This window comes from Thunnus thynnus, chromosome 5 (assembly GCF_963924715.1).
Source record: "Thunnus thynnus chromosome 5, fThuThy2.1, whole genome shotgun sequence".
In the NCBI taxonomy this organism is placed as follows: Eukaryota; Metazoa; Chordata; class Actinopteri; order Scombriformes; family Scombridae; genus Thunnus; species Thunnus thynnus.
In genome coordinates this window covers 6,816,645-6,927,724 of record NC_089521.1, presented here as the reverse complement: position 1 = coordinate 6,927,724, position 111,080 = coordinate 6,816,645, and the positions used below count along the sequence as shown (strand labels likewise).

Genomic DNA, 111,080 nt, shown 5'->3' with positions numbered 1-111,080 from the left:
TGGTTTCTTCACTTATTTGTACTGAATGTGGACAATAAAATATGAGATACATAAAAAAATCTGAATTTTAGTGTTTTTTAAGTTTAAGCTTTCGAGGAAAAAAAGCAGTTATTGCATTTCTCCACTTTTAGTTGGATTTGTCCTTTGATTTGTCACCTGTCTGAATATAAAGCAGGTGAAGTTGAATATCCATTTTTAAAATAAATTTTTGGGATTCCATTGTTTTGTTAATAATAACAAAACATATCTCTCATCCTAATCAATGTTTCATCCAATGACTTATATTGGTGATAGGTGTCATATTTTAGGTATGAGTAATAATAATAATCGATTAAATAATACATTTAATTTGTACTGCACTTTTCATTCATAGTGAAACTCAAAGTGCAGTAAGTAAAGTATTAATAACATAGAACACACAACATAAAGAAAACAGTAGCAATAAGAGTTAAGATGAAAAAGCCCTCCTGAATAGAAAGGTTTTTAAGCCTTTTTAAAAGAGACTACGGTCTGTGCTGCCCTCAGATGGTTAGGAAGTAGTAGGAGTGGAAGAGACACTATGCAGCCATTTATTCTCGTGTTTACCCACTAGGGGGCCCCAGGGCAAAAGATTTGCTGCTGTCCTCTATTGACCCTTGTTTTGGTAAATTGTTTAAACTCTATTTCATTGTAAATTCTGACACAGCACACCTGTACAACATAAGTATAAAGGATTCAACTCATCATCATTTGAGTTGATATTGTGGTTTAGAGCTGTGATTCCTGACCAGGGGGTGGGAACCTCCCAAGGGGTTCACTAAATAGATTTGAGGGGTTGAAACATTATTATCAAAATGACTGGCACTGGCAAATGACTTATGAAAAACATTGACATTGACATAAAATATTTTTGATTTAAGACATTCTACTTTTTACATTTTAACTTGTTATTTATTCAATCTCTTTCTCCAAAACAAAGAGGGAACAAAAATTCCTCTTTGGTTTAGTCTCGTTGTAACCCATCATAGATAAAACCAGTGAAAAAGGATCACAAGTTGACATTGCTTTACTTTAAGGGGTCACAAGCCAAAAATATTGTGAGTCCAAACAAATGAGCAACTAATCAAATAACTGCAGACCAGCTGACATATAATAAATATGGGACCCTGGGGAGTTGCTGTCAAAGTTTGGTGATTTTTCAGCCCTTTGTCCAGAGAAAGCAGGGGGAAAAAATCAAATAATACTTTAGGAAAGGTGGGAGATGTAAGAAAACATTTTCCTAGTCTTATATGCATTCCTGTTAAGTTTAACTGGGTCAGGAATTTGCTTGCCTTGCATAGCTGCACTACACAGAACATTTACACTGATAAGGGTTAGAATAACCAACCTAACACATTCAGGTGCAGTACCATAACCTTTTATTATTCCAGTATGCAGGAGTAGTAATAATAATTCTAAACATTTGTTTTTTCTTACTTTTCATATACGGGACATGAAGATCAGATACCAAAAGATTTTTTGACAGCTCCCTAGAGCCCCATTGAAAACATTTCAAGGAAGGCTCTGACCTAATGTACAATTCTCAGTTTCTTTGTAAGACAATAATAAGCAGAAATTTACTGAACATTCATAGAAATACTTTCTATGCTTTTCTTTCCCAAACAATGGCTGTCCCATCTATCCTCCCAGTCCATATCATTTTCACTTTGTAGAACTGACATTAAACTGGAATGAAGCTGACTGTCAGGTTTAGTTTGCAGTCAGTTAAATTCAGAGTAAGATACCAGTGTGAAACATACACAGTTCATACACTATTTAATACAAGGCTGTATTCTACTAGATGTGTCTGCACTGACTGGCTGCCTGATACTGACTGTAAATAACCAACAAGTAAAATGATTTTACCAAAACTGTGCTCTCACCTGTTGCATTTACTGTAATTCTTGTGGACCAATGTACAACTGAAAAAACATAAATATAATGTAGAATAGTGGAGTTATATATGCATTTAATGTACTGTATGTAATATCATGTATATTGTATATTTTTACTCATAATCAGACATTTTAACAAACAACAAACAATTTTATTTTGGCTGGGTTTGTTTATTTATATTCAGTGCTTGTGTTTCCCCCTGTTTTCTTGTTGTCTTTGTGATTGTAAGTGAGTTTCAAAGATGAATTGGGATTTTTGGGTATTTTGTCTTCATTGAACTTTTCACAGTAGGGAGTGACAGAGAATCGTTTTGCCAGTAATTGTTCCATGCACCATTGGATTTCCAGATAATGAAACAATGTAGAAGTGTTGTACTGCTGTTTGCAGAAATTATGGAGTGCTATTTATAATATGTAACACTATTTTAAGGACCATTATCTCACTGATGCTTTTGTTTGTCTGTCAAATGTAGTTTGACAAAATTGTCCCTGTTCCCGTTTTGGACTGAATCCTAATCACCTAATCATTTTGATGTCATACCAGATTATTCCTTCTTGTTTCACCAGATTTTTAAAGTGCAAATAGGAAAATACATTTTATAACATGAAAATTAAAAGAGCAATAGAAACATTTAACAGGTTGTTGATGCTGATTTTTCAGAGCCCGCTTACATTACACTTACATCATAATCTGTGGTGATATTATTGTAATATTTTAATCCATTGTATTCCTTTGGGTCAGTGCATTTTTCCTTCTCATCACCACTCTTCTATAAAATCTTTTCATTATATCCAGCTTCTTAAAAACAATGGCAGACATAAAAATCCAATTTGTCATTTATGCAAAATTACAAAAAAAAAAAAGTTACAATCAAGACTTCAAGATCATGGGATCAAAGTGTTGTAATAATTCAGGCTGCAGCAACAAAAGTTTTCTATTATGTAAGCTTCCACAACACAGAAGATGATGTATTGAGCTATCAACAGGAGAAACCAGCTGATCTGTAAGTGTATGCGAGTCTGTTCTGACTCCATACTTTATGTCTTGTGCCCTAAAGCACATCTCATATCACAATTGTTATGCAAGAGCAGCTGACCCTCATTTGGCTAATGAAACATTTCTTTAAATCTCTTATTGAATGATCAATTGTTACAATCGTTTCAACCTGAAACAATTTGTCTGCTGCACAGAAGAAAACTGCCTATAAATCAAAACTCCTCTTTTGACTTATTTTTTCACTTAAAATACATTTATCATAAATACACAGGTTGAGTGTTTGGTAAAGGTCAAGATAAACTTATTAGAACCACAGTGCTTTGTTCACCACATGACAGTTAAAAAATAAGGGCGATGAATACAACACATAAAATACAAAAGTTAAACTGGTCACACTTACTAATTACACACACAGACAGTTGTATCTGTGTAGCAACTAATCCTAATTTTTCTCACACATACTTTTTTACATGAGTGGCCGGACATATTCATTGTTGTTGTTGTTATCGTTACATCAGAAACGAATGTTGAATATTGCAAACATATGTTCTGTCACTAGATGGCAGTGTTGAGTCTCATTAAAATAAGACAGTTTGATTTCCCATGTTGTTTGGTTATTATAGGTTGTTAAATCTGTATATATGCTGCATTCTTGCTTGTGCTGGTTTGTAAGTTTTTTAAAGCATCAAGTTATCCAACCAAAAACACATCTTTAGATTGGTTGTCTACTTTGAAACGATATCATCCTCCAATAGAGACTCATAGTGTCCGTGGCATTATTTATATGTATAAAATAACATATTAACATTCCTACAATATTTCTGAGAAGATATAGGCATACTGTAGCTATACATAACTGTATTCTGTGTCATTTGTTTTCCTGACGTTTTTCCTGCTGGCGCAGTAAAAATATGTGAGATTATAGCTTAAACAGGCAACCTGCAGAACTTTTTGGTAGACTATGAAGCTAGTCTCTAAAATCGCATTAACCAGCACATTACTCCAATTGCAATTAACTTCAATTTCAATTGTGATGCCTTCCTGCACAGTCGGATATAATTGACTTAAGGCTGTGGAACGTTAAAATTGCGACAAATGAGTGTAAATGTGTATGAGAAAATTGTCTATAAGGCCACTGTTGTCAACGTTTGATGGATATCTGGATTAAATGCCCCGAAATGTCCTGAAATGTCCAGAAACGGCCCTGTGTCTAAGGCCGACAGATAGTGCTGGCGCTCTGATGTGAGGGTAATATTATTGGCACGAAGTCTGCCAGTAGTATGGTTCATTTTGATCTCAAATGCAACATGCTGCAATTGATTCAGTACTTGATAAAAAAAACCCCTGATATTTCAAAGTAATATTACAAATCACATTAGACGACGGGCGCCAGTGGATAAACGAGCGGCGAAAAATAAGTTTAAAAGTTACGAGGAGCTCGTGAACGCCTCGTGCCTATCACATGGCAGGTGATAGTTGGGGGAGAGCTCGCGCTACAGTACAGCGCAGAGTGCGGGAGAGAGACGGCTCTGCGCTTTCAGAGCACCTTACGTGTGTGAGTGTGTTTTATGTGTGTGTGAGGGGCGTGTGTGTGTATGTTTGTGTACTCACTTTATATCCAAGTGTCTCCCGCAAACAAACTTAAAGGGATTTAGTTCGAGAAACCCTCAGAAGAGACGCATATCGTAAGTAAAATGAAGCTAATTACTGTAGTAGTCCGCTTCTGTAATACTCTTTGTAATACTCTCTTGCTTTAAGGAAATGTTCTTTAGTTCCCATTGGAATTTTATATACGTAATGTTTTTTTATCCTGTTTGAGCTACAACAGCAAAAAAATATAAGTTTACTATAAACTTAGTGTTAGTGCAACAGACAGTAAGTTACGCAAGTCCCCACAGCCTGATTTAAGTGACTGTCAGGAGTTGTTTGGCTGTCCAACTCGAATAATTGTTCGGGTTGAATATCAAGGACCTGTTTACGCTTCTTATTTTCTGTGTTTTTTAGTAACAATAACAGTGAGAATATGGTCCATGGGCTATTGTCCCTAAGGAAAAATAATTATACACTTTTAATATTTATATTTGGACTTAAAAATGTGGCTTTGGTGCCCAATAGTGAGTTTACAGTGACTTTAGCATACCTTTCATCCTCTTTATGTTATTTTTATATCATATTTATATTTATTCTACTAATATACTAGTGCTAATACTAGAAATATTCCTATGATAATGCTATGGGGATATACTGGAGCACTCTATAGTGAGTTTATTCATCTCCTTGGTCACCCTACTACTCAAAGTATTTTTATAGTGATCATTGTATAAATATAGCATTCCTATAACAGTCAACAGTCATGAAGCCATATCAACACACACACACACACACACACACACACACACACACACACACACACACACAACACCACATTTGGTTTGTGTACAGGCAACATGCTCCGGGAGAGAAAACATGGTAGGCCTACTTTTATTGTGACACTGGTGCTTCTCCGCTTGCTCTGTCATGCTCTGTCAGCTTGGAGCTATTAAATGATGTTTAGTTGCACTGACACATGCTGTGTAATTGCGGATCATCAATTTCTGACAGCGTGAGTAAGGGGAGGGGGGGGAGGGGGCTGAGTTACTAATGGAAGAATATCAAGGCTGATGTGTGGCTCCCCTCTGCTGAAGCATCTGCTGCATCTAACACTGGAGATTGCATGCACACACACCCACCTACCCACACACACACACACACACACACACACACACACGCACATGCACAGACATCACAGAGAGGCGACTTGAGAGAGCTGAAGGAGCCTCCTGCTACTGAATACAGCAGGCCGGTGCCTCCTTTCTATTGCAAATCTCATTTAAAAGGGAGAGTTGAAAGGCATCATTGCCGCTGACAACAGTGAATTGATTAAGGCTGCTTTGGTTGGCACTTGGGTGGCATTAGCACTAAGAACAACAGACAAAATAAAAACGGGAGTTGAGGTGAAGTGGCGATAGATAAAAGCCCTAAAGTTATAACAAATTTATCGGTGTGGCACTTATAAAACGGTTTGTTTTGACAGTGGTATCAAGCTACTCGTGAAGTGTGTTTCAGAGCTCTTCCTGCGCACACTAATGCACATATGAATGCATGCATACACACTGGATCAGTGGACGCTGGCACTCATCCCTGTGATCAAAGCCGCTCGTGTAATACCAAGAGCGGTGGTTTTCTCTGCAGCCATATAGGTTCAGATGATTGCTCTGTCATCTTAACTACTGCTGCTAATCACACCACTGCTGTAGTTCACTGGAGGTAATCCACTGTTCCCTGATGGCAAGGAGGGGCGCAGGAGAAGAAGAGAGAGATGAATAAGAGAAGGAGGAGAGATATAGGCAAGATTAAGGCACAGGAACGAATGAGGGATGAGAGAAGAAGAGCAAAAAGACGAGAGGGGTGGCAACCAGGGAGACAAAGTCAGGCTGTTAATCTACAAGGAATAATCCTCTGCTTGCTGTGGGAGTGGAAGGAAAGATAGTAGGCAGAGAGAAAGAGGGGAAAAGAAGCAGAAAATTAAATGGCTGTAGTTTGTTAGAGGTTATCTTTGCTTTGCTGTCAAGGGAGGGAAAAGAGAGGGAAGGAAATGAGAATAGGAGAAGAGCTGATGAAGATCAGAGAGAGTACAAGGCAAGAGGAAAAGGGGTAGATGCCACCCAGTATGGTGTATTCCTGCCAAAGAGAAAATAAGGAAGAAAGACAGCAAGAAAGACAAATTAAAGCAGTAAATTCTTGGCTGTCCTTTGGCAGAATAGAGTAAAGGTGAAGGAATGGATTAGGTTTCTGTTATAGATCTTTGTTTCTTTATTTGAGTCAACACGACTCAAAACATTCTGGGAAAGTAGTGTGTTGGTGGAAATGCTCGATAATGCATTATGAAAAATAGAAAATATGTAAATATAATGTATTGGAATGTGAGGGAAATACACAACAACTTTAATCCCCTTCTTGGAGTGCAGACACTGTGCAGCGGGCGCTGACTGCATACGGATGTCGGTGCACTCTTAGAAAATAAAATCCTCTTGTTCTCCGATGGAAGAAGGTTCAAGATAACTCAGTGAAGGTGTTTGTTGTAGTGTTTAGGAATCAAAACTTTGTCTGAATGTCTTTGACATGTGTTGCCATGGAGTTTTAAGTCTGCTCCTCTTCAGGCACTTTTTGAAACTATTATCAGGTGACTAGTATTTTTTTTCCACTCGTGGTTTGTTTGTAATTTACAGTCCAACACTTTCATGTGTCTGTTTTTCATACACCTCCTGTGTTGGCAGTGTGTGTTTTAAGCCTACGTTACTGCAGCATAAGGCCTGAATGTGTTTGATATGCCCACATGTGGTTCTCCAGTTCAGAGAGACCCTGAGCAGCATAAAGTAAGTTTGCGCTGCTGTAGTTTAACTGTGCAACTCACAGTGTGTTGAAGAGTGCACATTGAATGAAGGCAAACAACACGGCAACGGGTGAAAAATGAATGGAAAGGAAAGGAGCGCAGCTGTTAATAATGTAAATCTCAGTTTGCTAATATTTTCAGCGGGCCATATAGATTTTCACTTTCACCACACCATTGTCTCTGGCATATCTTCTTCTTTGTTTGTTATACATGTAAACCATTTTCCAGAATGGACTCTACTGGACCTCCAGTAAGACACCAGAGTTGGTTGATAGGATAACTTTAACACTAAAACCTTTGCAACAAACAAAAAAATCACACTCTTTATGGCAATATTTTTCATCATTCTGTCCATCTTTTGCACGGATTACATGAATTAATTACTCTTCTTGGCTTTTTACTCACGAAGCTTTTATTGCACTTACAGTAACATAATGAGTGTACTTCACCTGGTTCACTGTCTCTTCTCTGCTGCGCTGTGTGCAGCACACACAAGGAGGGCTCAGCCCCGCCTGTACTCAAGTTGACAACAACTACACTCGTTACGTTACTGTAAGTGCAATAAAAGCTTCATGAATAAAAAGCCATGAGGAGTCATTTATTAATGTAATCAGCGCAAAAGATGGACAGACTCCAAATGGTGACAAATACTGCCGTAAAGAGTGTGATTTGTGACACAAATCATAGAGCAAAATATAAAAAGGATAGACGTTTTTTTTCGATCATCAATGATATATATTGTCATATCGCACAGCCCTAGTTGAAAGGGTTGAATGGTGGTGTAAGGGACAGAAGGGTTGAATGGGGTGAGGACAGGAAGCGTTAAATGGCAAATTAAGGATGGAAAGAATGGAAATTAGCTGTGTTTTTAACAAACGAGTAGAGGATAAAAGCTTGTATTATTTAATTTTGTTTCCATCAGCACTTTCCCTGCTTGTGAGACTGTTGGATGATGTAGCACTTTGGGAGCAGAGCCAATGTGTTAGTGATGTTCCCTTTTCAGCATTAATGGAGAGTTAAGTATGTATTAAGTATAAAGGTCATGACAAATACTAGGATACCAATATTTATGCTTTTTTTTTTCCTCTAACAGTTCTAACAATTCTTGCTTTGGACACATAGACATGACATGTGCATTAACACACCCACACACTGCCCCAAAAAACTGGCATGTGAGCATTGCTGGAGACAAATCTATCTCCATTTGACTTGTCAGAAACAATATCCAACAGTCCAGCTGAGGAGAGAGGAGGTGAGGTTGGAGTAAATGAATCAGGGCAGTAAAAGGGGGGGGGGGTGGAGGGAAGAAGAGAGGGAGACAGGGCAGGACGGTGGAAAACATGGATGAAGTTACTTTTTCAAATTATGATGTTTTGAAGGAAAACAGCTACAGCTAAAATATGGGTAAGTACGGCTGTGTGATAACGTTTGCTGAATAGATAGTTGAGTAGGTGGAAAATGGCCTCGAATATTCTGAAATCTATCTGTGGGTTTGTTTTAACCAGCAAGTTGAGTGTGAGTTTGTGTAAAATTAGCTTAATTGATGTAAAACATACTTTGCTGTGAGCTATGCTGTATTTGAATATTTTAGTTACTGTCCGTAAACATGGTTTGTGTTTTTAACGTCTGCTCCTGTTCTGCAAGGATACAACCCTCGTCGTAGGTTAACATAAACCAGTAACAATAATCACTCCAGGAGAGGTCAATATTTGATCTGGATCTGATTTCTGGATATTATTTGTCTAAACTTTACACTCTTTTTCAAGAATTTTTAACATATTTACTGCACTGACTACACTCTGTTTGTGTTTCTTTGTAGGACAGCTTAGTGTTTCATTCCAGGAATCCAGAGAACTGCGTTGTGGTTTCACCTCTTTGTTTTACTGCAGAAGGAGGGATAGTTTCAAGAACTGCAAACACACACATGCACACATACAAAGTGAGGGAAGAGAAATTCAGGAAGCTAAAACGAGTATATTACCAATCATCATTTTATGAAAGGAGATCTCATTTTGAACACAAAATGTGTGATTCACGAGGAAGAGATGAGATGGGAAATGTCTCAGTCACTTGCTTTTCTGGTTTAACTTGAGCCTGTGGATGTGAACACATTTGTATTCACATTCTCCTTCTCCAAATCAGATGGAAATGGAAATCAAACTGTAATATGTTTGTGTTCCTAAAACAGACAGTGTTTGTTTTTTGGCCCTGATGCAGAGAGTTGTCTGCATCCTGCATGACTGCAGCAACACTTCCTCTTGACTGTGGAGCAGCAGGACAGCACTGGTGAAGTATTTTCCCAAAAGCTGGAGATTTAGATTGGTTAAACTAGCATGAGGTGTGTTTGTGAGTGTGTGTGAGTGTGCACCTGCTTCTTGATGACATTTACCTGAGACCCTTTAAAATACAAACACACACACAGCCTCTGCTAATGTGACTGTAACATTATCCTGTAACGTGATCTGTCTCTGTTCTTGTCCAGATAGCTTGTTAGCAGGTTGTGACTCTGTGTAACCTTAGTCTCCTGTAGCCAAGGTGCCGGCCTCTCAAGTGCAGCACTTGACTGTTTTGTCCTGCGCTATGTGATTGGCTGTCATTGTGCAGATAGAAGTTTTCACTAATCTGCTACTCTGTGTTTAGCATTTTCCTCAGTTGGTAGAAATCGTTCTCTTTAGACAGAATTTGCAGCGGCCAGTCGACTGCACTCACAACCCCGGTGGCCAGAATCGTTTAGCTCCATTAGCTGTTTGAATCAGCTGGCAGAGCACAAGCGGTTCATGCTCCAGCAGGAGTGAAAGGAGGTGGCACTGACGTTCACCATTGTTGTTACTTTTGCATGCAGGTCATGGTCTGATTTCTTTTGTCTTTAAGATGATCACCTGACCAAGACATTTGGCTCCGCACTTGGCACCATCACATAAAATGAGAGAAGAAGCCATGGGGAGATTGATCTAATAATAAGAACAGTAATATGAAAATGACAAGTAAATGTGGATGTGTTGTCTGAAAAGAAACTTAAAGAGACAGACAGGCATATAAAAATACTCTGCTTGGAACAGTAATGTGTGTCTGATATGGTTTTTCCACAAAAACCACCTTAAAGTCCTTAAAACGGTATCTCCTCCTTCGCCTTTGTTTAAAATACCAGAATTTATAAATATGTAAATATATTTCGTTTCAGAAGTTTAACTGCTGGACACAAGATGTGTCCTACTTCACTGTAAAGTCTATTCTCAGTGTTTGTGCACTGAAGGCTTCAAGTTTCCACATCACACTTGTGTAAGTTGCGTACTAGACCACGACTGGCTACAGAACTAGTTGTGATGTCTGTAAGCTCTGTTTTTTTTTCCATACACAATATATCAGGGTGTATGTGGGAGTACAAACACTTCTCAACTACCTCTATAGCACGTGTGCCTTTTCCTCCCGTGATGCTTTGCGGTGTCATCTCATCAGCTTCAACACATGGCAGAATGAGTCCACTATCTAACTGTCCATTTCATTACTCACAGTGGCTCCCATTGGTTTTTTTCCCCCCCTATTCCCAGCTAAGTGCTGATTGGTTAGTCCCAGCTGTCACATGAGGTTGTGGCTGACTTTAATGTGTATGTATTAAGTTGTGTTGACATGTTGTTTTTACAGCACTGGCTCGCTGACACTGGTCTTTGAGCTCACTGCTGGTTTCGACGCCTGAGGCCATGTCAGGGCTTCAAAACGAGCAGGAAAATAAAATCTGCACCTGCTTTGGAAATACATAACTCTGTGTCCTCTGTACAGCTGTTCTGCCAGGTGTTGCTCTGAATGAACCCATGGTTTCCTTTCTTTTTTTACTGGCTAAAAGTTGAAAGGGAGAAAGAAAGAAACAATACACACACAATATGGCATTTGAGAAGCCAATTTCAGTTTTTGTTCTATTGTTATCAGGCTAATGAAGTACTGTTATGTTTTTTTCTTCAGGCAAGGAATTTATGTGACCTGGCCACCCTCCTGTCATTTCTTTCTTGGAGTTGTAAAACAAAAAACAGCTTGAACGCCACACTGAATAGTGAGAGAAATGTTAAATTGTCTTTGAGAATTTAAAATATTCTGCATATCCTGCTCTCTTTAGGGGAACATGAGATGAATAGTTACTAATAGTTGAGTAGGCATCTGCTCCGTGTCCTCTTTAAAATGTCTTATGCATGTATGATAATGATTTGTTTGATTGCTGCTTGGTTTTTTAGCTGCTTGAATGATGTGTTTTTTGATAGTGTGTTTTGGAGGCCCTTTGTGGAACACAATGAAACAAATACACCACAGTGTTTGTAACACTCAAAAGCCCCGTTATTGTGGTTAGACAAATGCCAGAAATGAGGAGTGCTGACCTGATGTTAAGACTGTTTTTTTTTTCTTGTAACTCATGCAATGCTTCCAGAAACTTCTTCCCTGTGTTCTCGACCGTATGGTCAGCTTTTCTACAGTCTTATAAAAGGAAACACTCATACGGGACTGCTGACTTTCCGCTGCAGCTGCACCAGACTAAATTTCGAAATTTAAAAACTTTTAAGAGGACCCAAGAGAGCTGTCCATATAACAAATGCAAACATTTAACAGATAATATGAAGCTCCCTGTTGAACTGGACTCGACACCTGGAACAGAGTTGGAGACTAGCCATGACAAAGACAGTTGTTTATGGACAATATACAAAAACACTGGAGTAACTGATCCAGGTAAATACTGTCATTCTACTTGAAGGATTTGCCGTGAAAACAGAAACGAAAAGCTTCCAAGGAACTGAAGTTGTTCACATGAAGTTGAGAGCATTGGGTGTGGATATGTATTACTGTCACACTGTCTCACTGGGACTCTTGAATGGAGCAGAGCCATTGTTAATGTTATTAGTAACATCTGTGCTTTTCCCACTACGACAGAAGTCAAAATGTCTGTTGTGAAAAAGGCCTACAAGCCAAAATACACTCTGGTGTTGAAAATGGACACTTAACCTAGAATGTGACTGCAACTAGCAATTATTTTCATTATCAGTTAATCTGGCAATAATCACTTCATCATTTAGGCCATGAAGAGTCACAAAATCCTGAAAAATCCCCATCACAAGTTCTGAGAACCCATGATGATGTCTTCAGATGTCTTGTTGTGTCTGACTAACAGTCCAAACCACAAGGACGCTCAATTTACAGTGATATAACACTAAGAGCAGCAAATAATCACATTTAAGAAGCCGGAACCAGAGAATATTTGGCATTTTTGATTGAGGAAATAGTTGAAATGATTGGCTGACTCTCAAAAATGTGGCAGATTAATTTTCTCTCAATCGACTAATCAACTTCTTGTTTCACCCGTATTGAAATCTAACGGTCACATAAATAACGTTAGACTTTCCAGTTCAACTTTTTAGTTTTGTGTGAAGCATCACACACCAGCCACGTCAGTTATCTCCCTCTGTGCACTCAACCGGTATCGTTTTTAATCACTTCCTGCTGACACTAAAGGCAGCCAAAGCACACATTTCTTAAAAGATCATAGAAAGAAACCAAGACAAAACTTTGAATTTGTGAGAGCCAGCATGTACACGAGGCTGTTATTGTGTTCTGCCTGACAAACTCGCTGGCTCTCTCTGCCACCGCACACTGCTCTGCATCTGTGTGTGAATGTGTGTGACAAGGCCATGCAACATCTCTTGTCAAAGTAATTTCAATCTGGTTATCACACACAGACACATACACACACACACACACGCTGCCCTGTGTACGAGACCTTACTCGATCATTTGCTAGCGAACTAGTGTGATGAGCTGGAAGAGCTAAATATAGTCCTGGAGATTTGTTTTGAGTTTGTGTACAGATCAACCGTGGCTTGGGTTCATCAAACCATTTACCATTGTCTTGTAGGAGCCATGTACTCCAAAAATATCCACATTGTGAGAATCTAAACATTCCACATGTTTTAACTGTTTAAAGAAGTGGCTTGATTGACAGGTCAGGCACTATAAAAACAGTTGAAATTACAAGTTAGAGGTTTCTGTAGAATATACAACACACACACCATTTATCCAGCTGCTTTTTCTTTGCCAAAAAGTAGCAGTATTACAGTTGCTGTCTTCTAATTTTTGACCTTGGCTGTTTGATTTTGAGTTGACTGATATACACTTCTGAGGAAGAACAACAGAGAGCTGCACTGAAGCTGTAATAGCTGATGTGTAATGCTGATGAAGTTGATTATAGCTAATAGTTCATACCATGTGGAATTATGGGCTGGATATCAAATCTCAGTACGTTTTGATACCAGTGTTGCACTGTGTGGCTAATTGGCTAATGTATTAATTCCTTGATTGGCCAATTTGAGGCATGTCTTTAGGCATTTGAGAACTCTTTGTAGAAATACATTTTTATATTTCTCAAAATAAGGTATTGAAAAAAAGTATTGTTTTTGTATTTGTACCAAACCCCAGATGTTGTATTGGCACTTTTTTTTTTTTTTTTAGAGGACTTTTTAACGATTTTCCAACCCTCATGGATCCAGCTCTTGTGTGTGTTGTTCAATCAAAATTTCTCATATGTTGCAATTCAAGTAAAGGGCTCCCAATAGACCACTGATTTACTGTATATACTCATGTTTAATATCCACATAAAAAGTGTAATAAATTCAACTTCAGATGTGGACGACTGTGACCAAACCACTTCTGCTCTATAATAAAAAGCCCAAATCATCCAAATACTGTGTATCTGCGGTAAAGCAATATGTTTGGAATAGAAAGTGCTGAAATCATGTTAGAATACATATTTTCAAAAAACACAATTGAGAGTGTGTGTGTGTGTGTGAGTGTGTGTGTGTGTGTGTGTGTGCGTGTGAGAGAGAGAGAGATTTTCAGGCTGAGCTCAAGGACAGAACAGGGAACATCCCCATCTTAAATGTCAGTGGTCCCGTCGCATTGATGTTAATTGGTGAAGAATCTGGTGTTTCTTGTTGGCTTGGCTCCACTCACAAACACGCACACACTCACACACACACGCACACACACACACACACACACACACAGTTGTATTTACCCTGTGTGACAGGAGGGCCTGGGGGACTTAGGTCTGGCCTCTAGCTGGTGACACTAATCCAAACAGGCTAAGCCAAATGAGGAGGAACGGTAAACTCACACACACACACCCCTTTGTGTGTGTTATGTGTGTGTCTCTCTTGTGTTTCTCTGTGTTAATGTTTAACCCTTCTTCTCAACCGTACAGGTTCACATGCATTCTGGCATTTCCTGTTCTCACAAATTGCCACTTGTGAAGGCTTTGGTGATGCTGGAATTTTGAATGTCGAGGTTTCCCTCTTTACAAAACAATGACAGCTTCCTGTAGATGTTTGACAGGTAGGCTCACTTAATATTTAACATGTAGAAAGCCCCCGACTCTCTGCTTGTGTGCTACTGGATGGTCGTGAGGAAATGTTTGTGTTGTGACCTTTCGTCAGTGGGTGAAAATCTCATTGAAGGTAGGGTTCTGGTTTAATACTGGTTAAATACTGTTGTTTTCTGAGGAGATGTAATCATTTGCATATATAATGTATGCACATCTGAATGTCTCGGCCAGATTCTCTACATATGTGAACACGCAGGAATAATTCTCTCAACCCTCTGTTCTTGTGAAGCAAGTTAAAAAACAAAGTGCAGATGGAACATTTTCTTCTCATGAATCTCAACTGTTATCGGTTCACTGCCTCACTTTCCTAAAATTTCCCTTTGTGTTATAATCAGAAATGCAACGATGGGTGAACCCACCTTTTATATTTGCAAGACGAAAAGCTTCCCCATATTTTAATTAGGGATGCAACGATTATAGATTTTGACAATTATAGTCTGGGGAAAAAATCAGGGTTTCACTGTTATTATGCATTAATTTATTTGACAATACTACGGCTGAATAAAATCACACGAGCATGTTTTGTTTTGAAGAGGAAGCATAAGACACACTTCAATAAGGACTCTGCAACAGACGGTTGGACTGCAGCAGTATCAGAGGTAGTCTTAGGCTAAAAGTGAATTTAAAAAATGAAAATAAATCATTCATGCCAAGATGAATTTTGATTGGACATTGCAGTAGTGACTTTAGCTGATTTCTAATATTTAAAATATTGTATTTTTAATTATTAACATTAATATAAGATTAAGATTTATTGATCCCCTAGGGGAAAATGTTACTAATATAGGAAATAACCTAAAGTGTTTCTAGTATCAACTGTCATCCATGCCCATTTTTAAATTCATTTTTAATAATCTATTTTAATAATGAATCTAATTTTACTGTCATACTATCAAATTGAATTATGTTGACAGAGTTCAATAAATAGCATCTCAGACTTGAGATTTCATTCATTAAGAGAAAAGGATCATAAGATGATAAAGCTCAATAATACCATTTTAAACAAACAGGATTTTATGCATAAAATGTTCATAAAATAAGTGTAGTGTTTGATTATTACACAAGGAGAGTCTATATTAACTCCTCTTTAGTTCATAATGCTGCTTACTAATTTTATATGCAAAACAAGATGAAGATTTGAGTTTCATATGAAGGAATAAAAAGAGTTTCTGCTGAAAATGCTTAAGAATATTTCACTTTTTCACATGTTATAGTACTGAAGATGATTAATTCATTAGATGATCAACAGAAAATGTATTGACAATGATAATCAATTTATCATTTAAGTCATTTATCAAGCAAAAATGTCGATGTTTCTGCTATCAAATGAGAGGATTTGCTGCTTTTCTTCTGTTGCCATTTTTTTAAACGCACAGCTGTTTTTAGTGTGAACACCCGCTAATGAAGCAACATTTACAAAGTCAGTTCACCCTTTGAACACGTGTAAGAGAAGGCCTCTAACTGTGATAGAAATCAGTGTTTGATTTCATGTTTAAAACATAGAGCATAGTAGAACTATTCAAATTGGTTTACAGAACTGCATCATGTAAACAGTATGCCACTGTTTGTCTGTTACGGTATTACCTCATTTATAGGCTACTATGAAGACTATTAGGGTTAAATCGTACATTTAATATGCTTAGCTGTTGATATGTAATTTTTGGCATTACTTCATTTTCAGTGATAATTGTAGGTCTACTGGTGATTTTTAAAACTGTGCAAACAGTCAAACACACAACATGTGTTCTCACTGTGATTTTGGTTCTAAACACTGAAATAAACAATTCTGTTGAAACAGGAAATACAGCTGTGTTTGTGTGAAACCAATAATGAACCAGTAACTTCAGACTGAATCTCAGTAAAAACTTAACTTTGTTGTGTCTGTGGATGAAAATGTGATGTTCCCATGTTAGTTAACTACATTAAGTTAGCCTAGCTTACCCGCTTAATTTCAAACTAGCGAGCCAGGCTAGTTATTTACATAGCTATGTACATGTCATTGATGTATGAAGAAGAAGTCAATGATACTTGCAGTATATTTTCAGTGTGGTGAGTTCTAGATTGCCTTTGACTAAACAACTCACCATCACTAATAACTGGATAATTCATGCCATATTATTTTCACTGATGCATTGTTTTATCTCTGCCTGCAGAGCTGCTCTTCATCTGAGACGCATGTAGAACAAAAACTGCAATCTGTACTGAATTAGTGTTCACAACATTATCTTTAAAAGAGATTCTCTGGAGCTTCTCCACTGACTGAATGAATGGTGGACTGACACTGGGGAAATTAATGTGAAAGTGAGTGTGTTTCACTGACATACAGCCCAGTCGTGTGTGCCTGTGTGTCTCCATCCTCCTCTGATTGCAGTAAGTCAGCTTGATGATTAGTAATAAGCTATGCTTATGATAATGGTCCAGAGGCTAAGTGTCGTACATCAATCCGCTCACTGTCAGCTCCTATCAGCTCTGCTGTTTGCCTTTGTTGGAGGAGCTATGCCTTGTGGGTAAAATGTCTTTACTACTGTCTCTTCATAGTTCATCCCGTCTTCACTTCAGCTCTGCTGCTTTATCTTTGGGTTTCTATCAGTGTGTATCTGTTTCTTTCCCTTCTTGTACTTTTTATTTTCATCATTTTGTCTGTGTGGACTTGGTATTTTAATGTTATCACAACCCGGACCAAAAGTTTTCTAAGAATTAAAGTGAGCAAAATGCCATTTAATACACTAATGGGTTAAATTGGAAGCCTTTCATTACACTGGCTGTTGTCCACTCCAACTGTCAGAACAAAAATTCACACTGTTTTTTTTCATGGGTTTAATCTATTGATCTTGGTTGTTGTTGGTGCTGTTTGTGCCTTTGGGCATGTTGTTCAACTGATGATTACTATAGTCAAGCTGCTCCACAACTGACATAAAAAGAATGTGGTAGTACTGGGTACCTGCCAGGTGTCAGTGTGTGTATACTGTAACAAGAGTAGCCCTCTAAACTCTCCTTTAGGCTGCTGCTCCAAGTTAAAATGTGTGCAGTCAATGTGTGTTTCTTCATTAAGGGGATAATTAGTTTAATGAACCTGGGATCCTTTATGGTAATTAATAACCATGTGAAATGAATAGTTGGTCCTCTGATGAGTTCCCTTTCAATTAGAAATAAAATCCCAAGGAATCATTATAGGTTATAATGTCACACAAACATTATTATTATCTCCTCACGTACAGCATTGATTGCAAAACAACGCCAGATTTATAAAGTGTCCTGGGACAAAATCATATGAAAAACTGGTTCTTGGCTACAATACAGTATTTTTTAAGCACATTACTATTATTCTGGGGATGACAATGTCTGTCTGTCATTCTAGATTGAAATATCTCAACGACTATTGAATAAATTGCCATAAATTTGTACATCTTAACCCAACTTTTGGGTTTTTTCAAATTTGTCTTTTTCTTTGTACACATTATAGTGAATGACATATAGCATGATGAGAATTGTTGGGTCTTTAAATAGAGAAATATTTGTTGTTTTAATGTTTGAACGTTCACATTGCAGTTTGTTTTACTCATGATGATCACTGACTTGAAGTCATGTGTTGTTTTGTGTTATGGGGTTAGGGTTATGGTTCATTACCCTCACTCTGAGGGCAAAATAGATTACAGCAGAAATGAGAGCAGAAGTCAGCTGGACTGACCAGAGTATAACACAGCGAATCAGATAATATAGAGAGAGAGCGGAAAACAGAGCCATATTTCCTTGAGAGAATTGAGCAGAGCTGAACAGAGTTGAATCAAATGCACCTCAGCAGGACTAAATAGGACAATAAAGAGCAGAGCAGTTCAGCACAGAGCAGTACAGATCAGTGTAATGCTGGGAGTCACTTTAAACTGTATATTCCTGCACCCCCCCCCCCCCCCCCCAGCAGCCATGCATCAGCCACGGTTCACAGATCACACACTACCCACGGTCACACACACACTAGAAAAGATAACCAGTGTTCAAGCCCACAGACTTAGCTCTAAGATGATACTTTTTATAGCTTTTCTCTCTCCTCTGTGTGTGAGTCTGGTAGTGAGCCTGAAGACAAAGTGGCCCACTTATAGAGAAATAATCTTACAACTTACTTTTTACTGTCTTCACAAAGCAAATATGCTGTGTGTGTGTGTGTGTGTGTGGTCATCATAGTAGAAGCAGAGGTGTCCATGAGCAGTTTAAGCAGTGTCTTCTAACAGTGAAGAAAGATGTGACACAGTATTAATATAATGGTTCAATACATGGTTTCTCAGCCAGACTAGCCTCTCTAAGGATGTCCAGGCAGTAGAGTTTAAGTCCATCTCGGTTATAGAGTCCAAAGTACCAAAGCACTTGGCATTAAAATGAGTGTGTACATCTTTAGCATGGTTAGAAATTGAAACATAAACTCTGGTAATGTTAGTGCCTCGCTGTACTCACTATATGCTGTAAAGCTGTGTGCAGAATCATGTGGGCAGTTTAATCTCAATTTTCATGCTACCACAATTGGCCGACTCAGCTGCTAACACAGCATAGCCTTCTACTGTCACACTGATGCTTAACTATAAACAGGCCGTAAAACTTTATGCAGCTCAACTCCGTCAAAACTCGGTTTGTGTTTGTGATCGTCCGCATATCAAGAATATCTTAAGCAGCGTCTCAGCCTTTAATCTATAATATCCGTTTGAAAGTTAAAGCCGCACATCAATATTTTTATAGCTGCAGTTGATCGGATGACTGATAATATGGGTCATTCACAGTGACAAACCTACAAAAAAAGAATCAGCCAAACCTCGGTGATAGTCCTCTCAGCTCTATGGAACATTCGCGTGTCTCTCGGCTAATTGTTTTGATTCACTCTCACGACTCTCATCAAACATGTTTCCAGGCGCAGCAGGCAGCTGTTGTCAGAGAAAAAGCTCTGATAAAGAACCCGCTGAGCTCCCAGTCAGTGACTAGCTTGTGAACATAGTGGAGCATTTAGCTGCTAACTTTAGCCGCTATTTTTTGCAGGAGTTTAGGAGACTGTGGTGGATATTTATTAAGGATTTGCAGCCCCTTTTTAGACACTAAACAGACAAATTTCTCTTTATTTATTGAAGGGCCCCGCCAAGGTGCGCCGGTAACATGGAAGAAAAGTGGAACGGCTGAAAATTGCGTGTTTATGTCGTGTAGTATGTATTTTTCTTAACTCATTTTTTTATTCTCTACCCACCACCACATACAGCTCACATCACCTACTTTGATTTCATGGTTGCGTAAGTCAAAGTAAGATTTACAATCGTGGCAACAAAATAATAAAAATAGGAACGATATGTAGTATGTATTCAATGCGTTCCTGTTTAGATGAGTAATATATGGGAGGAAGGAATGGAAATTCATACAAATATCCGCTGCACCTGATTTATCACCGCAGACTGACCGCTGCAGCCGTGGAAACTGCGTCTGGAATTTAACATGTGGGAAAAGCTGGTGTAAAATCTGCTGCACTGTTTTAGTGGACACACACAGAGGGAGAGAGAAACATGGCAAGAGAGAGAGAGACACACAGTTTAAAAGATGCCTTACAAAGTGACATTAGCAGAGCTCTCTGCTCAGCAACACAACACAAGACAAAAGAGCAATAATGCAATGCTTGGTTATTTTTCACTCAACTTTACCTTTCAGTTTCTCTCAGGTTCCTCCTGCAGTTATTACGTCGACTGTTATCTGTTTACAAAAACAATCTTGTCAAAAAGTTTAGGAGAAATCTCCCAGGGATTTTTCATAACTTATTTAATCACTTATCTTTTTCTTGAGCTGACAAAATCAGTATATTTAACTCATATTTTTTAAAATCCTGGCTAGAGACAAGAACTGATCAGGCCAAGGCTTATTTGTACAGAAAGATCATAGCATAACTGTCTTGTCAGCATTATGCTGAAATGTATTACAATATATTAATTCATTTTACCTCATTATTGCTCCTATGTGTCTTCTTATGTCCTTAGTCACTTTTATTTTGACGGTGCAGGTCCTGGCAGCCCTCAGCAGAGATAGAAACTGGCAAATCAATGAGGACAACAGCAGGTTGTGCAGTAAAAATGTGTCATGAAAAGAAATGTTGTTTACTAAATTGCTCATGTATATTGCTTTATACCCCCAGACATTTCTAAAAGTTTCTCAGCTTGTTAGTGTGCTGAGCAGTAGGAGCATTGTGGAGCAGAAATGAAGAGCAGTGCTGGAGGACAGGCATGTACTGAGGCCTTGTGATGGTCCTGATGGTGCTAATCATGAAGCTGATAGCCACACAGCCACTTGGCTACCTGACAGTGAGATAGCCACAGCTTCTGGATGGAAACTTACTATCCGCTGTGGGCAGTTAAGCACATAAACACACACACACACACACACACACACTCGCTACACTCTTCCTCCTCTTTCCTCCCCGTCTCTCCCACGCTGTCTCCCTCTCAGAAAGACCTCTCTGTTCAGCTGAGTTGAACTGAGGCTGGAGGTGATAGGAGGAGCGATATTGAAGCAAAGCAGCTGACACGGTGCTTTGTTTTGTATTCTCACACACAGGTGCAGTACATGGAAAATATCTCTTGATATGATTGTTTGCATACAGGCAACAGTGGCAGATGTTTGGTTTTTATCACAGGAAGAATAAGGCTGGATAAGTGTGTTGAAATATTGGTTGGCTGAGTGAACCGTTCCAACATCTTTACATGATATTTTTGACTCTCATCATAAAATGAACAGGCAGGAAGGCAACTGATTTTAAATCCAGCATCTAAAACTACAGTTTATTGTCTTTTGGTGTCTAAAAGTTGAAGCACTAGCAGTGTTTATTTTTTTTGTGTGTCTGAGTGGAAGACATTGTCCTGAAACCTGCTGTTTCCTGCATTCTTACATGCAGCCTCCCAGCAATGGCAGCCGTGATGCTTTCTGAAACGAAATGTGCTTGGACTGCAGGGTGCTGGATTTGAGGTTCTTTAGTTAATAGCTTATCCCTCTCACAGCAGGGGGCAGGAGGGCAGCAGGTGTTTGTATAGGGTGTCTGTGTGTGTGTGTGTGTGTGTGTCACTGTGTAAAAAGGTGCTGACCTATCGTTGTTTGTCAGTAAACTCCCTGTCAAACAGGAAATATGGTTGACCTGTCATCAAGTAGGGTGGAGTGAGTTGCAAATCCTTTTGGTTTCAAATTGAAGCTTCAGTTTTTTAAAATTGTCGCTTCTTGTGTAAAAGTAGTTAATTGTCAATGTTGACTAGCAAAGCTGATAGTCAGATTTGTAGTTGCCTGCCAGTACTTTTAAAGAAACGTTTTTCACGTCTGCTGAAAAAACAGAAACAGTAATCCAAACAATTCTTATAAATATCCAAAGTAGCTGTTGATATCACAATATCTGATTGGCCATATCAGCACCTGTTAACACTTTTTTACTGTCAGTGAAGCTGTCCATTGTTAAGACAACAGACAGATTGGGCCAGCTTTTCTTTTGACTGAGGAGTGAGAGCTGTCAGCACTGAGGCGGGTGTAGCTGTAAGAAACAGGCCACAGTTTCTCATGTTTGACTAACTCGTTTTTCTAGAGTGCATCTCCCTTCCTGGGAAAAAGGTGTGTCTGTTTCTACATCAACCAAGACATGAATGAGAAATCAAGAAGTATAGACGGTGTGAGATAATCCTGCCTTCCACTGTACCAGGGATTCTTGATAAACGCTGTCTGAATACAATGAAAACAAGGTAATGGTTTATTTTGTGTGTAATTACTTGTATTTGGAGTGTAATGCACAACAGGAGGCACTGGTGTACTGCTGTAGCTTTCACATCTTAATGCTCTTTAATCCTTAAACTATAGCAACATATATGTAATAGTTGTTGACATCATCCTAAATAAACTCTCAAGTATATATTTTGCATTTCACTCAGTTATGCAAACTGCAAAATTAATGTAAGCATTTGTCTTAAAGGTACCCTACGGAGTTTTTTTGTAAAAAAAAAAAACAAAGTTATCTTTGTGTTCATTGTCCCTCAACAAAACTAAAATTTGTGAGGCCTACTAAATGTGCTTTATCATTACCTTTCTCTTAAAACATCTGCAGAGCGGATTTTTGCAATTTTTGAACCTCCATTTTTGCTATCTGTGTTTACTTGATAGTACTTCTTCCTTAGCTTTGTTGCTGCAGTGTCACAGCACACCACAATCTGTCAGTCAGTGGAATAGTGTGATATAGCATTGCCAGAAATATGTTTCATATCATCCAAGTGTGTCTTTTAGTCTGTTGAGATACTAACAAAACAGGGATTAAAAAAAACACACTGCTCCACAGCACAACTAGTGGCCAGAACTCCACAGGGCATCATTGAGGGAAAGACAGAACAAGCTCAGCTTTTCATGTCTGTGTTGCAAAACGTTATTCTCAGATAAAATATGACATAGCTAAAAAAAAAAAGCATAAAAACAATTAAGAGAATATTATCAACATTTTGCCTCATGATTGAGTTATGAAACAGTTCCATTCATTAGGCTTTTCAGTAGAAATGAGTAATGCAAAATCACGAGGAGATACAGAGAAGCTCCCACGCACAGACACACCCTCACAATTCGCCCTCTTCTCGCTCTCACAGTCTTTCCTTCTAACATACACACAACTGTTTTCCACACGCACGATAGTTGCACAGATTGTGCAACATGGGAGACAGTAGGCAGGATTGTTGCTATTAGTAGTTTGTCTTGTCAGCTCTGCTGGAACATGACGGTAATCTCTACATCAGCACCTTCTCGTACATGCTGTCTCACAAAGGAACGCACAGAATCATGTAAAACACACAATTTTCTTGCTTACACACACTGTCTCAAACACACACACACACACACACACACACACAAAGGCGTTAGTGTCCTGTTGAGGTCAACAGTCACAATGCTGTTGAACAGAGTCACTGTCGTAGTGTCTGAATGGTGCCATCACCCTTTGTCTCAGTTAGACTAATATGTTCCCGTTAATGTTATTATAATTTACTCGGTACTTTTCAAACACACATCTACATCTGTACACACACGTGCATCATGGGAGCAGACGCATGCTTTGACTGAAAAATGGTGCTACAGTGGTAATGACAGCATGTTACTGTAGTTTCATCAACTGTTTTATGCAGATTGTTACTGTCAGCCGTCACGGTGGGTTGTAGCTGTGAAAGTTGGTGCTAATGTAGAGGAGCATTAGGCTGCTCAGTAGGGGTTGTTTTTATTTTTTTTTTTTGCTCCCAAGGCGTCAGCAGATTACATCACCGTCCTTCCCCATGATTTTCACATGTTGATGCCTGTTTATCTGTAAGTCGGCATGACAGCATGACAGAGGGATGAGAGCCTTGAAGGAGAGATGACAGAAAAAGGATGAGTGCCAGGCAAAGAAGGGATGACAGGAGAGAGGATGGGCGGGGTGGAAAGCAGGAAACAAGGATGGCAGGAGTCGGAGGGGCAGCTAGAGGCAACAATGACGGACGGAAAGTCAATCCTGCTTTGAGGAATAAAAAAAATGTGTGCGCTGTTGTTTGGTGAGGCTGCGTGTGTAATTGCCCCTGGTTATATGTACACTTTATGCTCGCCTGCAGTGGTGGTCTTCAAAGACAAGTGTGCATATATGGGTTATATGCATATTTATAAAAAACATAAACACTGTGATATACAGTATCAGTGAGAAAATCCTGAAAACTTTGCAAAAAAAAAACAACGTATTTGTTGCGTAAAGGAAAGTTTGGAAATCTCTGAAGCTTTAGGATCTTTGTGGGTGACCAGTAGAAACATCAGTAGAATATAACTCTTGTTTGTTCTCTTAAATGATCACTGAGTCATGGGCACTGATTTTAAATATTGTATGGTCATTTTACTACCTTAAATAGTAAAAAAACTTTAAATCAGATGCGGAGAATGTTACATATATACTGTATGTGTGTTAATGGGATGGACAAACAAAGCTACTATCTCTTGCACTACAAGAATAAAAGGAAAGACTTCATTCTAGAGACTTATTCATGTCTTTGTGTCTTTTGTTTCTGAGTATTAGATTCTGAAAGCCTGATGAAAGTTTGGCAAATAAATAAGATGCATTATCCTCCGTGTGTTACAGTTGGCCAGAGTATCCACCTCTCCATGCAGGACAGGAGTGTGCACAGAGTCCAGCTTAGTCTTGTGGGCTCTCTGTGGTGTAAATGTTTCTGTTTTAAGTGTCAGGATTTCTTTGCTCACTATATTGTATGTAAAATTACAATATAGTAAATTTGTAATGAACCTTGCTCTCTTTTTCTCTTTTGTGCAGAACATCAGAAAACCTGAGATCTGATGCTTCCCGCCGTCACCATGGAAACGGAGGCCAGTCACATGCTGGAGGCAGCTCTGGAGCAGATGGATGACATCATCGCAGGTAAGCCGTAGTCATCTTTGTGACAAGAAGTAACAGGGTTTTGTGGGAAATTTGGTCTTAATTATGAGACGTTCCCTACGCTGGAGGCAGAGCTCTGAGTGAGATGCTGTGTGTGTGAGTGGAACCAGTGTGACCTTTTCTGACAACAGCAGGTTAATAAGTGGTAAACTGGGGTCTTGTTTGCTGCAACCAGCGCAGCCTTGGCCAACAAGATTTAACTAACAGTAGGGTAAATGTTTAATGTGGTGCAGCAGTATTATGTTGGCAAACAAAAAGCAAAGGTAACTCTCCAATTACAGAGGACCAGAGAGACAGACAGAGAAAGTGGACTTCAGGTTATTGTGAATTCCTCAGATTTAAAAAGTTTTGTGTAAATGATACATTGTATAATTCAAAGTAGTAATTAAATATACCAGAGTTAATAGATTTAGTATAACAATGAATCCTGTTTAGCTCTATGGAGGTAAAAAGTTAATAAAATGTACAACTTTTATCTATTTGTGTTGTTTTCAGTCCTTTTAAAAAAGAGCTTTCAGCCACAAGGGGGCAGGCAGTCTCCCATTTCTGTCTATTCTGACAATCTAATATTAATATCATGTTCAAAAAAGGACTAATAAGATCTAACTCTTGTGCCATTTCTACCACAGGAACATTTTTAGCCGGAGTCCCTGCTCTCCTCTATCAAAGCATTGTGTCATCTCACCCTCAGCATCAACATACCACATTCTCACATATAGCAGAATTGGACAAGTGACAGTTTATAGGTACCGTTGTCACTTCCAAGGCTCAGCTAGTTGCTGCTCTTTGCCAAAACCCACTGACCTCATCGAGTGCTCTGAGTTTGCCATTTCGACTCTGAGTGACCACAAATAGAAATGCATTAAAAACCCCATTAGCGATAATATCAGCCAATCAGGAAATTAGGGCCACTTATCAACAGAATTTAGATATGTTGCTCATATTGTATTCCATGATCAAGAGTTGTTGTTTTTTTCTTTCTGGTTAAGTATCTTGTGGGAATACAAGTGAAAGCACTCCACTGGTTAATGTTGTTGTGATTGAAATAGTGCTGCCATTTACTGCTTGCAGGCAGAGCAGTGACAGCAAAGGTCTCTCCCAACATTTAACTCACTTTTTAATCACCCTTGAAACGGAGCGGACATCAAAAAATAAAGCTTTTTAAAAAACTTCAATATAGAATAGGACATCATTATTTGTTGAAAAGTATCACAAGCAAACAGAGGAAAACAAAACATGGCTGGCCCTCTTCCCAGAAAATGACTGCGGATGCCTCTGAAGTTGAGGTGCAGCGCAGGCAGCATGGCAGCAAGCAAAGGCAGTAAAGCTTGTTGCTGATACAGTGTGATCACCACAATATGTTAAATATGATATTACACAGTAAGGAAACTATAAGCAGGTGGCACCACTACAGCAAAATGATATGATGAAATGAAATGATTGATATTCGGCAATATGTGTGTGGTGTGTTCACAGTGGAAAAGAGCACCGCAGTGGAGAAAAGAAATAGGACCTGCAAAAAAATTGAAATATATCGAGGAAGTCAGTAGGCCAAAATTATAAGGCTCTTTATATCTATTGCAGACATCACAGTGGTGAACAGCAGTTATTATCTTATATCAAATGACATGGGAACCAAGAAAGAAATAAAAACAAAAAGCAAAGTAGCCAACTTTATTGTGGGAATCAAAATATTAGCCTAAAGTAAGGGATAGTTGGATTGTGAAGAGATATTAGTGAAAATTACATTATTAATTCAAGGTTTTGCTGGCAGAGCTGGCTCCCTGAAAAGAGCCAAAGTGCCCATTACAAGCCACAGATATCTCGTGTTCATTTCAGCTGACATTAGGCTGTGCCAAATAAAAGAAAATGCAACAAAGCTGAAAATGCATAGGCCTATTGAAATGTTTCAAAAGGAAGATTAGTGTAAGTGTACCCAAGCATTTTCATTGACAGTAACTAACTATTAAGCCTAGTGTGACGCTGTCCTCGTTATTATCAATCGTCCTATCAGGAGAATGCAAGTACAAGCAGTGGCTGTAGGTAGACTTGCATTATAGCACCTTGATAGTTCACATTCAAGTCACCTCTGTGGTTATCAACATTGTTGCTTTCACTACATTCAGGAGGACAGCACAGCAGAGCAGGGAGAGTCAAGTGGGACGGGGCCAAGTGAGATGCAGGTTATGGAAATATGACAGAAAGCCTGTAAGTGCAGGACAGCTGAAATAGTTTAGGCTTGAAGTATGATCCCAGTAAATAGGAGAAGTCCTTTGTTGTCAAAACTGAGTCGATATTCCATCTGTCTGTCGGTGGCCTATTATAGATATCTGCAGACATAAATTTCGGCTTTACATATTCTATCGATCGCAGCCACGAACGTCTTTTGAACAACTTCTGTGGTCGTCTTTTCAAAACATTAATTTTCAGTCCATGAGGGATGTAGATTGCGTCCATTCACATTGAATAAATGTCAAAATGTTAACTCATTCTCTCTCTCTCTCTCTCTCTCTCTCTCTCTCTCTAGCTTTTTCTTTTATTTTCCGAGTTTAAACTTGGGATCAGCAAGAGATGACATTTCCTATAAGTCATCTCAGAATCAGGTTTATTGCCAAGTATGTTTTCACATACAAGGAATTTGATTTGGTGTTTTGGTGCATAACAATGAAAATAGCAAGAGAAGAATAAAAAAGAGAAAAAGCAAGTACTGTAAAAAACAAAGAATACAAAGAGTAAAATTCACACTAACATATATGAGAAGATATTATAAGAAATAAGAAAAATTATATATTGTATATAAAATACACAATATAATATTTACAATATGTTGCTGTACAGTTTTGTGCAGAATGTGTAAAAGCACATGTGAGTTATGCAGACTGCTCTGCATGTTCTTACAGGTAGTTGTGTTTGGGATGATTATTACCTCCTGTTTTGCCAACCATTCCCTGACAAATCACTTTAGTTGACATTGAACCGTTTTTATGCACCATTGTCTACCGTGCTGGCACTACTCTAGCTTTATCTGGTTGTTATGAGGGGAAGGAGAGACATGAGAAATTATTGATGTGTGCTTTCACAGATATTATTAACTGCAGACCTGATGACTAGCAGAGCAGTCAAACCCAGAGAAATTATGAGAGGCTAAATGTGTATCTCAATCTCTAGTAATCACACTGTAGCATTAACTGAGATTAGAATAAATAAAATATTTTCCTCAACACTAAATTACAGAAGAAAAAAAACCACAGCGTCCATGTTGTTGTTGGTTGCCTAGCAACAGTGTTCACACTGGAAAGCCAAGCATATTATCAGTGGATGTATTATTGTGCTTCAAATATGACTTTATCAATTCAATTTGAAGGAAGTAATATCACCATTAAAATAACAAACTTACTTGAGGTCCTTCACTTTGGTGGTCTGCTAGACTCTCACTCCTGAGTCATGAAGGTGATGTTGTTTTCTCCTCCAGCACACCGATGGTAGGCCGATGTGCTATCCGGCTACTATTATACGTAGCTATTATAGTAAAAGAAAACGTACAGGTGCTGGTATATATGTTAACTGTCCTTTTAGTCCAAAAGTCATAAAGAAAGCAAGTGACGTACATTTAATAAAGCCCTGGAGGGCAGGAGCGGATGAACTCGGTTAAACAGTTACTGCCCAAACGGGACGCTCTAAGAAGTAAAGCAAACACACCTGCAAGGAGGCAGGTATCATTTCATTGGTCGACACTATACCTGGCATTCTATTGGTTGGGGGATTTTGATAGGGTTGTCGCACAAAAAATCTGAGAGCAGAAATCTGAGAGTAGATGTTTCACGAGCGCACAGAAGCATCGTGAGTGTGAGGAGGAGGCCTGAAGCTGGAGCAGGAAATGTGTGCAAGCAACAATATATCTGAGTGCAAGCATACAGATTGAGCAGAAACAGAGCAACTCTAAGTGCAAGTAGAGGCTATTTGAGTGCGAGGGCAGGGTTTGAGGGAAAGAATAACAAAATCTGAATGTGAAATCAATAAATCATGCCTTCAAATTGAAAGACCATCATCTTGAATAAAGAAAAAAGCTCCCAAAACATTTGCACAGACGGTACAATTTGCTATGTTTTCTGTCTGAACAGACATTAAAAAAAATCAACAAAATCCTTTGTTCCATACAAAAATGCATTCTGAAGTTCAGCCAAAGCTAATAACATGTTTAAACTGTTTGATTTGGCCAAAGCGAATAGAAGACATTTCAAAGCAATCGCAGTATTATTTTATAAATGTACAACAGCTCTCTGAAGCAGAACGCCAGATTTACAGCAAATAAAAAGCTTGTGTTCTTACTCCAGTTGTTTTGGACCTGTGCGGGATGTTGTTGCAGTTTGTATCTAGACGGAGTTGACAGTGCGTGCATAATGGTTTCCTCTGTGCGCTCTGGCCCAAATACACTAAAGTCTGCATGGATGGACGGAGAGATGAATGGGTTCATGTTCAGTTTGTTTCTATGTTCATATTGTGCACGCTTATGTTCACTTCTCCTCAGATATCTTAAATGTATTTGTTTTCATCATGTGCAGTAACTTACTGCTGCAGTGAGAGAACAGGATAAAAGTCTGTCCTACCGTCCTGCCATGATAATACTCTTCATATCCTCACACATTGTACTAAAATGTTTCTAATAAATAAAACATATTCATACCTGGGTAAATAGCCATGTCATATTTCCATTGTGGGTCATGTACTCTCCCACATTGCTGCACATAAGCTGCGTTAAGAAACTCAAGCAAATGTTGTTTTCATTATGTACTGTTTATTAATTTTGGACTCCATATACTGTATGGAGGCTCTTTATTGTGTGGCTGTTTTTCAGAGCCACAATTATTTGAGTGCATCCAGATGTGTGTGTGTTCCTTACAGTACATGTGTGTGTGTGTGTCCCAGGGAAATGATCCAGGTGACACATGGACATTTTGCAAATATCCGGGAGGATGCATGGCTCTGATTAGATTCAGTTGATCCCAGTGTTCACAGCTTCATTCTAGCGCTTTTTGCAAATTTGCTGGTAAAATAGATTTAGTTTTGTATTGCAGTCACATTTCAGGTTTGTATAACGGTATAAATAATCATCATTCTGTGATAAGTAAGTCTCTCTTCCTCCTTCACGCTCTCTCCAGGTTCGAAAGCAGCGGCGGTGGAGTTTTCTAACAGCATGTATGACCTGGGTTCTCCCGTCAGCGCTGGTCCGCTGCAGGTCGTTCAGATAGCTGAGGACCTCAAACTTGCTTTGGAGCTCCAACCCAACCAGGAAGACAGAGACAGCCTCAGAGCACAGTTACCTACAGAAACAGCACAGGCTCTCATAGACTGGCTACAGAGGGGAACTGTGAGTACACTGTGTGCTTCAAATCTTATTTTTAGTCTTAAGATAATGTTTGTTTTCCTCAGTGTAGTGTTCAAAATCCAAATCGCAGCTATGTCAACTGTAAACCATTATATTCTATCATATCAAGCTGTATCATGATGTGATCTTTTTACTGAGCAGTCAAAATGAATGTGATTCTATTTCAACATGGTGGATTGTATGTGTTTTTGCCATCTTTGAGCTTACTTTGGTTTTCATTCCTGTTAAAAACACATGAAGAAGTAGCTAAAGATCATTGTTTTCACCAGCTACCAGGACATTTACTCTGTAAGCTGTAGGAAGTTAACATTCATTTTGTGAGTTGGTGAAAAGGCCAACAAAATAAACAAAATCTCCTCATGTCAGATTCTTGACAGTCAAGTGTAAATGACAGAAAAATGGTAGATAGAGTTGTTGCGATGTCCATGATTAACATATTATCTGTAATTTAAAAGCTGTGAATCTGGCTGTGAAGTAACTCCAGTCAGCCTGTGATGCTATCGTTAGCTCCTGCAGTTTAAATATAGTGCTGATATCAAAACACTGTCAGACACCAACAATTTGACATCACCATAAGAATCATGTGGCTAACTCTGCAGCTGTTGTAACTAATAAATTAATATAATGTCACATTTGAATGCCATGATTTGAACCCTGAACTTCAACAACAAACAACTGCATTATTTTATCTTATTATATGAAAGCATCTTGTTTAATACTGTACAAAAAACTTAGATTTTTGTGTCGATATCCAAAAGGTGTATAAAGTTGTTCATTTTAACTTTGGAGTGAAACTCTTACTGTGCTCGGAGATTACACATCTGGGTTAGAAACAGTGCTGTATGTTCAGTATTCACGTCTCTGTGAATAAAAGTTGTGTTGACTTGCACTCAGGACAGAATGGATTGCCTGGTGATGCACAAGTTATATTAGTTGATTCATTGTGATGTTTTGGGAGGTCGATGTTCTCTGAGAACTGAAGTCAGATGTGTGCTAACATGCTAACCAAAAGAACCAGCTGTTTTGTGTTGAAAGGCCTCTTTCAGCAGGGAATATTTATGTTTATAGTGCACAGTGTTTTTCTTTTTGCTCTTCTTTTGAGGTCAGAGTTATTCAAAGAGAGGGCGGATTCATCAGTTCATCCAATTTAAGTGTTTATATAACAGTGGAAAATGCTGATATATCGCTTTATCCAGGGTTTAGATGTTGTAATTATTAGTGCTAGCGTAAATACACTGTGTGTAAAAACACGGTAGAGGCTGGAGATCTCTTAGATATATATTTAGATATATATATTTCTTAAAACAAATGTAAACATGATGTTTATGTAGACCTTGTGGAGCCTTAAAGTTGAATCATTCTTGCAGCGAAGGAACAACTCACATGCGCTGGTAAACCATCATCGAGTGTTTTCACAGTAGAGGGACAGTTACAGTGAGGTCAGACGGGGTCAGCTGAAGGGTCAGAGGGAGAGGAGAGGAATTTAGCTGCTGTGCTACAGAACAGCTATTCTCTGCTGCAGGAGGTTGGCATGTCTCTGTGAGGATGAACTCAGGGCTTATTTTGTCTCTCAGTGTTACAGCCGCCTCTACGTCTGTTCCTCTGTACGCTTTTATGTCTTTTTCTTTCTGTCTTATCTTTATTTCATGCGGAAACAAGGATAAAAAATCATTCAGAATAACTTTCTGCATGAAAATGTAATTGACTGTCTTGTGAATAGAGTTGATTCTTTGCTGAAGTGATGAAGTTACATTGAATTGACTTTTTCAGCTGGACAGGTGCAACCCAGATACTTCAACATATGTTAATTAAACAAACATCACTAATATCAGCTGAAGTGTAAATATTAAACACGTATGTATGCATAGTTTTAAATTCACATATATTCTTCCAGAGCAGCTTAACGAAACTAAACTTCCCAGCCTACTTTAGACGTTCACACAGGTTTATGTTAATTTATAAGCAGTTTAAACAATGTCAACACTACAAGATGTGCAGGTGTGGATTTAAGTTGGGATTATACAGCACTTCTGTGGCATGGTGTAAAACAATTCTACTGTAGGTTGTTCAGGAAAGGCTTTATAGTTCTGCATCAGATTTCATTACATGTACATGTGTTGTACATTATCAGGGCACATTGCACCATAATTGTATACCTAAAAGTAGTTGGGAGTACATTCTTTCATACACATTTATATATATAGAACCAGAGCCAGTAATTGTGTTTATGTGCTTTCATTCAAAGAATGGTGATCATGGTGAGCAGCTGTAGAAACATTTTTAAGGAGTTGAGATGTATGTCGCTACACCACAAGCTTTATACACAACTATAAATCTGGAATTAATCATTCCTGAAAGTTGAAGTACAGGAAACACAACTGACTTTTTATCCACAACAAAGTTTTACATAGTTTTTTCCAAGTCAGGTGTTGATTCAGACATATTTCCTCTTAGCATGTTTTCATGAGCTTCATCATTATTACCACTAGAGTTACAGCAAGGGAAGGAGGGAAGGGAACAAGTGGAGAGGTTTGGGATGTGTTCCCATAAAGTTTTCCTCAGAGACACTATTACAACTCAGCTATTATCAACTTCCTGTGCTGAGCTCCCTCCCTCACACCCTCTGTCTGTCCTGCATGGCCTCTCAGCTGCTCTACCGTCTTTGTTTACAATATCCCTCACTGTTTTACCGCTCTCTCTTCCCCTTTCCTTCGTTCTCTTTCTGTTTCACTGCACACCGCTGCTCTCCCTCCTCTCTCTGCATGTTTGGACACCCTCCCTCTACTTGTGACGTGAGCCTGTTTGTAAATGAAGTACTTAGTGTAGTATTTAGGCACACTGGTCACTGGCAAGAGGATTGACTTGCTCAGGACTGTAAGGTAAGGTGAAACTCTTCAAACATGGTATAAAGATTTTGAATATTTTGGGTTTTTTTTTAGCAGTTTGAAACATCATGACTGCTTGTGCTACATATCACATTATGCAGGCAGTGGGTCTTTTTTTTCCTATTTTGGGAAAATGACTAATGTGATGTTTTCAATTTCGGAAAGTCTCCTCTGTGTTTTCTGCTGAATTTCCAGACACTAAGCTGTTGTCAGATTCAGTTGTATGAGAGTGTTTGCTGCTGTAGTTAAGTGTTGTCCTGCAGAGGCTGCTGTTTTCTGCCCAGAGAGCAGTTGAGAGTTTTCCTCACTGATTGAGACGGTTGAGGCTGAAAAGGGAAAGTGGATCTTGGATCCAGTTCAGCAGCTTTTTCAGCTCCTATATTGTTTCAACAGCAGATGTCTCACATGCTGCACACAATCACCGGCCAACTCCTCCTCTCTCCCTGCCTTTTTTTTGTCTTTCTTACTTTTATTCCTCCACTTCTCTCCCGCTCACCCCCCATCCCTCCCCTCTCGCACATACACCTCCCTTCTTCCTTTACACTGACTCAGTTTCTCTCTCCAAGCTGTTTTCTGTGCCGTTGTGTTATACAGGCAGTGTAACATGATGGCGGAGTTGTTATTAATCTGTTAATTTATTTGTGAGCAGATATAGTCAGGAGCATCACAGTTAATGGGATAAATTGAGGGAATTTCATAGAGAAAAAGCTGATGTGGTTTAAAATGTTGTGAGCAGGTTGAATTCAACAACTGTCTGGAGGCTATTAATCATCTTTAGTGCCTGTTTTGTTTCCATTGTGGCTATATTTCAATTTAAGTGAAAGCTCTTTCATTTGTACAATTTTTACCCCCAAATCTGCAGATGTTTTTAATGGATTTGATTGGTTTACAATAAATAATCATTCTGATTTTATGTCCCCATACATGCAGATGTTGTGTGTTTCCCTGAAAAAATCTGATTCAAGCCTATCAATATAATATATTCATATATTCATAGCTACAATGATTTATTGATTAGTTGCCATCTATTAAATTAATCGCCAACTATTTTGATTATCAATTAATCGTTTTGAATCATTTTTTAAGAAGAAAATCTCCAAATTCTCTGATTCCAGCTTCTCAGATGTGAATATTTTCTGGTTTCTTTAGTCCTCGGTGACAGTAAACTGACTTTCTTTGGGTTGTGGACTGTTGGTCGGGACAAAACAAGACATTTGAGGATGTGAGAAACAGTTCTTGACATTTTTCACCATTTTCTGACATTTTCTGGGCCAAATGACTGATCGATTAATTGAGAAATAAATTGACAGATTAATTTATTATGAAAATAATTGTTAGTTGCAGCCCTACCTATCACTAGACAAAAATGTCTGATTCTGCAAAATCCTGAATTACATTAAATGCCAAATTTTTTTTATGTCCAATGCCACTGTTTTTCAGATTCTGACTTACTGCAATATCAGTGCGGATCTACAGTACTTTTAGGGAAAGGTTGTGATTATGGCAAATACAGTACGGCTATGATTAGGCAACTAAAATACTTAGGGTTAGGGAAAGGTCACCTCCACACCCTTACTTTCCACCTGGCTACATAAAGGGCACACTACTTCCTGCACTGGTGCTGACCATTGGCTCTGGACATAAATCATGATATTCATCCAATATGAACTCATTTCCTTGGGATACTGGGCTGCATTTTCGCCTAGTTTTTAAAGGGCCAGTTCACTCATCTACACACTACACAGACTTTTGTTTTACTGTATATAGATTTTGTGAAATCATCCAAAATATGCTTCGATCCCAAGACAATGGACGTACATGGAATTTTGTTAGAACTTCTGAAAAAATTTCCAGCAACATTTTTTTCCAGAAACAATACCCCTGTTACCGTGGATAATCCGCAACCTCTCCAAAGGGACTATGTCATTGGTAGAAAGTAGTTCAAGTGAAAACAGCTCTTATGACCACTGAATTTCAATAGCAGATGAACAAAAGCCTGGCAGATTATCAAGGCAGCTAGTCTGTAAGGTTGGCTGCTCCCTCCTGTCCTCATCCTGTCCACCTTCTCCCCCTTCCTGCTCCGCCCTGCTGACCTAGAGGAACGGGATCAAAGACGCTGGCGCTCCGCAATTAGTCTGCACCCTGTGGGCTTCTCTCCAGGGGATAGATACTCCACACACACTCACACTTACACACACGTAAACACAGGAAGCATCATAAGTGTATTACTGGCAGGAAGCTGTGATACCCTGTGACTGCTGCTTGTTACTGCTGACCCAGAGACGTTAACATTGCTTCAGATGTGTGTCTGACTCAGTTGAAGATTTTAGGATTAGAATTTTTTCCAAAACTAGTCAGGAGGATGTGTGTGTTTGTGCTTTTGAAGACAGATGACACAGGTATCAGTATCTTTATATAGAAACCAGCTAGGTGAAATGTTTTTGTTATAGTAGCACCAGGATAAGCAAGAACATTTTTAAATACTACACATGGTGGCTTTAATGTCAATGGTTCTATATCTAATGGGTTAAAGTTAATTGTGTTCTACCCTCTCAGTTAACAAAAGGTGATTGCAGTTCTTAATTGAAAGTTAATCTTAATTGACGCTTTAAAATTAAGTAAAAATATGACTTAAATATAATTAAAATAACTAACTTTTTTATTATTTAAAGGAGTATAAAGTGAATTGGGCACTGGGGAGCAGTGCAATGAGCTGTAAACACAACACTGACATATTATCACCTTATAAAGCTAATTTGGCTAACATGTTAGCAAAAAGTCGCCCATATGATGTACAAGATACAGAACCACATTAGCATTCATTTGCAGTTACTTACACTTTATATTCATTTTATTTATTCATTCATTTTTATCTCTGAGAAAGATATACCAGCTAATCGCTAACTTTGTTGGTCTGTTGTTTGTTGATGGGCAGGTAGTGTACAGTGGTTTTATCAGAGATTTCCTGCTGAAAACAGCTTCCTGGTATGTCTGGAAATAAGTGATAAGTGAGTGAACCCGAACAGTAAAGTTGCGGGCCACAAAACAAAACAATCAGCTGAAAGATGCTAAAACGCGTTTGTCACTACAAGCAACTCCTTCCACATTAAATATAGTCATTTGATCAATTGTTAATAAAGCAATGTGGATCAGTGCAGCTTTAAAAACATGAGTTGTAAAAACCTTTAAAGAACTTAAAGTTACATATAAAAGTTGAAAGGCAAACCTAAATAGAGTCAATAAGGGATTTAAAAGGATTCAAATTCAATAAACAGATTTTGAAAGAAAGCCTTTAAGTCCAAACACTACATGTCATAATTACCTTGTTATTAGATGTATCAACAGAAGTCCTCCTGTAGTCCCAATATACTCTAAAACTAACTGACACAAGTATCTCCAAGTATCCAGATAATGAAATTTAAATCACACACATGCTCAAGGCTATGTAAATGCAGCAAATACTGTATACTACTGAACATGAACTCATACTGTACAGTTTTATGTATAACTTTTTTTATTTGAAGACACTTTGAAGACCTCATAATCGAACAAGCAGTTACGATATGCCTGAGTTTTATTTGTGTGTGCGTATGTGCGTAAATAAACCCGTCATGTAGACAAAAGGTCGACATTGTTACTGTGAACGCCTCTGTAAAATATACAGGAAATGGAAAACCAGCTAATAGGTTTAAACATGAGAATGATCAGACACAGAGACATATGGGAGGAGAGAAAGAGAGAGAGAGAGTCTCCTGAAGATAGTGTTTTGAAGTCTCTCTGTACTGTGAATGTAACTTAATTAAAAGAGAGCACAAGCAAGGCGGGGAGACCTGGCATGGTTCATGTTTGTGCTGATATTACAGCCTGTTGCTGCTTTGTTCATGCGTTGGACATTAGATGCTGCTGGTTTAGTGTGTGTGTGTGTGTGTGTGTAAGAGAGACAGAGAGAGAGAGAGAGCGAGAGAGAGAGAGAGAGAGAGAGAACATGGGCCAAGACACAAACAGATGACAGAAAGAAGAAAAACGACAAACCCTCCCACCCCCCACCCCCCCCTCTCTCTGAGCTCGGCCATTTGGCCGGCAGACAGACCTCAGAAGGGAGAGAGAAGAAAAGAGGGGAAGCGAGTGAGAAGTAAAGAAAGGGGAGAAAGAAGAGAGCAACAGAGGTGGAAGGAGAGGAAGGAATGACTGGAGGTAAAAGAGGAGAGGGAAGGAGCAACAAATGGCAAAAACTCCAACCAGAACAGGGTAAGGGAGGAGGCAGCGAGTGTCTGATAAAAAGAAAGATGAGTGGGAAAGAGAGAGAAAGAAACCCGTGGTACTAAAGAAGGAGAGGAAAGAGAGAAGCACGAGCAGGGGGGGGGGGAGTTGTCCCACTCAGAAGGCAGAGATCGTAAAACAACCCTCCTCCACAGCTGTGAACATCGCAGTCACACACACACACACACACGCACATTTTCACACATGACAGTGCTCACATGCTGCAGCACTCTGCAAACTCAAGAATCCACTCTTACTTTGTCCCGTCTGTGGGCTGCGCTTATACACTCTAACACAATAACACGCACACACACAGTCTGATAAAGTCGGACAAAAACACAGGAGGAATAGGCAGGGCAGCGATGGGCTGGGAGCATGGAGACTCCCATTGACTTCTACAAGCACTTCTCCTGGCTCAAAAAGGTGAGTTTTCAGGTTTTACTTGACTTTAATGATTCATTTTTTTCTCTTTTTCTTATGTTCACGTCTTTCCTTGTTTCACATTCCTTCTGTGTGATTCCTTGAAGGAGTTTCGAGTCTGTGGAAACGAGAGAAGAGCGGTGTTTAAAGGGAGAAAAAAAAAAGGAAACTCCTCTGTCCCTGTGAGATAATAATTGTTCCAGCTTAGATGCGTGTTCTTATTGTGTTACTTCCCGGCAACAGACTGTTTTCTGATGTAATTTCCCTCAGCTCAAGAGCAGGGCTGAATCTGAAAAGTTGTTTTGGGGTGTGTATGTGTGTTTGTGTAGGCATGCATCACAAGGACTGCGTTATCTGATTAGAGGCATTATCCATCAGCTGATTGCTGTTGACAAAGCGGTGTCTGATACTGTAAGGATTCAATCAGAGAAAGACTTTGCCACGCGAGATCTGCGCTGTTGTTAAGATGCCAGGTTTTCAACAATAAGAGTCTGGAGTTTGAGCCGTGTGTTTTTGTGTTGTCTTGGAGTCACATAAGCAGATTATTGTTGATATAAATCAGTGCCTTGCCAAGCTTGTCTCATTTTGTCAGATGGCTTTACATTGGGCTTAAAATATTTAGCCTGAAGGCCCTTAAAACACATGCTGATTCTATTTGTATTTGAATCTTGTAGCAGTACATGCTGACCTTTTAAACTGACCTTCACAGACCATTCACACAGATACCTCCAGCAACTGTTCAGGTCATTAACAGTCATGCTTAAACTGAGCATTGTGTGAAATATCCTAAATTCTGCTACACACAAAAGAGATGTTTGTCTTAAATAAGAGAATATATTAACTCTGATATTTTAGAAACTTATTATGTTGCTCAACTTAATCCGTCCCTGTATAATGCATCCTATGAATTTACACAGTGAATATTCACGTGAAGTGAAAAAAACTGTAACGGTTATGCAAATACTCACATCTTTTTCTGCAGATAGAGTTTGAATTTCTGCAGGTGGCGCTCTTTGTCTCTTTAATTGGCTTCTTTCAGTCGGTAATACAGAGTTTACAGATATTTACAGATTTTCTTCCATTTTTTGTCATCAGTCATGCTACATTGTGGGTAGTTACTCTGCTGATTTCTGTTTCTCTGATATCTAATCAGTCAAGCTCGGAAAACAACATATCATGCTATTTCTAAACCGCTCATACTCAAAGTACGGACACAGCAGATCAGCAGATCGAGTGAAGTTGACATGTTTGAGTCTGATTTATTTTATGGTTGTGACCATTTCTACTGCTACACTAACCGTTAAGAGACACAATGTGTAATAACATGGTATGCAAGCCAAGTGTGTGTGTGTGTGTGTGTAAGTTGTGTATCTGAGAGATGTGAGAGATCATGTGCTGTAGATTTGGGTGATATGGTTGGAATCAATATCACAATTGTAAGATTTTTTTTTATTTTCAGCAACATAACCAATGTTTCAAGGGTCACATAAACAAATTGATGTTCAATGCTGTAGGACTTTTTCTCTGAAAACATTCTGTCATGTCACAGGTGGAAATAATAAAACGAATGATTGGCTGAATTCCATTTAGCTGCTTCAGTTTCAGGGTCTTGGTATTGTTCATGCTGGCTCACTGTCACACTGTCACGTCTTACTGAGACAGTTGAAAGGAACAGAGTCATCGTTAATGATATTAGTAACACCTGCGTTACTGTTACAAATCAACACGTCTGCTGTGAAAACGGTCTATGAACTGTTTCTTCAGTTTCTCTAGTTCAGGCATAAATTCTGGACTTTGAACACTAGTCCAACATTGTGTGAAAAGTGCATTGCATAAATATTGCGTCAAAGTAGTTGATTCATCTTGCAATGGGTCTCAAAAATACAAAAGGATTCCAATCTGCATCAAAGGGGACTCCAACTCTAACCTCGGATACACCAAACGTGTTAATTATCTATTTAGGGAAATGTGTCAGCTGACAAAACAGTGTGTGAGAGCAGTGGTTTCACCTTTACTTCCTGTCAGACAGAAGGCCCAGTTATTACAGTAACATGCTAAAACCAGCTACCAGCCGCTGCACAGAACCTGCCATGTTTATCCTGTGGTTTTCATGATGGTTTGGTGCGTTCCATATCAATAAACAGCTATTTTTATCCGTGTTTCTTGCTATGTATTGCGTGATTAAGTATGTTTAGTGGATGCTTAATGCTATCAAGATTAAATATACTTAAATCTAACCTCAGACTGCACATAAAGTAAATGAAAATACATCCTGAATGCCAAGGACTCACCTTCACATACACTCTCCAAACTGACTTGGATTGTTGATTGTCAAGCTGTGCAAACTTAAAATTGAATTGGACCAGCCTTTAAATTGGATTTAGAAACGCAGCAGTGTGACAAGAGACTACCTAAGCTAATGTGTTACGCATGCTCCATGACCAAATCGAATCAACACTCGACAATGAATTTAAGAGCAACAAGGGAAAATGTTTTTCCATGCTGCAAGGCAGCTTGGTCAGTGTTTTTACTCAAAATAGGAAAATTAGGGTTTGTATGCAGAGAAATGATATTACTGTAGACAATACTGTCAGTCTTACAAAGCGGTTGCAAGTTCCTTTGTAAGGACTTTAAAATGAGTTTTAGGGTTTAAAGGATAGGTGACACCCTGCATTTAGCAATATGAGTTAGTCAAATACAGTGGATGTTTTCCACAGTTATGGTCTTTTTTTTAATATAAAAATTCCCTACTTGTGTCTCAACGGACAGTGTTTTCCTGTTCAGCTGCAGTGGAAGTATAGTAACACAAGGAGGGAATTTAGCATTCAAAAGACCGTAACGTTGAAAGATATCTACTGGATTTGACCCTTTAGGACGACTGAAACTAAATATGAACTTCAAATAAACTTTTAAATACATTTTTGCATAGAAGGAGGACTGTGGATTTTGTCCCATTATGAGGGAATCTTCTAATGGTCAGTATGAACAGGAGGAATGATGACAATGTTCATTTGAGCACCTGACTATTGTTTTAGGACAGACTTGAAAAATTGTAAAACATGACCAACAGGCTTTGACCTTAACTCCAGTTACAGTACATATTGTACATATTATGTATGTACAGTAACTGTTATATAAAGCACTTTTTTGAGAATCATTAAAAAGTAGGTGGTGTCCTGCATGTTGTCATGCATTCTTAGGCACTGGCATCATAAACTGCATGTCATTAGGAGTCCCTCCCTCTACCCTGGCCACAGCTTTTATTCTAAATGCCCAGAACACTGCACAGCTCTCAAGACATGTGCAAACAGCAAAAACTCAACCCAGTTGCATCATTCATGCAGATGGCTTTAGTTGCGATAAATTAGTAGTATACAATGGTACTATTGTTGGGTACACCTTTAACTATTGCTCCTCCTCTTATATACAGCCTCTAATATTCAGTCTGCTGCAGAGAGGTGTACTTACTGATTGTATTTCCATCAGTCTTGACTAGAATATCCACAAAAGCGATAACATGAGCAACCTAACTCTGCCCCCAAATCCTTGCCCTCCCTCCCTCTTTGTCTACTTCCCTCTATTCTCACACAACCCAACAGGTGATGACAGACAGATAGAAACAGCATGGCCTGGTTTCCTTTATCAGCCCCTTAAAGCACTGTGCCAACCCTCTGAAATGGCCCTGCTTCTCACCGGTCTGATGGGAATATCTTTGATTATAGCACATATCAAATAGTTCCTGATTTCTCCCGCTGGAGTGACAAAAACTAAAAGTCATACTGCAATGTAATTGTAAAAATAAATATTAGACAGCAGGGGAGACCTCCTTATTCCTGGTGGTACCTGTGGTGACGGTTGGTCGAAATATAGTTTTCAATATCATTTTACTCTCTCTTGATCTTGCACTTTCTTTCTCTCTCCCCCCTCTGCTTTCTTGTCTGTCTGTTTAGTTTACAGTATGCTAATAGGTTTAATGTGTCCATATGGTCATTGTCTGGTGGCTCAGTCTGTATGCATCCTCTGAACTCACTGACCTCAGCTGCAGACAGATCATCAAGGATTACATGCTGATTTTAGGGTCTTTTGTTGGGGTTCTGCAAGGTTAATACTTAATGTGTCTTTTGTGCATGTACATGTTTCATATTGACATGTTGTAAGGCTTAAGAATCACCTGGATTGTCTGTACCTTTTCTTTTAGATGTAATTTAGTCATATGGTCAAATATGACCTACTAATGTTACTAACCTTTGCACTGCTTATTTTTGGGTGGCACTGTTGGTGGTCAAGGAACAGAAGCTAATTCCATTGCACTCAGTGTACATTGTTAGCTCCAGATAACAGTTTCAATTTAAAGCCTAGAATGCAGATGTTTACATTCCTCCTCTCAAAACTGGGTCATCAACGTAACAAGAGGAAGGGCCACTTACTGTTGCAATTGCATCAGCTGTACATTTCTACTTACTTACTTAGACATATTTTAGGCTGCTTTTATATCCTTTTCTGGACTGTCAGACTGTTTTAGACAGTGTATTTTGGCCATAGTTGGACAGCTGTGGAGTGGACTGTAGGAATTCATGTTTCTCTCATTTTTAGTATTGATTGCTCTAAACAAGTAATGGTTGAGATGATTAGTAATTACATTTTCATACCAATTATGTCATTAGTACTAATTTACTAATTTTCTTTAAATCTGTATCTCCTGTTAATCCTACTGTTCATGTTTTTTATTCTTTTTTTCTCTTTACAGAAGAGTTTAAAGCAGTAGTGATTTGTTTTTTGGCTGCAAACACAACACTGACATATTATCACTTTATAAAGTCAGTTATGGCAAACAGTTGCCTAATTAAACATTTAGCAGAAACAAAACAACATTAGCATTTATATGGAGTTGTGTTTATGTCCATCTGATGAATGTAAGTCTAAAATCCTCTTAGCTCTGTTTTGGTTCAAGTCTTCAGTGCTCCTTACTGTTCTTTAAGAATTAAATTCTTCGCTATGTTCACAAGATAGTTGCTGACTTTTTTCTGTTTTCCATTTGGTGCTGAACAGCTAGCATACAGTGGGTTTATCAGAACTCTTTTGATGAAAACAGCTGCTTGTTGGGGCTAAAAACAAGGTTGATCAGAGTGGTGAAAGTGAACCAACAGCGAGCTGAAAGATGCTAAAATGCTCTGTAGATTTAGAGAAACTGCAGAGTTGGGTGATAATTCTCTCTTTGTGGCCCCTTTCACAATCTACATTTGTCATTTTATCCATTGTTAATATAAAAATATTGATCAGTGTCTTGATACTCTTCTTCATAACAAAGGCTAACATGTATCATATCTCCAGCTTGCAGATTTTTATAATCTTGATAAACGTAGTTATAATGAAACTGAGCACTACTAGCTGATACGTTTGTATATGAAGCGACTGCTCTGAAGCTGAGAGAAGCAGAAACCGTCACCTTATCATATCCACGTTTCTAGCTGGGTAATGTTTTCCTCTCTTTCTGAATTTCCCTGTCAACAGCAGCTGCAGGCTGAGAAGTCAAGGAGTCAGCAGCCCTGGACACAGACACTCAAAGACAGGATAATCTGACTCTTTAGAAAGACATGGAAACTCTACAGACTAAATCATTTAAGCCTTACATCATTTAAAATAGTTCTGCTTGATTTTCATTTTTACTTCCTCGGTTGCGGAACACATAATTCAGCCACAACCTTAATAGCTATGGACTACATAACTGGCAAAAGAGCCTCTGACCAAAAGGAAAAAGCCACTTCACAGTGTTTGCTTAAATACATATTAGAAAGTATTTCTATTTCTAGACAGTTTGACACACACATTTTCTCCTGCTTGGCTGACTACTAAAAAGGAAAAATATCCATATCTGTTTATTTAAGATGTTGTGCTATTTCTAGATATATGGGAGTCAGATGAGTCAGATGATCTTTCGTAACTCTGTATCATGTGCTTTGTGAGAAATAAACCCTTAGAACAACGCTTTTATCAGTCATGCCTAGACCAATCCTGGACATGAAGTGGTGGGAGTGGATTATAGATGCCACTTCACTTCTTACTTTTTAAAATTCTTAACCTGCCATCAATGCAAAACAGAAACCTGCAATATTGGAACTCTTTTTTATTTATTTAACAATTACAATAACAGCATATTCACTCTATCTCCCACAGTGTGTGTGACTCATGACTTGATAGACTTGTCAGTAGTTTTTGCAGAGTTTGATAAGACGTAAAAATAAACAAAAAAAAGAAAGATATCATCAAAATGACAGTTGTTATTTAAAGCTGCAGACAACATTTAGGAATGTTAACCAGCTAAAATGATCCTGTTCATCCAGATAACTTCAAACACAGCTGAGGTAGATGATACTAATCAGTCGTACTTACATCATTTCCTTATTTTTTATGAAATGGACTAGAATGTATTCCTTATTATTATCACAATGTCATAATCAACAACCATGTTTTGTGGTTTCATTGGTCTAATAACAGTCAGAAACATTCAGTTGGGTATATTTATTTTGCTTACAGTATCTTAAACGAAATCTAGATTTGCTGTTTTTAAGTGAACTAATTTTGTTTTGTTTTTTATCATCTATGAATATTTTACTCTTTTTGTGAACATGAAAGCATTATAGTCACACCAACAAATCTTTATCATTTCTGAATATTTTACGTGTTTTTAACTTGGTGTCCATAATGAAAGGAGTTGAAAATGAATTGAATGTTTGGAGTTCAACTTGAAAAGTCATTATTTATCTAACTGTGAATGAGTCGACACTTTTGCAGGATCTGGCTGAAGAACTTGTTGCTGTGACAACAGTTGGAGGTTAACTAGAACTGTTGTTCTAAAGCCAGGTGTAAAAAACGCATGAATCCAGGATTGTGTTAAATTATCAGTAATCTAGTCAAGCTCATTTATCCACCTATGAAGAACAAGGTTCAGGGGAAAGTAGTGATGTTCAGTTGGTTTACCTCTATGAACATGAGCTCAGTTGTGATATGGACATTTTGGAAGTAGTCCTAGAGGTCATCACAGACGCCGCCCTTCATCCTTAACCTGCTTGTTAACCTGTGTGTTTCTGCTCCGTGTGTTTGTCCAGGTGAACCTGTGTTCTCCAGCCAACAATGAAACCTACCAAGAACGACTGCTCCGCCTAGAGGGAGACAAAGAGTCTCTGGTGCTACAGGTAAGAAGTGTGTGTGTCTGTGTGTGTGTGTTTAATCTACATCAAAATACTATTTTCAACAACTTCCTAAACATACAGAAGCAACATGGCTTATTCTTATATAACACGTTGTCTGCATGAGATTCAGTGAGACATTCATTCTTACTTTTGTTAAAATGTACAAAAAAGCCAATAACACAATTAAAGAGAAACATAATTATAATCCTACTTTGTTTTGTTTTGACATAATCGTTTCAATCTCTACCATAAGTAAATGATCCAGGGATTTGTCTGGAAGGATTGGTGCCACACTGGAAAAACATCTTAGTTTCTGGTCTGTAATCCTGATTCTTTAGATATTTCATGTTATTTCATAACAAAACATGCCCGGACACCTTCAGCTTCAACTGTCTGAGCATGTGATTACTGACGGCTTTTACAGTAACCATCAACATCAGCACTACTGTGGTAAAGCAGAAGATTATAGATCTCTGCACGACGTGATGTCAACAGCTTCTCCCTGCTCTTTAATAGCTGGTTCATACAGATACACAATCTGTCTTTACATTCCTCCTGCTTAAACGGTAGTTTTCAAACTGCTCCTCAGGCTATTTTCACCTGTATGTGTGTGTTTGTTTTGTGCACTCCCCATGTAAGCGGATCATTTTTTAATGTTGAGGTAAAGTGCACCACCCGCCCGGACGGCTCTGGTTCATAAAGTTCATTTCTCACCACCACTCACTCACTCACTCACACACACACACACCTTGTCGTTACACATTCTTCCTGTGACGTCGGCTGTGATTGGTTGATATCCAAGGTGACTGGGCTTACATGGTTGGTTGGTTGTTGACAGGTCATCCCCTCTGTGGTTCTTTGGTTTACTTTCCCTCCACCTGTCTCTCCTTCAGGACTATTTGTGTGAGGTGTCGTCTTGCTTCAGTGTGTCTTTGTGTGTGTTAGCATGCACACTCTCTGTTCAGTAACTGACTTTCCTATAGCCTAGAAGGGAACTTTCACCTCCATTTGTGTGTGTGCGTGTGTGTGGCTCAGCAGCGGAGCAGAGCAGAGGTAAGACTGAGTTTGTAACAACTTTCCTCAATGTTTCCTCAACATTAAAAGTTTATTACATCAAAGTCATGACTTGTGTTTTAGTTGCTTACTTTGACTTGCTGATATCAAAATGTAAACTTGTGATAGGAGAGTAGACTTATGTTACAGTGTCAGGTAGATGATTTCAGGTGCTAAACAAAGACAGGATCCTAGATGTAACTCATTCACACACTTGTTCATTCATTCACCCACTTACTTGTCGTTTGACATTTGAGGAAGCATAGCAACATCCACAGACCAACAGAACATTTACTTGCCACCTCTTTGTAACAAAACGGAGTCCTTGTTGTCTTTGTTTACTGGATTTTGATGCATCCTGAGCCAGAAACTTTGCAGGAGATTCTTTTTTTTGCCAGAGTGCTGCGAAACAGGACATGGCTGCAGGGGTAAAAAAAAACAGAGAAGCTGAAGTGACAGAGAATCAGCTGCTGTCAGAGGGATTTGGCATAGTTCAGGAGAACAGGAGAGTTGTGTGTGTGTGTGTGTGTGTGTATGTGTGTGTGTGTGTTTGGCAGGAGGTGAAAGTGTTGTCAGCGAGATTATAGTAAATGTGCAACGCATTCCCGAGTGACAGACTGCTGAGTAAATGTGTGTTGTTTTGGATATGAGGTATGCCGGGATGGATGTGTGCTTGTGTGTGGAGTGAAAGGAGGAGAAGGATACATGGGAGTGCTGGTATTAAGTCTTTTATCTGTTTTTTCTGTTACTGCATGAATATGTGTGTAAGTCACCCTCTGCAACAACATTAGTGTACATCCTGCTTTAGGTTTCATTCTGTCAATGTTTCTGAATCTGTTACTGAATCTCTTACTGTGTGTCATAACAGAGTATGAATGTGTCACCCATTAGGTGAGCGTTCTTACCGACCAGGTGGAGGCCCAGGGAGAGAAGATCAGAGATCTAGAAAGCTCTCTGGAGGAACACCGACAGAAACTGGCCTCCACTGAGGAGATGCTGCAACAGGTAACGCACACGATCTCACATACACGCATGAAAAAATGTGACTATGCAGTGACTGTGACACAGAAACAGTTTGTACAAAAAATACATTATGTGAAATGTTCTGTTTAATCAAATGGCTGAGAGATAATTTACAAGCCTCCAGGTGGATAATTTGTGCTGCTGTTACTACATGTTACTATGTTGGAGTTAGGGCTGCCCCCGGCCAAAGATTTTCCTCGTCAACTAGTCATCACATGTTTATGATATTAATCTAATGATTTAAATATATATATTTTTGGGGCATTGGAAAATGGTTTGAGTTCCAGGGCTGAGAAAGAATGTTATAAGTAACAATGTTAACTCTTTGTTATATTACAGAGAAATACAAAACCGTAATAATGAGCCTTTATAATATAAATTTTAAAAGCGCACGTATGAAGTGAGCCGCCTGTTAATGACAATGCTAACTGAGACTGAACATTTTGTTAATTTATTTCAACACAGTATAACATCACACAACTTATGACCTTCTAACGCCATGCTAGGTGGCTAACGTCAGGCTGCTTACGTGTTTCAGATGATAAGTCATGTTTGAGGGCGACGAATGATAAGCAAATCATTGCATGCAGAGTTTGTATGTCACCTTCTTGAGGTTGTCCTTTACCTGCTCGAAATTATTCTACACTTTGGATGATTTCCTGCCCGACAGTCTAATAACTTTTTGGCTGGACTGCAGCCAATATGCGTATGTCTGTCCCTGGCTGACTGAGTGATGAAGTTATGCCATTGGTCGGCTGAATGATGTAACTTCATTACGCGCCTCAGCTGGGTGTTGCCACTTATCTGTATCCATCGTTTCAAATGAAAAGCCCTCTAGTGTTTCATACATGGTCCAGCCATATACAAGGTTTTGACCTAGTCTTAATGACAAGGCGTAGCTCCCGAATGGAGTTTGAGGGTTGTTTTTTTGTTTTTTTTTCCTGCGACTAACCGACCAATGAAAACTTAGTCAAGTAAGACTCTTCTCATCAACTAACAGTTTGGTCGACTATTAGAGGGCATCCCTAGTTGGAGTGTATTTTCAGCTTGGCATAGTGACTTCATGTTCTTTAATTAAAGATGCCCTGAGGAGTGTTACTCACCACAACACATTGTGTGTATCCCTAAAGTCTAACAAACATGTTAAATGCATTTCCTTCCTCCTAAAACATTTGTAAAGCAGTTGAAATATTTTGAAACCTTAATTGCTTGTATCTTCTTCCCTGCCTTCATGGTGCATTGCTGTGTCAGTGGAATAGTATGAAACAATTTGCAGGAATGTGTTGCTTCGCCCGCGTGCATCCAGTATGCATGTGTGTTGTTTCGCGTGCACAAAACAAGGATACATAACATTGCTTTATAGCTCTACTAGTGGTCAAAAACTCAAATGATGGAAAGTGTAAACAGAAAAGTTGACCACTGATTTACTGAACCAGAGTGTAACACAATATTTGGGTTACACACAGTAATGTACTGTTCCATTAGAGCTGATTAGAGTGTATTGTCCAATCAGGGTCCAGTATTGTGACTATTCTGCCAGTGAGTCTTCTGTTAAGTTCAATTTGACAAACATTTTAACAACTTAACCATATTAATTACTTATTAAAATAATCAAAAAAATAATAATTAACTTAAAAAGCACATTTGAGCACATTTCAAGGGACTCAACCCAACAAATGGCATCAGCATGCCAATCATTTTTGCCAGCTGTCAAACAGGATGTCCACATAAAAGAGCGGTGGAATAGTAGTAGAAGTGAGGTTGGTACTGTAAATGAATAAATAAAGGAGTGGTGCAGTGTTTCATGGAGAGCATTCCAGCTTGACTTTATACTGTTGACCCCCTCTGACTCATCACCAGTTCAGTCATGTGGTGGGTTTAATGCAAAGCAACAAGAACAAGTAGACTTTACAGGTCAAAGCACATTACTGTGTTTCCTCTGATTTTATTAGATTAGACAAAGTTTACTCTTGTAACAAACTGAGTTTGAAGGTGACCTTTTTGGACTGCACTGCTACCACTGTTATCTCATACTCAGTTGGTTTAAAACTCTAATATTTGCTTTGTAAAACAGTCTGTTTTTGGTTCAGTCAGTTGTTATTGGACCTGAGGTAAAAAGTCTACCGTACACGCATTGATAGAAAACAGAGATTTGCTTCCATCAGAGCAAAGAAAGAAGCATCCCTTAATATGATTCAGAAGCTGATATATGAGACTAACTGAATTGAGCAAAGATAACATTTGATGAAAAGTCAAGCAAGCCCTGCTGGTCATATCAGGTTGATGTACTTCTGTAACCCTCTAGGACAAGCATGTTTAAAAGGGTTTTACAGCGTGTGAGCCTGCTTACCCACCTGTCTGACAGTTACAAAAAAACTGAACATATAACAGATAATTGAGGGATAGTTCACTTTGACGACTGATAAGCAAATCATTGCTGGAAGGTGTGTCTGAGTTGCAGGTGGGTGAATGAAGCTGTTTGTCATTGTAATTATTATTTGAAAATGAAATCTTTAAACCTGTAATGACTGTTTTTTTTTTTAGCCACTTATACGCTGTCAAAATATAAGCTGTCAACATAGCATGGACAGATTGTCACCTTCTAAAGTTTATATGGCGAACATGTCAGCAAACAGCTGCCTATTTACACATCGAGCAGACATAGAGCAACATTCATGTGGAGTTATGTCACCTGATGTTTCACTCTGCTTTTAGCTGTTTTCGATCCTCACCAATATAGATTAAAGTCGCTCTAACCCTCCACTGTAACGTCGCTTCACCATGAAAATGTACATAGTTTTCCCTCACACACACAAGTGCTCTTTGTTTAGCACACTCGGATTCTTCTTGTAGCTGAAAATGATCTGTAGTGGTTGAATTGAGATTGTCTTGGGGAGACTTTCTCTTTTCTGTTAGTAAATCAACACCACTGCAGGTCACACTGCTCCTCTTTAACCAGTATGAAGAATTTAGTGTGAAACATTCAATTTCTTCAAGTTGTTCCAGTTGTTGTGCTTGACGTCACAAATGAGGCAAACTCATGAGCTCTGCCAGGCTGGACACAACAAGACCATAACTCACAATATCACAGAATCAACCCTCTGTTTAGACGCGTCAACAGGCTCTTTGTCCTCTGCGTTGTCAACACCGAGGGTAAAAAGGCCACAGCCCCAAAATAAATACCCCACTAGGGCTGTGATGTTCTGATCTTCATCTAGACAGCTTTAGAATCCAGTAATCACTAAATAATTAAATGAAAATTAAAGGAATCAAACAGAGCTCTTTCTTCTTCTTGGGCTTCCTTAGCTTTTCTTCATCTCTGTCAGCTGTAATTAACAGAATTTGTGCCATGTTGCTGTTATAGTAACATGTAAGCACTTAACTTTAAAGTTAATAAAAGCGACAGGTATTGCAGCCACAGTTGTTTCGGTGGTATGCAACTTATCTCCACCTGCTGCTGCCCTAGATCTTCTTTACAATGCCTCATGAGTGGTGATTGTTAGTTGGGAGGTTTTATTGTATTCAGCTGCATTGATCTGCAGCTGTTGTCCTGGTTAGTGTGTGTGTGTGTGTGTGTGTGTGTGTGTGTGTGTGTGTGTGTGTGTGTGTGTGTGACATGATCCCATTTCACAGTTAATGACTACTGGTCAAATAGCTAATGTGATAGGAGATGTTTTCTGAGAGAGATAAAGGTGGAGTGTGGAGAAAGATAACAGTTCTTTGGGTCTGTGTGTCTGTTGTGTTGTATTGTGTCGTTCTTTTGAGTATTTATCATCTCCCAAATTTGTGTCTCTGAGATCTCCTCAACATACAATTAGAGAGCAAGTTTGAAGGATTTAAAAGGTGACTGCTCTAGCTGTAGTATGTCGTTTGTCTGTGTCAATCTCACTTTATTGTGTGTGTGTGTGTGTTTTCGTTGCCTCTCCGGGGCTGTTTCCGGTATAAACAGCTGCCTTGTCAGGACCATTAGTCCTCATGGGAACCAAAGGCTGGTCCTAATGAGGCAAAACGTCATTTCTGAGGTTGTGGTTAAAGTTAGGGGTAAGGTGTGAATTGAGGTTAAGGTTTGGGTTGGGCTGTCCACAATTAATGGAAGTCAATGCAGTGTCCTAACAAGGATAGCTGTTCAAACTTGTGTGTGTGTGAGTGTGTGAGTGAGGGAGAAGGAGAGAAAAAGAAAGACAGAAAGAGATAAAGACACAGAGAGAGTCCATCCAGCCATGTAACATTATTTGTCAGTGCCACAGGGCTGCTACTTGCTGTGGGAACCTCAGCTAATCTAATAAGAAATAGTCCTTAGTCAGCACACACACACACACACACACACACACACACACACACACACACACACACAGTACAATGTTCTCATGCTAGAGGGGATCCTCCCACACATGTAGTCATACTGTGACTGCATGCCCTACTGCGTCTTTATTCAGACACCGAAGTTACAGTATTAGACATTTTAGTTATATGGTTTACAGTAATGTGGTGACATAACGTCCTTAATAATACACAACATATGCACACACACACACACACACACGAGCCCATATGGAGCTTTTGTCAACATTCATTATCTTTTCTGATGTATAGACATCATTATGTATGACTACATCATCGAGTATACGAGCGCACTTTACATTAATGGAGACCATTTCCAGTTTGGCCAAAATCAAACCATAGCAACCTTTTACTGTTTTTTTTTATTATTGGTTACACACATTTCTCTACACTGAGTTCACCTTTTTAGAAACTCTTCACACACAACTCTTTACCTACATGAAGCTCAGCACAACAGTTAATCTCCAAAATGCATCAAATGCAACCGAAACAATACAAATCTCAGGATTGACTCTTAAACCATAAAACTGACATATGTCTCCCATTGAGAAAACTGTGTCAACTCATAACACAGTGACCTAAAAACCCATAAACCAAGAGTCCAATACAATAAAAAGAATGACACATCTTTACTACGTGGATAGTGCAACCTTCCAGTTTATAGAAATAAATCAGAAGTGCTGTAATGCAGTATGCTACAGTAGGCTAAACTACTGTAAAGGAATCCCACTTATGCATTACAATCAAATGTGTATACAGTATATTCACTATACATACATGTATAGGATAGCTACAGATATAGATATACATCAAGTGCTCTAAAAACCAATGAATACTGCTTTACTGTCAAGGATTACCAATCTCAAGCAAATATTAGTTTCATGTTTATTTTTACAGCAAAATTTCAAACTAGAGACAAGACAGGACACCGGAGGGAACTAAAGGTTCATTTCAGAAAATGGTCAGAAAGAATGTAAAGTGTATGATTTGCAATTATTGGTGTAAAACATGCAAATCTAGCTGGTGAGAACACTTTGATTTAGGTGTCAGTAATGGAGATCATTGCACCTTCTGTTTCTGATTTCTAAATCTGAGTGTCATTTAAATTGTAGATATTTCCTTTTGAAATGACATTCTTCAGATACTAAACGCTGTAAGTCAGGATCTGAGTTCTCCAATGTTACTCATATTTAAAACAGGTGAGTTTTGGATAGAAGTGCAACCTCTTGAAAGAGATCTAGAAACGCTGTAGAGAGGATGATAATTTGTCACGTGCTGCTCCACATAATTAAGGGAAAGCAAATGTCAGGCAGCTGAGCTGTGAGCCACGACCAGAGAGTTCTGATAAATTACCTCTAAAGACTGCGGCTTATCCTGCTGTAAGTGACACTGGTGTTAGATTGCAAACTGACAGTCAGCTGCCATAACTAAGCAGATTTCTATGTGTGGGTGTGAGTGTGACTATGTGTGTATGTGTGTGTGTGTGTGTGTGTTGCTGCTGAGCTTGGAGTGATTATGGGGTTTTAGCTGTCTGTCTGTGGCTGTGGTGTTGACATAATTTGTTTACCATGTGATCTTTCCATTTGGAGGGTACGGCATCCCTCTGTGGTCAAATACAGTTGTCTCTAATGTGTTTAATGTTGGCATCCACACTCGAGAGAAAGGTGAAAATTACAAAGGGTTAAAGACTTAAAATGTATTAATAATATGTTTGAACAAATATAAGCATGTACAAATCTTATTTTAATGACATTTTTATTTAATCTTTAATGTTGTGTTTGATCTTTGTGTGGTAATGAGTATATCATGTCCATAACCTTTGAATTCCATGGTGTCTTTTTCTTAGAGCAGTATTAATTAATTGAATTTTTTAGCTATTTGGTGGCAGCATGACTGGCTGTAAACACAACACTGACATATTACAGTATCACTTTATAAAGTTGATATGGTTAAGTGTTTGCAAACAGTTGCTTAATCATACATCCAGCAGGTGCAGAGCAACATTAGCATTCATTTTTCAACAGCTATTTCTGTCCACCTGATGAATGATGAATGTAGGTCCAGTATTCATTTCCTTTCTGCTCTGGTATCCACAAACTCCTCAGAGAAATATCTGGCTCTTTAGACGCTAAATGCTCCACTATGTTCACCAACTAGCTGCTAACTTGGTCTGTTTGCTGTTTGGTGCTGGACAGGTAGTGTACATGGGATATGACCCATTATAATTAAAAAAAAAAAAAAAAGATTACAGCTTTCAGAAATCTATTAGTATAGTATTTATAAATATCTGGTCAGACTTCAGTGAAAGAACATGGACCCTTATTTTGTGTACAATTTAGTCATCATGATGAGATCTGCTTCTTGTGAAAACTGTTGCACTCAGGAAGATTTGTCATGTCTGAGAAAACAACTCAAGTGACTCAGACTTGGAAACTACAGATTTTAGACAGATCTCTTTCTCATCGTGTCCCCAACTTTATGGTAGTGCATTACTAAACTATTTATTATTTTTGGGGGAACAAATACACATGAAAAGCCTGACTGTAACATACACAAGCACTAATGATCCTCTTAATGTTTTCATTTGTTCCAGACACTCTGTCTCAAATGCATTGCGACATCTCACAATGTATTGCACAACAGCACTATATTATTCAAAAAGATTCTGCAAGTTGCATACCATCTTAATAAGATAGTCTGCTGTTGGCTCACAAATTTTCAGTTTTCTTTAAAAAAAAATGAGATCAAATCATTTTTGTCCATTAAAGATCAACCTGTTTAGGAACTTTCCTTGATTTCATTGACATGAACTTGATTTGGTCACTTGTCTCATGATATTTCAGTGTAAAACTATTGGAAACAAGTTATGTTTTTAAAATTTACTGACAGATTTCTCTTTTCATAACATACCATGTGAATTTATGTATTTCTTTTAGTTGGATTAATGGACTGTGATTATTTTCTGGTATAAAATGACAACTGTGAGGGAAGGGTCAGGCCCTAAGCTTCAGACCTGGTTTATCAAACTAGTGGGCGAACTGTTCAGAGGCTCATTTTCTTTTCCATTTGCCTCTGACCTGTTTTATCTCAGCGAGTGCGGAGCGAGACAATGGTTGTCAGAGTCTTAAAAAAAACAATCCAAGGCAAGTTTAAGTTTTAGTTTAGAAAAGAGGAAGTGGGATTAGAAATGGTTTAGATGAGGAAACGAAAGCAAAAGACACACTGAGAGCTGGCAAAGAAATGTATGTTTTGTGTGAGTCAGAGAACACACACACTCACAGACACACACTCCTCATGTCCAGTGGCTTGCATGTCCTCTCTCTCTTTTTTAGACAGAGTTTCTTTAACTCTCTCCCATACCAAAGAAGCACAGGGATATATTAATAGAATCTGCCTCTGTGTGTGTCTGTGTGTGTCTGTGTGTGTGTGTGTGTATATTTAGCTTTGTGGGGTCTGGGCCCCCAGCCTAGCCTGTTCTGTCAGTGTGGGAAGAACATTGTACTGAGTGGAGTAGCATGCTGAACTCTCACTATCCTGCTCTCTGGTAGCTGTATGTTTTTTAATTCATTTCTGTGTGTATTCGACATTTGTTTATTTTTGTGCCTTTTTCCTGTGTGTGACCTATAGTGTATATGTGTGTGTTTTTTTCAGGAGCTGATGAGCAGGACCTCTCTGGAGACCCAGAAGTTGGATCTAATGGACGAGGTGTCGTACCTCAAACTGAAGCTGGTCAGCATGGAGGAGACACACACCATCACACACCCGCAAGATCCCACGGACACAAAGCAGAACAAAGCCGAGGTATGGAGAGTCAACAGACGTGTGTGTTTGTGTGTTTCACTGTGCGCTGCTAGACTCATTCAACAAGAGCAGAAGTGCTGTGTCTTTTATCTAAGGATTAGCAACTTGAATCATGCTTGTATTTAATGTGCTACATGCAAAGATCCCTGCTGCATTTGCCTCAATGAAAAGTTTCCACTTACTGTGTATGCATATATGCCATTGATTTTTCTACAGGTGTCCGGATTATCATATAACACACATTAGTTTAATGCTGCATAGGGCAATTTAATCGTTTCTAATATGAGACGATAGAAATTTGTTCAGAGATTTTTATACAGTTTATAGTGCTTACTCTTCCTTTAACATATGTGGTCATATTAGGCCACTGTGTGAAGTGCTGCAAATCAATGAACATGACGGTTTTATTGCAATATTGGATTTACAAGATTTTAACATTAATATATCATATCTTGATTTATCAGGTATTAAATTTTGCCAGAACAGACATTCCTATCTGGTTATTTTATTATTTATTATTATTGTTATTTTAACAGTTTCTCAGTTAACTTCACATAGAATGTTCTGTATCACATTATATATCATTAATAATAATGATTGAATGTTACACACTGTACATGACCCACACCTAATGCTGTGTTGTGTTCTTGATGTTAGTTTGTTAGATGATCTTATAACAAACTAACATTTTGCAGTCATAGAAAAAATCTAAACTAAACTCTTTCTCGAGTAATAACACAGGTAAGCTAAGTTTAGGTAGGTTTATAAATGCCACTTGTAAATGACACAAATATTAAAACACTGCTTAGGTCTTTGTTCCTTTATCCCTCAGTGGATCAAACAATGCTGCTAACACTGTCACATATATGTCAAAGTTATTCAGTCTGCGTTTTGCTTGCATTTTTGCAAAATGCAGTATAATAAAATATAATGCCGATGTTTCTTTCATTATTGTTGAAACAAGACATAATAAGCCAAGCTTTATTCGTACCAGTGTTTCCCCTATATTCATTCTGCAGCGGAACACCATCTCTACTCCCACCCCCCCGACCCCTCACCCCCCAAAATAAAAAACAACAGTCAGCCTAGGGGAAACACTGCATACCAAACATAAAATGACATACATGTTGAAAAAGGGACTATTGGCATATTTCTCTTGTCTTCACTGTCTGCAAGCTAAAGGAAAACAATCACATTCCATCATCATCAGGGTTTATTTATGGACACATGAGGCCGACTCTCAGACTTGCTGTATAAGGATGTATGTCAGCTGTTTATCTGTTTTCAGTGTTTTTACTGTTTCTCAGCTGAAGGGAATAGTTACAACTTACAACAACCACTGACTGCTGTGGGCACAGTAATCCACCACAACTCCAACCAAAATAGATGGTTTCTCAGACACAGAACTGTCCCCTTTAAGCTTTTGGGAAGAGGACACTGATTGAGATGATTGTGTGGTACACAAAATATCTAGATTTTCCTGGCTTAAGTCATCTATCTGCTAGATCTACTTTCTAACTTTTTTAACTTCTTGTCTTGTCTTGCCATGGTGTTTTTGCACTGTGTTGAAAATGAAACACTGTTCCTGGTACTTTTGTATGGTTAAAGTTTGAGTTTCTCGAGGTGGTGCTCTTTTGTTTGTATCTTCCACCAGGTAATTGCTCATGCTAACAAGCACTGCTGACACTCATACTACTGAATTCCCCTTAATTACTGTTTGTGTGATGTCACCTGTTAGCTGCTGGCACATCTCACTAATGAGGATGTTGATTGGTGGAATGTGTGTTTGATATGAACCGGGCCTGTTCACAGATCTGTCATCAGCTTCAGAGTTGTCAGCGGGTCAACATGGAGGTGACAGCTAATTCACCCGGGGCATGGACTGTGTCGAAACACTTACACTGTACAATAGCAACAAGAATAGATTGCATTTAACTATCAACACATTCTGAATGATATTGGAATGATGGAAAACTGAAAATGTTTAAACTTTCTTATATCAGGTTTGTAGTGTAATGAGCTTTTTGAAAATACATGGGTCTTATTATTACAGGGAAACATGACTGGAACTCTACAGCCCCACTGGCAGCTGAAGGCTGACTATCCATAGCAGCTGCCTATTAGTTAATGTACTAAATTGATCTGGACAAAAGTGTTGGATGGACCAACCCAACTAACTGACCAAGCAACTGACAATCCTTACCGCTACAGAGATGAACAAAAAGTAATATCCAGGACAATTAAGACAAGATTAAGAGTTTACAGCCATGCTAGCGGTTCTGTGAGGTTATACTTGAGCTAAATGCTCACATGAGTATGCTAAGATGCTCACAATGATAATGCCAGTATGTTTATGCTTAGTAGGTAATAATGATTACCATATTCAGTGTTGGTTTAGCATGTTAGCATATTAATATTTGCTAATTATCACTAAACACAAAGTACAGCTGAGGCTGATGGGAATGTCATGAATTTTGCAGGTGACCTGATGATAGAAATAGATGAAAAGTGAGGATATCCATGTTATTACAAGTCATACTCTGGGGACCATGAACGTCTGTACAAAATTTCATAACAATCCATCTAATAGTCTGGACCAGAGTGATGGACCAACCAACCGTTCGACGGACCAACATTGCCATCCATAAAAATAATAGCTACTCCCAACTCCTTATTCAATTTACAGTTTAAACAAGTTCAAACTTTTGATTCTGTGTTACACCAGGAAAATGGTTTCAGCTTGCAGTACAAGCTCTAGTGTTAGTTAAACCTCTGCCAACACTGAACAGTTCTCCAACTTCCAATGCTACAGTCCTAAATGATTCATTTGTTGTCTTTCAGGTTTGGTTTTCTCACTAAATCAACCAACAAGACGTTAAGCTTTCCCACGAGCTCATTAGCACATCGTATTTGTCATGGCTGAAGTTCAAATCATCCAGTAACGTCCAATCAGTTGATGAATGGTTGTCCCCAAACACCATATTTCAGCCAAATCTGTCACCCAGATACTAAACAGACAAACATTGAAAACATGCCCCCCATCCAGCTTCACTGGCAGAGGTAATAATTAAATGTGTCTGGATGAGAAACAAGCTTCAGTGTTGAGGCTCTGAAACAAGCCACGACACATCAACTGGTCTCTGCAGACAGTTTCAACAACACCCTGCAGACGGCTTGCCACACAGACAGCTGACATCAAACTGTAAGCGAGCATTGCAAAGCAGGTGAAATATCAGAAACAACTGAAATGAATAAGTCCTAAAAGACCTGACACCTGTCTGTCCACTATTAAAGATTGGGTAGGACCTAGGTTTATGCCATATCACCAGCTAAAGCAAACATCACTTTTTGTAGTGGGATGTTTGAATGTCGAAACACAGACACATTACCACTGTACCTGAATACATGTGCACACACACATACACCAACAAACATTGCATTACCCAATTCTAGTTGAGCAGTCTTTGCTTGTCTTCACTAGTTTCTTTGTGTGGACTTTGTTCATTGTGACACCCAGCTGCTCCCCACTGGCACCGCAAGATACTGAAGCTGCTCTTGTGGTTTGGCCGTGTGCGTGTGTGTGTGTCTGTGTCTGTGTGTCTGTGTGTGTGTGGGTCGGAGAGGACTGAAGGTGGAGAGAAAAAGAAGAAAAGCAACAGAGGGACAAGATGAGAGACAGTGACAGACAGATGTTAAGATGAAAAACGACAGGGTGTGCTGTGGAAATATTGTTTTCTGTCCTGCAAGGCACACACACACAAAGTGAACATGCAGGGCATTCATGCCACAAATCCTGCAGGATGTAACTGTCAGTGATGTCTGCCTTTGTCAGAAAACCATCATGTGAACTGACTTTTCTTGTAACATTTCTGCCTCCTGTACACAACTCATATGGAATATCCTGCCCCCTGCAGGAAGCCATGATTTTAAACAGTACAGTATATGTGCTGTGGTGTTTTGACACTGTGAAATCACTAATGAAGCACTCGGAAGAACAGTGACTGATTAAAGGATACTTACAGTTTATTAAAACTTTGGTCCACCACTTTGGTCCAGACTGAAATATCGCAACAACTATCGGATGGATTTGAATGAAATTAGGATCAGACATCCATGTTCCCCTCAGGATGAATTGTAATAACCATGGTGATCCATTAACTTCTCATCTAGTGTCATTATCAGGTTAAAAATGTATTTTGTCCAACTTGGACTCAGCTCTATTTTGTGTTTAATGCTAATTAGCAAATATTAGCATGGTCATTAGCTAAACTAAGATGGTAACTGTGGTAAATATTACCTGCTAAACATCAGAATGTTAAAATTGTCATTGTGAGCATGTTAGCATGCTGATGATAGCAATTAGCCCTAAGCACCGCTGTGCCTAAGTACAGCCTCACAGAGCTGCTAGCATGGCTGTAGACTTAGTATTTTGTTTTGTTCATCATTTCTATTGGTTAGAGTAACACTGTACTCACCAAAGTCATTTCTAGGAAAACGGCTACATCTCTACAACAAAGTGTTCAGATGATCAGACAGGTTTCAAACTGATTTGGCAGTTTATGTGAACCACAAATAGATAAAACTCAACATCAGCACACTTGAAATATTAGTAATAATCCCTTATTGCACAGAAAAACAGTATATGCAAGATAGTTAGTATGGTAGGTCAAAGTTGAACCAGGAGCTTTGGTCTGTAAAATGTGATGGATGATTAAGGCAGTGGTTTTACTGTTTGACTTTATTTTCTCTTCCAAATAAGTTTGACTAACCTAGATGTTTGTTTAAAACCTCAGTCAGTGTAGCCAAGTTCCCACATCTCAGGAGTTAACTCAGTGAGTACAGTGTTATTACCAACAAGAATGATCAAAATTACAAAAATAAGGCCCATGTTATAATAAACTGTAATTATTCCTAAAAACGAGACAGTGTGCAATGCCAGCAGACATTCGTCTTTCACTGTCTCTTATCCTGACTAAAGTATTCATTGATACAGGGGCGTATCAGATACAGTATATTACCAAATAGTACCCTCAGTTCTACTTTGAAGTTTGTGTTGCAAGGAAAACTACAATAATTTGAAAGCATGCGGCTTGATGATCATTTATTCATCTCATAATCATACGTATTCATATGTCTTGTGTTTTTCTTAGAGAGACGTCTGCATGTTTTCCTTTCATAGTCCAACTGTGACAGGTATTAAGTATATAAACAGTCGCATGCCAGGCTCGGGGGCACTTCAGTAGCAGTTTGTTAGGAAAGAAAGAACAGTGTGAGTTTCCAGCCAGTTATGGGATCACAAGGCTGATTCTCTGAGCTTAAGGCTTCAGCACTGAGATCTTACCATCAGATCTGCCTCTGTGGTGTCTAACAGAGCTGTTTTAACATTGACAAGTTGATGCTTGGTTAGTGCAGTAAAGAGATACTGCATCTGATCATATACACACGCGTACACACCCAAATCCAACATATCCGATGTACAGTGCTGGAATTTTGCTTTGGTCACATTGTGATGGCAGCTGACACCAGTCTACATTTTTGTCAGGAAATGAGTGTGTGTGTGTGTGTGTGTGTGTGTGGTTTGTAACAGCTGCGAGGCTCCGGTTGGTTGGCAGGAGGAATGGTAGGCATCCATTCTGAGCATTCCTGGGGGCCAAACACTTTCACTTCTGGAAACCACACCAGCACCACACACAAACTCACTGCTGTCAGATGAAAACCTTGAGTTACTAAAACATCAACTCTTCAAGAAAGAGGCTTTTAGTTTGATGATCATGCATTTTTCAGTTTATATAACTGGCTGTGAAAAGGTTGAAATTACAAGATAACAGTGTTGTCAGTCAAGTCATCAACTCAGATGTCAGCTCCCTCCTGTCTGTCTTTCTGTATGTGTTGTTCTATCTACCTGAATTTCTGTTGTTTTTGATCCTCTCCATCAGCTCTGTCTTATCTTCTCTTCCTGTCTTGCTCTCTTTGTCTGTGTGTTGGTCTAAATTCCGGGTCATGGCCCTGTTTCTGCTGTGACCAGACTTGGCTTGAGTTCAAACATCTTATAATAACTCTGATGCTAAGGGTGGAGCTATTACATCGAGGTTTGAGAGCCTGTAATGGTCCACTGAAAGAAGGATCACATCATTTCTGTTAGATATTGTGCTGTACTTTTTAACAAAGTTTATCGATTAAGAGTCTGTGACTGAAAACTTTGTCCTGTGAAAAATTCTGTATAGTCTTTTTTTAAGTATTTTTTCTTTATTCTTAATAACCGTGTTTTAAGGGCACTTCAGATGAAAAGAAAAAAGAGAGCAACCTACAAAAACTCAAACTTAATCTACAGAAAATCTAATAAAAAAAGACATCACAGTAGAGCACTGATGTACTCGCTTTTAACTACACATTCATATGCCACATGATGGTTACCTTATATATGCTGCATTTTTTTGAGTGTTGGTTGTGCATGTCCTCAGAAATAAAAAGTCACATGCCCACAAGATGTGAAGAGAAAGCTTTGAAGAGAAACTACTAGAGCTTGTTGCTGCTGCCTCTTTTTCTGCTGTTATCTTTACATTAAAGCTGCTATACTATAAATGTTGTTAATGTAATAAATGTTTTTATGAATTAAATAACTACCTGTTTGTAAAAGATGTTGCTCATAGTGATGAACCAACAAAGAATTATCACCTGACTCTGCAGTTCCCCTCAGCTCTACAGAGCTTTATATCTGTCAGCTCATTGTTTTGGTTTTAATGTTTGCTATCAAGTTCTGCTCAGAACCGTTTTCAGCTGCAGCAGGAAGTTGTATTCAGCTAAAGGCTGATTAAACCACTGTTCAGCAGCAAAGACAAACAAAGATAGCAACTAGCTGGTGACCCTAATGGAGCATTTAGCAGCCAAAGGGACTCAGGAGTTGGTTGAAACCAAAACAGAGCTTAAAGGAGATTGAATAAAGGATTTACATTCATCAGCAAGCATCAAAGTAAGCACATGTGTATCATGTGTAATGTTTAATTGACAGGTGATCTCTGGGATGTGGGCTGTAGAAACATGACAACAATGAGTGCATCAGACTAATAATGTTGCAGATGTGTTGAGTTATATCAGAACAAGATGTGTCATGGATCAGAACTGGACTTGTGGCAGTTTGCCTTTCAGTGTCTGACCTTTTGACTTTGACATTAAGAAAAAAGAGAATATTATTATTTTTTCTTTTTATGTGTTGTGAAGCCCAATTCATTCAATTTAGTCACAGGGCCCCCTTAAGAGTGCAGTCAGTCCAAATAACCCAACCCGACCCCAACCCACCACCCCCCATGTTAGATGAGGTTTTTGCCTCATCTCTTCTTTCCAAACTCTACTGGACTGTCCGCTTTCTCCAGTGACCCCAGAATAACTTGGAAGTTAATACATTGCTCTTTTCCTGTCAGTCCTCACATGGCATCAAAAGAAAAATGGGGCAGAAAGATTTGTACTCTGTGTGTGTGTGTGTGTGTGTGTGTGTTCAGTTGAATATTCAAGCACATATCTGTTTCTTACACTAATTCAACAATGTGAGACAGTGAGGCATGATGCCTCGCCTACATCTGCCCTGAGGCTGCATCTGTCTTACACACTCCCACTGCCCCAACAGTGACTCATTTTATAAAAGTAGGATAAAACATTGGATAGTTTTCTTATCTCTCATGAAAAGAGTATTTTTATATGTATGTAAGTGACCATAGGGATCCTTAGTGGTGTGATACAGTTTGGTTGTGGGTCATTTGTATCTGTGAATGTAATGTTTTCTTTCCTTAATCAGGAACATTTTTAGGATTCCTCCAACCTCAAGTTCTTCATTACACAGTTACAATGCTTCCTCTGCACTATGTTTTAAAATTAATTTGGTTCTCAGTTTGTTACATTTTTTTTGGGCGATTCTGTGATGTTTTCCTCAGTAACAGTCGACTGTGATGGATAAATGGAAACAGGAATTCCCAAGTATTGACTAGATTAAATTAAGATCATGTCTGACTCTCCTCTCCTCTCCTCTCCTCTCCTCGGAAATGACTTTCATTCAATCCTCTTTTCTTCTCCTCATCTCACCAATTTTACCTCTTCCACCGTCCGTCATTTGTCTGCCGTACTCCATCGTCCCGTCCCTCCCAGTGTGTGGTAAATCTCATCAGTGAGCTCCAGGAGCAGATGTGCAAGTTTCAGGAGGAGATCAGCACACGTATCCAGGAGAAACGGGCCCTGGAGGAGAGGGAGGCCCAGCAGGGGGAGGCCAGAGGCAGCCCAGCTCAGGGCCACAGCCTTCAGGTCGGGTTAGGCGACTCAAACCCGAGCCTGTGTGGCTCTGACGCCCGGATGCACAATGGAGGACAGACTGTACACGTAGGGAGACTTGATGGATGAACTCATCTTCCCCTCCTTCCCCATCATTTCTTCTCTTCTCCTCCTCTACCCTTTTAACCAGTCCACACGCCACCCGGTATTTGCAAATTTCCACAGAATCAAACTAACAGCCTCTCTTGTAGTGTGTCTGTGTGTGTACTGCAGGATGTTGGGGTCACGCTCTACTCTGGTTCTTGCAGATATGGAGACCTTTGATTGGCTTTCTAAATGCTTCTATACATTTCAGGTGTTATTGAGGTTTTTGAAGCTTAACTTATGACAGTAAGTAAAATAAGCAGCTACACCAGCACCACCCATTGTAATAGTTTACAGGAAGATGTTGAGGACAGCAACTCAGAAACATGCACCTGTCTCAGTCATCAGTAACTCCTCAAGTATATGAAGCATTTGGAAAAGCGCATTTAAGCCCCGATCTGGACTTTGTCTTTATAAATCCTTTCAAATTGGGTTTTGTACCAGGCGTTGTGGTTTTATTTCATTTGATGTGGTTTGCTTGCATGACAGCGGGTCTTCCCTCTACTAACAAAGTTTTACATGTCTGTTTCCTCCTACACTGACCAGGTGGATGGGTCATGTAACAGTTCCTATAAAAAATATTACTGCCAAAAGGCAGTGTTCTAAGATGAAAATGAAAATGGCATGGTTAACTTTTAGAGGATACAATACAAGGTTTTCCTTGGAGGGTGGCTTTGTAAATGTCCACTCAGGCAGATGTGCAGCCTGGGTGGCTTTCAGTCCTGTTGTGGGTCCTCAGGTTCATCCTTTTCCTGGTTGTGGATAACTGCACGCTGTGGTGTCTGTTTCAGGAGGATCATGTTTCCTACATTAACCACTGTACTGTCTGGCCCCGGAGACCTTTATAACTGCACTTGATGTGAACCTGATGTTTGAATACCCTCCCATTTACATGTTGGCATGTGCACAGTTCAGTAATGCAGACAAACATCCTGCTGATTCTGAAGTTTGGAAGAATTTTAAGAAATCTGAACTTTCAGAATAATTGTGCACAAGTAGGTGAATTCACCTGCATGACTGTTTAGACTGTTGAAGCTGGCTTTTACAAAGACATTTATGAACTAAAAGACACCGTGTTTTGGTTTTTCTGCTTTCTGCAGGATTTGCTACAAGAAATGAAGCAGCTCAAGAACAAAGTGGAGGAGCTGGAGGGAGAGAAGAGCCAGTATGAGAGGAAACTAAGAGCCACCAAGGTACAGCTTATACAAACATATAGCATAAGTCATATACCTCTGTAGTCAGCCAATCTGGACCAGTTACATACAGTATATATACAGTACATATTGTTCCTATGTTGTGTGTTTTACAAGTAACAGCTGTAGATAAAGAAATCAATTTTTAGTTTGTATCAGTGTTACAGATTCCAGCAGTCTGGGTGGAAAAATGGGTTGGTAATATGCACGGTACAGAGCTACAGAAGAAACATGTAAATAAATACAGCTGCAAATTGTATTCTTGAACATGAACCTACATCTGGGCTTTTCCTCTAAAACTGGACATTTTGGCAAGAATTTCTGAGTGAAAGAAAATCTATCTATCTAGTACTGTGTATCAGGTTGCAAAATAATATAACTTTGTAATGTGGACTGGATGACGCTTCTCTTGCCTTGCTAATGGATTTAACCTCTTAAACTTCACATTTTCCCTTCAAAGAGCAACTTATCATCAGCTGAAAAAGTTTTTGCTAACCTTCAGTGGTTTAACATCTCACCTTGCTGCTATGATGTACAAGTGTACTCCAGTACCATGTGACATCACCAGTGGGTGGGGTTACAGGTGCAACAAAGCACACATCAGTGATCCTGGCTGTGGTCAGAGGTGCAACAGACTTCAAAATGTCAGCCAGAGAAGGTAGTGAAACACTGCTTTTTAGTTACTTTTTAAATCAGAAGTCAGGAAAAAAAGCTTTTTCACATACATACTCTGTTGGAATATGTGTGTTTATATACAGTATGTAACAAAACTGAATACACCCCTGTGCAATATCACTAAACTGTTAAATGATTCAAAATTGTATCATCTTACAATAATTGTAGTATTTTTAGGGTGAAGTCCATTGTATTTGATCTTATTTGTATTAAAAACAAACATTTTAGATAGACTACATTGAAAATACAGGCCTCAAAGTACAACCTCAATGCAACAAAAGTGAGTACACCTGTGACCACTGATACAAAAATGATTACACTTGTGACTTCCAATTAAGACTAATTGCCTGAACAAGGTTATAAAAGAACCTGCGAACACCACAACCTTCTCAGTTTTGGTCTGGGTTTTGTCTCATGCAACGTGGCTCCACGTGGTGAGGAATTATCTGAATAGGTAAGAAACCAGATTGTGAGACTTCATAAAGATGGGAGAGGGTACAAGATCATCAGTAGGCTACTGGACAGAAGCCAAAACACAGTTGCAGCAGTAGTTAGGAGGTACAGGAAGACCCATACTACCAATAACAGAAGGTGCAGTGGCCATCCACAAAAAATGATGGCACGCACAATTTGCTATTTATGCAACCTTGCATTGAAAACAGACGGGAAAGTGCTTTTGACTTGGCACAAAGATTATCTGTGGAAATTGGTGTTTCAGTGACTGCTCAGACAGTGTGAAGGACTTTGCATGAAGTCAACTTCTACAGACAAGAAGACCATTGCTCACAAAACTGCAAGATTAAATGTTGCCAAACAACATGACAAGAAGCCTGATGGCAGCACATTCTTAGTTCAGATGAAACCAAAATATATTAGTTTGGATCAGATGGGGTCCAGTATGTTTGGTGTGGGCCTGGCCAGGACTAACACAGTGACTGCATAGTGGTAATTGTGAAACATGGAGCTGGGAGTGTGCTGATATGGGGCTGCATGAGTGCAAAAGGTGTAGGGAGATGACATTTATAGATGGCACTATGAATGTAAGTTTGTAAACCCAAATACTGAATGAAAAAATGACTCCCAGTCTCAAGAAGTTTGGCAGGAGAGGAATTTTCCAACATGACAATGATCCCAAACACACTGCAAAAATCACACAAGAGTTTTTAAAGAAGAAAAAAGTAAAAACTATGACCTGGCCAAGTATTTCCCTTGACCTGAATCCAATAGAACATCTTTAGAGTATTTTAAAGAGGAAGGCAGAGCAACAAAACCCCTCCAGCAAAGAACAGCTGAAAATAATCATCTGTGAAGAATGAGAACATCTCTCCACAGATTTGTTCTGGACTGGTATCATCCATGTCCAGGACGATCCAATCTGTCATCAAAATTAAAGACAGGCGTACAAAGTATTAAAAAAATAAAAGAATGAAGGGTGCGCTGACTTTTGTTGTAGTTTGTTCCTAAATATAGACATTTCATTATAATTTAATTAGTCAAACATTCTGTTTTTCATGGGAATTGGTTTAATTCTTCTTTTTTTCAGCCATTTTGTCTAAAAACAAATACAATTGTATTAAATGGAAAGGATTTGTAATTACTTAACATTTTAGTGATATTGACCAGGGTGAACTCAGTTTTGTTATATACTGTACATGGAATGAAATGTATCCAAACTCACAACACAGTGTTTCTTGTAGCTTTACCATCACATCAAGTGAAAATACTCTTGATTTTTTGTTTATAATTTTATACACTTTTCTCAAAGGTCAGCCCGACATGTTTTGGTATTTTTGAAATCTTTGAAGTCTCTACTACAGTATAAAGTAAAGTCATGATTTTTGAATTTGGACAAAGCTTGGTTGCACAACATAACTTTTGACCAGCAGAGTTTAAGAGGTTAATTTCCTAAATCGAGCATCTCTCTCCTAACACATAAGGTGCATCTCAATCCCCTTAAATTGCATCCACGATTCCTTCACTTGTGTCCTTTCCTTGCGTCTAAGTCCCTCCCACCGAGGATGCATGGAGAGACAAGGAAACCATGCGAGGAAAGAGGAAACAAGGAAAGACAGTATGGTTTTAGAGAAATGAGATGTCCTTTCCTCTGAAGCGTCATGTGAAGCGATGTCGGTTTCTGATGACGGTGGCAGCTGATCACAGCTGGATCAGCTGTGAGTTGAATTTTAACAGCTGTAGAGACTTGATGGAGTTGCGTCTGTACACACATGCGCTGTGCTAATACTAAAAGGTGCACAATTGTCACTGCCAAAGCAGCTGTTTTCTCTCTGTAGCCTGTTACTTGTTCAACAAACACTTTCACATAATAAAAACATGCATTCTGTATTTATACTGTGTCCTGCTCAGAGGCACATCAACCATTTCTACTGGCAGAATGCATTTATATTATTTATTCATTGTTTAATAACCCAGAATATGATTAGGGTGTTGTTTGAACACTGGAAATGATCTGTTAGGCTAAATGTTTCAGAGAAAATTGAAATGATGTAACCTACATCACAGTCAGCCTCACATGTGACTGAATAGAAATGACGATGAATGATGTAAAATTTAAATGTGTTAAAACTGCGTTTCTTGCTGACAGACAGACAGACTTTAATTTTATCCATAATAAAAGTTAATGGGGGAAATAACAGATCATGAAAAGAAAAATCTTGTTGTTCAGACCGACAAGGAACAGATGTTTAACTAGATGATGAATCAGAAAACAAATAAAATATAAAACTCGGGAGTGATACACTTGAGTTGAATCTGTTATCTGTCTTCATTCCAGTATAAAACTGCAGTAATGTTGTGATGTATCAGAACAGTCTGATCAGCTGCAGCATCCAATCAATAACTGATATCCAATAATGGGCGTGTCGGCCAGTTAAAGACTTTTGTGAAGGCTGCTCTTGTGTATCCTCGCTCCTGGCTCCTCAGAGCAGAAATAAGTGCTTTGGGATTCCCTTTATGATGGTGGACCGGAACTATTTCTGGGTCAAGCGAGGATGAAGGGCAAGGAAAGATCAAATAAGGGAATTGAGATGCACCTATTGTTTGTTCTTGGTTAATTTGAAGGAGGTCAAACTACTGTTGCTTCCTCTGTGCTTACAGTGCTTCCTTCCTCCTCTCTTCCTCTCCCTCTTTCACTATCTGCATCCTCTCTTCTTCTCTATTAACCCCCTTTCTGCGGCTTGCTCTCTTCACTTTTTTTCCGCTCTTCCTTTCTCTCTACATCTCTAAATCCTTCCCTGTCATTACCCTCTTCCTGTGTCTCTCTCTCCTCTCTAGCTCTCTATCTCTTACTCTCTCCATGTGTGTTACCAGTCGCTCATGACCCAGCTGTCCAGCCTCAAGCTGACTGTGGAGCACACACAGCTGGAGAAGCAGCACTGGGAGGAGCGCTGGCGCAGCGCACAGGTGCCTTCTCTTCCTCTCTTCCCCTGCTCTTCTTGCTGGTTTTTTTCCCCTCTGATTAGTCCTTTCCTAATACTCCTAATACTCCTCCTTTTCTACTTCTTCCCCCTGTGTTCTTTAGCACTTATGCTTCTCCACTTCCTCCTCTTCTTCCTAATTTTGCACTTGCAGCTCTCCTTTTCCTCCTGATCCTCCTTGTGTTGCATTTTGTTGGTCCTGTGATGGCTTAAAGTTAGACTGAGAAAAAAAACCCAGTAAAACAATTAAGGGATATGTGCTCAGTGTCTCTCTGACTGTCTCTCTCCCTTTCTGTCAGTTTTTCTGATGTGATATTGCATTGGCACATCCATCATTTGTGTGTGTGTGTGATCACGCTGAGTTTCTGTTCACTTCGTTAATCAAGGTTATTACTCACATTAGATATTGATATCCCCTTCTTTCAAAGTCAGCACCTAAAGCTGCATTAGCAACTTCTCACCTTGACAACACTGGCTGACAGTGAGTTATAACTGTTGAAATATGCTGCTGGACTCTATAACTTCTCTATAGCAACCATAAATTTCACACAGGCTCTGTTGTATTAAGCTCAAAATACCCAACTGGTGGGAAAAATGTGAATTAGGAACACACAAAACATTTGCATTAACCCTGTAGTCGCTTTGAATTATTCTGTGTCTCTGCCCACTTCACTACTCTGTTAGGCTGCTATTGTGAAGCAGCTGCAGGAGGTGTTAAGTTTGCCTTTATAGCATACCACCTAATGCTAATCTGTGCACACACCTGTTTTCTGTCACCTGTTGTCTGGGCTCCTGTTCTCCAGCAGCTTTGTCGTGTTCTTTAGTCTGCAACTCAGTATCAGCAGTCCAAAAAAAAAACAAAAAAACATGAAGCCTCTGATCTCTTATAAAAAAGACACGAGCAAAGTCACAAGTATAAGTTTAGGCCACAAGCACACATGGGTGCAACCAATAAAATTTTGCAGTTGTGTTAGTTTTGGATTTGTCAGTTGTAAAGGTTTTAGTGAAAGTGAATGATGGATGGAACAAATATTCTCAGACACTTGTGCAGGTTCGACCAAGTAGCTGTTCAAGTCACAAAAGCAGTCACGTCAGTCACGAGAGAGTCATCAGAGTAACTTCAGTAGAGATGTGAACTGAGTTGGGACAATGTGGAACAGCATGATTGCTGCTCCAGTGACTCAGATAAACTCCTCTTTCAAGTTATCTGTCTTTTCTGTCCAAAATACTGTCTATACTTTGGTGTCCTCAGGAGAGTCCAGGTGACATAGTCTTCGGTTTTGAAGAAAATTTACAATTTACAACCAATTCTCATCACATGACAGTCACATCTGGCACAGTGAGCCTAGTGATGGACTTATTCATTGCCTGATTTGTCTTCCCAGTGTGTAGGTGTGTGCTTTTGAGAGATGCACTCACATTATTATCCGCTCACAATGCTGTCTAATATCATTACTCGAGTGATTTGATAACAATTCTCACCTCGTTATGTGGCTCTCGCAGCTCTCACATGTCTGCCATGAGACTTAAATAGATCTCAGGAAATTAAGGTGTGAAACAGAAACAAAATGTAAATTCTGATGTCGCAGCAGTCAATAGACCTGATTAAAAAATACTCTTATTATTGAAATTAAATCCAGTGGATTTACAACTCCTAGCTACCCAATGACCTGGAAGACTGACACAGTTCATAGACATGCACCCTGTCTTCCTCCACAGGCAGAAATCTCAGATCTGCAGCAGCTCGTGGCTTCCAAAGACGCAGAGATCGAATGCCTGCAGACCCAGCTGCTGGCCAGAGGTGGCACAGCCAATGACAACGCAGAGAGAGGTACACACAGCTGACAGTCTGACCAATCACGTCAGATCTACATCTGTCGGTGCAGATGTGTGCGTGAGAGCCAGCGATATGCATGTCTGTCAACTCTGATTACTGTAACATCTAATCAACCTCTCTCCTCTGCTGTATACTTGACTTGTTCTTGACTCTGTGCTGCCCTCTGCTGTAGAGGAGGTGTATATCAAGCAGCTGATTAACAAATGTAAGGCATCGTGTGCTTTCATAACGGGTCTCATTTCCAGCCAAACTCCTCTGCCTGTATAGCCACCTGACAACTGGATTTCTGTCTTCGTTATGTCTTCAGTATATAGTCAGGTGCTTCAGTGATTTTCTCATAAACTCACTGGTTTTCACACTTCAGCCAGAGAGTCTCAAATCTCAAATATTTGAAAACCGTAAGTGTCCACTTTGAATGTTGAAGCTGAGCAGTCTCTTAATCAGGTGTCTGTTGGCAGAGTGTTTGGTTTGAGATTGGACCACAGCCGAGCTTCAGTTTGTGTCAGTCATAGTAAACATTCCAGCTTCACTGAACCGAAGTGCAGCAAGACTACATCCTTTCAAATCTTCTGGCTGGCATGATCTCCTCTTCTCTGTTGAGTGTCGAGCAGTGCAACACAGAACTTGGAGGTTATTATTCTGCTTATACAATGGCCACTTGCCAACAAAATGCCATATGTCCTCAAATTAAAAATATCAGTTGTTTATATAGTCACATAACTAATTACGATCTTGATTATCTGTTTTAAAAATTATGATTTGTTGTTCCTGGGCCCCCTGCATTAAAGGCAGCGTATAGCTAGAGCTGGGCCAGTCTATATTTTCTCTTCTGTTGTGGTTGCATGTACTCTCTCCTTCCTGCAGTTGTCCCTCAGACCCACAAGCTGCAGCTTCACTATAGTTACTTTTGAAAATCCTTTCTTTCATCCCTCAACTGTTAGTTGACTTAGATGTTCAGATTCATGCAAATATCAGCAATATTTTAAACAAAAAATTTTGTAGTTCTCACTAAGAAGCAACAATATTCTCTCTTTTTTATTTTTGGGCACACAAATAACACTAGCTCAAAGCTCTTTAGTAAAAGTTAATTCGCACCTTCCAGCCAATCAGAATGGAGAATTTGCAGTGGCCATGGCATAAGCATGTATAAAACTCTGTGTACATCAGTGCAATTTAACAAGTCAGATTTTAGCTTGTCCAGACTCCACTGCAGCAAGCCAGATCATTTAAAGGGGCACTCCAGCAATTAAGCATTGCTCTTCCACATGAAGTTGGGTCACTCACCAGAGACAGATTATAATGGTCAGAATCGAAGCAATAGAGACAGAGATATTCTGACTTTTAGTCCTTAGTATCAGTGTTAGGCAGTGACCTCATTTAAGATCCTAGATCCTGAGGTAAGCTCATCCTGAGCCTCTCAGTGCTGGCTTGGTGTATCTGGTACCTTCTTCCTGACCACAGGGGGAGAAAAGGGAGAGAAGGCAGTTATCCGGGTGGTTGGGATCTTTAATGATCCTGCTGGCCTTATTCTTGCAGCACCTGGTGTAAATATCCTATAGACAGGGTAGAGCACTGCCTATTGTATGTTCAGCTGAACGAATCACTCTTTGCAGGGCCTTGCGGTCCTGTTCAATGCTGTTTCCATACCAGGCAGTGATGTTCCCTGCTAGGATGCTCTTGATGGTGCAGGAGTACAAATTCCTTGGTATTTGAGAGGATACCCAGAATTTCCTGAGGCATCTGAGGTGAAACAGTCTATGCCTTGCCTTTGTCACCACCAAGTCAGTATGTAGCCACCAGGTCAGACCCTCGGTGAAGTGGACACCCAGGTACTTGAAGCTGTCTCCCTTCCAAGGACCTGTTGATATTAAGGGGGGCTTAGTTTCTTCCCTGCTTCTTCCCAAAGTCCAATATCAGCTCCCTAGTCTTGCTGACATTCAGGAGTAGGTTATTGTCCTGACACCAGTGGGTCAGGTCCTCTGCTTCCTTCAGGTAGACCTTTTCATTATTATCTGTAATCAGGCCCACCACAGCTGTGTCGTCAGCAAACTTGACGATGGTGTTGGTGTTAAAAGTGGCTACACAGTTGTGTGTGTACAGGGAGTACAGCAGGGGGCACAAAACGCAGCCCTGGGGTGCTCCGGTGTTAAGGATGAGGGTAGAAGAGGTGTGTCCACCTACCATCACCACCTGGGGTCTGCCCGTCAGGAAGTCAAGGATTCACATGCACAGTGAGGTGTTTAAGTCATGTTCCAAAAACTGTCTGTTATAAATTTGACATCCAGCCCAAGCTGAGATAACCCTGATCACATGACTATCAGGGTTATGTTCTGACATTTGACAAAGCTCCTCTAAAACCACAAAAGACATCATACATCAGTTTTAACAGGCTGAGTAATACTAGTAAACTGACCGCTATTTGTAAAATTGGTGGAGTTCCCCTTTAAGATAAATGTCTGTATTTGAAAGGATGTTGAGTGACATTTGGCCCCAGGTTTGTGTGTGTGTTTGTTTATTGTTGCTGATAAAAGCTTTTCAAAAACAACATTTTATGGATCTTGTTTTCTCTTGGTACTGGCACCATCAGCAGTTACATCGTTATGAACAGCTGCAGTGTTTGTCTCAGGTGATGCTGTATGGGCAGTTGTGCTGTCAGTGTTTATTTGTTTTGCTTGTTTATTCATGTTAACATGGCTAGCATGGCTGTCATGTCTGTCACCCGTCAGATACCCTGAATTAACTTGACATGAGGTTACTGTGAGTCCAAAATAACATTTTAATGCCTCATTTTTCTTTGTTAGACCAGGAATACCAGAGGTTGAAGGTGGGGATGGAATCTTTGTTAGCTTCAAATGATGAAAAGGTAAACCAATTTTTGTCCAATACTACAAAAATTAAAAATCTTCGTACATGCTCAGAGTTGTATGATAAGAATAATTATACATTATATATTTGATGATTCTGGGTCGCATCTGGTTTACTTGCTGTTAACAGGACCGTCGTATAGAGGAGCTGACCATTTTGCTCAGCCAGTACAGAAAGATGAGGGAAGTCATGGCGCTCACACAGGGTAAGGATTATATTTATTCTTTCTGAAATAAGAGTTTTGTTTAAAGTGGAATATTGAAACATTACCCTTTATTAGGTCATGTTTTTATGGATAAACATTCCTCTCCTCTGCCGTCTATTATTTGTGTTTCCACCAACTAGGGAGCAGTGAAGAGGAGCTGAGTGGCAGTTTGAAACTCCGAGCCATCACACACAAAGCTCACTCTGATATGCTCAGGTCAGAGGTAAGACCATGCAGTGTATGTATTGTTTTTTTTTTTTTTTTTGGCGGAGGGGGGGGTTTACAACCTCTAACAATTTTAAACAATTTTGAGCAGTAATCCAAAAAGCACTCACATTTTGCTTGAAGAACTTATTACAAAGAGAGAAAAAAACTAAATTATATTTTGTCTCTGCATAGATTTCATCCAGAGGATCTTCTCCACTTATGTTATCCTCATCCCCCTACCAGAGAGAACTGGATTCAAGGTACAGCATAGACACACAGCACACACACACACTTTACACATCTCACAATTTAATATTAATCCTAACTCTTGTGTGCCATTTGTTCTAGTATTCAGAATTCGATGGACACGTCGCTGATATCCACTGGAGATACAAGCTTCTTTAATGGATCGTGGTGAGTAGAAACTGTGTGTCACTCTCATTCACAGCAGATACAAAGTAAAAACAGTTCATCAAATAGAAATGATATGATGACAATCTGTTTTTCCTCAGGCATCAGCGCAGGTTGCTGTCCAGCAGTCTTGAAGAGTTGCAGAGCGGATCCTTACTAAAGGTTTATCACTGCATTTCAATCAGTTGTTTACTGCTACTAGTTGATTTTCAACAATAAATAATAATACATGGATCTAATCTAACTAATCTATATATCTAATCCAACTCGCTACACTTGCTTCCGCTAACTCTGTTCTTTCTAACCGAACATCGATGTTCATTTAATCTGACTGTTTGATTACTAACCTGCTAACTCTGGGTTTGTTTGTTTGTTTGTGTATGTGTGTGTTCCTTCCTCTCTCCTGCGTCTGTTTTGGTTGTAGGCTGTAGAGATCCAGCCAGTTGAAAGGGAATCAGATGTAGGTGCAGAGGTACTGATCTGCTGCATGATGTCACACAAGCTAACCTTCACCTACTGTAACACGCTGCTTCATAAAGAAACACACATTATGTACATTTATACATTATATTTCATTACATAACAGGGACGAGGTGCACCTGATCTGACATCAGTCTTCAGTAAAATCTATAGAACTTTGTGTAAATACCTTTTGTGGATAAAGCAAACTTTAAAGACTTCAGTGAATTGAAAGTGAGTTGGACCTTTTCCTGACACATTCCTGCATATTTATTATTGATAATAAACACATGAGTTTTATTCACCTTGAAATATTTTGAGTTATTAAATTATTCACCTGACATTGTAGAGGCTGAAGAAACCACTGACAAACAGTAGTGCCAGCGATACTTTTTATGAAGTACTTTAAGTTGTACAGTACATTACCATTTTCATCTTGCTTAAATAGATGAAATGCTTAAGAGGACTGCAGGTGTAGCAGCAGATTAAGTGAAATACTGATCTGTCATAGACTGATGCAAAATACTAAACAGCTCACAGCCTCTACTTTTTCTTGAAATCCCTTCGTAAAATGAGATTAACTGAGTAATACTGAGCATGATGTAACGCTCCAGGTGTCCTTTGACCTCTTGTTCCCAGTGTGACAAGCAAAGTTCACATCAAGATTTCCCTTTGAGGAAAAGAAATAATGCCTCCTATGTGACCACAGCCTTCCAACACATATTCCTGCGCTCCACGGATATTCATGCTGCACACACAGGGAAACACATATTCATTCACACACACACACACACACACACACAAAAACAAAGGGCCACGACCCACCTGAAGTGGCTGTCAGTAGTGCTTGGCATCAAGGCTGCCTCCCAGCTGTTTCTTTCTGCTGGCCTTTCTCCTGTTATTCCTTCAGAGCCCCGGTGACTTTGGTGCTGGTCAGATAGCAGCAGCGGCAGCAGCAGACATTCACCCTCCAAAGGACACGGTGTTATGCAACAGAGCCAAGGAGCAAATCAAATCATGATCCTACTCTTATCTTATGAAAGATATTTACACGAGACTGTCCAGCTTGTATGCAGATGTAGAGAGAATAGGATGTAAAATGTACTGAAACTCTTAGCTAACATCACTGAGTTTCAAGGTATTTTAACTATGACTTGAGACTGAATATCATATTATATCAGAAGATGATGTGTCCACTTTTCATCATTAATATTATCTATCGCAAAGAACATTGTACATTTAAATTCAGAGCTCATCATTTCATTTTATGGTAGTTCATTTTTAGAAAATGGTGCTAGACAACACAAAGAAAGCTGACACTGTTTTGTTTTTTTTGTGTTCTGCAGAATCCCCACATGGAGCTGAACAAGTACCAGACTCTGCCGGGGAAAATGAGTAAAAACAGCGAGCTGAGGGCCGAGATGAACGGCGACAGCGAGAGAGACGGAGAGTATTTATCTCCTGTCCAGCTCTCTCCTGTCCACAGCCACGACCAGGACTACAGTCTGAGTGAGTCTTTGATATTTCTAGGTCTGGTATATTTATATCTCTAAGTCTGGTATTTTCTGCAGATGCTGTGGATGTGATTTTCTCTATTGTCTGTTTCAAACCTTTCCGATAAAAACAGAAAAGATCTGCATGACTAGACACTGCACTGGTTAAGTGGGATTTTAAAAAAAGCCTAATGCAATTAACTGTAAATGTTGAATAACTCTCTGTCAACTAACTTTGCTCCAACTGCTTCCTTCTCTGTGCCCTTTCTCCTCCTCCTCCTCCTCCTCCTCCTCCTTCTTCTTCTTTCTGCTTTGCTGTGGGATTGCTGCTTTTCTCTGTTTGTGTTCTGGCTGCAGTTCGCTGCAGGAGTGCCAGTGCTCCGGCTTTAGGTACTGTATGCTCACACAGAAATTCAAACACACTTCAGGAGTCAATTCAGTAATGTTTTTGCTCCGGCTCTGAAGTCATACAAACAAGCGTGTTTTGTCAAATAAAATTCACGGACATTATCTCGTAAAGAAAACAAGATTGTCTGTCACAGTCAAAGCTCAGAGGTGAGCAGACTCCGTGTGAGTAATTGGAGATCAAGCAGCTTTAAACTCGGGATTATTAGGCTTCCCTCATGACTCAGAGAGCTTGTTGAAGATAATGTTTGGCTCTCTCACATCAGCGTTCACTGAAACACACACACACACACAAACACACACTTAAGCTAATAGGCACAGCCACCCATGTATCCGCCCACACAGAGGCAGAGCTTAAAGCAGGAGAGTAATCAGAGGGCTGTTGAGAGGGCGAGGGGTGCATGCTTAAGGATGTGTACAGTTCATCTTAGCTTAGGCATCCAAAGTAAACAAACAAGGATGCAACCTGACATCCCCCCCTTTACTCTCACTGCCTCACCCAGCACGCTCTCACTGACAGTCTGGAGCAGGATGTTGCTGAGACAGAGCACATCAAGCAAGAGCTCAGAGCAAACAGGAGTCTTCTGCCAATTATATACATGCGGCGGTGGAAAGTAACTAAGTACATTTACTCATTTACTGTACTTAAGTACAATTTTGAGGTACTTGTACTTTACTTGAGTATTTCAATTTTATGTTATACTTCTACTCCACTACATTTATTTGGCAGTTTTAGTTACTTTCCAGATGAAGATTTGACAAAATGGATAATATAACAAACTTTTAAAATACAACACATTGTTAAAGATGAAACCAGTGGTTTCCAACCTTTTTGGCTTTTGATGTCTTACAAAAAGCAGTGTGTAGTCGGAACACATTTCAGATGTCTATGAGTTGTTAACAGCTCCACCAAATAGTGATTTTTTCCTCTAAACTTTTTCCTCCAACCTTCAGATTTATCTGGTGACCCTTTGGAGGGGCTCAACCCCTAGGTTGAGAACCAGGGACTAAACTAGCTAACTGTATGTAAAGTAGTTCAAACTAGCTCCACCTCCAGCAGCTACAACAGCTAATCTAATGATGTCGTATATAATAATATATCAGTCAGAGGGACCAAACCACTACTTCTACTGCAATACTTTAACTACATCAAGCTCATAATACTTATTTTTCATAGAGTATTGTTACGTTGCTGTATTGGTACTTTTACTTAAGTAAAGGATCTAAATACTTCTTTCTCTACTGTACATGTGATGAGGTGGGAGCTGAATTAAAGCTCCAGTAGTGGAAGTTTATTTTAGCACCACCTTTGTTAAACTCCTCAAGAAGGAAATTGTCTTTTCAGTCTCTGGTCAGAGTTAAAAGGATGATGTTGCAGATAAAGAATCTTGTACTGAGGAAAGACAAACAAACCCAGCACCCTCTAGGTGTGGCATGACCTCATCAGTCTGTAAGTCATCCTGTCGGTCCAGGTGACATTACATACTGTATATGTCTTGTACACTGACAATATTCAACCACACTCACTGTATCTGTAGGATAAATATGGGTTTCATGTCAACAAGAAGACTTAATCTGGTCTGAGTTTGCAGTTTGGAAACTGCCTAAGGCTCATGGATTTGCATGTTTTCAGTTCACACACTTAACATGAACTGAGTGCATAAACATTTATTATGAAGATAAAGAAGGTGTGACTAATGCCTGCTTTTGCTTGCTTTCTTCTCACTTTACTAACCTCCTCTGCCTCAGGATCTCCTGGAAAACATGACCTCTATGATGTTGGTGGGTACTGCATCACAACACTAGTGTGTACAGTAGTTCTTTTACTACTCAGTTGGGAGCTCTTAGAACAGAAACTAACACCATCTGAATAGCTGGATATATCACTGTCTGCACGGTAGTGCTGTGGTATGGGCACTGAATGACCAGAGATGGACTGCCTTTAATATTATTCTAATGTCTATTTTAATTGTTGTCTTTGGTTTATTGTTGTAAGAAAAATCTGGAAAATGGTGTACAAACAGCTTTTGGAAAATTGACTTGTAGACCAAATTTACTATTTAATTATAAGGACACCAAATGCATCCATGTGTTCCCAGTAGACTATCACTATCTGCTGCATTCAACTGCATGTTGAGTGATAGTATGTGACCAGAGCTGCTGATGCTGATGTTAAAACATAACGGTTTTACATCAATGTTCCTGTTGTTCTGTTTTTGGCTGTCAGGGCGTCCAGAAAAGCTGGAGGAGTGTGTCCTGTCAGACCAGTCCCCCCTGTCCTCTGGAGTGGACTCTGGACAGCAATCCCCTGTCTCACCAGACAACAGGAAGAGTCACAGAGGCATTAAGAAACTCTGGGGGAAGTACGTTCTGCTTTCACGTCTCACCTCGTCGTTCTCTGTTTGTCATTCTCTTAGTTTTTGACTATCTGTACATTTTTCCTTCACACACTCACAAGTGTTTTTGTTGTCCCCAGGATTCGTCGCAGTCAGTCAGGTAGTCCCGTTCAGGTGCACGACCCAGAGCAGGGAGAGTTCAGGAGGGGAGGCTTCAGAGCCACAGCTGGACCACGACTGGCCCGCTCAGGGAACACACGGTACAAAAACACGTATACACTCAGTTGAAGTTTCTAATGTTCAGTTTTTGTTGACACTGTTTTGGCGAGGTGCTGATTCAACTTTAACACACCTTTAAACTTTGTGGAGCTTGTTGTGAATAGACTCACTATGAAAACATACTGTGTGTGGTTCTGGGTCCATGAATCTCATTTAAAAACGTTTCTGTTGTCAGTGCTGATCTTTCCTCTTTTCTTTCCACCATGTCAGAGACCTGAAGATGCCTTTTTCCAAGTGGAGCACAGAGCAGGTGTGCGACTGGCTCGAGGACATCGGACTCGGTCAGTACGGCATCCTCGCTCGCCACTGGGTCACCAGCGGTCAGTCTCTGCTGTCCGCCACCCCGCAAGACCTAGAGAAGGTACACACACATCTGTGTGGTGCTTTGAAATGTTTGCTAGTTTACCTGACAAAGTAATCTTCCACCCAGCCTGTCAATTTCGTTTTTTTGTATTTCTACCTGTCTGATCGTTGTTGCTGTCTGTCTGTCTAGTCGGCATTTAGCAACGCCTGCCTCTGCTTTTCAAGCTGCTCTTTAGTTTCGCCTTCAACACTGTCACATTGTCCACCTCCGACCCCCCCAACCCTCTCTGTCTCTCTCATCAGGATCAATGTTTTTTTTCTTTTTCAGGTGGACCTTTTAATGTAATGAGTAACCGTGACAAGAAATGTGAATTTGGTCTCTTTCTGTTCCCAGGAGCTGGCGGTGAAGAATCCGCTACACAGGAAGAAGCTCCAGCTCGCCATCAAGACGTTCAGCAGCAAGCAGCCTGAGAAGTCTGCAGAGCTCGATTACGTCTGGGTCACTCGTATGTACTGAAATCTCACACACACAAACTCACAGACACACACAAACTCACAGATAGAACTTTATCCTGAAGTTTATCTTGATTAAAAACTGTGATATTTTGTGTTCCAAAGGCTGGCTGGACGACATCGGCCTTCCTCAGTACAAAGACCAGTTTAATGAAGGAAGAGTGGATGGACAGATGCTGCAGTACCTCACTGTGGTGAGTTTGTAACTAATGATGTGAAGGTTAATGACAGCTTTGCACTGGTGTAAAGTTAAACCAGGGTCTGTACAATTCCAGATTAGTGAAATCGGAGTAAATTTCTCGAACGTTTTGGCTTCTTTGATATTAAAAGTACAAAAACATTGGCTGCCTTGGTGTTTTGTTGCTCATCTTTTCTTTCTCCTGTATTTCCACTCATCTCTCTTTCGTCTCTCTATCTCAGAATGACTTGCTATACCTAAAAGTGACCAGCCAGCTGCATCACCTCAGCATCAAGTGTGCCATCCATGTTCTGCATGTCAACAAGTTCAACTCTAACTGCCTCAAACGCAGGCCCAGCAATGAGGTAAGTCAGGTGTGTGTGAGCATATTTAAAGGAAAACGCACATCTATTCTAGTGAGGTAATCGCTCAAAGATAGACATCAGCGAAAGTAGTGGGAATGCTGCACACTCCTACTAAATGAAATGTAACTAAATGAAATGTAATTTTATATCTTAAATTCTAGCACATCTTGCTTTCTTCAGAATTAAAGGTATAATATGTAATTATTCCACATTAAAATGTCTAAAAACAACTAGACCTATGTTATATATTTTGTTGAGTTGTGTACTTACATTATCCCAAATGTTTCCAACAATGTTCAAACCCAGAGAAATCTGTAATTTAATCAAAGTAACGGATCGTTTCATTTGGTCGCATGTCAATACCTCATACCTCCTCTACCAAAGAGTAAACATGCACAAGATGCATACAGCAGCGCTGTGTTTGTCCGCTACAATGGCGTCTACCAAAGAGTAACTTACACACATTCAAGATAATACATCAGTGTTGTGGTTGTTCCACAGAAACTGTTATAAATGGACTTTTATTCAGTTTTAAGCCACATTTTCATGATAAATTTAGGTCGCTTTTAACTATATCTTTTAGCCGGAAGAAGGATTTTAGTCATTAACCGTCTGGATCTTAAGTTATAAGAGAAATAAACCAAACAAGTGTTAGCAGCAGCTCGGCTAACAGCCCGCACCGGACATCCGGTCGTCGCCGTACTTGTCGGAGAAACACTGTTTTTTTTAGGTGAAACAGCTTTATTCAGTGTTTTTACCTGTAATCTCCGGGTCCGTTTGTTCTCGAGAGAAGGAGACCTCTGCAGGTAATTCGACTCCCGGCAAAAACATCCCGAATGATTAACATTGGAGTAATCCTATCCCGGTGAAGCTGGTTATTTAATACGTGGATGTATAAAGAGAACTGGATACAGCGTCGCAGACGGGGCCCCATTTATTTCTATGAAAGTTGCTCAGTGGCGCATGAAGCAATAAAAAATCAACTTCCCGGTATGAAAGTACCCGGATCTTCCGCATTGTGCGGCCCATAGAGCATGCGCACTAGTGACTTTCGCTCATTCTCTTCCATGATTTAACAACGACGACAACACCCCCCATGATCCCTTGCTACTTCACACCGTCATCACACGCCGCCTTTTGTTATTGTTTTGATTGAGAGACCCCTAGTGGCTGAAATTACATATTGTGCATTTAAAGGGTTAGAGTTATCCTCAAAGGAGGCAATAAGTACCAAAACGTTGATCTCTAGATTTTAAGATAATGCAGCTTTCCCTTCCATGTTGTTTAAAGGACCATATCAGTGTGTTTGCAAGTTTTAGCTTCTCTCAGGTACTGTCCACAGAGTCCAAACTAAACATAGAGGAGCAGCTTTCACATCTTTAAAACTCTTGCTTATAACTTTTGCCATTCCCTTTGATTAAAATAAATAATGGACTATTCATGTATATCTTGTACTGCACTGTAACTGTTTCTTACATCTTGTCTTTTTATGTCCTGTAAAGCATTTTGAATTGCCTTGTTGTTGAAAGGTGTTATACATACTGTATAAACTCCGGATCCAGATTTTAACATCTGTTTTTAGACTTTTGAAACTTGCAGATGTTGTCTCTATTCCATCACCTTTGACATCAAGTCTGCATAAAATTTAGTCAAAGGCAAAATAGAAAATAAAATTTTCTAAATTCTAAATTTCAAAAATGTTTTAAAACACAAAAATGGTTCAAACGTATGAAGTGTAGTAAACATATAAAACTCTTTTTTTTCTTGTGTGTCTCTAATCTCTGTAATCCCTCTTTGTGTTTGCGTTTCACACAACATATTGATCCCTTATTGTTTGAAATGCCATTGAAACTTTTGATTGTCTCTCTCTCTTAATGGACATATTTGTGGGTGGGTGTAAATCGCTGTGTGTGTCCATACATGCAACCGTGTGTGTGTGTGTATATTTCAGAACCAGTTCACTCCCAATGAGGTGGTCCAGTGGTCCAACCACAGAGTGATGGAGTGGCTGAGATCTGTAGACCTGGCAGAGTATGCACCAAACCTGAGAGGGAGCGGAGTGCATGGAGGGCTGGTAGTGAGTACAATCACTACACAATCACACGGTTAATGGGACAAAAAGACAAAAAACAAAGCTACACAAAGCATGTTAAATTCATCTCTCCCCTCACAGATGCTGGAGCCTCGTTTTAACTCAGACACGCTGGCCATGCTGCTGAACATCCCTCCTCAGAAAACGCTGCTGAGACGCCACTTAACCACCAACTTCAACAGCCTGGTGGGAGCACAGGCCCAGCAGGAGAAGAGAGAGTACACTGAGGCCGTGGGCTACACACCTCTCAACACCACCGCTAAAGTCAAGGTGAGAAAATAAAAGCACAAGTGTCATTATACAGCCTGGAGTAAAAGAGGAAGTACTCAGAGGCAGCATAATATTCTTAACATTAAGAGAACACACACCTCTCTTCCTGCATGTGTGAGAGAAAGCACCTTAATTCGTGGTGAGACCTTGGTGCTTCAGCTCAGTTTAAGCTCTAAACCCTTCAGTTTGTTTAAGCCTGCGAGAGCAGAGTAAACCCGGGACTGCTTTGCTCCTCCTCACAGCTTTAAGACTCAGCCATCAGCTACAGCCTCCACTCTAAGTCCCTCTGTGCTTCGCTGAAGCAAAAAAAAAAACAAAAAAAACACACAATTCACACTTGCTATTGACCCATTTATGACCTTGGGCACTCTAATCTTAATTTTCCTAAGCTACTCCATGAGCAGGAAATATTTATATGGATGGTTTTTAGGACAAATGTAATGTAATAGACCGTGGGTTTCAAAAACACTAAAATAGCTTTATTTCTGTGTGGATTTCATCCTTGAGGTCCAGCCACACACCAAGTGATATCCTATAGTGCTTTGTGATAATATCACAGCAGCTTTAGTCAGCAAGAGTGAGCTTAAAGGACACATTTATAGAAGCTGCTGTGTGTGGTAACGTTTATTACTCACATGCACTGAAAGAAGAAAGTGTGAGTATAAGAAGACACTGAATACAGGTGTGATGTTAAGACACAGAACAAAATACCTCTTTCACCTCGCAAAAACCCCTCTTTATATTGTGGATTGTCTGTCACACTTACATTTAAATGTATTAGTTTAACAATAAACATCGTATTTAATTTGCTCTCCATCTGTAAGAATATACTAATGTTAATGTCTGACCGTTCTTGTTTGTATGTGCTTGTTTTTTAGTGTTGTAGGTAACAATAGTAAATATTGATACTTGATGATCATCTAATTTCAGTCACCTGTGATTCAGACTGATGGCAGCAGGTGCAGAGGAGATTAAAAAGACAGTCAAATCTTTTTTCTCTTGTTTCATTGCAGCCGAAGAAGTTGGGCTTCTCTAACTTGACTCACCTCAGGAGGAGGCGGCCAGACGAATCCACAGACTACATCTGTCCCATCGATTCGTCCTCGCCTCAGGCGGGGCAGACTGCCATCAACGGGGTGCAGATGCGTCCCTACGCTGGCTTCAGAGGCCTGAGCCCCATCCTGGACCGAGAGCCCGACCGCTCCAGGGAGCAGGTGGGGCTTGACGATGGCAGATCTGACCCATCTCCATGACAACAGCTGTGACAACGACATGGCTATACTATGTCAACACCATGGACGACTATGTTGTCACGCTTTTCATCGTTCCATCAGCCAAGCGGTTATCACTACTACTACTCTGCTTCCTTTGCTTGCGGCCCATCATACCTCAGCCCGCCCCCTCCCTGCTCCTTTAAACCCCGCCCACCAGCCCGACCCTGTGCCTTACGAGTGAAGAGATCTCACAGACACCCAGATAAACCTGCCTGACTGTGCTACAGTCATAGCTGCTTGTCATGAAGGGTGTACTGACATGATGAATCTTGCACACTTGAAGTGTTTTTATTTTATTTCCAGTCAGATGCCTCACTAACCCGACCTCAGCCTCAAACTTGTGCCATCTAACTCATCGTGAGAGAACACAGCCTCTCTCTGGACTCCACTTCCTGTGACATCACTTCCTGTGAGCCACACAGTATACATGGACATCTTCTTGTTGTACAGTATTAAGCCATTGTTCTAACATTTGTGCATCACCATTAGATGATTTTATATATGTGTGAGTCCGCTATCGCATCATTTACACTTTTGATTTTGCAGTTTGAATACAGTTCTGTCACATGGTTGAGATGAACTTGTGCAATATTTGCATAATCTTATTATGGAGGGATTTTATTTAATATTTATGTCATTGCAGAGCGAATTCTAAAATAGTAGTAATAGTAATAATCTATAAATTTTGTTTGGAACCTGAGGTGGTGATTTTCTACTGTTATTTTCATATTTGACTGTAATAGTATTTTTATAGTAAAGAGGATCCTGCTCCGCTAAAGGAAGCCTACCTGTGGTCATGTAAATGTAAAAAGATTGATCCAAATCATTTAATAAACAAAATCATACATGTGTTAAAGTTGATTCCTTCTTTAAACACAGGGCAGAAAGGTTGAAACAGAAGCAGCGTGTCTTTTTTTTTTTTTTCTATGGATGTTAAACAATATTAGGGATAGGTATTGTCTTCAGGAGGTACACACAACATCCCTTATTGATTTCTCTTATTGATCAATCCCCGTCATGAAGATAAAGAGAAAAAGGGAAGCAGATGGGATTTGAGGCACCTGAAGTGTGTATTTTGTACATTCTGTGTTTCTTTGAAGAAATGCACTGCGCTGCTATCTAGAGCCATGGCTGGCCACATGCCTCAGTAACCAGCATCAACCACTAACCTGCTTCCATCATCATCATCCTCACCATCATGGTGGCTGTCATGGCTGTTTATGACACCAGCTTCCCCCCAGATGGCTGCTGACCATCACCATGGTAACCCATGTTTGAGTATGGCTCAGCATGCAGCTGCAGGTACAAGCCTCATACATCCCTCCAGTCAGTAATTTATTGCCATATACTAAAACCTGAGAAACTCATCGTTGTTTCACTGAAAGTACGTCTGTAATCGTGACTTGTCCTGGGTTCATGAGATCTGTGTGTGTGTATGTGTGTGTGTGTGTTGCAGATGGCGATCACAGAGGGCACCATGTTGCAAATAGAAGCTCTGTCTGAAAGCATCAACAACCTCACAGTAAGCACCAACACACACAAGCTGCTGACTAACAACCTGTGCAGCTGATTCACTCACCAAATAACTGCTCTGCATTGGCTGTAAGAGACATTTGAGTCACTCAAGTGGAAAACTGGATTTAATCTGAGGGAGAAAAAACATTAAAGCACCACAGGTCTAAGTGTAAATTTGAAAACAACTTCAAGTGTGAAACATGCTCGCTGGTATTTTATTACTTGGTGTTATCAGGCAGATTGCAGCTCCTGTTGTGAAGTCGTCTTAGTGATTCACCGCAGAGGCTCTGGATAACAAACGTGTAAAACCACCTCTGAGTAGCAGCCTAATGCAACATCTCATGTGGACCAGTTGAGCTTTGAGAAAAATGTATAATAAATGTCAGTTTCATTACACTTTGAAGAGTTTAATTTCAAGTGAAATATTTTAAGTCTAACTGAAGAAATCATCTTGACTTAATTTATTGTTTCAAAGACCTTTTTTTTTTCAAAAGGAATACATGACATTGTGGAATTAAATCTTTATATTATTGTTGAAACAATGACACTGAGCTTCAATGGTACTAAAAAGGCTATGAGCCTGAATCAAACTGACAGATAATGAAATGATAGACCTTTTCACATCGCAGCATGAAAAGCACAATTAATGTGATTAATAAAATTAATGATGGCAGCATTCCATGTAGCTTCACCAGTTCCAGGGTCATGTATTGTAAATGCTGGATCACTGGTATGGCTTACTGCCCACTGTGGTGAAAGAAGTACTCAGACCTTTTACAGATAATGTCAAACTACTCTTTTAGGTAAAAGTTTTACCTAAAAGAGTAATATCTTGCATAGAACTAGATGAGAAGATTAATACTACTGGTATATGAAGCTACAGCAAGGAGACGCTTAGCTTAGCTTAGCATAAAGACTGGAAACAGTTGGAAACTAACCTGGCTCTGACCAAAGGTCAAAAAAATTTTGTGCCAGGCCAAGAAATAATCGAACACACAACCCCCCATAAAACCATGATGTGATGTATTTACATTTGGGTTTTCATACAGATTAATCAAACAAGATGTTATGAGTTTATTAGTGAGCTTTACAGTTGCTGGTAGGCAGATATTGTCATATGAACAGCCAGGTGTGTTGTTTCCCCCTGTTTTCATTCTTTTTGCTAAGCTAAGCTAACCAGCTGCTGGCTGTTGCTTCATATTTTACCCACTGACATGAGAGTGGTATTGATCTTCCCATCTAACTCCGCAAGAGCAGATTAGTAAAAATCTGCATATTTTCCAAAAATCCCTTTAAGTCAATGTAGTACTGCCACAATGTAAAAGCACTAGTAGTAATACCAGAAAGACATGCATTCACATTTTCACCTAAGTACAGAACAAATATTGGCAAAATGTACTTTAAGTATAATATTAAGTTGTCATTACACAGACTGGCCCTGTCTAAGTTTGTGTGTTATTATATACTGTATATATTACATTAAATGATTAACACTGGGTCATTGAATATGTATAGTAGATATGTATAATACCAATACCTATGTTTTGTATGGAAAATCTGAATCATCAAAGTAACTATAGCTGTCAAATGTAGTGTAGTATGTAAAAATGTTTCCCTCTGAAATGTAATGGAGTAGAAGTATAAAGCTGCAGAAAATGGAGATGCTTGTATTTAAGTGGAGTACTTGAGTAAATGCGCATCATCAATGTTATTAGTTCCACCTGTGCTTTTCCTGCTATGACAAGTCAGAATATCTGTTGTGAAAAAGGTCTATTGTTGCTTATTCTGCAGTGAAGCTGGTGTGACTCTGATTTTGGATCAGTTCTCATACTGTACATCCCAAAAGGTGCTATACAGCATGTTATACAGTATGTAGTATTTTTAAACATAAGCAGTATAATTTCTATTAACAAACAAGGCCTGTGTCGGGACATATAGTTCTTGTAGTCCTTGTCCATAGTCCTTGTCATGAACCTGAAGTTGCCTCTTAAGTTAGACTTTTAAAATGTAGCTCTGTTTGTTCTGGAAAAGCTGTCTTACCAAGAAGCAATATGACACAAAATAAAAGTCTCTCCTGGTCTCATTTGTTTTTCTAATATACCCAAATTTACAGAAACTAAATGTGATAACTGATCCTAGCTCAGTGGTTAAGACCAACTCCCAAGCTCTCTAACTCATTGCCACTCCCATGATGCTTTGCTTCCAGTACCTGCTCAGCCGAGACGAGCTGCGGAAGGAGCTGAGGCGGTCTCAGATGGCGCTAGTTTGAAGGACAATGACCTGACGCTGTTGGCTCACTAATGCTGTCAATCCACCACAGAGACCTGTAGCAGCCAATCACATACCTGAACTGTACCTCAAGCCCCAGCCTAACACTGCAGTGTGGAGTGGGTTACATCTACAGTGCATTCAGAAAGTATTCATTCATTTTTTTTCACATTTTGTTATGTTGCAGCCTTATGCTAAAATAATTGAATTAATTTTTTCCCCCTCATCGATCTACATTCTGTAACCCATTACGAGCAAAAACAGGATTTTAGATTATTCAGACCCTTCGCTATGACACTTGATTTTAGCTCGGTGCTTTCCATTTGTCTTGATCATCTTTGAGATGTTTCTACACACCAAAAAATTCTGTTTTCATTTCATCATTATGGGGTATTGAGTGTAGATTGATGGGGGAAAAATGAATTTAAATGATTTTAGCATAAAGCTGCAACATAACAAAATGTGAAAAAAGTGAAAGGGTCTGAATATTTTCTGAATGCATTGTACTTCTACTAGCCACTGATACCTCATGTAACACCTACAGTCACACTGTAGATACAGTGGACTTACACAGTGTGGAAAATAAAGGTCAAGGGTTGCTTACAGAAAGGTCAAATTACTTTTCAGTTTCTTTATTTTTATTATAATGAAGTGAGCTTCATAAGAATTTTTTACTGCTTGCCATGTTTCCCTATGCAATTTACCCTCTAATGATCACAATGACCACTGTGTACTGTATATACTGTGCTGAAATATCAAAGGGGAGAACAGGGTCAAATGAGCCGTCCCTGTTTAATGGCAGTCATATGATATGCAGAGTGTAATTTCTTTTTCTGGAATCTGTGCTGAACGAGTGCACAAGACTATAAGCATAAGTGTAACAAATGGAGGCCAGACTGAAAGTTGATTTGTAGATGATGAGAGCTCCTCAGTTGAATGTACAGGGACAGAGTACAGATCAGTGTGAAGACAGAAAGACAGAATCACAGTAATTTTTAAAGATTAGCATCGAACAACTGTTTGATATGTAAAATGTTGAAAGAAAGTTGATTGACAGTCAGATATGGTGATGTATGGCATCTGTGAGTGACAGGATCTTTTACAGCAAGTGAGAGTAAAAAATTATGGGGACACTGGAAATGCATTTATTACCATCGGAGCTTGACCAATACATCAGCATGGCTGATATTAAAGATGGCTTTACTTTACTGCAGTACAGTAATGCCAAGAAACCGTGTCACTAATGAAATAGCTTTCCTACCAGAAAGCACTGACAAGTCAAAAGTTGTTTAAAACAATTTTAAAGTTGTATTAATCAATATTTTTACTTAAAAATGGATTAAATGAGCTCAGAGCTTTTTAGCATCTTTACAACTTACAACTTTACTGTTTTGGTGCAGTCTCAGCTCTCTCATCAACCTTATTTCTAGCAGCAGCAGGCAGCTGTTTTGAGGGAAGAAGTTTGAAAAACCACTGTGCACTTGTCAACTACCTGGTGAACATAGTGGAGCATTTAGCAGCTATAGAGCCAGATATTTCTCTCAGCAGTTGAGTGTGAATATTGAACTTAAATTTGTCAGGTGGACAGAAGCATGACATCAAATGAATGATAAATGTTGCATTGTATCTGCTGGATGTGTGAATAGGCAACTGTTTGCTAACGCGTCAACTGTCTAGATTGACAATATGTCAATGTTGTGTTCTCAGCTTGTTCTGCTGCCCCCAAGTGACCAAAAAAATCCCTTAATGCTGCTTTAAGGTGAAATTATTAAAAATATGTTTTATGTTGTGTGTTTATGTAAAAAAAAAAAAAGAATATTGGCTGATGTATATTTATTGTATTTTGTTAACTTTTAAACTGGCTACAAAAGGTCATATTGGCTGGGCTCTAATTTGCATGAATGTTCAACAATTTCAACATGATGAGAATATTTTGTCTGATATCAGCACAAATTATGATTCAGTTTACCCTGTTCTCCCCTATAATCTCTGGTACAGCACTGTTTTTAGGTCTGTATTAGTATAACTCACCCTGTCCATTTAGGGATGAAATAAAACCTATACTTTTAGAAAATGTATGTATGACTGCACAAATGACAACAAAATGGTTCCATAGGGCAGTAGACTGTGATATTTGACTGATAAAATAAAAGCACTTTGACAGACTGGATCCTCTGCTTCTGGAGTGGTAATGCAGTAGCTCATGTATGGTGATTGAAAGTAAAATTTTGCTAATGTAAGCACAGTCAGCGCATATACAGACAGTGTATATATAGGTACATGCATGCACACACTGACAGAGTAAAAAAGTCATTAATTTTTTAAACATAAATACCAGGTTTTATGCTGGAATTTAATATTAGACTTAACATTTAAAACCCTCCTAACCAGTTCTCCCCTTTTTAGGAATTTAAAGTGAACCTCCCCCCTCATCCTCTAATGTGGCATGACAATAGAGCCAAACGACAAGCTTCTGAGCCAACCTACATGTCCTTATTTGCGCTTCCTACTGAAAAGACAGTTATGTGCTTTGTTTAACAATCGAACCCCTCAGGCTTACCCCAGTCTACAAGCTGCTGCTCACAGTTAACTGGTAAGATGAGTCTTTTGTTGACTTACCTAAAATTTGACTTAGTTATAAACACCACACCTATGCTAACACTGTCAGCAACTCCCCTCTGAAACTTCATGTCTGTCACAGAAAATCCTCTATTCTACTAAGTCTTGTACACGTCAGTAGAGTGAAGACTGAGCTCCACATACATATACCAACACACACACACACACACAAACACACTGTGTATCTTAGCAGGGCAGGGGAGAGGAGCGGAAGGCAGGTAGTGGACTTGGAACTGCAGAAACTTCCAGACCCATCCTGGTGAGTATCTATATTCATTTGTACAGCTTGTTGGGAGATATCACAGATCATAGTATTCCTACTGAATTGGTGTGCAGAAGATTGGTAGATTTTTAATGTGCATTGACTTTTTTAACTGTTAAAGGAGACCTATTATGCTTTTCCTTATTTTCAGTTATATATATAATGTCACAATGTCAAATGTTCATGTTAAAAGTGGCTGATGTGTTAAATAATGAGAAAAATGTATATAGAAGTAATCCTTGTGACCAAAAAGCACTGGTTGCAGACTGCTCTGAAGTTTCCAACATTTTATGCATATGCATAGCACAGTAAAGTAGTAAGTTGTTTACCTGTTGGAGGTGTGCTGGTCATCTGCAGCTCTTCGTCAAACATCATCATCACTGTGGCTGTTTCTGCTTGTACTATTCCTCCCTGCATTATTTCTAATTGATCCGCTGAACAAATAGCTCCAAATATGTCCATATGTTGTTATTCGACTGGTTTTTAGTGCCACTAACAAAGCTCTGCTAATTCAGTGAGGAACATGTTTCACTTCCTGTAAATTCTTCACAATAAAAGTCTCCTGTTATTTAGTCATTTAAAAGCTTTTAATTTGAAGCAGTAAAGCAGTAAATGTTGAGTTTGCATTGGCAGTAATATTACACAAATGGTGGTTCTCCTTTGTACCTCAGTAACACAACTATCAAACTACTAAATTCATCTTTTACCAACCATATGTTCATTTGAGATTACAGACTATCTTCTACTCTTCTTTCCAGTGTATTAGGGAGACCACCCTCTGATCTCCCGCCCTCCGGCATCACTCCACCATGGGGCAGACCATCAGCAAACGCTCTTCTAGGCCCTTCCAGAATGTCACCTTCCACTCCACCTTCAAACGCGACACCTCCAGTTGCCCCCCCTACTATCAAAACACATCTCCTGGACCGAGCATCTTCTCCACACTAAGGAGGGCCCCCGTTGCCAAGCCCAACGATTTCATACCTCTCTTCAACGACTGCATCTCAGCCGCCTCATCTAGAACCCAGGAGTACCTTCTCTTCAAGGACCCAGAGGACAAGTTCCACCCCAGCCCCGAGGTGCTCACTCAGGTAACTACCTTGAACTTTGATATACAGTCCCAATGAAAAGTTTGGACACACCCTCCAATTCACTTGAATGAGAAAGTGTGTCCAAAGTTTTGACTGGTAGTGTCCATACTTCGATTGTTGTCAAACTGGAGGGATCAAATAGTTTCATACTTGTTTGCTGTTTTCCCACAGGTCTTCCTGATGACTTACATTTCCCAGAGTGTCAACCTTAACATGACGGACATCTTCAATTGCACAGCCATGACGCCTGAGCAACGCATCCTCCTGGGGGCTGACTGGGTGTGGGCCCTGCTGGAGAAGCCCACCAAGAACCCTCGGATCCAGATTGCCGTGCAGGTGCTGCACCTACCTGAGAGGGAGGGCACCAATGAGGGTAGCGTCAACCCGGAGATCTGCAGTGAGTCCGTCCAGATGGCCCAGATGGAATCCAGCAACAAGAACATGTATGAGAGGATGGTAGACTTCTGCACCTCCATCGGCAAGGACTGCTACGCCCTCTTCTTGTTCTTTGGGAAGAAAAGTGACACAGGGAATATCTACGGTGTCCTCAGCAATAACTTTGAGGCCGCAATCGGGAAGTGCAACAAGATTGACAGAGCTTTTATTGAGAACTTCTTCAAAGGCTCGAGGTATCTCCATACGCCTACAGGAATGATGCAGGCCATAGTCACCAAGAAAGAGGGGGACTCTCTCACACTCATGATTAAATTCAGCTGAACCAAAGGGACTCATAACATTTAATGGCAAATAACCTGATAAAATGACACAGTAATAAACTTTATGTGGTAGAAATTAGGAGGCAGTTGATGCGTCTCTTGAGAAACAACCTCCTATCTGCCAAGATGCTGAATTTGATAAAGTAGGAGGTATTTGAAAGAACCTTCTGGCCATTTTCACCCTGGTTCTTGCCATCATTAAGACCGGTTGTGTACAACTTTGTAACCACTTTAGAGCTTTCTGCTGTTTACTTAAGAGTCCTATTTTTCAAAAGGTGAATTCATAAATGGATTTAAACACGACATTCAAACAAAAGAACAAACAGAGCCGAAAGGTTTTACGCTGTTTGGATTAGTCCAAAAATTTTCTAAAAAGTTTTAGTGGGTTTTGGATTTGACTGTTAGAGATTGTGTTTTACAGTGTAAATTTCACAATGTGCATTTTACTCTGAACTACATGATGGCAAAAAACAAGGGAAGCTATACCAAAGGTTTAAAATATGTGGAATTATCTTCCAAGTATGTTCAAATAAACACCCTCTAAATACATATTTGGTCAAGGATTCCCCCTAAAATCAGTTTATCCGAAGCATTTAGATTTTTTTTAACAAAACCTTCTCACAGTGGACATTTTGACAAACACAGGTGTAACTAATAACATTAATGATGTTTTCACTCTATTGATGTGCTTTTCCACAAGGGGCCTTGCTTGCACAGCTCACTGCTGCATGTAAAAGGAACAGAGTTGTTGTTAATGTCATTAGTTACACCTGTGGTTTTCCAGCTGTGACTCGTCAAAACTTGTGATATACAAGTAGTGTTGTGCTCGAGGACTGTCTTTATCATATAAACTCAAGAAAAACGAGGGTGCTCTTGAAGAAAAGGGTCATCACATGGAAGGAAAAACAAATTTCAGGAACTCATGTTTGTAGCAGATACAAATAAAATTCCTTCCATATGAGAAAAGGTCTTTTAAATATGATTTATAACAAAACTCAGTACCCTTTTACAGTTTCTTGGAGGAAAGAACTGAATTGTATAAACTATTGTGCTGTAACCCAAGATGCATACACTCAACCCAGCTTAAAGACGGAGTTCACCTGATGGTAGTAGGTCACTGTATTTACCTGCATGTCTAGCAAACTCCAAGTGAATGGGAAGGTGTTTTTTAGAGACAACAATAACCAAAGAATGACTTGACACTTCAGTGGATACATTTGCATAGAAGTCTCACTGTGCCTAGACAACATGTAAATGTGAACCAAGTCGATGCTTCGTTCACAGAGATGTGGTGCATATAACACTGAGCAGCTTGAGCAACATTTTAGCATAAACTATTCTACAATTTGGAAGAGAAACATTTGTTCTATGTATGAGTACTTTTAACTGAAAACGCTTTACTTTTTCAAAAATTTGTGGCACATTCTGCAGTGAATTAAAACCAATAATGAATGTACTGTTTCTGTAAGGAGAGTATTAGGTTTGTGGAAGAGTAGCTAGTGAAGTCATTTTATTAACACAGACATAATTGCATGGAAAATCTATGATATAGATATAACTTGGAGAGAGTTAGAAAACTTACTCTTTTGTTTTTCTTGTCTTCTTAAATTATGTTCCCATATATAGCAAGGGGGGCAGGAGGGGGAAATATTTGTTTTTATCATTCATCAGCAAAAGCAATACTTTACTCACAAGTGAAATACATCAAAATGTTTGAATGTAAATTGTAACTACTGTACATCTTTAATTGTCACACTATATTTGTAATTTAAATATTAACATATTTACTTTATCTAGATTACTCTGGTGCTGTGTGTATTGTTGTTGTGTTTTAATTTTGATAAAGGATTTGAATTGAAAAGTATATTTCTTGTGTGTATAAATTGAAGGGGTAAATTATTCCAGGTGCTGACTTCTTGTCAGCACCTAAATACCAAACTACAGCTAAACATTTTTAAGAGGGCTGTAATATGCACATTGGAAGAAAATTACAGGTTAACCTTAAGAGAATACACAAGGTGTGTGTACTAGTGTCTCATCTGCATTCCCGATATGAAGTCAAATGAACCAAGAGCAGCAAGTCAAAATACAAGTTCAGCAGAAAACTGTAGAAGTTGCCCGAGTGGAGGTTGTGAGTGATACAGTCCCAGTTACTGATTTTTTTTACTATAATCAAACATATTTTTTGGGAGAAAAAGTAAAAGTTGTGTTATTCTTGATGAATGATTTAACAGAACAGTTTCTGTCATTAACCCCATATGTATGGACCCTGTAGCACCAACTGTACGTACAGTACTCTTTAACTGCTGTGATGTACTTGTTAGAGATTATAGGAAAAACCTCAATAACAAAAATGAAAGTTTTATTATGTTCAATAAGGACTTTTCAGTAAACTCTCAAAAATAAGATTTATTTCAGTATGTATTTTAAGATAAAACTGTATACAAATATCTAATGCTTGTCATTGAAAAACATGCAAAGGCACATTTACAAAACAGTAATTATATCTTCAGGTTTTTGCATTACTAACCAGAGCTTTACAAAAAGTACCAAAACAACACAAAAAACAGAACTATTTTGTGTGAAATTATAATATCAGAGAGACATCCTGCTAGTTCAAACTTTCTATACTGCCCAACATGGAACAGTGTTACATGGTAATCAGTGAAATTCACATTTTCTTCACTCCTTCCATGTCAGGAATGTTTGAGAGAGAAATGACATTCATTAAAGACTAAAGACAGTGTCCATCATAGTTCATCCTTCACAATCGTTTCTTCTTTCTGGCTTTTGCGCTCACATCTGCACACAGCAGTGTGGTCGTCCGGCTGAGGCACCAGCTCCATGTCTGCATGTTGTGTTGGCTGTCCTGTCTGCCGCTCTGAGTACATGTGCAGTACTCTGTAGTAGTAACAGTAGAGTCTGCTGGGCTGCAGCAACTCTCTGGCCGCTGCCTGACCCGCTCTGGCAATCTCTTGTGCCTCGGAGTCATTCTCTTTGGCCCATTTGATTTTCTCCAACAGGTCCGACAGGTTTCTCTTCACAGGGACGTAGTGAGTGCCAGCTCTGAGATGGCTGTAGAAATGTTCATAAAACTGCGAGTCCTGCTTTAGAACCAGACTGTTCCCGAGCATCAGGTAAGGAAACCGATACGCTGCCACCGTTCCATCCACGTTCACTTGGTACTTGTACTGAAGAGAGATGAAACAGTAAATGCTTAAATGTGTAAGTGTCCTTACATGCTGTTTCTGAGTATAAACAGCTAGTCATCATGTGGGACAAGAACTTGGCCAAAAGAGGAGATGGCCTGAACGACAAGGCTCTTCCTGCCTCAAGGAGAAAAGCTGCACATTGTAGCTTAAAGTTTTGTGATAGAAATGATATACGGTACATTAGAATACAAGTATTTACTTATCTATGTTTTCCTCACCTTAAAGAAGTCAAAGAATCCAACAAGCGGTGCCTTGCCTACATGTTTCTCCCTGTCTCTGAAAAAGAACCATCCTGTGATTCCTGCGTCCAACAGCTCAGGATTTTTCTTGGACAGAGAGGCCAGCTGAAGACGCTCCTCACGACTGTCCCGACCACGGAAAAATGCCCGATCTGTTTTGTTAGCCCAAGGAGGCCCTGGAAGGAAGCGGTCCAAATGTTACCAAAGACGGCAGGAACCGAGAAGATATGTGGTCCTAAAAGCTCTAAAAGCATCAGCTTTCATAAATTATTACACATACGGTTCATAACTGAATATTCCATCTGCACTGGTGCATAAAACTTCACACTTCTACTTCTTGTTTTCCCATAGAGATGAGCTGTGTGGAGAAATTGTATGTACCTACAACAAGTTACATAATATTTTCCAGGGTTTTCACTTGTACTATAAAGACAACATACACCTGGAGTGCGGGTGGCTACTTCCCCTCACTTGTTTACATTCATCAACTGCCACTTTCTCTCACACAAGTCTGATCAAAAGGCAAAACCACACACACAAGGAATGACTGCAAATACAGCTGTGGGAGAATGTAGAACGGTATACAAATCTATATACTAAGAAGAATACTAATTAATCAGGATGGACTCTTGATTTAATTTCAAAACTATCGGTGGATTTGTCTATGAATTGTTCATTAACTGGTCAGCGCACTTTCTCATACAAAACATACTGGTGAGTGTAAGGATTAAAGCCAATGGTGAATCTTGAGGATCCACAGTAATAGAGGTAAGAACGTGGCCACTTAAGAACGTTTTCTAGCTTCAAATGTAAAACAAGACCTATTTTAAAATAAACCTCAAGCTTGAAAAATGACTAAAACCATAAATCGATTATCTAAATAGTCACCCATTCATTTTCTCCTGATTGACTGAGCGATTAATCAACTAATCGTTGCAGGTGTACTGCAAAGACAAACTGTAATTCAGTGTGAATCCAAGGCACTTTAAGGAGGAGTTGTCAATAGTAATCAAAATTAAGTAAGTTTGGGCATGCATAAATATGAAGAGGTACATCACTTTTTTTCTAGACGACTAAAAAAACTCATAGTAACAAAAGAAAAAAAACACATAATAATGAGTTGCTGCAGTCAAAAGAAAGATAATTTATGTCCACTGTTCACACCAGAGGGCCCAGTACTGAACCCTGTAGCTCCCCCTTGCAGACAGATAAACATCTGGTCAACCTGAACCAAGCGGTAACTATCATGGCTTGAGGCTGAAGCCACTATGGAAGTTTATTTAAGTGTAATGCCACCGACAGTAGCGAGGCTCCAAAAAATCCCTGGTTCCAATCGACTCCCATTCAAAACGCGACAACTTCTCTCTAGAAATACTAAGTCAATCATTTTTTTCAATGATTCATTTTGGTCTCAATCGCCAAATTCAAGCCTTCTAATAAGTGTGCTGGTGGTCATTTTAGAAATCATTGCTTCATTTGTAAGATTTGAAGACTTACAGTAGCTTTGATGTCTGCTGTGTGGGCGTTGATTGACAGCTGTGACTGACAGTTGGCTCACCTGCTGCTCTCCCCGACTCCAGGACTTACTAAGGTCAGAGATTACTGTAGCAATATCTCAGTAAGTTTAATGTTACTTGATAATGATACCTGCCCTGTTGGCACAATTTGGCTAAAGTAGCTAACATTAGCTCAAATGTGCAGCGCTCGGTGTTCCCAGTAAGCTAGCGTTGGCTTCAGTCCGAGGTGGCGCAGCGTGTTTCCAAAGTGTGAAACACAACACCCTGCACTCCTAAACTAGAAGGTCCTGGCTCCAAGCAGAAAAGATGGCTGCACCGACCTTCAGAACTTGTCAGTAAAAGTGATTTGTATTTAAAGAGGAATGCGAACTACCTGGCAGTACAGGGACAAATGTATGAACTTTGTCCCCATAAACGGATTGGTAACTTATACAGACAGGGCATCACGTCACTGCTACATCAGGCCTCACAGTGGCTAGGGAGTGTGTGTGTGTGTGTGTGTGTGTGTGTGTGTGTTTTACCTGTATTGCCTTGGACAGACAGCAGATCATTGGTGACACCTCTCATGGTCTCCAGAGTGGAGTGTGTGACCTCATAGGTGGGGAGGACAATGTCTCGTGTCTCTGTAGAGCCGCACCAAGACAAGACTGGAACAGGCCCGGGACTGGCATCCGCTCTCCTGGTCTCTAACGGCCAGTCGCCAACATTGATGTAAAACTCCACATCAGGCACCCTCACCTTAAACAGCAGATTAAAGATCCCAGGACAACAGAAGTCAGTAATCAAGTGATGTCACATGGCTCTGACAGAAAGGTAATTTGTCATTAATGAAACATGGGTGCTTTATGACAAATATTCCTGATCATATTGTGCATCTCTGGTCAAATAAGACCATAACAGTCTCTTGAATAAAGCTGTAGGAATAGTGGCCAAAACATGCAAAAACAGTGGTACAATCCTTACCTTCCTTGTTAGAGACAGCAGTATTTCATCAGAGAACATCTTGAAGTCGGTGTATTTTCCCAGCGTGCGGCGGTAGAGCTGATTGTTGATGATGGCGTAATGAATGATACCTCCTCTATTTGCGAATCTGCGAGGCACTTCCTCTCTGAGCTGCTGCAGGTCGACCGCTGGAAAAGATTTAAAGTCCGCCAGAATCTGAGGCTCCTTAGCGGGACACTGCATGACGTCCTGCCAGACGGAGGCATCAGATTCAGGACAGTCACAGTATTCATGATAGACTGGACCTGAGCATCAAAAACAAAAAAACAGGGTTAGATAAGAGAGCTTGCAGTTCCCACTGAAACAACTAAACTCAAAGCAAGGGGACATTTGTGACTTCCCCTTTTTTCCCCCTTTCGCAAAGCACCGGCATTTTTACATTTCAGATTTGTTTCACAAGTTGTAGTAAAGCCTAATTTCTGAGATAGGATGGACTTGCATGATGAACAATTTCCTCACACCATTTTTTCAAAGCATCTGATGTTCATCACAAGAACTGGAGGTAGATTGTGAAGTGACATGTTTGTGCTTTAGGCACAATTGCAAAATAACTTCCTCTAGAAATGATGATAAAATAACAGGATGTTCATTTATTTTGCATACGAACGACAGTGACAGGCTCCTTTTATGGTAAGTACTCATTGTGCATACATGTTGTCACTTTGGTGATACAGTGTGCATGTGCTCTTCCCACTCAGCCCTTCAGTCACTCTGTTTATAATGCATGACACAGAACACACCTGGTACAGTGTAGGGTGACTTGGCAACGGCAGCATCTTGATGGAGGACCTGGACTCTGAGGCCTTTCAGGGCCGTGCTGTACAGCCGGTACCTCACCAAGAAGGAGCCGTCTCTTCTGTCCAGAGGTGGAGGGACGTGGACACGGATGTGCTCATTATTATCCAGGGAACTTATCTTCACTTTAAATGTGTCTTTACCTGAACGACATAAGTGGAGAGCATTCAGTGACAGACCTGTTGACAGGGCTGCTGTAGCTTTATTACAGAAACACAGAACATTAATATATTTGATTGTTTTGGTTGTAAAAGAGTCTTTTGTATCAAGGCTAGAGATCATCCAAGATGAATTATGAACACTAAAACTGTTTTGTAGGTTCAAAATTAGACTATTGATATGCTCTTGTCGACAATAACTTGAAAAAACAACTGTTATAATGGCAAAATACGTCTATAGCCTTGAAGCTCTAATATGTTCCGGCAGAGCTTTAAATCTGGTGCAGTAGGAAATTAGCTTGACATTAGCTAACATTCCTTGGCAGTAACCGCTCTACTAGCGTTTCAGTGATGCTGTGTTTACAATAATGACAATATGAGCACACACTGTATTTATAATGGTTTTACCTGGAGATAAAGTCAGGTTTTCTCCTTTGGAGTTGACCGCCTGAATGAAGAAGAAGCGGACTGGTAAAACTATGTCGGGGTTCAGCCCTGGACCCCAGATGAGACATCTCTCTGGACTGATTCCTTCACTGTCAGAAACCGGCAAGTTAACGCTAATAAATACGCATAAAACTATGAACCTGCATAGTAAACCGCTCTGCAAAGGCTTGACTAAGTCAACGCTGCGCTTACAAACCATATTCCTCCAAGAACGGATAGCTGGACGGCGAAACTTACTAAATATTGACGGCAAAGTTTTACTCCTCCGCCGACATGTTGGTGAAGAGAAACACGCCCATTACCCGGTGATGCCTTCACGGACGTCGAGAATGTGGGCTGAGGATTGTGAACGCACCACCAAAGACCTACATACTGTATATATTGTGAAGTATTGACAAAACAATCTCACCCACTCAAGGTCTACTTACTCACATGTTCTGGTGCTTTCAACTGACTGTTCCTGACCAGATACTACAGATAACAACCTCATTTGTTTAAAAATAATAATAATAATAATAATAAAATAATACAAAGCATGATTATTTAGTCTTTGTGTTATAATTATTAATGTCAATTAGGTATTACTAAATCTGGAGCTACTGTTTCTGTAGTTTAATGTTTGAATGCAGTGGACAAGATATTCTGGATGAAACAATTTACCATAAATTAAGCACGCGCTGTTATAGACTATTGTAATATTTAACAGGTAAACACAGTTTGGGGAAGTAGTAGGATCTTATCTGCTTGGTGTGACAAAGCATCACACTTTATCTGATGTGTTTAAACAATTTCAGTTGAAAAGAAGAGGAACTTCAGTTTTTATGTCTTTATTTCACAGAAATGTACATTTTAGCCCAAAAAGTTTCATTTTAAAAGTGACAGTTGTCTTGTATAAAAGGTAAGCACAGAGAGGCAGTTTGATACTGTATAGTATACCTGAGTCTCTTGAACATTTATGTTACTGGGTCATTTTGATGGCAATTACATACACATTTTATGGTACAGGTTTGCACCAAGTGTCAATGTGTCAATGACATCGAAAATCACACATGTTTAAATGACAAAAGTAGTCTTATCAGCATTAGGCATACATAATACCCCTGTGATGTTGGATAGTATTAGATCGTCAGTAGTGTTCATACATTGATTTGGTTTTGTTTTGTGACTGGATGATTACAGAGAATAAACCAGTTTTATAGTAAATCACAAAATTAGTATGCAAAGATGTTTTCTGTTTTGTGTCCCAGCTTGTCTAGATTTGGCAGACAAGCATACTGGATCATCGGTGGTGGACCGCACAGGACAACCAGGACATCAGTGGACGGAGCGGGGAGGTGGTCCTTGATCATGTCGGAGGTCACAAACCCTGAGCTGTAGCGCCAGTCTAGAGAACAAGACAACACAGAGATAAAGACAGCTTGACCTTCAACCTCAGAGAACCTGATTTTTAATCAGTTGCAACTCATTATTTCATTATTTTTATAGCTATGAAACTAATTCACGATGGATTCTCTGAAAAAATTCCCCTTTTAACACAGTTCTTATGCATATTTACAACCAAAAAACTAAAAGAGCCTCCATCCTGTTTCTGTGTGAGCATAATGTGACAGGATTTACCTATGGTTTAATCGCCAGAGAATAATAAATATGAAACACTTTTTCTTCCTATTATTTTTACTTCATCTCTCTTTCCATTGTGCCTCAGCAGCAGCGGTGGTGAAGGGTGAGCAGAACCAAAAGGAGGATCTCTTCTTCTCACAGATAAGACATGACATGAAAAGAAAGAATCAAATCTGTGATAAAATGATCTGCTTAGTTTTTGATCTTCTCTGGGTGTAGATTAAGTTTTCTGCTCAAAGTTTCAATGAAGTCATTAATAACAAGAAACACGAGAGGTTTCTTCAACCTGTGCTTTCATCCATACCTCCTTCCAAGGCAACCAAATAATGACACTACTAAGGAAGAGCAAGTGCACCTTTTCTAATGAATAATGATGAAGGGCCGATTTCTATTCTGTGTGGAAATAATGAAGATGCAACAAGACAGAATACAAGCAGCTTTCAAGGCCTTGACAACAGAGATTATGTAACAATATTATGCTAATTAATTTCTGTTCCCTTTAAGGATTATGCAAACGAAGACATGAGAGTTTTGCTAAGCTACTGTAACACCTTGTTAGAGATATCTCCCTGCTTGGCCTGCAGGGATTTTCTTCAGCTGAGGAGTCTTTGCTCAGTTACTTGCTCTGAATATTCAACAGTGAAACCGGCTTTGAGACTGATTTATTTAGTTTCATATTGCCTGCCACTGCACTAATACTCACATGTATATCCTGTATAGTTACATGATAAATCTATTCATGGAAAGTGTTTCCATCATGTCCTATATTTTGCGAAGTAAGGTGTAATGTTCAATTCAGTAATCTTTTATATTTGAAATGACCATTCAAATGACAGTATGACTGAAAACATAAAGCTAGACATGTCATTTTTATTGTGATATTTTGTATTTTGCTTAAGAGTTGGTGTTATGTAAGTGTATGTATAAGGCCCAGAAGACACATTTTAGAGTTTTGGTCACATGCTATTCAATGCTCTATAAAGGTGCAGGGTGTGCAAGGGTGTGTCGTTAGTTTTGCAGTTGTTTAGTCATGACCTGATGATGGCACTAAAGGAAAAGTCATTGGACCACCAAAGTTATGACAATTCATACTGAGGGGGACATGAATGTCTGTACCAAATTTTATGGCAATTAATTCAACAGTTCAAAATAGACATTTCACTCAAAATCCACAAACGTTACAGGAAAACTCAGGGGATCATGAAAGTCATAGCATTCATCCTTTGGGAACCATCCTATAATTGTTGAGATATTTCAATCTGCACCAAAGCTGTGGTGGCAGACCAACATTGCCATCTCTAGAGCCATGGCTACAAGTCTGTTTAAAAACTAATTCAGTTTCTCAGTGAGTCTCCTTATTTATAAAGGTGAGGTAAGATTATTTTATTTCTATCCAATACTGTTTCATTCATTTCATTTAATCTCAAATGCAGTTTCTTGTACTAGTGCATCCAGTCTTACCCAGTTTTTGTGTCAAGACACTGACACTGACAACAAGAAAATCAGTAAACAAGGGGAACTATATGGCAACAAGTGGAATCATTTAACTTCATTAGGATTCATTTTTCTTGTTTTATTAAAAATGTGTCATGACGCCTAAATCTATGACCAAAAGTCTTGATAAAGGTGCACTAACCAGTTTGGTTTTTTTTGCCCACTTAAAATCACACAAATTTGTAAAGTTGATACGGCTAACATGTAAGCAAACTGCTACCTTTTAACACATCCAGCAGATTCAAACCGACATTAGCATTCATGTAAAGTCATGTTTCTGGCAACCTAATGAATATGTTAAATGTCTAAATGCTCCACTATGTTCACCAGTTAGTCACTTTGTCTGTCTGCTTTTAGGTGCTGGGTAGGTAGTGTTCAGGGGTTTTTTAAGACTGATGCAGCTGAAAATGACACTGATTAAAGTGACAAACTGAACCAAAACAGTAAAGTTGGAGACCATAAAACCAAAACAGTGAGCTGAAAGAAGCTAAAATACTCTGCAGAGCTGAGGGGAACTGTGGAGTCGTTGATAATTCTCCGTGAGTTTATCACTACAAGCATCCCAATTGTTAATATAAAAATATTGATTAGTGAAGCTTTAAAATATAAGGGTTTTTTGCATTGTGCATTAAAATGTTTTGTAGTGCTGGTGTTCAAAATAATTTACAATTCAATTTAATGCCACATTACACATTAAAGTCCACATTACACATAAATACTATTGCTTCTTTGGTCAGAGGTAACATTTTTCCACTGCCTGCAGCACCTGCCATTGTAGGAAACTCTGTAAGCTTTAATTGTTTGTGATGGAAAAACAGCACCCACCACCTGATCTGATGTTAAAACACTACACAGTGAAACCTTTATCACAAAGGGTAGTTTGTATGAAGTGTGAGCCGCCAGACACCTTGTTGTTAGGTCCATAGTTAAAGAAATGCTGCCTTACCCTGTGGAGGTTTGTCCAGCGTGAACCAGACCTTAACTTTGTCAGGATGGTTCTTCTTCACCTCCTCCAGCTCCTCCCTCAGTAGAATATCTTTTTCAGTCTGAGACAGCAAGTGACAAAGATGTTATTTCTCCAGAGCATTTTCATTTATGTACAGTAATACTATTTACCAATGAGACACAAGGAAAGCTTTCCCAAAACAATACAGTATTGCACAGAGCTGACCTGATTAGCAAATATGAGAGAGCACTTGGTGTTGTCATTGGGGTCTTCTGTGATCCTGCGAATTAACTGCAGCATAGGAGTTATACCTGTGATGGTAAAAGACATTAAAGTTAGTCTCAGAGGATGTGCATGTCTATCTGAGGGGATGACAAGGAGGAAAAATGTTGCCTTTTCTCATTTCACAATAATATGGTATTGTCAACAGTGTGGCTGCAAAGAAAATATCATCAAATGAACCTGAAAGTTAAACTATATGAAAGCTTTAAGTGCTCAAAAAGAGAGAAAAGCCACAGAACCTGCAGAACTGTTCACTTTTTACCTATACAGTAACAATCCCTCTATCTGCAACACACAAATATAATCTATAATATAATACAACAGGCAATAGGTGCCTAGGCGCTTTTTTTCTCAGAGAGCAGGATATTTCATTCTGCAGAGATGTTCCTCTCAATCAATACATGCATTAATTACATTAATTCATAAGAAATGTAAATGAACCTGTTCCACCAGCGATCATGCCAACGTGCTTAAACTTCTGAACCTTCGGCTCTGACTTCTTGTCAGGTCGGATGGAAAACTGACCTGAATAGAAGAGAAGAAGTCTCAATGTCAGTTTGTATTTTTGGCCAAAGTAGCGCAGACACAGTCTTATATTGTACCACAGTGACATCTGCTGGGGTAAGTATATACAAATACAGGAAGTGTTTTCAATATTCTTTCATTATTCTTTCTGTATTTTTCCTTCTTTCTTTTCACACACACACACACACACACACACACACACACACACACACACACACACATGCCATACCATTCCCCTTATAGACCAGCAGTCCATTGGGTCCCCTGAAGTCAATGGTGTCTCCAACAGCCATGTTGTCCAGGTGCTGAGACATCTTCCCTCCATCTGGGAAGGAGGGGTGACTGTTCTTATAGTACACCTGGAGATGTTACAGAACAGTTTTAGTGTTTGATCTTATCGCCTATCAGTGGCTCTTCAGGGCATTAAAAAGATGTTTTCCTGCTAATTAGTAAATTTAATGGGCAGGAGTTTCTGTTTTGTGGCAAGCTGCATCCAAAATATCAAAACATCCACTTAAACCTATTAACATGTTCTTTTGGCCAGTTGGTCTCAGCATAACAAGCTGTAAACACAACATTGTGTTACCACCTTATAAAGCTGATTTGCGGAACATGTTAGCAAACAATTGCTTATTTAGACTTCCATTAGATTAGCATTAATGTGGAATCGTGTTTTCTGTCCCCCTGACAAAAGTCCAATATTTGCTCTCCTTTTAGCTCTGTTTTGGTTTCTACCAACTAATGATAGAAATATCTTGCTCTTTAGCTGCTAAATGCACCACCATGTTCACCAGTTAGTCACTAACTTTGTTTGCTATTTGATGCTGAGCAGGTAGTGTACAGTGGAGCTTTTTCATTAGCATCTTTCATACAGCTGCCGGTTACAGCTGGACATAAGGTTAATGAAGAGTGATGAGAGTTAATAAAAAAAAAGTAAAGTTGTGGCTGTAAAACCAAAACAATAGGCTGAAAGACACTAAAATGCTCCAAGCTGTAAGGAACTGCTTAGTCGGGTGATGATGATGTTATTGTCATTGGATCCTTTGCTAATAAGAAACTATTGATTAAAACAGCTTTAAGGCTAAAGTCTTATGAGTCTCCTTTTTAAAACATTAGATATTTAAATTGATTTGATATTTACTTCATTAGATTTTTACCTTTTTGTGGGTCTTGCCAATGAGACATAAGTGTACAACCTCTAATAAGCTACCCTGTATAAAGGGTTCAAAGGTTGTGACTTATAGCTTTAATGATGGCAATTCATAGTAAGCCATTTATAGTATAAGCCATTATATTGCTCTAGCATGACACAAAGTGTTGTGTCAATTTGGTATGGTATGGTATAGCATGGTATGGTATGGTATATCACTGTTACAGTATGTCAGTTATGTTCCACAGTCATGTACCACTTCCCACTGATTCTTTCTGACATATGCCACTATTGATCATGACATGCTGCTATGTGGCATGTGGTGTGTTTTAGTGTCATATGTTTGACTCATGGTATGTCACTGCTGTTCAACTGGCATATGGCACACAGACACTTTATGTTACTGGTGTAAGATGAATCTTTACTGGCATGTGCTGCTGCTGTGTGCCACATAAAAACGGTATGTCACTGGTGTGAGCAGTAGGACATAACAAAAAGTGCTTACCATCAGCTACTTTTCAATCTGCATTTGCAAATGCTTGGAAGCTCGCAGCTTTTTTGGCAGCATTTAACATTTTCAACTGCAGACTTGATGGAATATTATCATGACCCTTTACAATGACTTTCTAACAACCTGACAACTATATTAACGGCTTGAATGGCTTAAAAAATAAGTCATTAATAAAGCCATTAGTTACAACCTATACTTAATAAAGGATGACTTAATAAAAAGTGCAACTGACATAAGATATCAAAAAAGACAATGAGGTAGACAGCTGATACCTACAGCAACCCAAACAAAATCCTATGAGCCATTTCATGGTGTTTTCTGTTGTTATGTGTCATATATCAGTAATTTTAATTACCTTTACCACAAGGTCGACATATCCCTGGTCCTCATCACTGGAGACTGGCGTGTAGGCTCTGACCACCAGACTGCCATTCACCTTGGCTGACAGGTACACATGCTGACCTGGTGCAGAGGACAGAGAGGAGTCAGGATAGGTGAGGAGTGGGTTTGAGGGGGGAAAATGCATGAGGAATTTCAAAAACTATATTTAGGCTCTTCGTTCACCTCCACAGCATTATTTTCAATAGCTAATACTACGATATGTTTCACTGCAATTTGGGACACTAATAAAGCTCTAATACACCAGCATATACTTTTTTTCTTGAAAGACTGACTTTTTATCGTTCCTAATCTCATCTATGTCCCCTAAATGTAACCTACTATTCTTTGATGTGTTGCACTTCAGTTGGTGGATTCAATCATAGATCAAGACGGACGAAAACTCAGCAGGTCTAAGGCCGAGGTGCTAAAGCTTCATAAGGAGTACACTGAGGACTGACTGAAAACTTACATTAATATTGAACAACTGCTGCAGTGTGCTGATCATGCTTTGTTCTCATTAAGATACTTTGAATCATCTTACAGTAAAGCACTGGTAGAAAATTAGTGTTTCAGTACCTACTGGCAGTCCAAGGATATGAGCCGACGAGGGAAGGCCAAACCGAAATTTCTTTGTGTCATGACTGATTTCCTACACAAGGACACACACAACAAAATCAACATGAGAGCACATAACCTTGCTAAATTGGATCCCCAGGCTTAAAACACATTAAACTTCACTGTTCTGTTGGTGGGTCAGTCATTACAAACTCATACTGTGCAGCCAGACCCACAAAACTTGATTTTGAATTCTTTGGAGATCCCAGAGTCAGTCTGAATTGTGGATAAAAGTGTATAAAGTAAAGCACAAGACATCCAAAATGTTTCCATTTGAAGTGATGGTGCAGCCATAAAAACATGGAGTCTGGGGTTTGAATATTTCACTCATTGAAATCATCATTTAGTTTTACAGACATATACATTATTTCCAACCTTAAAGCTATTTAACCAGGAAACTGTGTGTTAAGGTATTTTACTTCAAAAAGCCCACATATGAGCTTCAGTTACACAACAGATTGATGATTGGATTTTGATTAGTTTTGGTAACAAACAATATATACAACAATACAGTACAAACATTCCTCTAAATGGGGCATTTAACTAATGTCTTATATCTGTCTGTTATAGTGACACATTAAAACTAAAACAGTGGTTGGCCAACGAAACATGACAATGTTTAACCTCCGGGTTTCATGTGGATTGACACTTTTTGTTGGCCAGCCATGTTTTTTGTAGCAAATAAACTAGACTATAAATGTAAGCTCAGATCTTAATTTCTGCAGTGAGTTATATGCTACATTGTTCCCTCACATTATCTATCTGCATTGTATTCATGACATAGCAGTTGAATATTGTGTTATACAAAATTAAAGGGGCACTCCAGCAATTTAGTATTGCACTTCCATAGTGTTTGGAGACTTACAGGAAACAGATTTAAAAAATCATGGTCAAAATCTAAAGAGCAGGCCCCATTATGTCATCATCAGGGTTATTTTTTCATACTTAGTACAGTTCCCACTAGAGCTACAGACTGTTTTGATACGTGTATGTATGTATGTGTGTGTGCGCGTGTGTTTGTATGCAGCCTACCTGTTTTTCTATTAGCTGGAGAGGATATTTGACCGCAGGGTCCTGCAGAGTGACAGGCTGCGTCTTCTTCTTCTCTCCTGCAGAGCCTCGCAGGAGGAAGTACAGCACCGTCACTGCCAACACAGAAACAGCCACCAGCACAGGGATCTGCAGGACAGAAATCACATACAATGTGGACACGTAGAATGCACAAAACTAAAAGCTGCTCCATTTTTGTAGAGATAATATCATTCTCCATTAGTGCATTTCATTTTGCCGTTTTAACATGTTTTATAAGTTATACCCTCTACTATGACACTGTTAAGAACATGAATAAATGAAAAAAGACATGTTGAATAAGATAAATAAAAGATTCATTCTCACCATGTTGATAGTTTTAACATGTAACAAAGTGTGTCAGAGCTTCCTTCTCCTCACACAGCCTGAAAGACCAGTCCACAGAGTAAATGATAGCCTCATGGTCTCTCTCTCTCTCTCTCTCTCTCTCTCATACACACACACACACACACACACACACAAAGACATAGTGACGGGCCTCCCAAGGGGGCGTGGCTTGCTGCTGGGGGAAAGGTAACACACTGTTCAAAGCACCAATAGGAGGACAGATCTCATCATGACACTACATAGTACAGAGGTGGTGTACAGGCAGTGAGGAGCAGAGCCATGAAATCACACCACTGGGAGAGGGGAGGGGAGAGCGAGAGAGGTTACATAACACACACTGTAGCTGCTGAGACCTTCTGGGAGAGAGAATAGTTCATTTATTGCACAGAAGAAATGACAAGTATTTGTAATATGTTTGAAAGCTGGTGATCTTGGATGGCTGTGCATAAAACATACAATGCACTTCTTAAACAGACTGAAGTCTTTCCTCAGGTTAACTTAAACTGAGGATAAGAACTATGAACAATGTTTGAATGAGTTCAAAGTCCAAAACAAGTGTTTGTTGAACCCGTACAAAAATCATGCAGGGAAACAATGATCGTATAAAGTTTATTGACCTTTAATGACATTATAACAGATAAAGTGCAAAGTGCTCTACATAAATGATGCAGACAAACATGAAGAACCAAAACTAAGACAGACATAACGTAAAATAATTAAGCCAAACAAATGATACCAATGTTTTAGAGGTGCTTTGAAAGGAGGTACCAGTTTTGTTTAACAGATGTAAAGTAGAACCTTGATTTCCAACCAGAGGTTATTACAGCAACAGTAGGGGAGACAAAGGTCCACGACTGGAATAGACCTTATGCAAACTCACTATCACATTCCAACTATAGCTGCTTCACATCCGGTTGAGGTCACAAGCTACAGTAGCTTTAGTAGTGTTAGAAAAACGCATGGCAGAAGGCATCAGGTTCTTGATTATTCTTCTCATTATTATTATTATTATTATTATTTTTACTGTAGTGATACATTAATTTCTGCATCATTTCTTATATTATTGGATGGATTTTTTAACATTTATTGTTAGTATTATGACTTTTTGATGTAAGACCTATTTTTTAAATGACAGACTTTGGGAAACAAATTACTTTTTTTTGTTGTCTTTTTCGTAGGTGCAACTTGTATAAGGGAGTCAGTTTACCTCTGCCTGAACTTTCCACACCCAGGTTGAATGAGATCTACCATGACCTTCCCACTGATGTTGCTCTGCTGATAACAACAATGGCTACATCCACTGTACCTTGGGTTGATTCTCCATTTGGGAAAGTGCAACAAGGAAATCTCCTGTCATATCACTTGCCAACAAGGAGACCCCCAAAAATCCATCTCCCCCACAGCAGCCACTTCAGCATTACAGATTGGGACCCTCTTCCTGTTCTTTTGGCCTGGGTCTCCCTGACCTCACAGGCAGACATCTGGGACCTGCCAGAGAAAAATGCTGACCTATAGATTTTACATGGAACAAAGTCATCAACAAGAAACCCTCTGTCAAC

General features: G+C 39.3%; 4 protein-coding genes and 1 long non-coding RNA gene across 6 annotated transcripts; 2 read left to right on the top strand and 3 right to left on the bottom strand.

The window, feature by feature from the left end:
• The first annotated feature begins 4,397 nt into the window (after positions 1-4,397).
• Positions 4,398-90,339, top strand: ppfibp2b (PPFIA binding protein 2b). 2 transcript variants are annotated; one of them, XM_067588915.1, is made up of 31 exons: positions 4,398-4,595; positions 25,065-25,169; positions 30,347-30,555; positions 45,245-45,331; positions 47,273-47,386; positions 55,397-55,546; positions 63,683-63,910; positions 65,047-65,139; positions 69,106-69,234; positions 70,968-71,079; positions 73,887-73,948; positions 74,080-74,155; positions 74,296-74,378; positions 74,555-74,622; positions 74,711-74,776; positions 74,875-74,935; positions 75,198-75,245; positions 76,579-76,741; positions 77,083-77,115; positions 78,880-78,912; positions 79,358-79,493; positions 79,607-79,726; positions 79,956-80,106; positions 80,443-80,554; positions 80,667-80,755; positions 80,982-81,104; positions 83,056-83,181; positions 83,278-83,466; positions 84,480-84,680; positions 86,197-86,262; positions 88,462-90,339. In XM_067588915.1, exons 2-31 carry the CDS (start codon positions 25,088-25,090, stop codon positions 88,522-88,524), a joined length of 3,273 nt encoding a protein of 1,090 aa, XP_067445016.1. In that variant the 5' UTR covers positions 4,398-4,595; positions 25,065-25,087; the 3' UTR covers positions 88,525-90,339. The 2 variants fall into 2 exon arrangements, with proteins under 2 accessions (XP_067445016.1, XP_067445017.1); XM_067588916.1 differs by lacking the exon at positions 69,106-69,234 and having other exon boundaries at positions 4,399-4,595.
• On the bottom strand, positions 75,818-77,073 carry LOC137182594 (uncharacterized). The gene is made up of 3 exons (XR_010928352.1): positions 76,960-77,073; positions 76,058-76,200; positions 75,818-75,902 (listed from the first exon to the last, which is right to left on the bottom strand). It is a non-coding gene; the product is annotated as an uncharacterized lncRNA (long non-coding RNA).
• Positions 90,340-90,472: 133 nt separating the features above from the next.
• On the top strand, positions 90,473-93,815 carry rep15 (RAB15 effector protein). Its single transcript, XM_067588919.1, has 3 exons — positions 90,473-91,401; positions 92,163-92,495; positions 92,667-93,815. The coding sequence occupies exons 2-3, from the start codon at positions 92,214-92,216 to the stop codon at positions 93,210-93,212; spliced, it is 828 nt and encodes a 275-aa protein (XP_067445020.1). The 5' UTR covers positions 90,473-91,401; positions 92,163-92,213; the 3' UTR covers positions 93,213-93,815.
• Positions 93,816-95,600: 1,785 nt separating this feature from the next.
• On the bottom strand, positions 95,601-100,882 carry poglut3 (protein O-glucosyltransferase 3). The gene is made up of 6 exons (XM_067588917.1): positions 100,543-100,882; positions 99,922-100,119; positions 99,143-99,426; positions 98,701-98,917; positions 96,642-96,838; positions 95,601-96,402 (listed from the first exon to the last, which is right to left on the bottom strand). The coding sequence occupies exons 1-6, from the start codon at positions 100,778-100,780 to the stop codon at positions 95,962-95,964; spliced, it is 1,575 nt and encodes a 524-aa protein (XP_067445018.1). The 5' UTR covers positions 100,781-100,882; the 3' UTR covers positions 95,601-95,961.
• A 510-nt stretch (positions 100,883-101,392) lies between these two features.
• cyb5r2 (cytochrome b5 reductase 2) lies at positions 101,393-109,619 on the bottom strand. Its single transcript, XM_067588918.1, has 9 exons — positions 109,501-109,619; positions 109,138-109,284; positions 108,067-108,139; positions 107,465-107,571; positions 105,678-105,807; positions 105,365-105,448; positions 104,867-104,952; positions 104,642-104,741; positions 101,393-101,965 (listed from the first exon to the last, which is right to left on the bottom strand). The coding sequence occupies exons 1-9, from the start codon at positions 109,501-109,503 to the stop codon at positions 101,793-101,795; spliced, it is 903 nt and encodes a 300-aa protein (XP_067445019.1). The 5' UTR covers positions 109,504-109,619; the 3' UTR covers positions 101,393-101,792.
• Positions 109,620-111,080: the final 1,461 nt, after the last annotated feature.

What these genes read in the sequence shown, in the direction of transcription:
- cyb5r2 (XM_067588918.1), bottom strand. An exon ending in TATCCTTGGACTGCCAGTAG is followed by an intron (nt 107,572 to 108,066) that starts GTACTGAAACAC and finishes CCTCTGCACCAG; the next exon opens with GTCAGCATGTGTACCTGTCA. An exon ending in CTCTCATATTTGCTAATCAG is followed by an intron (nt 104,742 to 104,866) that starts GTCAGCTCTGTG and finishes TTGCTGTCTCAG; the next exon opens with ACTGAAAAAGATATTCTACT.
- poglut3 (XM_067588917.1), bottom strand. Translation starts at nt 100,780, where the DNA reads ATGGTTTGTAAGCGCAGCGTTGACTTAGTCAAGCCTTTGCAGAGCGGT. An exon ending in TGCTGTCTCTAACAAGGAAG is followed by an intron (nt 98,918 to 99,142) that starts GTAAGGATTGTA and finishes CTGCTGTTTAAG; the next exon opens with GTGAGGGTGCCTGATGTGGA. An exon ending in GATTCTTTGACTTCTTTAAG is followed by an intron (nt 96,403 to 96,641) that starts GTGAGGAAAACA and finishes ATCTCTCTTCAG; the next exon opens with TACAAGTACCAAGTGAACGT.
- rep15 (XM_067588919.1), top strand. Translation starts at nt 92,214, where the DNA reads ATGGGGCAGACCATCAGCAAACGCTCTTCTAGGCCCTTCCAGAATGTC. An exon ending in GCCCCGAGGTGCTCACTCAG is followed by an intron (nt 92,496 to 92,666) that starts GTAACTACCTTG and finishes GTTTTCCCACAG; the next exon opens with GTCTTCCTGATGACTTACAT.
- ppfibp2b (XM_067588915.1), top strand. Translation starts at nt 25,088, where the DNA reads ATGCTTCCCGCCGTCACCATGGAAACGGAGGCCAGTCACATGCTGGAG. An exon ending in CGACCAGGACTACAGTCTGA is followed by an intron (nt 76,742 to 77,082) that starts GTGAGTCTTTGA and finishes TTCTGGCTGCAG; the next exon opens with TTCGCTGCAGGAGTGCCAGT. An exon ending in GCCCGCTCAGGGAACACACG is followed by an intron (nt 79,727 to 79,955) that starts GTACAAAAACAC and finishes CCACCATGTCAG; the next exon opens with AGACCTGAAGATGCCTTTTT.